Here is a 143,187-nt window from a genome sequence, read left to right on the forward strand (position 1 = left end):
GCTGGAGGGGAGGGCTCGGGAGCGGGCACGGGGCCAGCGCTGGATGGGCTCCCACCCCAGGCGGTTACCCAGATCCTGCCCTTCTCACTGGGCGTGCAGCTGCTGTCCATTCCACCCCCCCTCTTTTTGGGGGGGGGGGGAGGGTGGGCTCCAATAAGCCATCACTAGGTGGTGATAGCCTCCGAGCCACAGCTGCAAGTGTGAGAGTTTTCAGTTGGTCACAGAGTCTCGGGGCGAGGGGGTGGGGGGCACCCGCTGATGCTCCAGCAAATGGACAGCTAGATAGCTCACTGAAAACCCTGGTTTTTGTCCTCCCCGCCCCCAGAATTGCAGACAAGCTGTGGAGGTGAATAAGTTAGAGACCATTCACTTTAAAATAGGACTTTTTTTATTAATATCTTCAGTATGTACAATAAAGGTAAAATTGGGCAAGAATAAAAAAAAGTTCCCGTGCTCTTTTCAATGCAAGTATCACCAGTGCTCCAGCCTGTTAACAGAGCTTCTAGAGCAGAAGACAATATGCTCATTTGAACCAGTCTTTAGAAATCCAGGTTTTTCATGCTAACATCGTCCATGTGTGAACAAGTAGAGGAGAGTCGCAAAACACTATCAGACCTTATACCCCTTTCTCCTCCCCACAGAGACAGAATGATGAATAACATTTAAAAAACAAAAACAACCCAGACACCAGCATTTAAATTAAGGCAGAATGAATAAATTAGCCTTTAACACACACACACACACCAGATTCCATTTAAATTTGGGAGCCTTTTTCAAAAAAACCTCCCACCTACATCATCTGGGCACTCAGATTGGCGGTTGCCCATGGGGTATTCAGTAGGTACTACTACATGTAGGATTTGGAGCACTTTCATAGTTGGGAGATCTGAATTCTTTAATCCTGGCGGGAAACCAGTTCTCATTCCTAGGGTGCAGAGCTCCCAGCCTGGAAGGGTGGAATGTAGTTAGTCCAACACTCAGATTATGCACAAATTTGTCAAGTGATAGCTTGAGTGAAGTGGCTATGTCAAAAAGACTCCAAACCAGATCCTTAGCTGGTGTAAATTACTGTCACTCCACTGTAGTCAACAGAGCTATGCTGATTTACACCAGCTAAGGATCTAGCCCTTCCTTTAAAAAGAAGGGAGGGAAGATATTACTAAACACACATTAGTACCGGTCAGTTACCCTTTGGCTTGTTGTTAACACACGTTACTAAGGAAAGTTCAGGGAGTTTTGCTGGATGTGCATATTTAAGTAAAGAATCCTATGCCATCTTCCCATCACAGTGACTCGTCGCAGCATAAAGAAAGGCCCAGTCTACCCCTAAACCTTAGGCTGACAGAGCTATGTCACTCAGGGCTGTGAATTTTTCATACCCCTGGGAAACATAGTTAAGTCTGTCGACCTAAGCCCCAGTGTAGACAGCCCTCCCACAGAAGACATCTTTCATTGACTTAGCTCCTGTCCCTCGGAGAGGTGGATTTTACTACAGCAACAGACGAACTCCTTCCATTGCTGTGACTACACCACAGTGACGTAACCGCAGCGCTCCAGCTGAGCCACGGTAGCATTTCCAGTGCAGACATACCCGTAGTGTGAACAGATTTCCTCCTCACCGTTGATGGAGCAATCAGACAAGAGGGAGAAGACAGACTAGCTACATGTACGAGGCACAGTTACACAGACACTTCCAAAATCAGTAGGCCAGTTGTTATTGGGTAAGTGACATGTAGTGTACCGAGATGTGGTTTTGGCATGAATGCTTCTAAACATAAATAAGACCATGGAGTTAACTTCAATTCTGTAGGAGTAAAATCTCCAACTAGGACGATCAGCAGCCTCCCTGCCAGAGAAAGGGAAAAGCGTTGGGCATTACAGTGAAAGAGTTCAGGTCCATGCCAGTTAGTGTGCTTGTCCAAATTTCTTTAACAGTCATGAGCAGAGGACAGTGCCACTTTTAAAAATAAGATCATAAGTTAAAATTAGGTTTCCCCAGTCCTATTTAAAAACCTGAAAGTCCTCATCAGTCGGTGCATAAGAAAACCCTAAAAAAGCATCTGAGACACTGGAGCCGCTGGCTGCTAAGTCAGGGGTCCGGGTGATGGAGCTCGAGACCACTTCTTGGGTGAACTCTGGGTCAAAATGTCGCAGATCAGCAGGACCAGACTGAAAAAAGAAACCATATATAACATCATGTCAGATTAACAGGCCTAAGCTTTCAGGCAGGTTATTTCTTTAGACAGAACTGTTTTAGACAACTGTGACCAAACCCTTATTTTATGTTCCCACAAAAGAGACACTAGCTTACAGTTCAGGAAGTATACTTAAACAGCACTGAAGAAGATGAAGTCACCAACTAAGACAACTAGCAGTGGGGCAGGGGAAGAGGGGGAATTCTGCAACACACACGGTCTCTCTCCCACCTCTCCTGCCCCAGAACTTGCCGACTGCATCCCCCGATAAGTGGATCAACTAGATGCGCTGAATGTACTATGGGAAGATGAGGAGGAACAGACAGGAAGAAGATGCAAGTTACTTTTAAGTTTCCAGAGGATGATGATTTCTGCCCCCCAGCCCCACAATACCCCACATCTAGAATCAGCTAGTATATTTGAACAACAGACCTTTGACCAGTGCAATCTCAGTTCCCTTCCCACTAAAATTATGCAGGGGAAACCTGCATCAGCCACCACTACTTACCACATTGGGGTTGAAGGGAGGAGTGATCCTCTTGTGATACAAGTCATCCCAGTTTATTGGGCTGAAGAACACATGATTCTTTATCTCCAGCTGTAAAGAAAGATGAAGGGGGGGAAATAATCACTCTCCCACCATCTTCCTCCTCAACCATCCCTTTTCCAACAGTCACCAAATAGGCACAGGCTCCCCGATAGTGGATGGTTGTAGCTTTACAGCTACATACAGCATGTTGGAAAAAAACAAGTTGTAATGTTCCTCATCTTGGCAGATTGGAGTATCCCCAACACAAAAGACTTCATGAGTTTACTGTATCCTGTTTATGCTACAGAAACACTACATGCTGGCAACCCAGCCCTTCCCCACACCTTTAACCCATGACAGCATAAAGTCCCCTTCGCAGGACTTAACATCCTGTGCCCAGTTCTGAACCACAGCTTCCTGTTGTGTTGCTAACATGGAGCTTTACCACCCCCCCCGCCACACACACACACACACACTCCCAAAGCCACCTCGAAGTTATATTTAGATACACCCCTGAAGAGACTGCAATTCACAAGTCACACACAAGCAATATCATGGTGCTTTAAAAAGCTGCCAAGCCAAGCCTTATAGGACACTGCAAGGAAGCTAGGGTCCAGGGCTTGAATAATGAACGTTTACCCAGAGGAAGCTTTCTTTCTGCTATGGAGAGATGTCCTCCCAGTTGACACTGAAGTCTTCCTAAGACTAAGATCAACCAATGCAGAACAGATATGAAAGAGAAGAGGGGCTCGGAGGAGGGGCGGGATTGGTTGTCTACGAAGAGAATAGGTTAGGATGGGAAACACCACGTACAAAATCCATCTTGGCCCCCAGCCTCCTCTTCTGGTCTTTGTGAAGCAGTCCCTGTAAGATATCACAAGCTGCCATGGTCTTGGTTCCTTGGATCTGGAGTGGCTGGTGTAGAATATTGTCATACATCTGAGACACATCCTGGCTGTAAAAGGGAGGCTGATAGGGAAGAGAAGAGAAAATCAGCTACATAAAACATGAGATCTGTAATGAAGCATGCAAACAATTTCACAGCTGAGAGAGACAATTCATCACATTCCATTTCTACAGGTTTCAGAGTAGCAGCCGTCTTAGTCTGTATTCACAAAAAGAAAAGGAGGACTTGTGGCACCTTAGAGACTAACAAATTTATTTGAGCATAAGCTCCATTTCTACAGTGTGTGCGAGGGAGAGAGACAGGTGAAATGCTTTCATTTCAGTAATATTAGGATGACTATTTCCACTAGTACTTTCATTTATGTTGGGATCATATATGTCATGGTACCCTATACATGGAACTACTGCTTTAGTGGCCCATAGCCTTCAAGAGGTCATGGCTTTCTTTAAGGAGAGTCTCTTTGCTCTCCACCAAGCTGCAGTGTGTGATTTTAAGACTCACCAACCCAAACAGCATCTCATAGAGGACAGCTCCCAGACACCACCAGTCTACTGTTCTGTCATAGGGTTGTTTTCTTAGCACTTCTGGGGCCAAGTACTGTGAAGAGTCAGAGAGCTTTGTTTGAGACAAGTTACAAAGGCTTCCATGACTACATATTACAGGTTGCAGTTAATTAATCTCTAAATAAATGCATTAGGGAGGTTTGGAGCTGTGATTTCCATCAGATTTTTTTTTTTAGTCGAACTTCCCCCTGCCACAAGACTGGATCTAGAGCTAAATTTTTCCTAAAGTTTGAGAAGCTCCCATCTTCCTATACGAAACTTGAGGAAGGGAGTTTTAACAAAACTCAAATCAGTGGTGTGGCTCTTTCCCCTAGATGTACAGCTATTTCCAAAATCACAAGTGGCTGACTAATACAGTTCAATTAATTTGGGAAGTTGCGGATTTCCCATCCCTGTATCTAGCATGAAGACACCTGTTATGTCAAGAGGTACTGGTGACTGCTAGATCACAAGCCTCTTTGAGACTGGGTGTGAATGTACCCTTCCATAAACATAACCGTCAGGATAAGTTCATCAGAAGTCCCCTCATCTAAGATCAAAGTGGGTTGTGAATCTGCCCAGGAGGTTGGACTGAGTGGGTGGAAGGGGTTGCTGAGTAAGGGGGAAGAGGTAGAACACAGAGAAACTAAGAACAGACAGAACAGAGAGAGGCAGAATCATAAAACAAGAAACCCAGGCAGGAGTTGGTGAGGACAGCATGACCCTGGAGAAAGCTAGAGGGAGTTTTTGGGTGTATTGGCTAACGAGGCTTGGGGCTATAAGCTAAGAAACTGCTTCATTTGTTCTTGGTTCCTCCTGCATTCAGAGAAGCAGAACTTTGACACAGTTGTATTTATTTACAAAGCAACACCTGATTATTGCCAGTTTCTACTCCCATCTGGCACATCCCTAGGGCCCCAAAATTTGACTAACTGCTTGGTTCAAAAAGAGGCAACAACACTCTTAAGAGAAAGCAGGGGTCATTTCATGGGGGGGAGAGTAGTGAGTTAACAAGAGACATTTGATGAATGACCGAACTGGGAGCAGGTAAATTACAGAAGTGTCTGCGAGTGGTCTTAGCCAGCTCCACAGACTATACTGGTAGACACTGCCCAGTAGGGGAGTTTTATGCTCTCAGTGCTGCTACTGCAGGGCATGGATCAGCGTTGACGTCGCACTCCCCATCAGTACCCGTCCCGAGCCGGGAATGCTAATAATCCAACCAGCAGACCAAATTCAGTGACGAATCCTGATCATGGGCCACCTGAGGCACGTTGCACATATGCTAAGAAGAAATGCTGCTACTTACATATTGTAAGACCCACATGCAAGATTTCAATAGTGCTTTACAAAGACAACAGCACACCAGACACAGTGGCATGTAGCTATTTTACACACTAGCAATCTCAGCATCGAGTAAGAAGGAAGAGTCAATACATCTAAGCTTCCACAGAACTTGTACTGAATTCATATCATATGGCTCAGTTTGTGGGCCTCAGCAGTAAAACAGATGCAGCCTTAGAAGCATATCCTCAGTCGCTGTCCTGAGCTTATGCACAGCAGAGGGAGTTGAATGGAGCATGCCTGTAACATGGCAATGGACCAGCACTAGATTCAGGTGCATAAGCAGCTTTGTGTTGTGTGTATTCTATTTCTCACAGAAAATTCTGCAAGGAGGAGAATGGGACTGGAGTAGCTGCAAATACACCACAAGTCTCCCTTCCAGTTGCCTCCAGGGAGTCTCATTTCTACCCAGCACTCTAGTGAACAAAATCCAGGCTGGAGAGTTACTTAAATCTGGCCTGTTAGTGTTAAGGAACCAGAAGAGAACCCACCTATTGAATGCAGCCCCCTGCAGTCAGTCCGAGAAGCAGCAATGCTTCTAGCATTTCAGCTGCATTTGGGTGAGTGGGACAGAAAAGTCCGGTGAGTTGCAGGAAGCATTCCCTCTCCTATCCCAAGCAAAATATATTTTAAATTGTGTCCTTCTCCCACAGGGGACACATTTTACCTTGCCACCATGTACACCTGTGCTAGGAACAAAACATCCTATTCTTCTTGGTAGCATTTTATAGCCACTTTGCAGTGGTGATGTCACAAGGTGCAAGGCAGCAGAGAGGGTTACAACCTGCGTCATCAGGAGACACTAATGACCATGTGACTACGAACTTGGTGTTCTGTGAATTAAGGGACAGCAGCAAGTAAATATCTGGAACACTGTGCTCATAGCTACAGGAGTAAGTATTATAATCAAGGAGCGTAGCTACAGAAGGTCCTGGCTTCCAGTGTCAAGGTTGTTACCATGGCTACTGGAAGTCTTGCCAGGTTCTGTAGGAACTCCCATTCCAGAATCAGCAGGATTCCCCCCTCCCCAAAAAATTGCAACATTTTTAAAGCAAGTTTATTCAATGTACTAATCAGTTTAGTAAAAGCCATCCTGGCATAAGTTAAAATAAGGCCTTCTCTACATAGAAAAAATTGTAATGCTTTAACTATAATAATGCAGTGAAAACAGTACAGCCCTGTCCCCGCCTCCCCTCCACACACACACCCCCCATGTGGACAGTTTTATCAGTGTAAAGTTATACTGATGTAAGCATCTTTATACTGGTCAGAAAATACAAAATATTTATACCAGTATAAAAGAGATGTGTGTGTAGACCAGGCCTATCTCCTGTTAATTGAATGCCCCAGTGAATTTCTCCTATTTGGATGTTTAAATCTTGAAACCTGATACCTGTGGAACAAAGTTTAAAATGAAAACAAAAAACCACATGGTAAAGATATAAGAGTCAGCCAGCAGTTTCTGCAAGGGTGGCATTGAGGGGAAAAAAGCATCATTATTAGGTTTCAGAGAGGACACCCAATTGAGATGAGTAAGCTTTTTAGAGGTAATGGTTCACAGTCTATTGGTCCCATCTATACTCGGACCTTGCTACTGACAATGGTCATCAGCAATGGATCTTCCTCAACCCTTCTAAACCCCATGACAAGAACAGACATGTTTTCAGCACCATTCCAGGGAACAGAAACTAGGCCTTCCTCAAACACACCCTATTAAACTCAGGCCTTGTCTTCACTTCTAAAACCACGAGGTAATTAATGCATACACGCTATCCTGAAGTTAAAACCACAGGGAAGACACTTTAGTGCAGACCTCCCCTAGTTTACCTTGTGGTAAAACTAACGTGCCTTGTCTTCACTGTGTTTTTACCTCAGGATACCTCAGACACATTACAGAGTGACAGCCGTCTTAGTCTGTATTCGCAAAAAGAAAAGGAGTACTTGTGGCACCTTAGAGACTAACCAATTTATTTGAGCATAAGCTTTCATGAGCTACACTCCAATGAAGTGAGCTGTAGCTCACGAAAGCTCATGCTCAAATAAATTGGTTAGTCTCTAAGGTGCCACAAGTACTCCTTTTCTTCAGACACATTAGATGCCCCAAGGTAAAGGCTGTTTTTCAGCAGTAATAATCAGGTTTACCCCTCTCCCACCAGTTGCAGTAGGAATGCAAGTGGTGGGAAGAAATGGGGGATGGCAGTGTTACATTGCTAAAGGGAATAATGCTTTTGTAAAAAGGTAATAAGAACTTGGTGAGACCCAAACTGCTAAGACAGCAATGGGGAACAAACAGGAAGTTTTAGCCTCCTTGTTTCCTTTCATGCAACATGCCAGCATATTCAGCACCGTGCACATCAAAAAAGAGGCTGAGACTGTCTCAGATCTTAGTCCCCGATTTTTCAGTGATGCTGAATACACACAGCTCCGATTGACACCTCTGTGAGGAACTGAGCACCTGCAGCTCTGAGGTATCAGGCAGTTAGTGCCTAAGTAATTCCCAGTTAACAAGAAAGTTGTCAGGTTGGCCATACTGTACCTCTGGGGTGCCACAGAAAGTTGATGTCGTTTCCTCTGGCTCCATTCCTTCTTTGCAAAGTCCAAAGTCTGTCAGCACTACGTGTCCCTAAAGAGAAGAAGGGATTTCAGCCTAATCAAGCTCTCCCTGGGGGCGCATGGATTTCTAGCCCCCTCTGCTGTTTTCATGTGCACCTTTCAGCTTCCCAACTGCTGGGCATTTATACATACAAACAGATTGAACAGGCAATCTGATGGGAGACTTCTCACAAATATATGGTTTAAATGTAGGCTTGTAAGGATTTGATTTTTATCAGTAAATGTCAATTTCACTGTACCCACAAACAGGTGTAAAAATATACACTTCTATCTGTAATAATAAAATTGACACTTTTTTCAAAGTTTTAGAAAAATGCTGCTTGAGAACTTTTTAGAGTTTAAGGATATTTACTTTGTATATATTTTGACATGTGATATTGACAATCTGTGTTTTAAAATGGTTATAAAGCTTTAACTTTTTGAACCTCAATGTCAGCTATCATTAAATAATTATCTGACCTCCCTGCAGTGTCTGATCCCCCTCAAAAATTTCCTGCAACAGTGAAAATTTAGAAATTGGGGTCAACATTATTTAAAAAAAAAACTGAAATAAAATTCTGCCATGCCTATGTATAAGTATCTATTCAGTCTAGCCAGACTAATCAGCATAGCACTGCCATCAGTTGAACAATTAGCCCTCGTCAGTCCAGGGAATTGCTTGGTTAGCAGAGTTTTACAATGCTCAAGTCTAGGCCTGCCATATGGGAGACTCAAAATGCTTGTCCATGGGTTAGTACTCGGAAATAACAAAAATGCTAACATCTGAGCTCTGGGAAACTACAGAGTAGCAGGAGCGTGCATGTGTATGCAGAGTTACTATAGCTGCTTGCTTTACAAGTCAGTGTTGTGGCTCCCCCTACTGAATGGATTTGGGGTATACCAGGTTATTTGGTGGGGGTAGGGCGGGAGGAGAGAAAAGGGAGGCAGTAATTACTCATGGTTCCTCTCTGTCATACCCAAGCTAGCGGTCACAAAAAATTGTGAGGAAGCAGGCGTGTTTGCAAGAGAGCCGAACATACCTGGCAGTCCAGGAGGATGTTTTCAGGTTTTAAGTCCCTAGAAGAAGAGAAAGACGTGATGCTGAACCAGATTTTCCGAAGAGCTCTACGCACAACAGCTCCAGTTGAAAAGAATGGGGACTGCAGGGGACTGAGAAATTTTGACAGTCTGGTGCACTGAGGTTTATGAGAACCCCATGACCATCAGGAACTCTAGAGTTACAGCTCTCACAGCAGCCGTGAATCAGCATAGTATGTGTTTGATATATAAATATTAGAGGCTGTTAGGCATATGTTTGAGTATCTGGTCGCACAGTGTGGCAGTTACAGCTGCTGTGGGAAACATCTTTAATTTCCTGACCTAAGACTTCGCCTCTAACGTGTTGTACTAACTACCTTCTCCTCCCATTCAAAACAAACCAAGCTAACTTCGCCCCCTCATCCCCAAAGCCAAAGCTCCATTCACAGACTGAAAGAGGGAAATCAGGGGATGGGTTATTTCCCTGAAAGGGGCTCAGGGAAATGCTACATGAGAAGTTCTGAAACACACGGGAGATCCTGGATTGAGAGCATAGTTCTGAAGGTAGCTGCCTAGTTTAGGAGGGCAATGCAGCCCTGCCCAGTAGTTCTGCACTTTGCTTTTAGGGGTGCCTCTTGTAACATGCCTGCATGGTTACAATATCAAGTAGTTTCCTGCCCCTCCTCAATATTATACACACACTTAGGGGCAGCAGGGCGGGGGGAAGGGAGGAGCAGGGAAGAGGGAGTTACTAGTGCCTGCTATACACACCAAGGATATGCACTCTACCTGTAGATTATGTTCAAGGAATGCAGGTACCCTACTGCACTGGCTACTTCAGCTGCATAAAAGCGGGCACGAGGTTCACAGAAACAGCGCTCCCTTTGCAGGTGGAAGAAGAGCTGAACAGAGAGGAAAGAGCCTGCTGGTTACTTGGGAGCAGTCCTCTCCCGTCGCCCTCCACCCCGAATAGTCCCTTTTCTACCTTCTGTTCATGCCCATTGAAAGCTGCCCTCTGCCCCCAAAGCACTAACACCTCCTTCCCAAGAAGGAGAGCTGTGCAGCTAATCTCAAGCCTTCGCTTGTCAAGAAAGAAGTCTCCTCCTACAAAGGGGCGAAGCCGCCTATTTGAAAGCCAGCCACCGAGTGACCACTGCGGTTTGCAGAGAGTAAGGTGTGCCAGCCATACAGAATTAGCTAGAGCCAAGCTGCCTTATTTAGCAAGCTAAAGGTTTTCCTGGATGGGTGCAGCCATGCTCCCCCACTGCACCCCCTCCCCAACATCACCATTACAGCCAACCTGATCTCAATATAGTCATGCCTCCACCTCGTTACAATGTGTAGTGTAGACTGGACCTGTAAACAGGCTACACATCAGAGACAATGTCTGGCAATGACACACCTAAGACCCCTTCCCTCCTATGAATTGTAACTGGGCAGGGAACAGCCAGGTTCAACCAGGCCTCGTGATGGAGCATAGAAGGAGCCTTTGCTGCTTCAACATTTGCTTTCAGTTGAGGTTCAGGAATGGGAGAGGAGGTGGTGCCACAGAGCAGCTTCCATACGCTAGAACAGGATGGATGAGAGGGACTCATACTAGAGTTTTGGCAAGCCAGCTATAGTCAGACTTGACCCCCAGTGGTTTGAGACATTGCCATTCCCCTCCCTCACCACCCTTGCCTCAGATGTTCCTTCACTGATGGGCAGCCCGACCTCTGCTGTGCACCAATAGGAGAAGGCCCACATGAAAGATTGCAGCTGAAGCCACAAGGCAAGCAAGAGAGTTAGGTGGGGTGGGGGGGGTTATTTTACAATCTAGATCAGAGAGTGCCTATGTGGCCAGGCTATTGCATGCAGAAGATTTTGCCAGATGTTATTTCTAAGCTGCTTGGCACCAGAGTCTCATTCAAAAGACAGTGTTCCTAAGACAGGTCTCTGACTGGACTGATCAATGTCACAGTAGTGTGTGTCCAGTTGGAACAAGGCCATTTCAGCAACAGGCATGATGCTGCTTTAGCACAAACATCCACAGCCTGGTTCCTGATGGGAGACAAATAGAGCCGGGACTGTTAATGTATACAGTGTGAGTCTAAAATGACAGCTGTTCTTGCACTCACCTCTCCTCCATTGACATAGTCTAGCACAAAGTAGAGCTTCTCAGAGGTCTGGAAAGAGTAGTGGAGGCCCACCAGGAAAGGATGTTTCACGTTTTTCAGCAGCACGTTGCGTTCCGCCATAATGTGGGTTTGCTGTGCAGAACCAGGCAAAGATGTGTTAGTACGTCAGTTCGTGTCGTTCCAGAGTCTGGTAGGCGAGCGGCCACCTAGTGCTGAGAGATCTTCAGATGGAAGGTTCTCGACAAGTTCCCGGTATTGTTATTCATTCTGAGGCCAGCTGACCATTCCTGGGGGTGACTAGGTTTAGTCTCCGAAAGGTCAATACCCAGTCCCTCTAAAGGCTGCCTTGGAACCTGACTGAGTTAGCAAGCAAAAGCTTGTCAAACAGGATTCCTCCAGAAACATGTTTGACAATTCCTCCCTCTCCTACCTCCCTGCAGCCCATCACAACACACGCATACTCCACACTGTGGTACGCACTAGCGCCCACAGTCTACAGCGCAGGGTCTCCTCCTGGAAACACAACAAGACATAATGCCCACAACTGCGAGAGCTCATCAGTGAAGTTAATGGGTCTACTCACAGCTGTAAGCACTATACTCGCTAGTAAGTATTTGCAGAATCAGGCCCAGGGTTTGGTGTGGAAGCAGAAATATTGTTAATGGTTATAGTGTAGACATAGGGGCTGGGTGGGCAAGGACTGAGCAGTGGCAGAGTTTGTTTGCATCATGCTCAAGCCAGTGCTGTTCAGCTTTCCTTTCCTCTGCACCATGATCATTCAAATGAGACCCCTAAAAGTGAGGATCGGTCGGGGTGTACACCAGCAGCGACTAGAGCAAGCAGCACAAACACGCTAGTATGATGCCTTGCTTTTATCATGAAGAAAAAACACCAAGAAGAGAAGTGAAACCCTCCTCCCCTCCCCAGAGGGCTCATCTATAATGTACCTCCTTTTTCTTCAGGATGGATTTCTTCTGCAAGACTTTCACAGCATAAGACATCCCATCAGACTTGCGTTTGGCCAGGAGAACCTACAGCAGAAGGGCCAGGTGAGGGGCATGGATCTCTGGTGCTCAACACCATTCCAGTTTATTTTATTAGTTTTTCACACCACCTTTGCACTAGTGCAGGTGACTGCACAAGGGGCCAGGCTATGATTTTAGAGCATGAAAAGCCAGCCAGGTGTTTTCCCCTTCCATCCCTTGACAAGAGCACACAGCAAACTAAGCTTCCCCTCCATTCCCCAGCTACCTTTCCCCTCACTCCACCCAGTATCCAACTAGAGCAGTTTCAGAGCACAGAGGGAGAGAATCCCCTTTCTACAGGATCACTGTCATCTCACAAAGCACAGACATGCCCAGGGACCCTCACCTAGTTGTGTGAGAACGTGCCAAGATGAGCAGTATTTCAAGGGCTGCTCTATACCCTACATCCTACTACCTTTGGGGTAGTAAGATACCACTCACCCTCTTCCTCTGGGCTGCTTGGAAGGAAAGTGGACCAAGAAACAAGCCTGGCTCTCAAACCTTGCCAGTCAAGCCTTGCCAGGCAATGAAGGTGCAAAGCACTGGCTAGCCTGTTGCCTTCGACCTACCCTATTCACTTGTTTAGTGCTACAGGCCTCTTTGTTCCCAGGCCCGTTTCTGCACTGGTGACGGGCTACTCAAGAGAGGGGCACATGAAGCCCACTCCACTGCTGGTGGAAACTAGTTCAAAGAGAAAGAGGAGACCATGCAAGGAGGCCTTTAGAAACCCATGACCGACCCCAAGCTACACCCACTTACTTTTCCAAAGCTTCCTTTGCCAATAACTTTCAGAAAATCAAAATCCGTTGGCTTGGCACTGTTGGACAAGGAGACAGCAGGTTACCACCCAGACCACCCATTCCATGGGCTAAATGTTAAGGAAGGTTTTTTTCGAAAGTACATGAGGAGGGTCAGCCCTGAAAGATGGGTGGGAGACATAATCTTCATTCACTAGATAAGCTTCCTTCCCTCCTCCAGCCACACATGCAGCAATCCGGGAGGCAAAGATTTTGTATGGAGCAATACAGACACACAAGGGCAGCAGTGGGGTGGAATTCCTAGCCAAGTATGCCAGACACATGGAGAATCTGCTCTCCTGAATATGACAGTGGCAGAGAAAGCCGTTAAATCCTCAAATGCACCTGAAGGTTAGGTGCAAATGAAGCTCTTTGCTTTCTCTCCCTGAAGACTGGGAGGAGCTCTGGCTGATAAAGCAGACAGCTGGGAGATGCAATAGAATCAAAATAAGGAAGCGTCTCCCTCCTCCACCTAACACGGAACCAAAGTACCAGGTGGAAGCAGCAAAAGACAAGGGACTGGGGGTGGTATTAGAGTGCGGGCAGGAGACGAGGATCCTGACCTCAGTCAAAGTGACAAAGCAGAAACCTGAACATGTGACTAGCTATGGCTGAGCCCCAGAGAGCTGAAATTTGAGATATGCGCTATATCGGTGTCTGCCTGGGCCATTTGCTGGTTATGATTTCTTTGCTCAGATGGAGCAAATCAGATGGGAAGCCAATCATTTATTTCACTGCAAGGCTCACCTTGTGCACCAGGTTCAATACTCTCCCATGTAAACACAGGTTACTTACTTTGGATTAGCAGAAGGGCCAAGGTTGATGTTGTCAGTCGGTGTCAGAGGCTGGAGGAGACACAGATATTGAACTATTAGTCAGTGGTTCCCTGAGAAGGAACCTGGGATTCCAGTGAAGAGTTTCAAAGCAGACGTGTTCTTTCACTCGCTGCAGGAAGTCATGTGTTACAACCCCAAACAGAGACGGTCAGCCTATTTTTGAGTCAGAATCTCAGCCAACAGTGGCCCTGAGACTGCAGCAGTTGGCTTTATCCCGCCACCCTCAGTTCCCAACTCCTCCAAGTTCACCAGCAAGAGTGGAACAAATCTTCTGGCATCTGGCTGGATAAGTCCCTCCAGAAGGAAGGAGGTCCGTTGCTGGACACTGCACAGGACAGGTGTGGGGGGAGAGGGGGAAATGTCATTTCCCTTCCTCACCTAAGCCCTACTCACGTCCTAAGGCAACAGCATCAGCCAGAACCCACACGCCCAGGCAAGCCCCTCATCAGCCTGACTTAGCCATTCGGAAGGCAGCTACTCCTGTGAGGAAGTGACAGGAGGAGGTTTAGCTGCTGGCAGGGTTCGTGCGAGATGAACAGCCTCGGCGTCAGGAAAAGCCAGGTGCGATGTTACACTCACTGGTCCCTCTTTGCGCGCGAGTCACACAGACCGCAGGAACACATGGGCGATTGCCACCGTCTGCACCGGGCGATGGACTCATACGCAAGCACACTAGGGGAAAGCTCCCCATTTCTGTAGCACTTAAAGACCCTCCCTACCCTCGCAAGGGCTGGCAATCTCATCCCCATTGATAGCAAGATTGCAGGGACCCTAGGCACCTGCCAAGCACACCCAGGGCTAGAATTCAGAGCCAGGAAATTAATCTTCCTACCTCCAGACAACAGCACTAATCCAGCCCATGACTCAGGGACCACTCAAAACTGAAAGCTACGCTAAAGCCCTGGAATTTTGATTTTCTCTGGTGGCACGGGGTGGGGGCGGAGCCCGTTCTCTTCCTGCCCATCCCCCATACACACAGGTCCTTTTCCTCCTCTTCCCCACCTCTAGCCACAGGGGGATTTTCCCTGTCCCTACACTTTACAGGAAACAAGCCCTCTCTGCCAGGACTGTGTGCTCCTTACACTTCTGCTTCCTGCAGTGACCCCTGGTCAGAATCAGAGCAGCTCCCTCCTCTCCATCCAGCATTGCCCATCCGTGACCACAGGGACAAGACAGTGCTAGAAGGAAGCAATCCCAGAGGCTGCCGAGGAGGCGTGTACTAGTTTTATAGGGTAGAGTCTGCAAGGACTAAAGCCAGGGAACACCCCCCACCCTGCCCAAACACCCTCTGCAATGAATGATTGTGGGTTGGGAAGAGACACGTGCACACACACACCCCGTGAGCATGGGGTGGAGCTAAAGAATCCGCACCCCTGGAGGCGTGTGATTGACTCGCCGAGCTCCAGGGGAAGTGAGGGGTGTCTACAGCCCTGCCAGGGGATCAGCTGGAGGAATAGTCACAGGTGAAGCACAAGGGCCCTGCCCAGCATGGACTCACTGCAGCCCTGCAGGATTCTCATGGCAGGAATGAATCAAATATGCAGGTGTGGGGTTAAGAGTGCCCAGCCTGGTGCGGTTTTTGGGCACTCTTTTTTTGGGGTCATGGCTCAAGATCCACAGTCAACTTGATGGTGATGCTCCCAGTGTGGCTGAGGAATCCTGCAATAACGGGAGCTGACTCAGGGGGATCGCAAAAGTGAGGTGTCGTGAGTCACCTCCCACCCATGGCAAGACAAGGGTCATCTATCCCCCATACCTGGAGCGGAACGATTCCAAACAAACTGTTCTTTGCCTGAAAAGACACCCCAACCTCCTCCCTCTTTTCTGAGAGGAGAGAAGGATTAAGGCTAAATTGTCCAGCTCACATTTCTCCTACAAATGTCCTTCCTCCCTGTTACAATTAGCAGTAATTCTGCATAGGAGCCAGCAAGCCAGAACCTTACCTGGGGGCTGTTATCCGGATTTTTAGAACGGTCCATTAAGAAGGCAACTCTTTCAGCACTTGAAAGAAAAAGATGATAATAAAATGAACCAGCAAGGAGACTGTTCATCAGCACTTAGCCCTTAGCCCCCAGCCTGTCAGGGTTCAGAGCCAGCCTTCAGCACACGGAAAGCAGGCATCCGTTAAGGGGACCTGCATGATCTTCCCAGATGAGAATGGATAGAGCAGGAAAAAGGATGTTACTACCCAGTAACTTGTGGCATCACAGATCATACTTCCAGCACAACGTCTGGAGTCATGAGGCCTGATTCTTCATTGCCCTGCAGCTTGTATAGCTGTTTCCATTGGTGCGGAGGGGGGTACAGAATGTACTCTCCCTCTCTCTTATTGGGTAGCATTTAGCGACCTCATTGTGTACCCATGTAAGTGACAGCACAAAGTGCAGGCCTAAGAAGAATGAGGCCCAAGGTATTTAAGTGCCCAGGAGTAGCCACAAGACTATCTAAAACTCAATTATCAGGCCAAAGTTTTCAGGAGTGACCACTGATTCTGACACTCTGTGTTTGGGTGTCTTACATGTGATGCCTAGTACCCCATTTTCTCAGCTGTTGAGCACCTGAACCTTCCATTGGGTTCAACGGGGCCTCAGATTGGGTGCTCCTCCCCACAAAAGGCACCTCAAAAAAGTGGCCCCTTTTGAAAAGAGGCCCCCCACTTCTACTGAGCTCAGAGTGCAGATGGGAAGTTGCTGCTGGGACAGAACCAGCCAGAATTCAAACAGAGACAGTGTCTCATCAGAGCCTCTCTGGTTCAGCCAATTGCTGCAGACAGAGCTGGCCCTGGGGTAGTGTGGCCCTTTCACTCAGTCACACTCCACAGCCTCTCAAGAGGGGGGACCTTATAGTCTAACAAAAACCACGACAATCTAGTGCAGCAGCCCAGGTGAGGACTCCTCTTAGCTCACTGGATAGAAGTTCAAGCAGGTGCTGAGAACAGCAGGGATGCTACGCTTTCAGCCTCATGATGTGCTCGGGCTCAGTGCCCCTCTCCAGACACAGACGGTCCTTTTGGCTCTGCAGGGAAGCCAAGATAATGCAAGCTGGGTTTGACCACATGGCTTTCCCCAGGACGGTGCTGGCCCAGTTTTGATGCCGTTTCCCAAGCCAGCATAGACCAGGTCCACACACATCTGACACAGTTTTACAGACTTTACTAGCCCAGGTAGTAAAGCAGGTCTAGACCCAGGTGAGCTCTGGGCTGCAGGAGGCAGGCCAGCGTTACCTGGGGCATCTTTTAGGAAAGAGCTGTGCTCAGCAGTGGTTCCGAGCACCAGCTCCAAATGGCACTTTGGATCGACAGGTGCAGGAAGGAACCAAAAGAGACACTTTGTAGCTTGGCCCTCTCTCGTTCCCGGGAGCTGGTTTTCTGTGGTTGGAGATCATGTAGATAAGAACAAAGGGAGCCAGCCCCAGCCTCCACTTTCCCTTCTAAGCCCTCCCCTTTAGCTAAGGTTAAATAATATCAAAACCAAGTTCCTTCCCCACCCCCCGAAAGCTTCACATATTGTCTTGGAGGAAGCTCTGCAGACATATGGGGAGTCCATCCATCTCTGGAGCATTATCCAGGCCCATGAAAACCCCCACCACTCTGTGCCCCTTGTAACCAGCCAGCCAAACCGCACACTGAACACTCCTAGGTCTCTCCCTCCCCCCTTCCCCCCAGTGCCAGTGTGATCTCTCACAGCAAGACGTTCCCCCTCTGCAAGACGCACGGGCCACCTGGACTCCCAGCAGCTAGAGAAAGCCCCTCCTCCAAAGCAGAATCAGTGCCATGGCAGGGGACGCTCCCTGGCAGTGCCTGTTTGTACTGGAGGCAGCTCCCAGAGCCCTGCCCACAATTCTGGCCCGTGCCAGCCCACTCTGCTCACCAATTATTGTCTAGAGCAGAGGTTAGCAGGCTGTGTTTTAAAGGGCTAGTGTCCCATTGAGAGGCTTTTATACTCACTAGGAGCACAGCCTGGAGCCCGAGGCCTTGATGGTCTGTTCTATCCTCTCGCACCCGTGCTTTATAAGATCTGCGGGAAAGAAAAGTTAGAAAACTAAGCTGATTAGCTGGCGGTGTGAGCACAAGAACACAGAGGCCTGTTTGTTCCTAATTGACCTTGCCCTGCTCTTCAACATCCTTCCCCCCCTCCACCCACACACCAGAGTAGCCAGGCATTTATAGGAGCCAGGACAGCTTCCCCCAACTCCATCAGGGACCTTTCCTCAATTTACAAGCTAACCAATGAGTACTGATAGCTGGGGACCCCCCAGAGGTCTGGTTTGCACAAGCCTCCCCCCACAAATCACCTCTCAGAAAAATTCCCTGGGTCTTAGTCTCCCAGCAAGGGAAAAAAAAAATCACAAGACAGATGTGTTTACACTGGCATACATCATACTTGGAACTTGCATCGCCCCTTTCATTCAGGGCTCTCAAAGCACTTCAAAGCATGAATCAGGCCTCACAACATCCTCAAGCAAGCCTCGTTATTCCCCACACCCAATCATGGCACTGAAGTGACTTGCACAACAACATACAGCAACCAGGGTCAGTCAGGATTAAACCCTAAGAGTTGTCCTGCACCTTGTGTTGTCCTGCACCTTGCGTCATCAGTCGCACCAGCGCAAAGCACGTGTCAAATGTCACCTTTCTGATTCGGTGGCATTTTACTGTCACTGTACAATAAGTGCAGGCCAGTGGAAGAGTTCGGCCCAGAAATCCTGTTTTCTGGTCCCCCATCCTACAGGCAGAATAGAACTGGATCCAAAAACTGGAGCATTTTTTGAAAAACACACAAACATATATATTTACAGACACATACACACACATAAGATATAAAAACATGGCAGGTTTCAAAGAGGAATGATTTTTTTGGTGAGCTAATAAATATTTTCACAAAATTTCCAGGCCCTTCACTTCAACCCCCGCCCCAGCTTTGCAACGGAAAATAGTGGGGGAGGAGAATAAAAGAAAGGAAACCAAAACATTTTTATTTAAAAAGAATCTTTTACAAAAAAAAAAAAAACAAAAAACCCAGAAGATTCCTTTTTTTAAAGGGGAAAAAAAAAAGGGAGAGGGCATTTCCATGAAAACTAGTGTTTCACTCAACAAGTGTTGAACAGCTGTACTGTAGGACAAACTCAGCAGCACTGGCTGCAGACGTACAATCCCTCCTAAGCTGGGAGTTCCTTTAGCTCAGGTAATAGGTTTGGAGATAAACATGAACAAATGACACTTTGCATATTAGCCTAAACACCTGGCTGGGAATTTGGCAGGGGAGCCAAGTCCCTGAACAGACAGGCGTAGCTGTGAGCTGAGTAGTTGTTAACAGGGCACAGTCCACTGGTCTGGGACCCAAGATTTAGATTTGGTGATGAGATAACAGACTTTACAAGCTTCTACTATAGATTCAGGGCAAAAGAAGTGGAATGAACCTTTATGTAGTCATTTCCCTGCAGCATTATGAGCCCAGTAAGACAGCAGCATTGTGCTGTTGCATGAGAACCAGAAAGTGATGCTTGGTGTGCCTGCCATTGCAGTGATGGCTGCAAGATCATCTTCCCAGGTGCCCAAGGACCGTAATCTATTTGCATACAGATGCCCCCTCCCTTCCCCAACATAAGTGCACTAGGCTGTAACATTTACCTGGACTTTTCTCTCCTGTGATAAGCTAAGGGAAGTTTGTTCGATTCTACTACCAATAAAAGCTTGCATTAGAGTTTGTTTGCCCTCCCCTGAGGTTACCGGGATAGCATATCAGAGGACTGCTTTCAGAGTAGCAACCGTGTTAGTCTGTATTCGCAAAAAGAAAAGGAGTACTAGTGGCACCTTAGAGACTAACCAATTTATTTGAGCATAAGCTTTCGTGAGCTACAGCTCACTTCATCGGATGCATTCAGTGGAAAATACAGTGAGGAGATTTATATACACACAGAACATGAAAAAATGGGTGTTACCATACACACTGTAGGGAAAGCGATCACTTAAGATGAGCTATTACAAGCAGGAGAGCGGGGCGGAGCGGGGGGTGAGAGGGGAAGAAAATCTTTTGTAGTGAGGGCTGTATTTTATAATGCCATGGACCAGGCAGCTCATTGGCAGAGACCCACATAAACCTGCCGGATATCACTGTCAAAATGGAGAGCAATGTGAAGAGTAAACCAGCTTTGCAATGGATAACATGGCGACCACTGGCTTTGAGAGCACAAAGGCAGCCCCTGAATAGCAGAGCAACTTAACCCAAGCCACAAGGACTGGTAGAATGAGAGGCAGCTCAAGAAGCAGCCATCCTTAAAGGGCAGGGAGGAATTTTAAGGATGCAATAGTCTTTCATCTCTGTGGCTTATGGACTTGTCTATGGAGTAACTGGGACTGAAATAATTAGTTGAAGTTGTCTGGTGCTAGTCTGTGCATAGATGGTCTTACTGTGAAATAAAAGACCCCTATTCTGGTATAACTTAAGCCAGCAAAAAAAAAAAATCAGTTAAAGTTATCAGAATAGTGTTACCTTACTCTGCAGTAAGAGCATCTACGCAGACGAGCATCAAAACCAAAGGAGTTCGCACAAGTGGTTTAGGTATTTCGGTTCCGGTGACCACTGCAGACAAGCCACAGCAGCCAGCTTTTGAAGACAGCTCAGCACATTGGGTATGGAGCTTTCCCGAAAATCTGTCCCATACGCCCGATTCTCCTCTCATTCACACCCATGTAAGCCCATTGATTTTACTGCAGATTTTCACAGGTGTAACTGAGAGCTAGGTTCAAATTCCAGACTCAGGTCATAACAGAGAAGGATGTGGTAGCTTCTAGCTTAACCTCTAGAGGACAGACTAGAGGGTCTCTCCAGGTCACTAAGAGCAAGGGGTTCTCAGGACAAATTTTTTGGTGGCCGAAGAGTGCGGCCACCAACTCTTGCTGGTGGCCGCTCTCACACTTTTTCCTAAAATACTCAATTAGCTTTAAGAAAAACAAATAAATATGCACATATACATGTCCAAATCATTGTAATTATTTATTGCTAGTTAGTAAATCTGTTGTGAAAAGTGATATTAACAAACATGAAAGTATCACTTTTCACAGCAGATTTACTCAGCCCCGGCAAGCCTGGGGACAAATTAAGCCCTGGATGCGGGGGACGAAGTAGGCAGTAGGGGCCGGGGCAATGGAGTTGGGGGGGGGGCGGGGGAGATAGTGGGGGACCAGAGTTTGAAGACCCATAGCCAGAACCCAAAGCCCCATGGCCAGGGATGGAGCCTGAAGCCAGGCAGCTGGAGCCTGCCACCCCACCACTCTAGAGGTGAAGCCTAAAGCCTGAGCCCCACCACCCCTGGGAAAGTGGGGAACTCACCAGCTGCCTGTTCCTCCAGCGTTGTGCCCCAGCTGTCTCTAGAGCGGAGCAGCTAACAGCAGCAACACCAAGACGATGCATTCAGGAGCAACAGGGAGGGAGTTGGCTGCTGCTTTGCCCCCAGCCCCCAACCACAGCCCAGGAGGCTGTGGCTGCAAGAAAAGCCACCGGTGGCTGCATTTGAGAAATGCTGGACTCTACACTGCGTTAAACCCAGAGCACCAGGTCTCGGAGCCCAGATCAGCTCAGGTGACTTAGGCTTGTGAGGCTGGGGCTGCGGGACTATAAAACTGCAATGTAAACAATCAGGCTTGGGCTGTAGCCTGGGCTTTGAGACCCCGTGAGGGTGGAGGGTCTCAGAGCCTACGATCCACCCAAGCCCAAACATCTACACTGCAATTTTATAGCCCTGCACCCTGAGCCTGCAGATCCAGGCCAGCTGTGCTGTGCCGCAGGTCTTTTATCACAGTGCAGACATACCTTTACCACAAGAGAGCTAGTCTCCTCCGGAGCTGGGCAAAATTTTTCAACAAACTTTTTCTCCCCCTGCAGATTAGGTTCTCCCCATGCATTCCGTGAGCGTGAGTTGATTTCAGCAAATAGTTTTGCTCAAACAACCTAAAAAGTTTTTCCAACTTTTTCGGAAGTTTTTCATTTTGATGTTTTCAAAGTGAAACGTTGAGACTTCAATTTGAAACAGCTTTTCTTCATTTCAAAATTCAACGGTTTAAAATAAAACTAAAAGTAAGAAGAAAAAAAACCCTCAAGATCTAAACAAAACATTTTGTTTGACCCAAAACATATTTGCTTGGTTTTTACACTTTTCTCAATGGCAGGCAAGCCAAAAAGACACTCAGTTCTGGTCTCCTCCTCCAAGCCAAGGCACAGGATGAGGCTAGTGAAGGTTGGCTGGGTCAAAACAGAACAGCATGGGCAGTGTGTTGGGCGTGCAGGGCAGAGTTTGCACCGCTTCTGCTCATTTTAAGGTCCTCTCCAGTGGTGTCTTGCTGGATTCAGTGAAACTACTTGACAATTCGCTATGGGAGAACAGCAGCGCTTGCTTTGTATCTATCAACTGGGTCACTCAGGGACCAGGACCTCACTTTCTTATGCATTTGAGAAACACTATGCAGGTCTTAGTTCGAGGTCAGCCCTGTGCTCATAGTACCATTTTCAAGGCACCTATTGATATGGCTGTGATCAGAGCGGGGCCTGCCATCCTTCCCCATTTGGTCCACACACACCCCTTTTCTATGAGGTTGGCCTTCTCTTAAGTCGAGGCAGCTTCTGCCCCTCTGGGGGTTTCAAACCAAACAGCAGGTACGCAGGCAGTCACAGATCCTCCTTGCCCTAAAGCCTGGAGATCTTCCCAGCACACTTAAAAACTAAAAATAAGACCAGAAATAGGTCACAAAGATACACGAGAGTTCGGTTCGAAAAGAAGAAAGGTTGCCACGTTCTTGCCTCTCTTGGGACTGCAGGGAAGCTCGAGGCATAGCAAGAGCCCCAGACTGGGGAGGCACATGATCCCAATTAGTTCACTTACATAACAGGAGCGCTGTACAGGTGGGAGACCGGCTGCTGAACCCACCCACCTGTCCATCTCCCCCCACCCTCCTCCAGTCTATTGCTGAGAGAATCACCTTGCACAGACCAGAGGCACTTCAGAGGTGGCCGGCACCTATTCTCACGGGAGCCATGCCACCGCACAAGTTGAAGCAGTCATTATAGTTAATAACAGCCCCTGCAAAAATACACTCTGTTCAGAGCACAGGACAAGCAGCTGCCTCCTCCAAACCCTCTTTCCACAATTTCACCAGACGCGACCCACATTCCCATGCCAGTCTATTATTTAATACTCTCCCTACATATAGATCACAAACATGATTCTTACCTTGCAAGAAGAGGCAATCTCATCATAGCCTTGTTTTGTGTGAGCCCCACTCCCCACCCCTCATCTCTGATGTCATCTCTCCCTCCTCATGTCCTATCTAACCTCATTGTAAACTCCTTGGAGCAGGGACCTTGCCCTTATCCTTGCCAGGAAGTGGCAGTAAGGACAGGGAAGCTATAATTGTGCAGGCAGTTTGTATTGTGGAAGAAGCATCAGGTTTAAGAGCCTGAAGGTCTGAATTAAAGAGGGGTGTGGCAAGGCACCAAGCTCCTGCAGCTAACCAGAGAGAGGTGTGGTTACTGACAGAGAAAACACATTAAATGCGTAATGTCAATCCACGCTTTCCTAGAACAGTGGTTCTCAGCCAGGGCATGTGTAAATACAGATCTTCCAGGGGGTACATCAACTCACCTAGATATTTACCATGTTTTACAACAGGCTACATAAAAAGGACTAGCAAAATCAATACAAACTAAAATTTCATAGAGTCAATGACTTGTTTATGCTGCTCTATAGACTATACACTGAAATATAAGTACAGTATTTATATTCCAATTGATTTATTTTATAATTATCTGGTAAAATGAGAAAGTCAGCAATTTTTCAGTAAGAGTGTGTGGTGACACTCTTGTATTTTTATGTCTGATTTTGTAAGTAGGTAGTTTTAAAGTGAGGTGAAACTTGGGGTACGCAAGACAAATCAGACTCCTGAAAGGGGTAGAGTAGTCTGGAAAGGCTGAGAGCTGCTGTCCTAGAACATGGATAGAGACAGTCTGAGCACAGAGTTGTTCCCCAGCTAAGGTTTCATTGTACAAGTGCTCGGGGATGACCAGCCATTCCTCCAATGTTTGCTTTAGCTGCCCAAGCAAGGCTCCAACTTCCCCTGCCACACGTCTAAGAGATAGAGACACCCAAGGCCAGACAGCTCAGTTACACTTTCACCTCCCCAGAGTTCAGTGGCGTTTGCGGAGCTCAGGTCTAGGAACTAGCCAACAGCATGAGGAAAGGCTATAAGCAGAGGGAGATAGCTTCCCTTTTAATTCGTTAGCTACCCATCTCACAGATTCTGGCCTGTCCACATTTGCATGGAGCTTAGTTCTGAGCAGGCACCCCCCCAGAATAAACCACAACCCTTGTGTTCTGATTCCTCGACAAAAAAGTCGCAGCTGTAGGACAAGCTCTAGCTCAGTGCTATGCGCAGGGCACTTGTTCCCATGAGGATCAGCACACAGAAAGTCAGCCAAACTCACCCGCGTCTTAGAACAGTGAGACAAATAAACCTGACAAGCCAGAACAATAGCCAGATGTTTAAAATTGCCAGCATTTTGCAAAATACATGAGAACAGGAAAGGAAGCATCAAGAGCGCACACACACCTGCATCTGATGAAGTGAGCTGTAGCTCACGAAAGCTGATGCTCTAATAAATTGGTTAGTCTCTAAGGTGCCACAAGTCCTCCTTTTCTTTTCACACACCTGTGATCACTTCTACCAGCAGACCCAGCATCCTTGAGTAAGGAAAGCAATCCGCAGCAGGCTGGTTCAAAGACATCTCAGCACCCAGCTTTACCATCCTCTCCGGGACTCGTACCACAATCCGCTGCCCTCCCTGAGCATGTGCCTTTTAAAGGCTGTAGAGAAGCAGCAAATGCTGCTGCAACAGTCAGGCCTGCCCCAGGAAATTCACACACCCTCCTCTTCTCCCTTTGGGTCTTAAACATCCTCCTTCCTGCCACGGCTGCTGTCTCTATTGCAGACCCAAGGGGAGGAAGCTAAGAAAGGAGAGGAAGAGAGAGCTGATTTGCTGTGAAGACACCCATGCTGGAAGAAATAAAGCAGAGCAAGGTTTGAGACCGGCATGTAGGTGATGATGAGGCAGAGAGGATGGGCCCATTTGGTAGGAACCAATTAAATGCCTAGTGGGCATCCGAGTTCAGATGGCCAGTGTGGGACCGTGCAAGGGAGAAGCTGTCTCCCATTCCCCCACCCCCTTTCAGAACACACAAATCACCCATGGCCCCTGATTTTCTGCTTACTGTGTCATTTAACCCCTTCACTGCTGGATTACCTGCCACATGTTCCTATCCATGTTTGCAAGCTTGTTCTGAGTTTTTTCCCCACTGTGGACGGACTTCAGCCTTATCAAAATGGTGCCCTAGTAATAGCTCTTAGTATCACTACCCCCAGGCAAACCCCTAGTGCAGCTAGGCAAAGCTGCTCTCTAAGGCACACTTGTCCTGGTGCACCTTACTCTGCTCTCAAGGAGTGCTGGGCCAAAAATGGGTTTTCCAGTTTGCTGGCAGTTCTGAAAAATTGGGGAGGGGAAAAGTAGTTTCAGGTTGACCCGAAAACAAACATTTTTGGAATTAAAAAAACATTTGTTTTAAGGTCAAATGACACATTTTGTTCAACCACAAAATGAAACGTTTCCTTTAGATTTCCAGTGTTTTTTCTGTTTTCATCTTTTTATAAAAAATAAAACAATAGAATGAAAGGAAAATTCAAAAACGTCCAGTCCTTTTGACCCCCCAAAATCAAATCATTTCAACTTTGGGGGATTTGTTTGTTTGGTTTTCAACATGAACAGTTCAGTGAAACTGATGTGAATTCACAAAACATTTTGGTGCTGCTGACTCTGCCTTTTTGGTTGAAAAAAGTTTCGGCTGTAAAATTTCCCTCGGGGCTTGTCGGCACGTACAGTGCAACAGCGGCGCAGCGGCCTCGGTAGTGTTTAGGCCACGTCTACACTACCACTTATGTCGGCAAAACTTACTTTGGTCACTATGCTTCTCCTGCCGACACAGCTACCGCCGCTCGTTGGGGGTGGTTTAATTATGCCGACAGGAGAGCTCTCTCCTGCCGGCATAGGGAGGCTGTGCCATTGTAAGGTCTCTAGTGTGGACAGAGCTTTAGTGAAGACACTCCTATGCCCATAGGAGAGTTTCTCCCGTTCCTGTAGTTAACCTACCTCCCCAAGAGGCAGTAGCTGTATTGACGGGAGAAGCTCTCCCATCAACATAGTGCTGGCTACATGGGGAGTTAAGTCAGTGTAAGTACGTTGCTCTGGGCGGATTTTTCACACCCGAGTGCCGTAGTTATTTCTATATCGATCTTTAGTGTAGACATGACCTGAGCTCTAGTCTCAGGAAGGGTTCACCTACACCACCGCAAACTGTGGCTGCTAGCTGCTTTGCTTGTCTACCGGAGGGGTTTGCTCTGGTGTAGCTCTGGCTGGCAACTCACGGCTGAAGTCCCCACTAGGACGAGGCCTTAGATCTGGGAGGACTTCCTGACGCTCTTATAAACGAATGGCTGTTCTCTTAAAGCCGCAGATGGACCATGTAGGTTACTAGGTCGACTGCGTAGGAGACTGAGCTGCTATTTGCAGGTGGCTGTTTGGTGGCATGTATGAAAAGAGTTGGCTGGGCCTCCGCGGCAAGTGCCCACATCACAAAACGTTCACAGCTAGCACCCTGGGAGAGAGGTTAAATGCTGTACGGGACTAACCTACCCTTGCGGATTTGTCTGCACCACAACTGCTAATGCTGTTGGGTCACACATCAGCTAAGAACTACACATTGTAGTGCAGACAGAGCCCTGGAAGCAGTGCTTCCAGCTCAGGTTGGAGGTGCATTGGAGGAAGAGTTCACACACAGTTACTACCTTTGCTGGTACCTGAGTTCTGAAAAAAGGGATGATTTCAATGTATAGGGCTATCAATCTGGCACTTTTCACCTGCAGTAAATTCACACACCGAGAAAGAGAGAGAGAGAGATAAACTGCTGCCATAAGCATGCAGTGAAAGAGTTAATAATCTTCTGATGTAACAGAAACAAAGCAGAAGCAGAGGGGGGAAATACCCATTATCAAGGGGCTACCCATCTTCTCCCATTTCATTAAAAATAAACATTTTCCCATTGATTCCACTCTCATTGCCAATAAAATCTACTACTCTCAGGTGACAGAGAATGTCATCCTATAATAATGTGCTTTGCATTGTTTTTAATATAAAATGCTAAGTGAATACTGGAGACATCAAAGCATCAAGGGTGTGTGATACTATGCCCATAAACTCAATGGGAGTAGGATCACACTTTGTAAGACAAAGTAAGAGACATTCTGTCCCAGAGAGTATAAAAGGTCTAATTGGGGTGTGGGCAAGGACAGAATTATGATTTTTTTTCCTCCAGAGTTTCAGCTTTCATTAGGAAAAAAAAAACCTTCCATAAGTGACCCAAGTATAACTGATATAGCAACCTCTTCTTGAGTTTGAAGCGTGGCTGAAACAATAGTGCTCAGCCCCCCTCATTTGAAAGTGGGATAACTCAGATACAACGATACTTTAAATGTCAACATTGTTAAATATTTTGCTGCTTATCATGTAAGAAGCGAAAGGCAGTATCATATTGCTTGAACCTTTCTTATTCCCATGAGATCAAATCCGGAAGTTCTTAGCTAAAAGTCTACAGCAATTACAGCTGATCAGGAAATGATTATTTTTTCCCATGAAAATTTTTGACAAACACATACTTTTTGTCTAAATTTTTATTCAAAACAATTCCATTTTTTAAAATCACAAAACTGTAAGCCAAACATTTTCAGGTTTTCAGCAACCAAAAAACCAAAATGTTTCATTTTCAAATCAACATTTTCTGGTTTCCTCCCCCTCCCCCAATGAAAACCCCAATATTGTTGATAAAAACATCTATTTTTTCACAAAAAAAATCTCTTTTGTCAAAAAGCCACTTTCTGTCAAAAAAATGTTTTGGAGAGAAAAATTTCAGCCCATGCTAATTGCAAGGTGTAATGGTGTAAACATATAACAGTCTGGAAAATGGTGATTGTACTCCTGGGCCCTCTCTTCCATTGACTCTCTGGTCTATTTAGATTGTAAGCACTTTGAGGCAGGGACTGACACTCCGTGCGTACAGCACCAAGCACAAGGGGACCCTGCTCTAGGGAAGAGGCCTGTAGGTGCAATCATAATTCTGGCCTTAACACTGTAAGTATAACTAATCCGAAAGGGATAAACACAAAGGCACTTCCACTGCATCCAACTTTGGGAAATTAATCCAGTCAAAAGCCTTTACATTACATATTTTTAATTGTGATTTTTTTCCCTTCTGTGTATACTTTTATGCTCTTCTGATTTTTTCTCTTTGACTCCAGTTCCCCTGCTCTAATCACTAGGCCATGCCAAATCCCTTGTAAAGGCATGCTCCTTTTGCACATGCACACACGCCATTTTTGTGCTCACCTTGTAGGTGCAAATGAGGCACAGATGCCTGAAACTGTGACTCCAGGTGAGCAAAGGCTGGGGAGGCAGGATTAGCCTCTCCCAAAGCTGAGGAAGGAAATGAGCACAAGAAAAGACTAGGGTAAAAGAGCGGAAAGCCAGAGGGGTTCCTAAAACAATGGGCAAGGGGGAATTTTTGGCTCTTTAGGAACTAATGGGAACTCAGGACTCTGTGAAGATAGTCTCCTGCCAACAAGTGGGATAAAGGAAGCAGGAAAGTTTTACATAAGGGAGAATTAATGGGACTAAAAGAACCCTGCCCAATGACTCAGGGCATGTCTACACTACAAAAATCAGTTGACTTAAGGTAAGTTAACATACAGCCACCGCAGCAATTACAGTGGTGGTTCACATCCACGCTGTGCTCCTGCTGTCAGCAGTGCATGTCCTCACCAGAGCACATCCACTGGCTTAAATGTGTGGGGCACTGACAGCAGAAGCCCCACTGCCAGGGACTGACAGCCCCAGGGCTGGGGGCTCCAGCTGTGGTGGGAGCTCCCCTAGCTAGCGGGGTTCTACCTGTGAGCCCTGCGTAGGGCTGGCAGCCAACAGACGATGTAAGCAATGCAGTGTGTAGAGGGACACTGCATTGCCCTAACATCGACCTTAGTACTACGCCTCTCGTGGAGGTGGCGTTATTAGGTCAGTGTAGTGGGCAACTTACATCAGCAGGCGCACCATTGTACTGTAGACGCTTACAGAGTTAGGGTGACGTAAGCTGCCTTACGGTGACCTAACTGTAGCGTAGACCAGGCCTCAGGATCTGTTTCAGCTGCTCCCAGAAATCCAATCCAGATTGCTCTCTTCCTCCTTCCCAATGAAGAGGCATTGCCAGTCTGACCCCAGGGCAGGTTTCACTAGGTCCTTAACACTAAGGCTATGGCTACACTATGAGGCTGTTTGCGACAGAGCCATGCCGTTAAAAGCCGCGCAGCGTAGCTGCTGTTTGTCGGCAGGAGAGAGCTCTCCTGCAGACAAAAAACTTCCACCCCCCACGAGTGGCAGCAGCTTTGTCAGCAGGAGAGCTGTTCGCACCAGCGCTTTTTGTCAGTAAAACTTTTGTCATTCAGGGAGGGCGGGGGGGGGGGGGGTAACACCCCTGAACGACAAAAGTTTTGCCAATGAAGTGCCAGATCCTTAGTCTTGGTCTACTCTTGAAAGTTATGTCAGCACAGGGGCGTGAAAAGCTACACCCCTGGCCTGTGGAGCAATGCCAGCATAACCCTGAGTAGACACAGCTAGGTCAACAGAAGCATGCTTCATCATTTGGGACAATCGCATTCTTACCCTGATGGAAACCCCTGATGGAAATGCCAGTATAGTCTCCGTAATGTAGGCACGTGCCGGGGTTCAGGGCCACAGGCTTCCAGCTCAGAGAGAGCTGAGGCACACTCAAGGCCGTTGGTGCTGCCATTTAAGGTCATGGCCTCGGAGAGCCATAGGACCTGACTGAAAGGCCTTGTCTGCAGTCCATCCCATGCTGTAGGCATTATAAAGCTACAGCCCACGAACTGCACAGTTCAGCCCTGCTTGCAGAGTCAACCAATACAGCTGTGAGGTTACTGTCCAGACTTCAATGTCTAGCAATATTACAACCCTCCCTCTGGTCGACATTATGTCAGGCCACAGAAAAACTGCAGGGCTGAGCTTAAAGCCAGTCAAGTGACTGCCTAGAACCGCTGAGCTTTGGAGAAGTCAGGGGGCTCCCATTGACGTCAATGGGCTTGGGGTCAGACGTCTGGGGGACAGTGGGTTGTGAGTTGCTGAGGTTAATGCAGGGCCCCTAAAAGCAACTCACATCATGGCCCAGTTCCCGTCGGCCACCTGTTTTCCAGCCCTGATACTAAAGTGGGAGGCAATTCCCAGCCTCATTCCCCCCGCCAATTCATCCACCCTGCAGCTTGGAACCCCACAGCTCACACAGTCAGGCCCGGAGAGTCGCTTGACTTTTAAGATATGTACCGGTCAAGTTCATTACCCTTAGTCTTCCCCAGTGCTGTGGAGGGGGTCTCTGGCCGGGGCATGGGCATAAAGTCAGCCCAAAGAGATGCACGCTGCCTGAGAAACTCTGCTAGCAATTCAGTAATTGGCACCAGGTGAGTAGGCTCCGCTTCCTCGGGGTCCAGGAGGCAGGTAGACGTCCGGCAGGGAGGCTCGCAGAAGCTGTGCGGTTTCTTGGCCTTCCCCTGTGAAGATGAAGGTCAGGTCACACAGGCTGGATGCCAGCAGACCACGTGCCCAGAGATGCGCTAGCATGCTCAGAACATTAGCTCCTGGTCTCAGGAGCATGCCCAAGAGGCTGCCTTTACTAGACACCATCCCCTAACATCACAGTGGGTATTGATTGATTCCCAGACAAGTTAAGAGGTTTACAATGTGTTTGGTAAATCCATGGGGCTGGGCTTTTCTGTTACCTGGTAAGGACTTGAGTATTTAATTGCTCTGATTAGTCAATAGGCCAAATTCATCCTTGGCGCAAATGCACTGACTTCAGTGGGACTGCACCAAGGATCAGGCTGGCCCCGCTGTTTGTACGGCCCGGTGGAAATGAAAAGAATGGTGTAAGTGCAATGTACAATCAGTGAAGCATGAGTAACTATTTTTGTGTATTGATTATAAGGACCGGTTCCCTTCTGTAGAGTCAGCCTGGAGCTGGGAACTGGCCACACTCCTGAAGGGGTAGCAGTTCCCTGAGGCAACAGCCAGCCAGCCAGCCACAGAGGGCTGCTAACCTGCATGACTGAAAGGCTAGTGGGCAGGTGTCTCTGCAACCTCCCTGCCTGGGAGCTGCCGGGTAAGAAAGAAGACCGCTCCCATCCACCGCCCTACTGGCTTTGTCCCCAGGTGCCCCTTTGTGCCAGCTAGGGGCCGGCCCATAGGGCAGACATAATGCCCAGGGCTTGGTCCTCTGTGCCTGGTGCATGGTCAACTCTGCCAGCTTGGGGCAAATTCCAGGGCAGAGTGGAGGTGAAGCAGGGCAGGCCAGGGGTCGGTAAGAAGTTTGAGCGGGTGTGGCGGGGGCAGACCAGCTCCCTGGCAGTGTTGTACTCTCACAAAGTCACACAGAGGCCCTTGAAGCAGTCCTAGCCTGTGCCGTGGGGCCGTGCTGGCCCCAACAGACACTGAATAGGCAAGGCATGAGCTGCCTCTCCTCTCTGGGTTAGCACCTTTGCCAGCCCAGGGGTGAACCTGTCTCTTAACTCAGAGCAATCGCTAGGGGCCGATCCAGCCCTTGGTCATGTTACAAAGTGCAGGCTACTGAATGGCATTGACCGTTTCATTTCCAGTGTGATGTACACACACAACTGGGCCACTCTGATCTTCACTACAGTCTCACCAATTCAGTGCATTGCACCTGGGGTGAGTTAGGCCTATTAACTAATCAGATTAATTCAGAGGCTTTAATAGGTGCAGTCCTTTTGGTTTCAATGGGAATTACCTCCACTTACCCCAGGAGTGACTCTGGCCCCTGAGCTCCCATTTCCCAGCCCAAAATCAGGAAAGGCCCCATGATGGCGCAAGGCCTAATAAGCAGGAGTGAGTTATAAACCGTGTCTTCACAGACAGGCTTTCTTGCTGAGGAATTATATTGTTTTTGCCATGCCTGCAGCAGCGAAGGTGAGAAAATGTGTTATGCCTTCTTCCCCTTTGATACCGACTTAATTGTCAGAAGAGGAACAAGGCTCTTTAATGATTAAACATTGCAATTAAATATTAAACAGCCAACTTCTTCTTCTGACATTAAGGCAGCAGCTGACCTAGATGAGAGTTGCTTTCAGCTTATGACACTGGGTCCCTCTTGTTCCCCGGGCTATAAACCAGGCCAGGTTTCAGACAGCAGCTGCTAAGCACCCAGTGCCTTTTAAAGTGCCGTGTGACTCCATCCAAGCCAACGGTGTTGCCCTGATGTAACTGGTAGAGTGATTCTTAAAAGATTTTAAACCTCTCACCTTTCCCTGATTCTTAAATGAACTGCATGTGGTATCAGTGAGCACTGGGACACAACTTTGGCACATACAAGAGTGAGCTCTGGACCCCCTGGGGCGTTTATCAACCACAACACATGGGTCTGCAATCAGCTGTTATTACCTCATAACACAGGGTAAGTATTTTGTCAGATTAAGTGCATATTTGGGAATTTGTATCTCTTTGCTGCTCCCTCATTAGACCCACATTTACTCCTGCTGTTGTATTCATTTGAGACCCCCTTGAAAGGATTAGACCTGCCTAGCAGGTAAAGAGCCAGGAAGAGGTTAATTTGTAAGGATTGCCATCTGAGGCCATGTCTGTACTAGGAATGCTTACCTCTCTCCACTGCAAGACAGTTGGAGGCAACATCTGTTCCTATCCAAACCAGTCCAGCCCAACCCCTGCCCCCACACAGAGAAGTACTCACATACATAAACAACTCATACATTTTAAAGCAAGGTCAACATAGCTACTTTGGTGCGGGGTCTTTAAAAACCACACCCCTGACCAGCATAGCTCTGATGACCTAACTCCCAGTGTAGCCACAGCTATATCCATGGAAGAATGTTTTCACCAACGTAGCTACCAGTGTTCAGGCACAAGGTGTTCCTACATGGAAAAACCGCTTCCATCAGGGACGGCTGCATCCACACGACAGGGTTATGCTGGCATAGCTATGGCAACATGGCTATGTCGGTGTAGACTCTGTAGAGTACACATCCCCTGACACAGAAACAAGCACGTACACACTCACACACATCCGCTTCCAAATGTTGTGCACACTCCTTCAGAGGCTGTTTTATAGAGAACTGCAGTCTGTAGACATTCACTTATATAATAATAATAACCATCATCATTATAAATGTATCACAGTCTTGAGCGGAACGACACTGCCCACATGAACCAGTATGTACATGGTCCAAACAACATTAATACACATTTCTTTAGCATACAAGATAAGTTACCTGCAGCCAGCCGTGAAAAGATGACCTACAAATGCTTAATGCGCTTCTGGAAGATGCTCAGATACTACAGTGCTAAGGGTGGTATAAGAACCTATATATAATAGAATAGCAAGGTAATTTCTTAAAAATTGGATATTCCCTCTTTATGAGGAATAAGAATGATTGAGCAGATTTTTGTTGATGGGTGGGGATTTTTAAAGTATTATTTTCTATTTTGTTTTACCTTTAAAATATCAGGAATATCAAAAATCTGGTGCCCCCTGGTTTTTCCTGGAGATCTCACATTAATAGTGGGAGATTTCTCAAACCTTAATTAAAGGAGTGCTGTTAATGTTTTCACAAAGACTTTCTTTCTTCCAAGTGTTTATTAGGTGTTTGGCTTAATGTTAATATTAACAAAAGTAAGCAAACAAAGAATTTTAAACAATCTGCCTCCCCCCTGCACAGTTGTTTGACCTTAATCAATAGCTTTCTATTTCTCTATAGGGTTTCAGGGTAAATAAGATCTGAACTGCTAATGTAAAATGCAGGAGATTTTTTAACAAAGGTTCCAGGCCTTCTTCATTCAGCAGAAAAATGTAAAATTGGGGCACCCAGCTGTAATGTCGTCGTCCCCCACCACTGCGTGGGACACCTTTTTAAATAACCTAATTCAAAGGGCCACTGCACAAGGCCAAAACTCCAGCTCAATCACAGTAATGAAGAAAAGGACCTAGGGGCAGCCTTTCAGCAGCACTCAGGACCTGATTTACAAGTGCTCAGCTTCCACCATACAGACCAGATATTCCAGAAGGGCTCAGCACCCTGAGGTTGCTACAATGCTACTTATGAGCAAATATTCAAAAAAGCTCACAGCACCCTATCTGCTAAAAACCTGGCCCCGTTGAGGGTGCTGAGCACGTCTCAAAATTCCAGCTGGGCCCACTCCCTTTCCTTTCTGCTAAACCTCAGGGTGCTTCTCACATGCAGCAGAGCAGACCTAGGGGATCTGCCATTTTACTGGCCACATCCCTTCCCCATGCTGCACGGGCGCCAACTCCTCCATCAGAGGAGAGGATGTTGGTCTGACTCTGCCCATTCTAACTCACAAGGCATGGGGAAGGATGTTTTAATCCCCCCCCCCCAACACACACATACACACAAAGATCTGTCACTCTGGAAAGCAGCTAGTGATGGTTGCTGTCAGCAGGAGGATGCTGAGCTAGATGGACTGCGGGGCTGCTGCAGGCTGGCGTTATCCATGTTCCTATGTCTATAGGGATCAGTCTTGGGCTGACCAGTCTAGATTGGACCAAGCAATGCTTAAACTGTTGACGAAAGCCATTATCCCAAGTGCAGAGTAAGCCCCACTAGGGGTTAAACCCCCAACCCTGACAGCTTGCTGCCCTGCTGCTAGCTGTTGAAATAAAGTAGAATACTTGTGTCTGTCTGTGCTGCAATCCCCTGCTGTACTTGATAACATGTGTCCCCCTTATTCTCCAGTGGGCTGGTGTTGAACTCACTCATGGTGCCAGTGTTAGAATGAGGCTGTGCGGTTAAAATGGGAGGGCGGGGGTGTTGTTGAACTCCACTCACCCTGCACACACCAGCGGGACAACCAATTGAGCACCAGTTCCAGAGGGGCTGAGAGGGAGCCAGCTGAAAATCCTAGTGCAGACACAGCCCTGGCTGTCATGGCTTAAGGGCTTGGTTTTCTTGGCCCTGGCTGGTTTGTATTGCCCTGGGAGTTTAGCTTTGTATCCAGGTATCCCTGCCCTTTCTGGTTTTTAAATAGGAATTTACACATACTGTATAACATAAAATGCCTCTGGCTGCTTCTTATTGAAAATGGATGCTGGAAAAATCAGCTCTGAGGGGCAGACAAAACAATGAGGGTGATGGGGGGACGTGACAGGAAACCGCTACTCTGAGCGCATGGTGGCTCTTCCCTTCTGGGAGAGAGAACGCCCGACACCACTCTTCAAAGCAAGAGAAACCTTCCCTACCAAAGCAGCTTTTCCCACCTCTATTCAGTATTGCTGAGAGTTTGATCATTTTGAAGAGGGGAACAAGCATGCTTCTGAAATCAGCCTCTCCTGCCTGCTGCTGCCACCCCTGTAGCAACAAGTCTGTGCCCAAGAGCCAGCCCTCCCCAAAGTCAACTCTTCTCTGGCCCTAGATTCTGACACCCATAGGTGCTGTAGGTGCTTCAGCACTCCCTGGCTTGAAGTGGTTTCCATTATATACAGGGTTTACCGTTTGGTTCAATGGCTCTCAGCACCCCCTACTCTATAAATTGTTCCACCTTGCCTGCTGACACCCCTGTATGAGATAGTCCATGATCGAGGACCAGGCTTCCCTCAAACCAGCTCCTTTCTGTGCCCCAGAATAAGGGACCACCAGGGAATAAATAAGTAGATAAACCAAAGTGTTACCTGCCAAAAGGAGACAGTCAAGCAGGCAGAGCTGTCCAGTCACGCAGCACTGGAGGAAGCCAAGTGTGCTAACTAGTACCAGTTGCATAAGGGTGTTATTTACCTCTCTGTGTTTTTGTTTTGGTGAGTTAGTCTGAAGGTCAAAGGAATATTCTCAAGGAGTGGCCTATGCCAGGAAGTAAATTATTACCCTGCCATTGCTCTGCGGGGACAAAGAGGTCCCGGAGAGCCACGCGGGGGGAGGGGAGGGGGTGTGTGAGGACAAATCTCCTGCTGAAGAATTAGAGGGCAGCTCATCACAGAGGAAAGAAGTGAAAAAGGTCTGAACAAAGTGCTTTGTTTTCTGAAGGCAGGTCACATGCTGGGCACAAGCTGAGGTAATTAGGCATGTGGCACCTGCTAAACGCTGGTCTCAGAGTAGCAGCCGTGTTAGTCTGTATTCGAAAAAAAGAAAAGGAGGACTTGTGGCACCTTAGAGACTAACCAATTTATTTGAGCTGTAGCTCACGAAAGCTCATGCTCAAATAAATTGGTTAGTCTCTAAGGTGCCACAAGTCCTCCTTTTCTTTCTGCTAAACGCTGGCAGCAAGAGCGGCAGGGGAATGTCAGAAGTCCTGAATCCGGACACAATCCATCTGCTAACAGCTGGAACATGGAAGTGGGATGATATCAGTGAAGGTCCCCATCAAATGCTGGATTCTCCTTTTCTCATGGCTCCCTAATAGCCTTGCGATTTATAGCCCCCTACAAGCCTCCTGCAGCCCTGTATGGAATCGTCACAGGTGTATGAAGAACCATGAAAAAGTGAGGATTTGGTGTAGTTTCTATGGAGATAAAGATACTCCTGAATGGGAGCATAAAAGGCTTTCCCACCAGAAAAGTTGGTGTCTCCAGCTCCTGGCTGTATGTTACAATTACAGCTTGGCAGGAAATGACTTTCCCATGTCGGGAATATTTTGGAGATGTCAAAAAAAAGTTCCCATCTTGAATTGGGACAAAAATTGACATCACAGAAATTGTTGCAAAAATTCCATCCAGGTCAATCAAAACATTTTGCTTTGATCATGTTCAATACATTTTGTTTTGTTTTTGAAGTTGTTCCTTAAAAAACAAAACAAAACTAACATTTCAAAACAAAAAGTGGCTTCAACTAGAAAAAGTCCCCAAAACTTTTCTGCTTGAACATGTCAAAACAGGACTTTTCAACAACTTTGAAACTTTTTTCTCAAAAGTTAGACAAGTCAGGAGACTCATCAAAACCCATTTCGCAAACAGCTTAGGTTTAGATTAATCTGCTTTTTTTCAGAAAAAAAAAACGGTTAATCAAAAAACTCCCGACCAACTCTCGTTATAATCTGCTACAAGGACACAGTACTTTTTGGGGGCAGTATACAGCAGGGAGCCAACCAATTGAGGGACACCGGTTACAGCTGGGGAAGGCTGGACTTTGCAGCTAGTCCTAACTCTCTAATGCACTGAATCAAGGTGCTGGATCCCAGCACCCCGAACTCTGGGGCAGCTTAAGCCCCTCTCAGAGATGGACTGTACATGCTTTGTTCTACAAGGCTTGGAATCGGTCAGACTTGGCTGTATCCCCTGCTGCCACAGATTACTGGGGAATACGAACTCTCCTCTGGTAAGAAAGCCGGATGCCAGAAGTTTTGTCTTCACAGAGCGAATCAGTGGTTGCCTTGGCCCTTAGGACACTGTTTAACCTTGCACAGATATTTCTGTCTGCGCCTCTTGAACATGGCAGCAGATGCTGGTATGCAAAGGAGATCTTATCATATCAGACAGCTCAGCAGTTGCTTAAAGATCTCTCATGCCCCACGCCTGTGCTGGGGGCATTAAGGGGCTGGTATGAATCATGGTATTGTGGCTTTGCAGGCAGAGTGGAATTTTCCACAGCCATGTGTCGACGCCCTGCCCCACCCTTCCTTCACAGCAGCTGAGGCACGACAAGAACTCTGGCCTGAAGGGGAAACACCCCCAGCTGGATGTTGGCGGTGAAGTTGTAGCCGTATCAGTCCTGGGATATTAGAGACAAGCAGACTCACAGGGTCAAACGGAGAAGGAGCCGCAGAGCTCACTGATGGGAGATGGGGGCTCCTCGGCAGCAGTGGGGTTTACAGTCTCTCCACCCAGACCTGCCTCTCCTTGGCCCTTTGGCAGTTGTGCCAACTACGGCATTCATGGCACCTCTGAGATTTTTGAGCTCATCCTGCTGGTCCAAGAAATCCCTCCCCAAACAATCCCAAGCCAAAAGCCTGAGGTGAGGCAAGGTAGGCTGAGAGCCTGCCCAGAAGCAAGAGCAACCAGGGGGCAGAGGGGTTGTGTAGCATTGCTTCCCCTCTGGCTCTGCTGCTGAGGAGACAGAGCCCTGAGCTACCAGCCCCTCTGGCTGTGCTACTGGAGGGGCAGGGGGATGGGGTCAGATGGGGAACTTCATTCCTCTCTGCTGCCTTTGTGGCCTGCTCCCTTTCTTGTCCTTGCACCATCTCATGGGCTCCCCTAGGCTTGGAGCACCCTTTCTCTCCTCGGGCATGGATCAGCCACCCCTCCTGTAGTCAAGCCTCCCCTTACCCTACAGGACTTCTGCACAGCCTTCCAGTGGGCATCTGCCCCAGCCAGAAATGGTGAAGAGAGACTCTGCCCCCCGTGGAGACCAATTCTGCTGTATTCCAATGGTGCAAATCCAGAGCGACTCCATGTCATTCAGTGCTATAACCGAGATCAGCCTCTGGCCCTGGACTTCACCTACCATTGTCCTTCATGTGGTATGTGCCTGGTCTTTGCACTCCTGGCCAAATTTTAATTGATGGCTGGGGCTGTGCATTAGTCTGTCTTAATCAGCACCTTGTGCAGTAAGAGGCAGCGTGGGCCAATAGACAGCATACTATGCTGAGAGTCAGGAGACCTGGCTTCTGTTCCTAGCTCTGTTATATGACCTTGGGCAAATCACTTTTCCTCTTTAGCCTTGGTTTCCCTTTCTGCAAAATGGGGATAAAGACACTTACCTTCTTTTGTAGAGCACTTGGAGAGGTCTGACTGAAAAGGGCCAAACGTGGGCTAAGAATTAATAACCAGGCACCAGCTTTGTATAATTCCATCGCTCACATTGATTTATTGTATTTTAAAACACTGACAAAAACACATCACATCTTGATTTGTTTGTTTGTTAATCCTCTGTATACTCAGGACACAAAGTTCCAGAATAGCTGCACCAGCGACGACGAGAGTATTTCGTCATGAAAACACACACACACAAAGGTGCCAATCCCCCAAAAACAAAACCAGAAATTAAATGAGTGCAAAATGAATGAAAGTGCAAAAAAGCTTTGTTGTCAATCACACACCCCTTCCAAAACACAAGCCCCTTTCCCCCCAACCAAATAACAGCAAACCCCACTCCCCAAAATAAAGGGGGGGGGCTGGGTAGAACCAGGCTGCAGCCTTCTACTAGTACCCTTTCCTTGGCACTGCGGGATAAACCGTCAGCCCAAGAAATTATGACAACAGGAAGAAGAAAAGCCAGCCAAGTAATGGCTTCCAAAGGCTCTCTCCTCCTCTTTTTGATTTCCGCCATTGCACTCAAGTCCAAAGGTTCTCCTTGAGTTCTCCTAGCTACCTAACCTCCTGGACAATTTGGATTTATTTTCTTTTTAAAAAGTGCTTGAAGTTGGTGCAGAAATAGCTTGGCTCTCATAGTTCTGGAAAGAAACAAAAGATGGGACACCCCATTTCCCCCCCCCCCGAGTTCTAAGCTAGTCTGTTCCCCCACCCCCAAAGTTTCTGACTTTAGCAAGATGCTGCCCCATTACCTGTGTGTGACTGGGAAGGAATAAATCCCAGCCTGACAGCTGACAGCTGCTCCTCCCAACCTCCTGATCTGCAGAACCACCACCCAACCCACCATCAAGAGACACCGCCACTCTTGGGAACAGACCTGAATTGGACATGGGACCGTGTTGCCTTACAGGGGCCTGATCCAAACCCCACTGAGGTCCATGGTCCCGTTTGCTCCAACCGGCCCTGCCTCAGGCTGTCCATGTGGTGATAGGCCCTCTGCTATCTCCAGGCTAGCCAAGGGAAGAGCGATGGGCTGTCTAGCTGACAGGCTGTCATTAAAGAACCGGGCATCAGACTTTCTGTCTGCCATGGGAATCCGGAAAAGGGGTCTGCTGCTCCCTTCTCCATCCCTTCACATGGAGGCAGGGGGGAGGGGGCGAGAATAAAGGAGGAAAAGGGATGGGAAGGAAATGGGGGAAAGAGACTGAGTGTCCCCAAAATCCTATAGTCAGCCCTGCTGACTTGGAGAGTTCCTCAGGACACTGGGCAGACACTTTCTGGACAGGACCAGAACAGCCCCCCCCTTCCCGGCCCATGTTCTACCAGGCTGCTCCAGAAGCGAGAGTTGCTCCCAGCAACACTTTGTATCTAGTAAAAGTCGTACAAATCCTAGAAGCGTGCGGACTGTGCTCTTCTCCTGTCCCACGGGCCTGGCTGCTGGGCTGGCATGGGGATTATGGGAATGAGAACCAGGGCAGGGGCCAACCCCACCGCCTGGCTGAGCTCACACATAATGCTGGCAGCCTTCCCAGGGCAGCAGAGTGTCACAATCACAGTCAACGTAGCTGTTGTCAGCACCAGACGACAACGGTCACTGGGGGCTATAACGTGAGAGGGGAATTTGCTGCCGTCACAGGGGTGAAGGACTGGCTGATTGTCCTACCTGGCCCCAGCAGATAATTCTGTGCCACCTCTGCCACACCAGGTCCCAGGCCCACCAACTTCCCTCTGCTTCCCTCAGGATGGGCAGGCATAGCCAGAGACTGCAACTCAGAAGTCCATTTGAGACATTTTTAGCTGCTTTAGCCTCCCACAAAAGGAGTGCTGAGAAGACTCCTGGGCCAAGCTCATCCCTAGTGAAACTCTACTGATTCAGAGAGTGCCACCCGTGAGAAATTTGGTCTGTTGGGAGGTTAAGGACTGAGACCCTCAGCGGGGGCTTTAGCTTTTCCTATGCATGGGCCTCAAGGCTCCCGCAGCTGGTGAAGCTTCTAACAAGTTTAAAACAGGGAGGAGATCTTGGCACGAACGCGCCGCAGAGGCCGACAGTGATTTTTAGGAGGCGTTCAAAACAGAGGATAAAGCTCCTCCTTCTCAGCCCTCCCATCGGGGTCAGGGAGAAAGCTGGGCAGGGAATGTTTTGCCCATCCAGTTTTTAAGATTTAAAAAAAAAAAAAATTCCATTCTGCACTGGGACAAAACTGAGAGCTTTCAGAGCTTCTCAAAAAAGAGAGAGAGCCCCCGCCTCCAGAATAGGCCGTAGCCCCATAGCAAGGGCACTGAGCTGGGCTATCGGAGATCCAGGGTCAAGTCCATGTGTATCCTAGCAATGGAGGTTATAAGGAATTCTGGGGTCTCTCTCTGGTTTTGACCAGAAATTCCATCCTGGACCTCCGGAACCTTCCCGCCAAAAGTTTAATCAGACCTGGTATGTTCCCGCCAAAAGTTTCAATTTTGTTGAGTCAACGTTTTCTGACAAAAAAACATCTAGACGATAATTCCCAACCAGTTCCAATCAGGGAAGGGCTGTCCTTCTGCCCCCACATCCAGCTGCTGCCACATGGCCAGCTGTTCACATCTCAAGAACCACATCCCTCCAGTGAAAAGAGCGTGCCACAAAAAACAGAGTTGGACAAACAGTAGAGGAAATAGCATCAATAGATTTTTCTCGCTCTCTCTCACATACACACACTGCTTTGGGTTTTTGTCTTTTTAAGAAAAAACGTTACAAGCTTTAACAGTACATAGCCCTTGGCCGTCTACAAAATCTGTATTTCTCTCACCCAGACCAATTCAGAAGCTTCATACCTCAAAGGTCAGGAAATAGTCAACCCAAGAGGGGAATGGACTCATGGCTGAGGCAGCAGCTAAGCGAGCGTGACATAAGAACGCTGTCATTAACACAGACACACACACACAGACACACACTCTATCTCACTTCACATTTCCAGTGAGGATCATCTTCTTGGAGAGCTCTGACCCGAGAAAATCCCCCCTGAGAGACCATTCCTACAGGTGGGCATACCAGTCCAGTCCGGTCTGTGTCCCAGGTTACACTGCAAGGATGTAAAAAAGCAGTTCAGGTAAATCTCCTAGAAGCTGTATGAAAGGGTTGGATGGACACAGTTTGGCCGTGGAGCTCTCAGGTGGCTACAGCCTACAGTCTCAGCAGGAATCAGGAAGTTAGTTTCACAGGAGCCCAGAAATCCAGCTGAAAGTCTGTAAGGTGTCAGGTAGCCAGAGAACAGATCACCCAGTGTCTCAGTAATAGAACAGATCACCCAGTGTCTCAGTAATAGAACAGGAGATTTAATCTCATTGGCCATTGAGATTCTAGGGAGACAATCCTGGGTGGACATTTACAGCTCCTGTTCCCTTCAAAATGGGCCCACTTACTGGAACAGCTTCCACAGGAACCAATCACTCGATCTTTTGTTGTAGCTTCAAATGCAGAGCACAACTCAGGCATCTGACACTCCGTTCGAGTGCCAAACCCAGAGTGCCCCTCTGGCATTCAGCCAGCACAATGACTGTTTAGCTCACCTTTAGCTAAAAGACAAATGTAGTCACTTAGCAGGTTGAGATGGAGGTGATGAGAACAGGAGACTTCTTCCTTTCTTTCTCTGCAGTAGATGCTTCCTATAAAGACACTGACTGAGCCTTGTACGGGGATATAACGAGCTAATCAGGATACTTGCTTGAGTTCAGGATGAAGTTTGGAAATATGTCAGGGGAAGTTGATATGGAGAGTCCCAAAACTGAAGCCATGTTTGTATCCCAAGGTCGCTCCTCATCTTCCTCTCCTCCCAACCAACAACAGCCCAGGAGAAGAGGTCCTCTTTGGATGTGGAGGCCGGTTTGGCACCATTTGCTGAGGATCAGGCTGCATCTATGGAAGAATTGGGTCCAGAGCCCACAACTCCTCTCCTCCCATTTCGCTTCTCCCCGCAGATGAACATATGGCAGCATTTGAACAGATGGAAGAAAATGAAAGGGAAGGAAAGAGAACTTGCGAAACATACCCAAACGCTTACAAAAAAACCCCATAAATTGTGTAAAAATCTCTCATGAATAGCAAGCAGCAAACATTGGAATGGCAGGTCAAATGTGACCCCAAAGAGTCAATAATAAAAAGAGTCAAAATGCTGCATTTCCATGGGAAGCCTAGCATGAATTTGACCCATATGTACATGAAAGTGGACTTCATATGCCATGTTGCTATGAGACATGTTGCTGGTGCATATGGTAGGAGCTCTCATCCCTGTCTTCAATGACTGGGGAGAGGGGAGGGAAGCAAAGGAAAAGGTCGATTCCTTTAAGGAATTGCGGATCTTGGGAATGCAAATGTTTCTAACCTGACAGAGCGTGGTTTGGGGACTGTGGTCCCCCTGTCCAGCCTACACCTCTTCTGATTGGTCCTTCAGGAAGTTTTTACGTGGCTGGAGTAAAGGCAATTGGTCGCACGCCATCACACACCCTGCACTGACCTTTTCTTAGCCAATCCCAAGAGACTGTCTCGTTAATAACCAGCAGGTGATTGTCTTTTGAAAAAGCAGTTCGCAAGTCTTATCCTAGGGAGATGTGTGTCAAGTAGCTAAGGACAAAAATTTGGCCCACCTTGAATTTCTTACAGTTCGATGGCAAAGGGCTGCTAAGATCTGAAAATAAAAACCCCACCATTGAGACAGAAAGGAAAAGGCCATTCTACCTCTGCAGAGGATGTCTGTGCTGCAGAGCAGCCACCTATCCAGCAGAGTGGGTACAACTTAACTGACTAGCCTTATTCCCAGAGCTGTGCTGACGTGGCTGGTATATTTATACTTAGGCTGTAAGCTCTTTGGGGCAGGGACCATTGTTGCGTTCTGTGTTTGTACAGCCCCCTAGCGCAGTGGGGTCCTGGTCCATGACTTGGGCTCCTAGCTGCTACTGCAACACAAATAATAAATAGTAATAAAACACTGACTCCCCCAGCAGCAAAGAGATCTGCAGCATAAATAGCACTATGGACTCGTTCCCCATGAGAAACAGAAGGAAATGGAAGAAAATTAAAGTTGGCCTCATGGCAAAGGTGAACCAGGGCAGGGGCAAAGCAAAGTTACTGCCCAGCTTCAAAGGGAGAGTCACAAAAACTGGAGAGAAAACAAATGGAATGTTATCAAAAGCTACTTGAGAATGTCCCGTTGAAAGAGCATTAAATACCCACCCCCAACGCAGTGAAATATGCTGGGAAAATTCTCTTCAATTGCTAAGAAAAGGGAAAATGAGTCATTCCTCTAAAACGAGCATGTGTGTGCTCACGTATGTGAGAGAAGGGGTGTGTGCAGGCAGCTTATTTCTTATGAGATCACCAAAATTTCTGATCTTGGTTTCTTGAGCAGCACCACCATCCCTCAGCCCCCACACCTTCTCTCCGGTACCTCATCGGTCCTGAAACACACACACACATCATCCTATGGAACAGGGTCAGTCAGAAGCACTTGAAGGGCAGGGGGGTCATCCCATCTCAAATCCGCATTCTGTCCTTTTAAAAGCATCAGTGGGAGAGAGCACTGGTCAGCAGTACCCCGACTGGAGCTCCCCCGCCAGGCCGGAGGAGAAGTGTAACAGGGCAGGGGAAGAGAAAGACAGAAAGAGATGGGTTTGGTGCAAGGACAGAGAAGGTGACTCAGAGAGAGAAGGAGCGTGCAGGATTTTACAACTGCTGCAGTGGGGAAGGTCTCTGCTCCAGTGAGCCAGACAGACAACTTGGCAGCTGCAGTGCTGAGGGCAGTCCCAGGCTGTGGGGCATGGTCACTTTAAGGTGTCGTCGGCATTTTTGAACATGAGGATGGCGTTGTAGATCTTGAGTGCTGGGCCCAGTTTGACGCTCATAATCTTGACGATGTCGGCCTGTGTCAGCAGAAGGAACGCCTCCCCGTCAATCATCTGCAGGAGAGATGTGGGTGGGTCCAGCATGTACACCATGCTCACGGGAAATCTGGATTCCAGAGCTGCCCATCCCCACTCCCATCCCTCAGGGCTGTGTGCTCAAACAAGAAGCATGCCCTTCAAAGCCCTTCATGCCCTTCAAAGGTGGCTCTTGGGATGGACTAGCTAGGGATGTTACAAGCACGGGACATATGATCCTGCCTCTTCTCAGTGAAAAGCCCAGCCTCCTCCCCAGCCACATCACACTAGGAGGCTGGTAAGTGGCAATGGAAAATGGTGCCACAGAAGGTAAAAATGCAGCTATCTACTAGACAGGGTGGGGTGCTTCTAGCAACCGAAGCATCCAGAGTCAACCGGCCCCAGCAGCTCTGCACAAGTGTCTGAGTAATTCTCTCTGCCAACGAGTCTGGGTCAGACGTGCTCCGTGTGTGGGTCAAAATCTTTGCAACCACTGGAGCTGCAAACACAGCCTGGGATGTGGGACTCCAGCTGGGCACGTAATCCCCAGTAACAGAGATCCAGCAACAGGAACTGAGGGAGGGGGTGGTGGACCTGGGACTAAGCAGACCCATCGGCCTTTTGGGAGAAGGCTGCAGCACTGCCTACAGAGCAGCTCTGCTTCTGCTCCCCCACAGACCCCTTGGAGCTCTCCTACCCCAAGACCCCATTCACAGGGGACTAGACTTGCCCCATACGTGGAGTGTCACCAGATCTATCTATTGACTATATCTGAATAGATCCATGAGGTGCCTTATGTGCACGATAGTCAGACAGACGTCTGAGGTCACTATCAGTGGGTTCTGCTGTAATCGGCCGCTGGTGCTATCCCAAACAAATGCTCTCAAGGACTGTTGCTTTAACAGCAACAGGGCAGAGTCCCAAAGGCTGGTGGCAGGAAACCATGTAGGCAGCCTGTTCTCCCACCCCCCTCCAACTGCAAATGGGCTTCCTTTGTTCCCCTCACCGACGCACTGAGCCCCATTCCCCTTACCTCATCTTTGAAGAGTTTGGCTTGGTCCTCGCAACCTGTTAGCGTCTGAACAAAGCTAAAGACCTTCGGAAGAGACAAGGAGGGAAACACAGAACCAGGGAATTAGCCTGCCTGAAATTCCACCAGCAGAGCTCCCTTTTCAGGGTCTAAGAGGACATGCCACAGAGCTAGGAGTCTCCAGAATTCTGCATGCCCTGCTCCAGCCAAGATCTGCTGCTTTCTGTATAACCCATGGGTCGAACGGGATGCAAAGAACCTTTTATTCTAGCATACTTGAGTGGAGATGCCTGCTGTCCACAGAAAGGCAACACATGACAGCAGGTACCTCACAAATACACTCACGAAACAATGAGCCCTGGAGCATTTGGGGCCAAGGCCTTAGATCTCTGACAACAGAGCGCAATGCGAGGCAGCATGGCGAGAGTGTCCGAGAGTGGCTGGGTGGAGGAGTACGGCAGTGTTTATCAAAAGCAGCAGGCGTTAATAAGGAGCTCAGATAGAACTGTGTATAGGAAGGGGTTGGGATTGACTCTTGGCTCTTTCTCTGCTGATTTGAGGTTTATGTTTCGACTTTAAGTTGTCACTTACCAAAAAGAAAAAGAAAAAAAGAAAAAAACAAACTGATTTATTGGAAAATGTGTAATAAAATAAATAAGTAAATAGCTGGCTGCTGGCCATGTCCTTGCACAGCCTCAAGCGACAGGTTCTAGCCAAGCTGAAAACTGCTCATCACATGAGAAGAGCGGTACCTCTCAATCAGACCAGTGGCTGGGATGAGTGGGGGCAGCGAGACTGAGTCTGTAAGATGAGTGGTTCACAGGGAGCAGAGAGCTGGGAGGAATCGGAGGCTGCGGAACCTGTACAACTCCCACTGGCAACCCTCCCTGATTCCCTCCCGGGGGAAAAGGACACCCTCGCCGTCTCCTAACCCTGACACGAACCACAGCGCGTGAGCATGCCAGGGAGGGCCTGTGCACACAATGAGCCATGTGCACTGGGGGATCTGCACATCTGCCTTTGGAAATCTGACCCTATATTTCTTTCATGTTGTTCTACATTTTTCTCTGCTTTATCAGCCCTCCCTGAAACCCCCTCACCTCATCAATGGTCCACTTGGCCACAGTAGCTGCTGTGATGCCAGCCACCCCTGGCAGGAGTTTGCAGTGTTGCTCCCAACAGAGGGACAGGGAGCGGTCAGGGTGAGCAGATAAGGCCGACATGAAGAGGGACTGGTGCATATTGTCCGAGGAAATAGCTGGCAAAGAAATTCAAAATGTTACACAAGGTGGAGGGCCAAGGAAATCCAGCCTCATCCTGAAGGTCCTACAATGCCTGAAAGAAGTGCTGAGGAGGCATTGGGGCTGAAGGCAGAAGCTGGAGGGGTTTCAGGTATCAGATAAGAACAGTGTGCTAACTATTGCTAAACAGACGGCATTCTTCTCCGATACAGCAGAACCTCAACCATGTCAGAATAAAGAGATATGATCAAGATTTCTATTGTGATGGTGTCTTTTTTATTAGAGAGACAAAGTGGATCAGATAATATCTTTTATTGGGCCAACTTCTGTTGGTGAAAGAAACAAATTTTTGAGCTTACACAGAGCTCTTCTTCAGGTCTGGGAAAGGTACCCCAAGCCTGAAGAAGAGCTCTGTGTAAGCTCAAAAGCTTGTTTCTTTCACCAACAGAAGTTGGTCCAATAAAAGATATTACCTGACCCACTTTGTCTTTCTAATATCCTGAGACCAGTATGGCTACAGTAGCACTGGAAATCTATCATGACATGATTGAGGTTATGCTGTATCAGAGAGAAAAAACTCTATTTAGCAATAGTTAATGCAGAACAAACTGCGCTTATTCAACTTGATCATGTCCCTCTATTACAAGAGGTACATATATTTTATAAGTACATATGTAAGGACAATTTATATCTCTCTCTCTCTCTCCTTACTTGGGTTACCATTAGTTAAACTGAGAAGAATTTAAAGATCTGATTTACCTTTTGCATTTTACTTACAGTAGATTTGGGCTGTGACACTAGACTGTTTCACTTTCTGTTTATAGCTGGTGTCACTTTCTGCTTTTCCTGCACTAGCCCCTGGCTGTTGTGTTGTAGGTTCCCAGCATGAGGCAGGGGTATGTTTCATTCAAAAAGTTGGTTTCGTGAATTTTTTTTTGTTAATTATGAAAACCCTTCTGTTCAACAGTCCGTTTTGCAAACACCCACCCACCAACTTTCATTTCAAACCAAAGCTGAATTTCATGCCGAACTCTGTCCCTTTAATTTTTTACCAAGGTTGGTCTCTTCCCTCACTAAACGAGTTTACTAAGGACTTTCCTGAGTTCAGTGATCTCATTTGTTTCACTCATTCAGAATTCTGGAGGAGGGCTCTAAGCATGGCCATTGTCAGATCAGCTCTTGCTGTAAAAGCTGCTATTGTCCCCTAGTGGCCACTTAGCAGCTCATTCTGCTCACAGTGATAATGCACAAAGGGATGGCATGGAATTAGCTTGCAGGTTGTGGCATGAAAGATTAAAAAAACATTCCACTACATTTGGATATATTGGTCAGATGCTGAAATATCGGCAAACCCTCTGGTGGTAAGAGGGGGGATTGCAGGGCAGAAAGAGGGAAAGAAAAGAGCTGGACGGGGAATATATTCAAAGATGCCAGTAAGCATTCATGTCAGCCAACTACAGTGAAGGGGCACTGCTACAAGGTGCGGGGTTGCATTTCACAATCAGTATACATGCAGAAGGAGCCACATTCTTCATTGGTAGAAATCAGGGTAGCCCCACTGAAGTCATGGACAGCTATGTCCATTTACATCACCTGCGGACCTGGCCCCACATCCTGATCTTCACTTTGGTCTCTATTTCCAATCCCAGGGCCGTCCAGCCAAGGCACACCAGCCATTCCAAGGCCACCCCCACGGGTTCAGCACAGGATCCTTCCCAGTCTCTCCTGCTGACTTGGAATGAACATACTGCTTGGGCAAGTGCCTGGTTGGCAGCCCTGCAGAGCGAAGCTTTCTGCATCCACAGAACAGGGATAGCAGGAGCAGCCCCAGTGGCAGCGTCTCCAGACTGCTTTGCCAATGTGCCTTGCTCAGCCCCGCCGCCTGGGCTCTAGCCATGAGGGTGGCTCATTCTTTGGCCTCTCAGCTGAGACTGCCAACAGTGCTGGATTTTTTGTTGTTGGTGATGCAACCTGCCCACCAGGAAATGGACCAGTGCTCACCAACTCATTGCACAGAGGCCACCAAAGAGCCTTCAGTGTTGAGGCTTGCTGCTGACCTGGGCCAATCTGGTGATATTGGGGTCAAAATCTTTCTAACCCCTTCCCAAGCCCTGGGGCCACCCTGACCCTCTCCACTCCATGAAAAGACAGCAGCATGGGGAAAAGCTGCTTACTTTGGAAGTCTTCCTGCTGGATCTTCCGATACTTTGGAGGTCGCCCTCTAGAAAGATGAGAGAGGATTTATTTGCAAGCTGTCTGCTTTACCATTTCAGAGGTGCTGTAGGAACCAGCGTGTGTTCATTAACTGAACCACCTGTCGGCACAGCGAGGACAGCACCGTCAAATGACCGACCGCAGTACAAATCCCTTAGCAGGTATCGAACCAAGGACTTCTAAGGCTATGTCTACACTTGTGATTATAACGGTTATATGTGCACTGTTGTGCCATAACCCGCTATTGTCCACATCTGAAGCAGGTTCCTGAAGGACAGTGTAGTGCAGGAAAGCTAACACGAATGGGGAGTCTGGGTGTGTACATGACAGTGCTGTGGCATGGCCCCAGACCTGTTCTACAGCCCAGTGTGCACATGGACAAGGGGTGTGTACCAGGTCCACCAGCCCCATTCCCACCATGGATTGATACCTTTGCTGCTTCACCCTTTCCCAAATCTAAAGATCCCTAACTCCGTTGCCAGCGGTAGTAGCAACCTGCGCTGAGCTCTTAAGATGAGTTCTCCCTCAAATTGTATTAATTAGCACCGGCAACCATGGCTTATGCTCCAAGAGCTGCAATATGGTCTGCAGAGCACACGCGGGTGCTGATCAATGTGTGGTCAGAGTACACCGCCCTCCACGACTTCACCCGGATCAGCAGGAACACACACCTCTACTGGAAGGTTTCACGGAGGCGGCATTCACCAAACTCCATCCCAGTGCCAGGAGCACATGAAGCCCCTCAGGCTCCTGTACTGAAGGGTGAAGGACTCCAACAATTGCTCCAGGAGAGGCCCTAACACATGACTCTGCTATGATGAGCTGGCCCGGGTGCTCTCCGGGTCTGTGAGAAGTGAGCCTGAACTGAATCATGACCCCTCCTCAGCTTTGCTGGCCTCAGACAATGGGAAGCTGATGAGGGGCAAGGCAATGAGGCAGCAGGGACCACGGGGGAAGTCCCGGAGACCTGGAGGAACAGGATTGTGGGATTCTGCACCTTGACCCCTGAGCAGCCTGAGGGGGACCCCGAGCCATGAAAGGAACCAGAATCTGAGGCTGGTAAATTACAATAAATCCCCAGGTTTCAGAGTAACAGCCGTGTTAGTCTGTATTCGCAAAAAGAAAAGGAGTACTTGTGGCACCTTAGAGACTAACCAATTTATTTGAGCATAAGCTTTCATGAGCTACAGCTCACTTCATCGGATGCATACTGTGGAAACTGCAGAAGACATTATATACACAGAGACCATGAAACAATACCTCCTCCCACCCCACTCTCCTGCTGGTAATAGCTATCCAACTATACTCTCAGCCCAGCAGAAGCAGCTGTCCTATCTCGGGGCCTCTCCTTCTGCCCCTCCACCCCCACGAACATGATACAGTTCTGTGGTGACCTAGAATCCTATTTTCGACGTCTCCGACTCAAGGAATATTTCCAAAATACCTCTGAACAACATACTAATCCACAGAGGCCTCCCTACCAACATTACAAAAAGAAGGATTCTAGGTGGACACCTCCTGAAGGTCGAAACAGCAGACTGGACTTCTACATAGAGTGCTTCCGCCGACGTGCACGGGCTGAAATTGTGGAAAAGCAGCATCACTTGCCCCATAACCTCAGCTGTGCAGAACACAATGCCATCCACAGCCTCAGAAACAACTCTGACATCATAATCAAGAAGGCTGACAAAGGAGGTGCTGTTGTCATCATGATAGGTCGGAATATGAACAAGAGGCTGCTCGGCAGCTCTCCAACACCACTTTCTACAAGCCATTACCCTCTGATCCCACTGACAGTTACCAAAAGCAACTACAGCATTTGCTCAAGAAACTTTCTGAAAAAGCACAAGATCAAATCCGCACAGACAGACCCCTGGAACCCTGACCTGGGATATTCTATCTACTACCCAAGATCCATAAACCTGGAAATCCTGGGCGCCCCACCATCTCAGGCATTGGCACCCTGACAGCAGGATTGTCTTGCTATGTAGACTCCCTCCTCAGGCCCTACGCTACCAGCACTCCCAGCTACCTTTGAGACACCACTGACTTCCTGAGGAAACTACAATCCATCGGTGATCTTCCTGATAACACCATCCTGGCCACTATGGATGTAGAAGCCCTCTACACCAACATTCCACACAAAGATGGACTACAAGCCGTCAAGAACACTATCCCCGATAATGTCATGGCTAACCTGGTGGCTGGACTTTGTCCTTACCGATAACTATTTTACATTTGGGGACAATGTATAACTTCAGATCAGCGGCAATGCTATGGGTACCCGCATGGCCCCACAGTATGCCAACATTTTTATGGCTGATTTAGAACAATGCTTCCTCAACTCTCGTCCCCTAATGCCCCTACTCTACTTGCGCTATATTGATGACATCTTCATCATCTGGACCCATGGAAAAAAAGCCCTTGAGGAATTCCACCATGATTTCAACAATTTCCATCCCACCATCAACCTCAGCCTGGTCCAGTCCACACAAGAGATCCACTTCCTGGACACGACAGTTTATTGCTAATAAACAATGGTCACATAAACACCACCCTATACCGGAAACCTACTGACCGCTATTCCTACCTACACGCCTCCAGCTTTCACCCTGACCACACCACACGATCCATCGTCTACAGCCAAGCTCTGCGATACAACCGCATTTGCTCCAACCCCTCAGACAGAGACAAACACCTACAAGATCTCTATCAAGCATTCTTACAACTACAATACCCACCTGCGGAAGTGAAGAAACAGATTGATAGAGCCAGAAGAGTTCCCAGAAGTCACCTACTACAGGACAGGCCTAACAAAGAAAATAACAGAACAGCACTAGCCGTCACCTTCAGCCCCCAACTAAAACCCCTCCAACGCATTATTAAGGATCTACAACCTATCCTAAAGGATGACCCAACACTCTCACAAATCTTGGGAGACAGGCCAGTCCTTGCCTACAGACAGCCCCCCAACCTGAAGCAAATACTCACCAACAACCACATACCACACAACAGAACCACTAACCCAGGAACCTATCCTTGCAACAAAGCCCGTTGCCAACTCTGCCCACATATCTATTCAGGGGACACCATCACAGGGCCTAATAACATCAGCCACACTATCAGAGGCTCGTTCACCTGCACATCCACCAATGTGATATATGCCATCATGTGCCAGCAAGGCCCCTCTGCCATGTACACTGGTCAAACTGGACAGTCTCTACGCAAAAGAATAAATGGACACAAATCAGATGTCAAGAATTATAACATTCATAAACCAGTCGGAGAACACTTCAATCTCTCTGATCAAGCAATTACAGACATGAAAGTCACTATCTTAAAACAAAAAAACTTCAAATCCAGACTCCAGCGAGAAACTGCTGAACTGGAATTCATTTGCAAATTGGATACTATTAATTTAGGCTTAAATAGAGACTGGGAGTGGCTAAGTCATTATGCAAGGTAGCCTATTTCCCCTTGTTTTTTCCTAACACCCCCCCCCTCAGACGTTCTGGTTAAACTTGGATTTATGCTGGAAATGGCCCACCTTGATTATCATACACATTGTAAGGACAGTGGTCAGTTTGGATGAGCTATTGCCAGCAGGAGAGTGAGTTTGTGTGGGGTGAGAAAACCTGGATTTGTGCTGGAAATGGCCCACCTTGATTATCATACACATTGTAAAGAGAGTGGTCACTTTGGATGGGCTATTACCAGCAGGAGAGTGAGTTTGGGGGGTGGGGAGGCGGAGGGTGAGGGTGAGAAAACCTGGATTTGTGCTGGAAATGGCCCAACTTGATTGTCATACACATTGTAAGGAGAGTGATCACTTTAGATAAGCTATTACCAGCAGGAGAGTGGGGTGGGAGGAGGTATTGTTTCATGGTCTCTGTGTATATAATAAAAAGAAAAGGAGGACTTGTGGCACCTTAGAGATTAACCAATTTATCTGAGCATAAGCTTTCGTGAGCTACAGCTCACTTCATCGGATGCATACTGTGGAAACATCCGATGAAGTGAGGTGTAGCTCACGAAAGCTTATGCTCAAATAAATTGGTTAGTCTCTAAGGTGCCACAAGTCCTCCTTTTCTTTTTGCGGATACAGACTAACACGGCTGCTACTCTGAAACCTGTGTATATAATGTCTTCATCAGATGCATACTGTGGAAACTGCAGAAGTGAGCTGTAGCTCACGAAAGCTCATGCTCAGATAAATTGGTTAGTCTCTAAAGGTGCCACAAGTCCTCCTTTTCCTTTTGCGAATAAATCCCCACGCTCCCTGGAAATATCCCCTCTTGCTCCAGAAACACATGCCTGAAGGCGGCCCCTCATCTGTCCTGCTGCACCCCATATGGCTCCGGAACGAGGCACAGCTGCAAATCAACGATTTTACTGAAATGCCATGAACCAGTTAAAGCATGTAGTGGGAGCTCTAACAGATTATTAACAAGCAGTCACTGTGCCCCGTGTCTGTGCATTTCTCAGTCAGCACTCTGAACGGCGATAGTCCCTGGGCCACGTGGACTGAGGGGGAAGGGAACAGAACAGTTTTATGACATTTATGATTGCTCAAAGACCTCCAAAACACCCCTCCCTCTCTCTTTCCCTCTTGCAAATGGGTGTCGTGCAGAAGGGGGTGGGGTGGTTGGTGGCTTGGGTGGTGGCCCGCCTAGGTCCAGGAAGGGAAAAGGAACCATTTGTCTGACCGAGGAAAGTCAAAGCGGTCCATTCTCCCTGTGTCCATTGCAAATATTTATTACTGTTCCCAGGTCTCTCCTCATGCAAAAAGAAAAGGAGTACTTGCGGCACCTTAGAGACTAACCAATTTGTTTAGTCTCTAAGGTGCCACAAGTACTCCTTTTCTTTTTGCGAATACAGACTAACACGGCTGTTACTCTAACTCCTCATGCAAAGTCTCTCTGAAGTAGCCAGGAGAAGCACGAGTGGGTGAAGCATCTGCTCTTGTGGTTCCACAAACACAGCGTCCTGTCCCTCAGCAGTGGAGAGGCAACTGGCATGCAGTGTTAATCCAAAAGTTTAGGGAAGAATATACACTTGCAACTGTTTCCCTGCGCCTTTCAATGGTGTTTGCTGGACACAGGGGCCGGACTTGCTGGCAAGGTGAGAAGGTTAGGGGTTGGATGGATGTTTTCTGTGGTTCTCTTTCCTCTTCCATGGGAGCTCAATCTGCTACCTGAGAATGCAGTCAGTCAATTGCCTCCCAGGCCTTTAAGCATAATTCAGAAAAATTCTGGTGTAGCAGAAATTCAAGGTGGTTCTTCAGATTTAGTGGCAGGACAAATGTGCTTGGTCCACCTTTGGAGCTCACCAGACTCCTCCACTCAGCATTATGTAGAGGGGTGACCATTAACAGAAGCATCTCTCTGTCACAGATGGCCAGGTTTCCTCCACGAGACTGAAAAGCCCCTTCTCTCTTTTCCATTCCAGTGTCTTGAATGCTGCTAAATTCTCCAGATGATGGCCAGCCATTAAAGAGGAAAAGAGGTAACTAGGAACGTAACCCCTGAAAGGAACCAAACCCCACCCCAACCAGCCCATTGTTGCACTGTCAATTTGAACAACAGTACTGCAGGTAATCTTAACATTTCTGCCCTCAGCTCCTTCCTCGTGGGCTGCAAACGCTGTCTGACGGAAGGAGGCTGTGACAGTAGCGTTCCTGGGATCCTTACAAGTATCAATATTGTGGCCTTCGGCAGCAGAGCTACAAGATGTGGGGGGATTCTGGAGGCTCCTTCAAAAGGAGAAATGAAATGGGACGCTGTCCTTGTCTTTGATGTGCCAGGACATTCTATAGGGAGCCCGTTCCAGCAGGAGGAGCAGAGGCAGGGAGAGAAGGACCCTGGAGGACCTGCTCATTGGCACTGACAGAAGGTGTCAGCAGCTCTTCGAGTTCTTTGTGCAAGGGAGGAGCAGGCTCTTAGGCGGGAGGAGGCACAGACAAATCAGTTCACGGAGGGGGAGCAATGCCCAGGGAGAATGGGACCACGCACTCATACGGCCACGGGTACAACTGGTGGGGGAAAGCTTTTGGGACCTGCCACCCTGGCTGCTGCTCCTCTCAGGAACAGGCAGCACTCCTCCTCCATCTGCCACCCAGGCTGCTGCTGAGGTGGTGAATCCCAGCTGCCCCTGACAGGGAGGAGTGTGCTGGACATGTGGCACAACATCCTCCACTGACACCCAAACCCTCTCACAGGGGAACCCCGAGAGCAAGCAGGAGGGGAACCATGAGCCTGATCCAGTCCCTGTAGCCCAGCCTGCATTCAGTCCCCCAACCCCATGCAGGAGACGTCCCTGTTTGTCCCCCCACATGATATTGTGCAGCCGTTCCCTCCTTGTCAGGGGGAGGGGAAAGAGACGCCCATAGACACTGATGTTTGCCCCCTTGCAGGAGATTTTACCTATTTCTGATTAATTTGTTACTGTTACAAACTGTTTTAACCCTACATTCGATGTATGTTTGCAAGCAAAAGTTACTGTTCATATCACTCACGTGTGCACCTTGCTTTCCGAGTATGATCAAACATGATATTTCCCACACGTTAGGGATGGCTCAGCAGGATTCACAGCACATGACTGGTGACTTCTTTAAGTGTGTGGTGCCAAAGAAATACAATGAATGCTGTCCCCGCCACTCTTCCCCCCCCCGCCCCCCACAGCCATGTATTTCCTAATGTTAAAACAAAAAACAACCACAACACAGTTCAAGGGCAATGACCTAAGCTGTGAAATAACTATTGCTGTCCAAAGCACCGGAATGAAAACCAGAACATAAATTAACAGCCATAAAAGGTGTTTTAGTTAATGATTTAATAGACAATACAAAAGGAAATGAACAGTGAAGATACATGACACTGAACAGAGCTTTTACCACCCTCCATCCCCACCCTCCAACAAATCGTCACCACTGGCAGCCATGTGTGTGCTCGTGCATAGCACTGGATAAGTACTGTGAGCAATGGTGTCAGAAAACATTGTGAAGAAGAAATGTGTGAAGCCCCTCCCAAAACCCATACAGAACTGTTTTCAAACGACTTTAACAATGCTTAATTACTCCCCATTAAGCACCGGGACATAGAACAAAACATTGCTCAATGATTACATTCTCTGCAGCACAAAACCACAGCCAGAGGTGTTAACCGTGAGCGCCCTCACCCAATTTTCTGCTTTCAGTTAGTCACTATCAGCTGCAGGGGATCCCAATCCACCAAGGTATGTCAAAATACCAGTATGTGGCAATGCTCTACTGAGCTTTTCCAGCAGCGCCATAGCATCACAATAGTGTCCCTCGGCCCAGTCCCAAGTCACCTTCTGGCTCTATGCTGATCCCCAATGTACAAGCAAACAGCATCATGAATTTTCTTTGCCCGCCAGGAACTAGGAGCAGTGTGCACATAGGTGGGTGCCAGCTGCCTGTACAGGCTTTGTGAGCCAGATCTGTCCTGTGCCCACTTGTTCTGGAAGTATTCCCCTTTGGCCTCACGTTATGCTAGGCACAGCACTCTATGATAATGCAAACTGTGTTGGCTTCATTGGCATCCAGACAGGTTTGCAGGCACCGCCAACGAGCTTTCAGCTGCCCAAGGGTGCACTCCACCATCATTCTGCAGCTACTCAGTCTACAGTTGAATTTCCTTTTTCTTGGATTGGAAACGTTGGGGTACAGCTTCCTGAGCCACATTAGAAGCAGGTACATGAGGAATGGGGGGAAAGAAGCACATTGTTTCAGGGGAATAGAGTCCCTTCTTCTCCCCATGGTACAATTCCGATCTCCAGAGCATCCTTGTGTCGTGAACCTTTCCCGTGAGTCCAACGTTGGTCTTCCACTAAGCCTTGGAGAATTGTGAATAGTAACCTTTATGGTTCACGTATTCACTGACCCTTTTTGGTGGTCAAAGGACTGGGATGTGTTCCATTAATGGCCCCTGCACATTTCAGAAACCTCCTCCTCTGAAATCCCACTATAATTTCAGGGACTTTGGTTATGGCAACTGCCTGTGTGTAGATTATAGTATTGCTATCTTGGCAAACCTGTAAAATCACCACCCTGACAGGTGACTTCCCAACTCCAGACTCTTTTACAACTGAACGATAGCTGGCAGGTGTCGTCAGCTTACAAAAGGGCAATAGTCACCCGCTTCTGTACTGGTATGGTTTTCTGAAAATGAGAGGTCTGGCAGTGGAAGGTGGGTGTGAGCTCCTTGTACAACTCCATGAAGCTCTGCTTCTTCATTCGGAAGTTCTGCAGCCACTGGTCATCATCCCAGGTTTCCAAAACAATGTGGTCCCACCACATTGTGCTGGTTCTCCGGGACCAGAAGCAGTAGCCCACTCATGGGCATTCCATTGCTATCCTGCCATTCAATACAACTATTCTATGGGACCAAGTGGATTTTCCTTCACCCTCTCAGTCACCTATGTATCTATCTATCGTCTTCAATTTTTCTGGACACATTCTGTCCAATAGCCAGTACTGGACTACATGAACTTTTGTCAGCAGGAGCAGAACAATATCTTCATAGACTTCCTTCATTTCTTCAGTGCAGTTAGGCAGAAGGGAGAGATAACTGGGAGCTGCTGATGCCAAACGTGTGAAGGCAGCATACAGTACCAGCAAGGCAGTTTCCCAAAATGTCTCCTGTCCTTCACCCCTGCAATAGTAGTGCTATCATCGCATACTGAAAAAGGGCCATGTGGATGCCAGTATATGCCTGTGCACAGAATACACTCACGCTCGGCACATGTGGTCACTCGGCACGGGTACATGTGCTAGCGGTACCTGGACTATGATCCAGGGAGGCATGCAAATGTAGACATAGCCTAACTCCAAAGCATAGTTTTCTCCCCCCTGAGCTAAAGGACTAACTCCATTAGTCAGGAGCAGCATTACAATAGCTCCCTAAAGCCCCACCTGAGGGGAGGACCCCACAGTCCGTACAAACGCACTGCGGGAGGGAGTCCCTGCCCAAAAGAGTTGCCAGTCAAAGCAGATGAAACAGACAAAGAGCAGGAGGAGAAACTGAAGCACATAGAGGTGCCCAAAGTCACCAGCAAAGCCAGGGATAGAACCCATCACTCAGCCCAGTGCCTTGTCCAGTGGGCTGTGCTGCCTCTCATAAGAGCAACATAAAAATATCAGAATAGTCATACTGGGTCAGACCATCTAGCCCAGTATTCTGTCTTTCAACAGTGGCCAATGCCAGGTGCCCCAGAGGGAATGAACAAAACAGGTAATCATCAAGTGCTCCATTCCCTGTTGCCCACTCCCAGCTTCTGGCAAACAGAGGCTAGGGATACCATCCCTACTCATCCTGGCTAATAGCCATTGATGGACCGATCCTCCATGAATGTATCTAGTTCTTTTTTGAACTCTGTTATAGTCTTGGCCTTCACAACATCCTCTGGCAAAGAGTTCCACAGGTTGACTGTGTATTGTGTGAAGAAATACTTCCTTTTATTTGTTTTAAACCTGCTGCCTATTCATTTCATTTGGTGACCCCTGGTTCGTGTGTTATGAGAAAAAGTAAATAACACTTCCTCATTTACTTTCTCCACATCAATCATGATTTTATAGACCTCTATCATATCCCCTCTTGGTCATCTCTTTTCCAAGCTGAAAAGTCCCAGTCTTGTTAATCTCTCCTCATATGGCAGCCGTTCCATACGCCTAATCATTTTTGTTGCCCTTTTCCGAACCTTTTCCAATTCCAATATATCTTTTTAGAAATGGGGCAACCACACCTGCACGCAGTATTCAAGATGTGGGTGTACTATGGATTTACATAGAGGTAATATGATATTTTATGCCTTATTATCTATCCCTTTCTTAATGATTCCTAACATTCTGTTCGCTTTTTTGACTGCCGCTGCACATTGAGTAAATGTTTTCAGAGAACTATCCACAATGACTCCAAGATCTCTTTCTTGAGTGGTAACAGCTAATTTAGACCCCATCATTTTATATGTATAGTTGGGATTATGCTTTCCAATGTGCATTACTTTGCATTTATCAACATGGAATTTCATCTGCCATTTTGTTGCCCAATCACCCAGTTTTGAGAGATCCTTTTGTAGCTCTTCACAGTCTGCCTGGGATTTAACTATCTTGAGTAATTCTGTATCATCTGCAACTTTTGCCACCTCACTGTTTACCCCTTTTTCCAGATCATTTATGAATATGTTGAATAGGACTAGTCCCAGAACAGACCCCTGGGGGACACCACTATTTACCCCTCCATTCTGAAAACTGACCATTTATTCTCACCCTTTGTTTCCTATCTTTTAACCAGTTACCAATCCACGAGAGGACCTTCCCTCTTATCCCATGACAGTTTACTTTGCTTAAGAGCCTTTGGTGAGGGACCTTGTCAAAGGCTTTCTGAAAATCTAAGTACACTATATCCACTGTATCCCCCTTGTCCACATGCTTGTTGACCCCTTCAATGAATTCCAGTAGATTGGGAGGCATGATTTCCCTTTACAAAAAGCATGTTGACTCTTCCCCAACAAGTTGACTCTTCTCCAACAAGTTATATTCATCTATGTGTCTGAAAATTTTGTTCTTTATTATAGTTTCAACTAGTTTGTCCAATACTGAAGTCTAGCTTACTAGCCTGTTATTGCTGGGATCGCCTCTGGAGCCCTTTTTAAAAATTGGTATCACATTAGCTATCCTCCAGTCATTTGGTACAGACGCTAATTTAAATGATAGGTTACAAACAACAGTTAATAGTTCTGCAATTTCACATTTGAGTTCCTTCAGAACTCTTGGGTGAATACCATCTGGTCCTGGTGACTTATTACTGTTTAATTTATCAATTTGTTCCAAAACCTCCTCCAATGACACCTTAATCTGGGACAGTTCCTCAGATTTGTCACCTAAAAAGAATGGCTCAGGTCTGGGAATCTCCCTCACATCCTCAACTGTGAAGACGGATGCAAAGAATTCATTTAGTCTCTCTGCAATGGCCTTATCATCCTTGCGTGCTCGCTCCTTTAGCATCTCGATCGTCCAGTGGCTCCGCTGGTTGTTTAGCAGACTTCCTGCTTCTGATGTACTTAAAAACATTTTTGCTATTAATTTTTGAGTCTTCAGCTGTTCTTCAAATTCTTTTTTGGCCTTCCTAATTATATTTTTACACTTCGTTTGCCAGAGTTTATGCTCCTTTCTATTTTCCTCACTATAATTTAACTTCCACTTTTAAAGGTTGCCTTTTTGCCTCTCACTGCTTCTTTTACTTTGTTGTTTAGCCACAGTGGCTCTTTTTTGGTTCTCTTACTATGTTTTTTTTAATTTGGGGTATACATTTAAGTTGAGCCTCTATTATGGTGTCTTTAAAAGGTATCCATGCAGCTTGCAGGAATTTTACTTTTGGTGCTGTACCTTTTAATTTCTGTTTCACTAACCTCCTCATTTTTGTGTAGTTCCCCTTTCTGAAATTAAATGCTACATATTGGGTCGCTGTGGGTTTTTTCCCCACCACAGGGATGTTAAATTTAACTATATTATGGTCACTATTACTAAGCGGTCCAGCTATATTCACCACTTGGACCTGATCCTGTGCTCCACTTAGGACTAAATCAAGAATTGCCAGTCCTCTTGTGGGTTCCAGGACTAGCTGCTCCAAGAAGCCGTCATTTAAGGTGTCAAGAAACTTTATCTCTGCATCCCATCCTGAAGTGACATGTACCCAGTCAATATGGGGATAGCTGAAATCCCCCATTATTACTGAGTTTTTTATTTTAATAGCCTCTCTAAACTCCCTGAGCATTTCACAGTTACTATCACCATCCTGGTCAAGTGTTTGGTAATATATCCCTACTGCTATATTCTTATTATTCGAGCATGGAATTATTATCCACAGAGATTCTATGGTACAGTTTGGTTCAGGCAGGTGGCCATTCTCTGTTGGCCAGCCACAGAGCAGGACAAAGTCTCACTAAACCAGGGGGTCACACAAACGCTCCTCTGTGCGAGGCTGTCTGTTCCGCTGGGCCAGGCTTCTTTTCTGCGCTCTCCCTACCTTCCGTGGTGTCGGGATTTCTTTCGCTGAGAGAAGCCGATCAGGTTCCTCTTGCGGGCTGAGGCCTCAGTGTCTGAGAGATCGGCCTTGAGCCTCCCCTGGTTCTTCTCTGCCAAGGGGCACCCTGAGAGGCAGTAGTGAGCCGTGAATCTCCCTGTCACGTGTCCGGAGCCGTCACAGCCTGGTGTTGGACACTTCCTGGAGAACAGAGGGTAAGTGGGGAGTTATACTCAGAAGAGGCACTTTAAATGGGGACCAGCCCTGGAGAGAGATGGGCAGAGCACAAGACAGGAGCCCTGCTGCTCCCCATGCTGCTCGTTACCCCATCTCTGCCCCACCAAACAGCCTCAGCCCTGGGCACTCAGAGTGTGCTTGACGGATAAGAAGGGCAAAGTTCCCTGCACAAATCCCTCAGGACTCCAGTCACATGGGCATGCTGCTTAACTGACAGGTCCCCTGTAGCCTGCACAGGCTGAAATAACCCCCATGCCTCATTAACAGTATCACACTTCCCATGGGAATACCCTGGCACTGCACGGCACTCGCTGAGCAGGTCACAGGCACCAGGGGGTCATACCATCTCTACTCCTCCCCACTACCCAGACAACTCCTTAGGCTCCAAAGCCAGCGGAGTGAGCAGGGGCGAGGTCTCAGGGGATCAGCTAATGGGCTGGGGCTAGGGAAATCCTCAGGGGCTGGAAGATCTGAGTTCCTCACGACTTGTGGCTTTGCAGCATACCTCTCCCGCTGCTCTGGTTCTATGCTGCAGTGCAGGGGCCGGGCTCCCACCATTCCTGATTCAATGGGAGCCTCTTAGAAGTCCCAGGAGAATGGGCCAGAAGACCATTTGAAAGGGCATAAGGAAGTTTATTGCTACATCTCAATAAACCTACAGTGCTTTATAGTGCTCACTGATTTCAGCTTCTGCAACAGACGGCTAAGCTCCCCAGTAATGCCCTGCCTCATCAGCCAGGCTACAGATATGATGTGGTACCTAAAGCTGCCTGGCAGGGTGCAGGACCATGAGGCTGCCACTGGTGGGATTCCCAGTGCACACGGGGCTTTTCCAGCCCCACTAGGCTTCTCCACTGTATGTGGGCTTCCAGCAGCAGACGGGGGCAGGTCCAGCACATGGAATACACACCCGGGGGGGTTAATTTAGCACATGCTACCCCTGCTCCCTGCAGCTACGGGGTCTGTCTGCTCTTGTTTCTCTGGGCCCAGAAGGAGGAGAGAAGGGGTTGCCTTAAGCTGGGGTAGCACCAAGTGGGATGGAAGGGAGGGCTGCCAGCTGGGTGGGAGGGGTCAGGTGGATCTGTGGGCTCGTGGATCTGGAGCCCAGGGGACCCATAGCCAGGTGGGGGCTTCTGAGCTCTGAGGGGCTCCACGGGGCACAGGTCTGCAGCTGCACAGAAGAGCCCCCAGTTGCTGCTCCCACGGCCCGCTGCCGGCCCAGCTGGGCTGCAGCCTCCTGCAGCAGCAGAGCAGGAGCCCTGGACTGACCCCTGGGCTGCCTGTGGGGAGCTCACCTGTGGTGAAAGCTGTACTTGGAGCCTTTGGTATGAGGGATGCTCTTGCAACCCAAGGTAGGGCAGCCCCCGTGGGCAGAAGCGGCTGGTTCCTTTGGCCCTAGAGCAAACGAGAGACAGGATGTGGTCATGGGTTCGGAGACCCAACTGCTACCTCAGGCTAGCAACGAAGCTGCCAGGTGCCAGCACTTCCCACCATAGGTGCTTGGTGAACAAGCTGATTTTAAAGACTGCTGGCTCTGCAAGTTGGAGCACTCCTCTGGAACTCCAGCCAGGGCTTTCCCTGCTTCTGGCGGCCAGCCTGCAGCTGAGACAGCTCTTAGCTCTGCAAAAGATCCCAGGCCTCACAGCCCCTAGTGGTGCTATCTGTGCAGTGCTGAGAGTACCGAACCCCCATCTGGGCCCAATCCTTCGCTCCCTCCTCTGCTGGGACTCACACCGAGCTCAGGGAGCTGTGCCCAGGGTCTGCCCCAGAGCCAACTGACAGGTTGCAGGCACGCAGGGAGCAGATCTGCTGGGTGTGGAGGTGCCAAGGGTTGTTACTGCTACTGGCGGTAAAAATAAAAACCTGCTGGGATCAGCGCAGGGACCAATACACACGGAGGGCTTGATCTTGTTTCCATTGGAGCCAACGGTCCAGATTCTGCTCTCACTGACAGTGGTGTAATGCTGGAGTAAGTCCATTGACTTCAATGGCACCACTGCAGATTCGGTCCATTGACAAAACACCCACTGCCATCACAGGGCGGTGTGGGCCTATGAGATTTGCCGTGTGGCATGCTGGTGCCAGCTCCCATTGAGAGGGGTGCACAGTGGGTGGAGCTGGTGTCTGTTCAGATACCAGCCCCGCTCTGCTGGCATCGCGCTGGGGAGGGGGTATTCCTGCACTGCTCACGGCGTCAGTGTGCTCACTGGCCCAGGGGGCAGGGACAGCACAGGGTGGCTACAGGTTCTAGCACTTACCGGGCAGGTGATGTCAGAGCAAACACCCCCAGGGCGAGGCCTCAGGCACAGCGCCAGCAGGATGGGGCCGCGGTGACAACACTGGCATCGGCACCGGTACTTACTGAGAGGAGGCTGCAGCGGGTGTCCAGTTTTTGAGCACCATCCCACGGGGTGGATATCCGGATGATCCGCATCGATCCAGAAATCGTAGACATGACTCCAGCCATCAAAATGGACCTGAGGAGACAAGGTGACAGGTCACTGTTTAACCATCACAGTCCCTCTCTAATGAGTATTAAACCCACGTGGACTTCTTGGCAGGGTGGGATTAAAACAGAGGCACTGGAGGGCTGTGCTCCGGGCCCCAGCTCCTGGAGTCATGTGAGAATATCAGAATATCAGCTTTCATTTCTAGCCTCTTGGATGATGAAAATGTACCCAGTGTAACAGATGTGCCCCAGAGTCTGCAGAGAGCCTGAAACAATCACTCCAAGAGGTGTGAACTGCCCCCATTCATCCTAAACTTGCTGCCACACCAAGGAGGGATGGGAGCAGGGTCACAGAGGTCCTCATGTGGTGGTGCCTTAATCTGGGTCTGCTCCTGGGAAGAGAAAAGCCCCAGATTCCCCATGGGGGGGGAAGGGGGCAAGCGAGCTGGTTGGCTGGCCCACGCACACACACACACATGTATTTTGCACTGAAATCTTTCTATCAGTCACTATAAGATGGGGGTGGGCAGGAGCAAGCTACAGGGGCAGTTAAGCACAGGCACCAAGCAGAAAGCAGGAAACCCACCTTTATCCGGTAATCCTCCACGTCCTCCACGCTGGCCACGCGGATGAGGGAGGGAGTCCGCCTGTCCACCGCCTCCAGCTTCATGTTGGCCAGAAAGCTGTGGGGTGGCCGCTGGGGCAGAGAGTGCAGAGGGTCAAAGGACAGCCCACAAGCTCCTATTTCCTTCACTCTCACTCTGTGTATACCTCCCCCAAACCCTCCCTCCTTGTGGGTGGGGTCTGCCACATCCATCACGGAGCTCTCATCGCCCCCTGCTCCTCTCCAACACACTTGCCATCACAGGCTACGTCTACACTTAAAAAAACTAAAGGGCCACAGCTACAACTACACTTACCACACGCTGTAGACAGAAAGGGGTCACCATTGCTGTAGGTATTCCACCTCCCTGAGAGGCAGTAGCTAGGTCAATGGGAGTTAGGTTGGCTTAACTACATCACTCAGGAGTGTGGATTTTTCACATCCCAGAGAGACGTAGCTTTTCAGTGTAAGCCAGCCCACAGCCACAGACCTTCTGGTTTTAGAGGCCTCAGAGCTTAATGAGGTGAACAGAGAGGACAATGGCAATTTCCTGCAATATCTCTGGGAAATCGTACTGCATTATGTATCTGTGACAGAGGGCCATTGGTGGTTCACTACTCTGCATCAGCAACTCTCCTCAGGCCTGACATGCTTACTGCACCTAAAACGCTGTTGTCAAAACCTGTATCTAAAAGATGTCACATGAGGTACCACATACAAACTGGTAACACTGTTGTGTGGTGTATGTATGGGGTATGTACAAAGAGTCATAAATATGTGCTAAAACTAGGTTCTTAAAATGTGTTTGACAAGCACTGCATACGCCCAGTCTGCCCTAGAGAAAGGAATGTGTATTTGCCTGTCTGACCAGCCTGGTTGTCAGGCACAGACAATGAAGGTACAAATTATATCTAAAGTAAACAAAAGCTATCAAGCTAACAAGTGTGGGAGAAGACAACATGGTGTCTACACCCCTGCAGGAGAGAGAAAGGTATCTGGGTTTACTTTTCAAAGAATACATTACAATGGTTTACTGGACTATAAAAAGGAGCGGAGAAAACCCCATAGTTATCCTTCACCAGAGGAGTCAAAGACACCAAGTGCTTTGAGCGCCGTGTGTGGCTAAAGAACAGGCCAGCCATGCTGGAAGAATCACTGTGAAGATAAAAACTTCTTTGAACAAAAAGACTCTAGTTGGTTAAGCCAAGATTCAATCTTAGGGGTGTGTTTTTACTTTTGTTTGTAACCCTTTCTGTCTCAATGCCTTCTACTTGGTAACACGGAAACCTCTGTCCTTGTGTTAATAAACTTGTTTTACTTTTACTGTAAGCCAACGCAGTGCTGCGATTGGAGCAAAGGATCTGTCAACTCCAGTTACCTTAATAAGCTGCTTTGTACTGTCTCTTGAAAGGAGCAGTGAACTTGACAAGGTTTTGAGAGTGTTACAGTGAGAAGGGGCTGTGCACTGCAGAAAGACGTCTCTGAAGAACTTGGGAATTGGAATTCACTGATTGTTTCCTGCTAGGAAAGGTTTGGACTTGCAGAGACCTGAATTGTTTGCTGGCAGGGCAGACAACCTGGTTTGGCAGGGAGCTGACACATAGCTTAGCAGCAGCAAAACTCTCAGTTACTGAGGCTGAGAGGGTGACATAGTAGCTCACAGTTTTGAGAACCCCAGCAGGGTGTCACAGTATCATTGTGGGACAGCGATAGTCTGTAATTCCACGGAGGAGGGGGGCCACAGTCCTCCAGGAACTAACAACAGAGAGGGGTGATTGGGCCAATTCACTCAGGTTGTTACACTTCCAGAGAGCTGCCACCACCTGGAGAGGCTCACAAATACTGGGTCAAAGTGGAATATCCAGAGACCAACAGAGAAAGGACTTGGATAAATGCAGGCTGTTTATCCAAGACTCAGGGCCTTCTTTCTGACCCAGGGAATGAACAGGACCCTCTGTCCAAGCGGGCCCCAATCCTTCCCAGCAAGGGTTGGATGGACTTTGGCCTCCTGAGACTCCATAAGATTGATGGGTGATCTCTGGTAAGCTTTTAGCATGGATATAGGAACTTCTATTGTTTTTAATATGTTTTCTCTATAATGCTCCCACATTAAGAATAAATGGGCTTGCTTAGAAAAAGCTGGGTGGTAACTTGTGACTGCTAGCAGTTACATTGTTCATAGCCTTTGGAGAGAAAGCAAAGCCCAAACACAGGCCTAGTTAGGCAGTCTGGCTTGCTGGGGATATCACACTGTAGGTGGGGAACCATGTGGCAATGGTTTCTGTGACTCAGCCCACCAGGCAAACCTCACAAGGCACAGGCCCAGTTTCCAAATACGAGATCTGGAGCGTGAATTCAAATCCAGTGTCTGCAGGGGGCCCGGGCCCAGCACCCCTGCTTTAATGGCCCATGCCAGCATGGCTGAGACTCTATATGAGGGAGTGCCTATGTCAGATGCCACTTTAAAGACCCACATGGGAATGGCAGTCTCTCCAGAAGCCCAGTGCCCACTGGCTCGTGACTGCACCGGCAGAGCCAGCAGCAGGGCCAGGCCCCAGCACTCACCACTTTAAAGGCCCAAGCTGGCACTGCAGATGCTCCGGTTTCCATCAGGTATTTTTCCCAGTTGAAGCTGTCAGGATCAGGATAGTCTGGACAGGAAAACATGGGCAGGTTGAGTGGCTTCTCCTCTGGGGGTGTCTCACAATTCCCTGCTCCCGCAAGGGACCAGTGCAACATTTGGTCCGCACTGGTACCGGAGCGAACTCTGGAAACTCCTGGATGTGTGCCAATTCCTTCTGCACCCCAAAGTCCACTTCTGGGAGGGGACATGTTAGTGAGTGACACCTGTGCCAGCGTCCGACAGCTTGGGCTCTCCTTTAACTCACTGACAGGCCTGACAGAACCAGCACACTGCACGTGGGCTATCACAGATAAATCCAGGGCAGGGTTTTTTCAGCTCCTCCCCTTCCCCTTGCTCCAGCTGGCTGTGGCGGGAGGGTAAAACATGGTGTTTTGAGTGCCCTCTAGTGGTATTTCTCATTATAGTACTTCTTGGTACAGGAAATGCCTGCTGGACTACACTACCCAGAATCCTTAGAAGGAGCTGGGTGTGTTCTGTGTTGGGAAAGTGAGAAATAACACATGAGGGATTGCTGGCAGCAGCCTCAAGGCCTGTCCTTATTTTAAAAAAACTCCCATGGGTAAAATCCTGAGTTCCTTATTACTGAAGCAAAACTCCCCCAGCCTTCAGCTAAGTCAGGGCGTTAGCGCGACGTCCCAAGTGTGCTTAATATACCACAGTGGGAGTTCTCTAGGGTTCAGCTCACGGAAGCCAGCGACAGCCTGGGATACGGACTCTGGCTGCGTACTCACCTTGAGGAGGCGTGAGGGGTTTCCCATGTGCCTGACACCAGCCGACTGGGTGGATGTACGGACTGCTGGGGTCGCACCTGCAGCACACACATACACGTTCATGGGGGATGCAGGTACAGTCACAACCAGGGCATGCCCATGATCGCTCCATGGCAGCGCACAGGACCTCAGGAGACAGGGCAGGTGTCCTGCCACAGGGGTGGCACCAGCTGGGACAGCACAACACACTGGTGGCCAGAGCACGGCCTAATAGCCATGTGCCAACCTAAGCATTCTACAACACAGCCTCCTCCTCAACAGAGAGGAGCAGCCCCTATGACTGCAAGTCCTGGCAGGGTCAGAGCTACAATATATGGGGCCCCAAATTTCCGAGGGGGAAATAAATGAAGCCCTGAGTTTCACAATGAGCCTGTGTGCAAGTCAGGTCTCGCTACTCCTGTGGTCCCACTGCTGGGAGAGGCAAAGGAGTGAATTATTCCCTGCCCCTTTACTACTGGAGAGGAAGACAGGGCCAGCCCGTGAAGTTTCAGAGTGAGGTGGTCCACGGGGCTAAATAGTGTGTGGGGCTTGAGGCCAGTCCTGGACCGTTCACTCAGATCCCCGTGGAGCACAGCACACTGGCACCTATAGTCTCCACAGGTCCCACCTCCGTATTACAGACAAGAGTGGCATGGCGGAAATCTGTTTCATTGTCTGTTCTGTGGGGGCAGTTCCTAGACCCTAGAATAGGCCTCAGCTGGACAAAATTTGGGCACCGTTGGCTTGGAGCTCTGCAGAGAATCACAATCCAAACAAAATAAAAAAACCTGAGTGTTTTAAAAGGAAGGACAGCAACCTTTCCTTCTCCCACAGACAGGGCACGAACAGAGTACTCCCTTGCTAAAGGGGACATGCCTGGAACATCTTCTGGATAACAGATGAGAGGTGGGCGTAATGGCTGAACATTCCCTCTCAGTGCTTTGAAACAAAGAAATTGGTGTAATATTAAGAACATAAGAATGGCTCTACTGGGTCAGACCAATAGTCCATCTAGTCCAGTATCCTGCCTTCTGACAGCGATCGGAGCCAGATGCTTCAGAAAGAGTGAACAGAACTTGGCAATTATTGAGTGATGCATCCCCTCTCATCCAGTCCCAGCTTCTGGCAGTCAGAGGTTTAGGGACACCCAGAACATGGGGTCATGTCCATGACCATCTTGGCTAATAGCTCTTGATGGACCTATCCTCCATGAACTTACCTAGTTCTTTTTTGAACCCTCCTATGCTTTTTGGCCTTCACAACATCCCCCAGCAATGAGTTCCTCAGATTGACTATGCATTGTGTGAAGAAATACTTCCTTATGTTGTTTTAAACCTGCTGCCTATTAATTTCATTTGGGGACTCCGAGTTCATGTGTTAGGAGAAGGAGTAAATAACATTTCCTTATTTACTTTCTTCACACCAGTCATGATTTTATAGACTTCTATCATATCCCCCTCTTAGTAATCTCTTTTCTAAAATGAAAAGTCCCGGTTTTATTAATCTCTCCTCATGTGGAAGCTGTTCCATACCACTAATCATTTTTGTTGCCCTTCTCTGTACCTTTTCCAATATATCTTTTTTGAGATGAGGTGACCAGAACTGCATGCAGTATTCAAGGTGTGGGCATATCATGGATTTATATAGTGGCATTAAGATATTTTCTGTTTTATTATCTATCCCTTTCCTAATGGTTCCTAACATTGTTAGCTTTTTTGACTGTTGCTGCACAGTGAGTGGATGTTTTCAGAGAACTATCCACGGTGACTCCAAGATCTCTTTCCTGAGCTGTAACAGCTGTTTTAGACCCATCATTTTATATGTATAGTTGGGATTATGTTTTCAGTGTGCACTGTTTTGCACTTACTAACATTGAATTTCATCTGCCTTTTTTGTTGCCCAGTCACCCAATTTTGTGATATCCCCTTGTAATTCTTTGCAGTCAGCTTTAGACTTCACTAATTTGGGTAATTTTGTATTGTCTGCACATTTTGCCACCTCACTGTTTACCCATTTTTTCAGATAATTTATGAATATGTTGAACAGCTCAGGTCCCAGTACTGATCTTTGGGGGAACCTGCTATTGACCTCTCTCCACTGTGAAAACTGACCATTTATTCCTACTCTTTGTTTCCTATCTTTTAACCAGTTACTGACCCATGAGAGGACCTTCCCCTCTTATCCCATGATTGCTTACTTCGCTAAAGAGCATTTGGTGTGGGACCTTATCAAAGGCTTTCTGAAAGTCCAAGTATATTATATCCACTGAATCACCCTTGCTCACACGTTTGTTGACCCCTCAAAGAATTCTAGTAGATTGGTGAGGCCTGATTTCCCTTTACAAAAGCTGTGTTGACTCTTCCCCAGCCTACTGTGTTCATCTATGTGTGAGATAATTCTGTTCTTTCCTATAGATTCAACTAATTTGCCTGTTACTGAAGTTAGGCTTATTATCCTAACATTGCCAGGATCGCCTTTTGATCCTTTTTAAAAAAACAAATCAGCATTACATTAGCTATCCTCCCATCATCTGGTACAGAGGCTGATCTAAATGATAGGTTACATACCACAGTTAGTAGTTCTGCAATTTCATATTTGCGTTCCTTCAGAACTCTTGGGTGAATACCATCTGGTCCTGGTGACTTATTAGTGTTTGATTTAATCAATTTGTTCCAAAACTTCCTCTACTGACACCTCAACCTGGGACAATGGCTCAGATTTGTTACCTAAAAGAATGGCTCAGGTATGGGACTCTCCCTCACATCCTCTGCAGTGAAGACGGATGCAAAGAATTCATTTAGCTTCTCCGCAATGGCCTTGTCTTCCTTGAGTGCTCCTTTAGCACCTTGATCGTCCAGTGGCCCCACTCTTTGTTTGGCAGAGTTCCTGCTTCTGACATACAAAAACTAACAGCAATTTTTTTAAAGTATCTTTTGTTAGTTGCCCTTCAAATTATTTTTTGGGCTTCTTAATTATATTTGTACACTTGACTTGCCAGAGTTTATGCTCCTTTCTATTTTCCTAAGTAGGATGTGACTTCCAATTTTTAAAGGATGTCTTTTTGTCTCTAACTGCCTCTTCTACTCTGTTGTTTAGCCATGGTGGCACTTTTATGGTCCTCTTACTGTTTGTCTGTTTTTTAATTTGGGCATACATTTAGTTTGAGCCTCTAGTATGGTGTTTTTAAATAATTTCATGATGCTTGCAGGCATTTCACTCATGATTATTTCTTTTAATTTTCATTTAACTAGCTTCCTCCTTTTTGTGTAGTTCCCCCTTTTTAAGTTAAATGCTACTGTGGTTGGTTTCTTTGGTATTTTGCCCCTGTCAAGGATGTTAAATGTAATTACATTACAGTCACTATTACCGAGCGGTTCAGCTACATTCACCTCTTGGACCAGAACATGTGCACCACTTAGGACTAAATCAAGAATTGCCTCTCCCCTTGTGGGTTCCAGGACTAGCTGCTCCAAGAAGCAGTCATTTATGGTGCCTAGAAATTTTCTCTCTGCATCCCATCCTGAGGGGACATGTATCCAATCAATATGAGATAGTTGACATCCCCCATTATTATTGGATTTTCTGGTTTTGTAGCCTCTCTAATCTCCCTGAGCATTTCAGTCACAGTGCAGTGGTCAGTGATTTCTACTGCTATACTCATGAATTTCTATTCATAGAGATTCTATGGGACCATTTGAATCATTTAAGATTTTTACTATATTGAACTCTGTGCTTTCTTTCACATACAGTGGCACTCCCCCACCAGCGCAACCGACTCTGTCATTCCTATATATTTTGCACATTCCTATGCATTTTGAACCCTGGTATTACTGTGTCCCACAGATATTCATCATTCCATCAAGTTTCTGTGATGATGCTGCTCTCCAGGTGACAGGACGGGGGTGTGGTGAGAGGGTCAGAGATTGCTGGTTATGATGTTGGACTTCGAGATTCTGCATTTGTAGCAGAGTTTAACTGTGCAGAATTAATCCACAATGGGCCTGAGCTCAGCTGCAAACTTTGGCTCAAGGTCTGAACTTTCTCAAAGTTCAGGTGGGCTCAGAACCAGGGTTTGGTTCAGGCCTGTCTTTAGAGTTATTTTAAGAAGACATAGAATCATGGACTAGAAGGGACTGCGGTGGGGAACGATAACACTTAGGCCTGCTTGGTCCCTTTAGGGTTTGACATTTCCTCATCCTTGCAGGAAGAAGTTCACTTCCTCGGGACAGTACCAGACAATTGGCCAAGTGCATTATCCACATCCTGGGAAACATCCAGGATCAGTCACTGCAGGAGGCAGCACAGTGAGGCAGTGCTGGAAGGTCATGCCAGTGTTCTTACCAGTAGTCATAAGTATCATCCCAGTTGTCAAAGTGCACCAGAAAACGATTGTCCACCACATCCGTCACCGTGGCAACGCATATCAAGGAAGGGTTCATGCGGTCCACAGCTTCTAGTTTCGTGCCCACCTGGAATCCCGTGGGAACGGTGTTCTGGGGAAAGGAGAGAAACAGGGTAGGTGTGTCTGGGCACCAATCGGTTTGCTCTTATGGCTATGTCCCCAGCCCTTCCCCACCATGCCCTGAGCAGCTGCTGGCCGACACCATATGGAACGCTTGAGCAGTAACACTGTGCCCTTCATCTGAGGGGCTCAAAGTGCTTTTAACATTAGTGAATTTAGCCTCACAGCTCCCCTGGGAAGCAGGCACAGGTAAGGAAACTGAGGCACGGGGAATTTACATGACGTGGCTTAGGTACCAAGGCAAGTTGCTCACAGATCTGGGAAGATACAGATGAATCAAGACTGCCAGGCCCCTGCTAGATGCTGCAGTCCCAGACAAGAACAGCTTCCCTAAGAATTAGGGTCTGTAATAAGTCACTTGTTTCCACTATTGCTTTCCAATCTCTAGCAACAATCTTTATTACTAGGGGTTGACATGAGGAAAGACAGTGGCAGTATTCTCATCCTAAACCTCTGACACCTGCACTCCCCTCCCAACTTGTTCACAATTCCTGCACTCCCCTCTCATCACGCCCACCTGGTCCAGTCTTCTCAGATATAACATTTACATAAAACACAGTGTCATAAATACTGCACTGACAAAGCTGAATGAGAAATTGTTGCGATAATCACACATCATTTGTTGGTATTGATTTTATCAGAGAGACAATGATGGATTATTATTATTTATTCTTTAAGAGCTGATAAGGCCTTTTTTTTTTCCCCTCGAAAATTTTTGAAAATGTCAGCAAAAAGGATATTTTATTCAGGGTTCTTTGTACAAATATTCCAGGTATCACCCACCCCCCTCCCCTTTCTCTCCCTGTTCCATTCCATTTTGCTTCTGAAAAAAGGAGAGAACATGGAAGAAAGAGAGAGAAAGGAAGGATACAGGTGAAAAACTGACCTTTTATTGGTTTAAAAAAAAATCTAGAAATTTTTTTAAAAAAAGAAAAAAGTTTTCCTGGAAATATTTTTAAACAAATATTTTTGACCAGCTCTGTCTGTGGCTATATCTACATTTATGGCGGCAGGTAGAGTATGGGCACTGCACGTCTGGCTAGCGCGGGCATAAGTAGCAGTGTAGGCAGTGACGGACGGATTAGGTGAGTAGAGTGGAGTAAGCGCGCGACATGCCTGAACCCCCTGGTATAAACCCTACACAGTTCTCCACACACCCAGGCAGTGCCTCCCATGTCTATCCTGCTGCCTCCACCCTGCCAGAGCCTTTCCCCCCTGCTGGAGCCTTTCACTGCGGCGTGTGTCGTGCCTGTACTCCACATGGCACCTTAAGTGTAGACACAGGCTGTATTAGAGATGGGTCCGAACAAACCTCCCTTATCTGAACAACCCCCAACATTGGTGATGCAGTGACACAGCCACTAATTTACACTGTTCTTTGTGTGCACGGTGCATGAACAGGTCGGTCCTGTTCTCTGTGGGTCACCCCCATTTCAGAAGCAGCATTACTATTGGGATTGGGAAGGGATCGGGGGCAAGCAGCCAAAGCAAAACTGGTGGAGAGATCCCCTTTGGGGGGAAATGCATGTGAACGTAGAGGAGTTTGCTTGGAAGGATCTGCCACTCACATTGTTTGGGGTCACAAAGAGGTGCCTGGGAGCAGCCTGAGCCTTCGTTATCCTCAGATAGTTCATCCAGCTGAACTCCTCCTCTTTGTAACCTAAACACCCTCAGGAAAAGAAAAGACAGAAGCAAATGTACAGAGAGAGCAGCAGCTCCTCCACAGGCCAGCGGGACCTGCAAGGACAGGCGTGGTACCTCTATGCTGTACTTCAAAGCACTGCCTAGGCGTCAGACGGGGGAGCCAACATCCACCCACTGCCTCCTGCCCAGCATCTACCCTTCTACCACCCTGCAGCCCTCATCACTCCCGAATGGGTGCACATGGCAGCAGGGCCGTCCCTAGCTGTTCTGGGGCCCTACGCAGCCCCCCTGTGGGGGGGCGGCTGGCTTGGGGGGTAAGGGGGAACCACCCCCCAGCACTCACCGGCGGCGCGGACTGGGGCCGGGTCACTGCACTTCCCGCCACCAGTGAGTGCAGACCCAACCTTGCTGCAGAACTGTGGGGAGTGGGGGTGGGGCTGGGGCGGAGCAGGGCCCTGGAGAAGAGCCAGGCAGGGGCTGGAGCAGCACGCAGCTGCGCGGGGCACCAGGAAATTTCACCAGTGGTTGGCATATGGGTAAGGACGGCCCTGCATGGCGGCGTAGTGGTTGTGGCACAGGCAGAATGGGGAATGCTGCAGTACCGCTACTAGCCACAGGGGCCAAGGGTGACAAGCACTCTTCGCTCCCGTTGGTCTGTGTGCTTGGCCCCTCACTGGGTCAGGCCCTACACATCTGCTTTTCAGTGCTGCCCACCATGCTCCTGGCTGGGACCATGACACCCGGGACTAAAAGTCTCAACATCTGAGCAGGATTTGAACCCAGACCTCCAGAGGCGACAGACACCTACATTAACATACTGTGCCATGCAGTGCCACGCCCTCCCACATGGGAGAATCTGACTCCTCCCCCTGTAGCACCACTGTCTCCTCTTCTCCCTACAGGTCTCCATCCTCGGTTTGAGCACTGAGGAAGACATAACCAGCCCTCTCCTGCTCTCAGAGGTCCCACAGGCTCCCACGCATCCTGACAGCCAGCACACAAGGGGAAGCCCCATCTGGAGCAGCGTCCACAGTCCTGAGGTCACCGACCTCTTACCTTTGGGGGGCTGCAGTTTGTGCCCCGTCTCCTCAGACCAGCCAGCAGGATGAATGTTGGGGGAGTCGGCGTTCAGCCAGAAATCATGGCATTCAGAGTAGCCGTCAAAGTGCAGACGCATCCGATAACCACACACCTGCAGGGAGGAGGGGAAGGGAACTGAAGGATGAGAGCGCCCCCCAGTTGCACTGCCCCGGGTGTGCTCTAACTCCCTTCAAGCAACATGTGCCTAAGACGTCTGTCTGGCAGCCCACGCACAAGCCCCATCACTTACCTCTTTGCTAGCTTGCTGAGAAGGCTGGAGAGCCATATTGACATGCTGGTGTCAGGAATCAGGAAATGCATTTGAAGTCTGGGAGATCTGTGCGTTTAACATAGGAACAGGGCAGGCACTGAGCCGCTGGCCCCAGTACTTCTACTCTCAGCAACAGCGACAGAAAGATTCCGACTTTACCGCCAGCCTTTCTTGTCGGGGCACAGGGTGAAACGGTGACGCAGTCAGCACTGGTGTGGATCCAGGGTTATAAAGATCTCACAGTGGCAAATTCCCCCCTCTCCTTCTCCCAAGCGTTTTACAAGAGGTTGTTGCCCTGGCAAAAATATGCCAGCAGCAAGAAATAAACAAAACAGCTGCTTTGTGGAATTTCTCACCTTGAAGAAGGATTGAGTAGACTTCAGCTGCTGGCCCATGAGTGCTGTAGGTCACGGACTGTGCACCTGACACAAATGCAGTACAGATGGAAGGGTCTGGCCTGACAGCCTAGAGACTGAAGGCCTCTGTTTATCCACAGAATGGGTGCAGATCGGACAGTGGAAGAACAAGCTCCTACTCACTGCCCCACCAACGTGGCTCAGACTGTCCAAGAGTGATTAAATCAAGGGACCATAGGGTACTTCCGTCTCCATGGTCTACTCACTCCTGGGTTCCTCTGACGACCGTGCTAATATGGCCGCCAACCGAGATGGTGATTCTGCGACGTGGCCACCCATCCTCTACCAACCCGACTGACACCCCCAACTCACTTGAGATACACCACCAAACCACCAGTGCATTTCACAACCAGCAGCTTGGCCAGGCGATGGTCTGGGTGACTGCCAGCCAGCTCTGGGTTTGAACAGATGGCCTAACTGTGTGACTCACGAGTGGTCTGCTGAGCCAGAGAGCACAGCATTTCCTTCTCTCCTGGAAACCCCGCCCACAACACGGCTGTGAGCACGCGTGGGGAAAGGGCAGCGGAGGAGCTGCGAAAGGCGGGCAGGAGCTGTCGGCCTGTAGCTGTGGCTGCACAGGAGGACATGGAATGGCAATGTCATGCTGAAGACCATCAGAGGAGGGAGGTTCTGGAACAGCCTCCCAGTAGGAGGAATGGGGGCAAACCACGCAACTAGTGTCAAGTTGGAGCTCGATATGTTTATCGTCAAGATCATATGCCCAGGTTCCCTGCAATAGCAGGAGACTGGACTTGACGAGCCAGGAGGTCCCTATCAGTCCCATGTCTTACCTCAGCCACAGTCAGGATGAAGTACATCGAAGGGTGCTGGGGATCAATCCCCTCCAGCTTCATCCCCACCTTGAAGCCGTTCTTGTGCTGGGCGACTGACTGGTACTGAAAACAAGAGAGAAATAGACATGCTCCAATCACCCATCACAGCCCATTGGGGGACGGAGTCCTGGGGTTAACCAATGGGGTTTTTTTGTGTTTTAAAGCTATTCTCTGTTTTCTGTGGTTTTATTTCTCTCATTGCCGACAGGACAGGAAACACAACAGTACAGCTTGCCATGCATGCTCCCCTGAGCACTCCCTATTGCCCAGCCTGGAGATGAGCCTCCCCTAAGTATAGGGGTGTTTGCAACTGGAGCTATGGGCTCATCTCTTGCCCAGACAAGGGCAGGAAAGAGCGGTTCGTAGAGTGAATTAGACTCACGTTTTCCCAGCCAGCGGGCAGATGGTGAAGGTCGGGGTGGGGCAGAATCAAGGGGAAGGAGGAGAAGGGCATTGCCAGGGCCATCACTCTTTAGGGCATTTGCTGAGCAAACAGGCTTCGAGTGGGGGGCAAAGGTCACAAAGAGGAGGGCTAGAGCAAAGCTGGAGAGCGGCAGAGGATTGGGCATTGCTCAAAGCTAGGAAAACAGGAACGAGATGGAGAGGGGACAAGAAGAGACAAAAGAAAAGCCAGGAGAAGAGGAGGCATCAGGAAAGAAAATCCCAACTCACGCCCTGGAACAGATTTAAAGGGGCAGCAATGGCTTTCTGCTCCTCCAGGTAGGACGCCCAGGACCAGCCTTCTTTCTTCTCCTCACTGGAACCTGAGCTCGGCAAAAACGCACACACATGCCAGTCAGAGACGCGGCTGAAGATCTGGTTAGTTTGCATAGGAACCGACCCTTGAGATGGTCCAGTCCAGGCAAGGGGAAAGGCAGACCAGCTCCCCCCACCTCACCCCAGAGTGCATCGCGCAGGGTCCTTCACCAGCCTCCAACCACTTTCACCTGCGTTCGGAGACGGGGGAAGGCAGAGGTGGGCCTGCCCAGTGAATGACGCACCTAGACGAAAAGGGCTGTATCCTGCTCTCAGTGACCTTCTCCCATCCCCAGTGACGGCAGGCACCGCCCTCCAGGCGTAACACTGGGCCAAAGCCCTGTCTGTCCATCTGTTCAGCTGGAGGGGGGAGATGGAAAGCCATCTCCCATGCAGACCAGACCTAGGCCAGTCTTCTTTCTATCCCTTTACATGGTGCCACTGCTTATAGTGAGGGGCCCAGGGTCAGGCAATAAGTCCCATTCCTTTTAATCCAACCAAAGGTTCAGGAACAGCTATAAAAACAACAAGAGGGAGTCCCCAAAGCAGCCAGAGACAGGCCAGCTCCATTGGCTCAGGGGCTAACCAATTCGCAAGGCTGAGTGTGAGCTGATGCATTTGTACTGGCATGTGCCTATCTGAGATGTTTATCTGGCTCCGGTCACAATTTTTAACCCATTAAAGACCCCTGGGAGGAAGGCAAGTGCTACTAGACCCATTGCACAGAGGGGGAACCAAGGCACAGAGAAACTAAGTGACTTGCCCAAGGTCATAGGAAGTCTATGGTAAAGCAGAGATTGAACCCAGGTCTACCTAACCACTGACCCAGCACCCTAAGTCCTGGGCCATCCATCCTCTCTTCACTTGGGGAGCTCTCTGGTGGGAAAGGGACTATAGGAACCCAAATCTTAATGCTATCAGTAGATGTATTCAGAGACTAGACACGGGACTAGGCGGGTCTGAACCAATCTGACAGTTCCTATGGCTAATCATCCATGCAATACAAGGTAACATCATTTCATCAGGGGGCCTCCGGTGGCATCATGAGCTACAGGAGTGCCCCCCCGCCGGGATGTTGTCACCTGGATGGTGAGCAGGTCACTGCAGCTGTCTTTTACCCACCTGTAGCTGCTGCTGCCTGGGAAGCAGTGACTAGAGACTGCTCTGCCAAACCCCTTACCATGCTGGTTCATGCTCCACTCTTCGCTCTCCGTGTTGCTGATGGTGGGGTCTCCCCCCGAGTTCTTTCTCTCTTCCTGCTTCTCCTCCTAACCATGAGAGGACAGAGAACTGATGTCAGTCACTCACCAGCCTTGTAGTGTCTCAGACCTTCTTTGATTATGACAGTGCTCAAGAATTTTTGGGTACCCAAATCCAACAAATGGACAGCCAAAAAGATCTGGCTTGTGAGTAGACCGAAGCAGTTGGAGCGGGATTTGGGAGTGGATTTGAAAGGACCTCACTAAAGATGGATTTATTGTGGGCAGTGCCATCTTATTTTTTCGGCCAGTTGGTGCTTTAGGCCCCAGAACACAGCATCTGGGTCACAGAGGCAGATGCGCTCTGTCTTTTAAGGGTAGTTTCTTGGTGTTTCATGCTCACGAGGCCAGGGTTCTCACGGAGCTCAGGGCTGGGGGTTGAAGTGTTCAGCATCCACAATCGTGGCTTGGTTTTCAAGCGTGCTCAGCACCCACCATCCACCCAGGCACAGAGTCCTCTGAAAATCTGGCCCAAGACGTCCACAGTATTCAAGGGTCGGTCCCTTTGAATGTCTATTTCTTCCACTCTCTTTCCGCTCTTTGGAGATAAGTTGTCAGTTTCTGATTAATACTTGGACGTATAATTGATATAACACTGACAATTATAAATAAAAAAAGGGGACACAAACACACACACACACACACAATGGCAGGGCACCCTAGCCTCTCCACTGACAAGTATTTGTGTGTGATCTTGTCCCCTCTGTGCCGTCCCTCTCCCCTACCATTTGCTCTGATTCATACTCCTCCTCCTCCGAAGGGCTCTGGTAATCCTTTCTTTTCCGTTTTTTCACCGGCTTGAGGATTTCGGTGGCATTAGTGCTGCCGGCAGAGTTCTCCACTATGACAGACCTGCAGGGGAGAAGGGATTGTAAGGCCCATCAGCAGAGAAGAGCCACGCTGCACATTGGGATGTCAGCAAACTTGGTTTGAAGGGGCCTGGCAGGGAGGGAGGTTGTGCGGCCAACACCAGTCTGAGAAGCAACCAATTCCTCCTCCAGTGCCAAAACACACCCGTACACACAGGCACAAACATATATGCATGCACACACACACACACGGTTCCTCATGATTAAAATGAGCAATCTGCCAAGAACATGTGTCTTCATGAGGTCAAAATTAAGAGATAAGCCTGAACCAAAATCCTGCATCCAAGTATCCTCGAACTTTGGGGTGTCTGAAATCCAAATCTGAATCCAGATCCAAATAGACTGATCTTTGTAACGGTGTGGACCAAATGCCTTGATCCAAGTAACCCAGAATGACGGGGCACTGGAGATCCAGATCTACATGTGGTGGCCTGCCCTCATCTGTGAGCTGGGAAATCAGATGAGGGAAAACGTGTCCTGCGGGGACCAAGGTGAGGACGCCTTTCCCTGGGGAAGCTTCTCATAGTGCCAGGCTCAGCCCACTCCTGCACTGAGACCATAAACAATCTGAGTGAAAGCTTGGCCCCACTGAAATCAATAGCAAAACTCGCCCTGACTTCAACAAGCTCAGGGGCATCCTGCGCGTTTGCTTATAGAATAACCTGCCCACAGGAACAAGAGAGGGGTCTCCCAGCCCACGGAGAGACACCCCATATCCCCTTCTCTTCTAGAGAACAAAGGCTGGTCTGAGAAAGACAGGGTTTGGCTCAGAGCATTTCTCCCTAAGGTTCTTCTTCCCCAACCCGAAGTGGCGTCTCCTTTACCTTTCCTTGAACTGCCGATGACAGTGTTCGCTGCAGAATCCCCTGCCCTCCCGGGCCCCCTCCGACACATGTCTCCGGCCGCAGGTATCGCAGTGACACATACCCTCTGCTGTCGGCAGCTTGGGCTGCTCGGGCACGTCTGCGTCAGGAGAGAGTGAAAGGAAAGTGAACTCTCAACGGGAGAGAGCCGCCGGGGAAGGAGAACAGTACAGATCAGAAGACACCTGCCTCCCACGCAGTTCGAGGGTGGGCGTGGCACCACACACATGCCCTGGGGAGGCTGAAGCTCTCTTGCAGACCTACCCCGGGGCAGGACTGAGGGAGGCACTTTGGAAGCAGGCCCTGTAGTCAGCAGGTTCCCAGAGCCAGTGTGCAGCTGATTGCTGGGCTGGGCTTGGACAGGATGGACCGTCTCACTCCTTAGCAAGACGATAACGCGGTACAGAGAGGGAGAAAGCCCCATGGAATCTCTGCCTGAAAATGATGCAATGGTTCCAGCCAGCCACTGGGGTTTTGGGACAGGGCAACAGGTCTGTTGGGCTACTGGCCCTCCAGAAGACACCAACGACAAGCGGATAAAGGAGCCTTCTGGATTTCCCATGAGGGAAAGCCAAACACCCGTCTATAGGGGCAGAAGTGGGGATCTTTCTGGAGGGGTTGGGAAGGCAGAGCTCTGGAACCCACTGTGACTTAGCTCACCCCCACCCTCCCTTTAGGGTCTGAGATGACTTCAGAGGAGAGCCACCAGCAGAAACCCACCCTCCCCATGGCCCAGTGTGACAGAGATATTAACATCACCTCTGACACAAATACCGCTTCCCCATGTTTAAAGACATCAGAGCCAAACAGAGCCAGTGTAAGCAAGTGGGACTCCCTCAAAAGCTCCCCAGCCCTGGGCCCACCCACCAAGCCACAGTAAGAGGAAGTGCTGTCTCTTCCCAGCACTCTCCAAGTCATGGTGCCTAGCAGGGCGCCTAGAGCCAAAATCGTGCCAAGCTAGCATCCTTACCCTGAGCAGCAGCTGGATTGTCCCTGCTGGTGGGCGCCACCTCCAACTCCCCATCTCTCTCCGCATGACTCTCCTTTAGAGGCTCCACAGGGGGGATCTTATCCGCACTCACCACTTTCAGCGTCCCATATTCATTTATCCGAAACTGGGTTATTAATGCGCACACACAAGAGAGAAGAAAGATAAAAGCATAATCCACTGGGGAGTGTGCCACAGGTCCCTCTTTGGGCCCACCCACAAGGGACGGGAGTCTGGGACAGTCCCAGCTAGGAAGCCTTAGCTCAAGTTGTAGCAGCTTGTGATTTTTAGATGTGAAGGTTCCTAGTTCAAACCCCAGTGTGTCAGCCAAGATGGCGGCCATCACAAAAACATAAGGCATGAAGGACTAATGGACTCAGACATAACATTGGTGACCCATCTCTCCCATGAAGGTCAACCCTTCCCCTGGTGCTGGACATGCCAGGTCAGCCCTACCAGGTGAGAGAGGGGCAAAGAATAGGATGGGGGTATGGGAGCTGTGGGGTCTCCACCCAGCCCTTTCACTGACCTGCTATTCAACCTCAGGGAAAGCTTTTCACTGCCATGGAGACGGCAGGGTTTGGCCTGGTGGCTGACACAGCAGGGAGGGGCAGAGTGCTGTCCGGAGGCTGGGACGGCCCGGAGGAGGCTGGCTGAGGTAGTGGAGGGGACGGGGTACACCGGTTACTGTAACAGTCTAGTCACTGCAGCTGTGTGTTGTGCGTGGATCACTAGCACTGAGCTACCGAGCCAGCCCCAGTAGGTGCTTAGCATAAACACCCGCCGAACCACCTCTAAAGATCGTCCTGACAGGACATACTTAGGCCAACATTTCAGTGGTGGGTGCCATGGTTTGGCCTGCAAAAGCGTACATGCACGGGGGCCACAGCTGTGCTCTGAAAGGCCACTGGACCATACAGAGCCAGTGACGTCTGCTCCTTCAGCGTGTGCAGTTACCTGTTTGTGGGCACACCTGCAGCATCCTCCACCCAAAGGCTGGCCAGCGATTTAAAGGGTCCCCTCTCATTCTCAGCTAATGAGGAACAGGCTCAGAAGATAAAACCCTAAGGATGAACCTGGAGGGCAGGAGCCCAAGGAGATGCTCTTATTGCCCTCCTAGAAAAGCAGCTGCATAACCTGCCAGTTCATAATTCTCCATGGGTGCGCCCAGCCGGGGTTAAGGGTGCTAGTGTACAGAGGTCTGGCTTCCCCGCACTTACCCTTAAGTTGCTGCCAGGCAGAGTGGCCACCCCATCTTTCCACTCCAGCACCCGCACAGTATTGCAGGTCTGCACCCCGCTGATCTGGGGGATGACGGTCGCTGTGATCGGCTCGTTCCCTGCCCCCCTCTCCAGTCTCTCGGCGCCTGCGCTTCTCTGCGGCTCCCGGGGAAATCGCTGGATCTCTAAGGTGCTGGCGGGGAGGTTGATGGTGGTGGCATTTGCTGGAGAAGGGTGAAAAGGTAAAGAGGGACAAACACTTGATATACATGCAGCAGGCGCGGGGCAAGACAGCAGCCAAATACAGCACAAGGGGGTGAGGGATGCCAGGCACACGGTCTGCGCTCACTCTGTTCTCACACCCAACTCTTAGGTTTGTGCCAGGGGTTTCCTTGAAAGGTGTCAATCCGCTGGGTCTGACCTGCCTTACAGCAACAGCTACTCATTCTGTGTCCTGCAGAATCAAGCCCCAATTCTGAGCTCAACACATCTCAACGGGGGGAAGGGAGCTGCATGCCACCTCTGCAGCCCCCCATTGGATTCTGGAGGGACACAGGGCAGGAGCTGCAATGGGAGAAGAGCAGAGAGGAGGACTGAGGGCCAGGTGGAAGAAGGGAAGCGAGGGGCTGAGCACTGAAGTGTTCATTGGGTTCCAGTTAGGAATAACTACAGGAATAACAGGGCCTGATTCTCCTTTACACTCATGCCCACTCTGGACCTTAATGCGGGTGCCAGTTACAGCTACACCTGTAAGGCCAGCACAGTGTAAAGGGCCCCAGTGCAAATGAGAATCAGGCCCAGGACATTTTAAACTTCATCTACACCAGTTAGAACCAGCTGGATGAGCACTGGGTCTCTGTCCCTTCCAGCCCTCTGAGTCTGCTCAGCACCCCCCTAAGGGCCAAGCTGCAGCTGCGCTCCCGGAAGGGTGTCTGACTCCCTGGGCTAGGAAGCACACTGGGCACAGGCCTGCGCCTGAACTGCTGCAGAGCCGCAATGGTTGGGAACAGCAAATTACATCCCAAGCTAATGACAAAACAGCAGCTGCTCCACACAGACAAAGGTGTGGTCACAGCAACCCAGGTTTTGGTTCCTTCATGGCAGGACTGCTGCAATGGAAGCCACCCAGATTCCCTGATCTGCCCCAGCTGCTCTGCATTGCTCAGATGGTGGAAAGCGACCGTATTCAGGCTGGAGGCAGCCAGTGGAGAATCCCTCCTGCGCAGGGTAACACGTGCAGGTGTAAAGCTGGCAGAAGTGATGCAGCCACCTCCAGCAAAAGGGGATGGAGGTAGCGTGCTGCGGGCCACAGAATCATAGAAATGTAGGACCGAAGGGACCTGGAAAGGTCATCTAGTCCAGGCCCCTGCACCGAGGCAGAACTAAGTATTATCTAGACCATCCGTGACAGGTGCTTGTCTAACCTGCTCTTAAAAACCTCCAATGACAGCGATTCCACAATCTCCCTTGGCAATTTGTTCTACTGCTTAACTACCCTGAAAGTCAGGAAGTTTTCCTAATGTCTAACCTAAATCTCCTTTCCTGCAATTTAAGCCCATTATTTCTTGTGCTGTCCTCAGTGGATAAAGAGCACAATTTATCACCCTTTTCTTTATAACAACTTTTTACATACTTGAAGACTGTTATCATGTCTCCCCTCAGTCTTCCTTCCTCCAGAATAAAGAAACCCCATTTTTTCATGGGAGGTCATGTTTTCTAGACCTTTAATCATTTTTGTTGCTCTCCTATAGGCTTTTTTTTCAATTTGTCTACCTTTTTCCTTAAGTGTGTCATCCAGAACTGGACACCAGTGCTGAGTAGAGTGGAAAAATTACTTCTAGTATCTTACTTCCAACACTCTTGATAATACATCCCAGAATAATGTTTGCTTTCTTTGCAACAGTGTTACACTGTTGATTCATATTTAGCTTTTTTCTTTCTTACATCATTTTGTATAAGTGCAACTGATTGTTCTTTCCTATGTGGAGTACCTTACATTTGTCCTTATTGAATTTCATCGTATTTATTTCAGACCATTTCTCCAGTTTGTCAAGATCATTTTGAATTCTAATTCTGTCTTTCAAAGTGCCTGCAGCTTGGTATGATCCACAAACTTTATAAGTGTACTCCCTATGCCATTATCCAAATAATTTATGAAAATATTGAACAGAACTGGACCCAGAACAGATCCTGGAGGGACCTCACTCAATATGGACTGTGAACCATTGATATCTACTCTCTGAGTATGGTTTTCCAACCAGTTGTGGACCCACCTTATAGCAGGTTTGTCTAGGCCAGGGGTGGGCAAACTTTTTGGCCCGAGGGCCACATCGGGGTGTGAAATTGTATAGAGGGCCGGGTAGAGAAGGCTGTGCCCCCGAAACAGCCTGGCCCCCACCCCCTATCCACCCGCTCCCATTTTTCATCCCCCGACTGCCCGCCTCAGAACCCCTGACCCATCCAACTCTCCCTGCTCCTTGTCCCCTGACCGCCCCCTCCCGGGACCCCCCGCCCCAAACCACCCCCCCCGGGATCTCACCCTGTATCCAACCCACCATGCTCCCTGTCCCTTGACTGCCCCGACCCCTATCCACACCCCCGCCCCCTGACAGCCCTGTCCCCTGAGTGCCCCACAGCCCCTATCCACCCCGCTGCCCCCCGACAGGCCCCCCTGGACTCTCACACCCTATCCAATCCCTCTGTTCCCCGACCGCCCCATCCCAGAACCTCCGCCTCATCCAACCGCTCCCTGTCCCTGACTGCCCCCCGGGACCTCCTACCCAACCCCCTCACTGCCACGCACACACGCACGCCACCACCACACCATGCCGCTCAGAGCGGCCGGAGCTCGCAGCCCTGCTGCCCGCACGGCCGCGGGGGAGGGGGGACAGCGGGGGAGGGGCTAGCCTCCCCAGCCAGGAGCTCAAGGGCCAGGCAAGAGGGTCCCTCAGGCCGGATGTGGCCCGCGGGCCGTAGTTTGCCCACCTCTGGTCTAGGCTATGTTTCCCTAGTCTGTTTATGAGAAGATCATGTGAGAGACAGTATCAAAAGCCTTACTAAAGACAAGATATATCACATCTACAGCTTCTCCTCTATCCACAAGGCTTGTTACCCTGTCAAAGAAGGATGTTATGTTGGTTTGTCATGATTTGTTCTTGACAAATCTACGTTGACTGTTAGTTATTATCACATTATTATCTTCCAGGTACTTACAAATTGATTGTTTGATTCTTTGCTCCATTATCTTACTGGGTACTGAAGTTAAGCTGATTGGTCTATAATTCCTTGGGTTGTCCTTATTCCCCTCTTTACAGATAGGAATATATTTGCCCTTTTCCAGTCCTCTGGGATCTCTCCCATCCTCCACGAGTTCTCAAAGATAACTGCGAATGGCTCAGAGATCTCTTCAGCCAGTTCCTTAAGCATTCCAGGATGTATTTTGTCAGGCCCTGCCGACTTGAAGACATCTAACTTGTCCAAGTAATTCTTAACTTGCTCTTTCCCTATTTTAACGCCAGATCCTACCCCGATGTTCATCGTGCGATCACAGCTAACCGTTTTGGTGAAAAACAAACAAAAAAGGCATCGAACGCTTTGGCCATTGCGGTATTTTCTGTCATCGCCTTTCCCTCCCTCATTGAGTAATGGGCCTACTGCATCCTTGGTCTTCCTCTTATTTCTCAGATGTTTGTAAAATATATTTGTATGGTAGAGCAGAGCTCTCCTGCATCTCTCCTTCACTGGGGTGAGTTAGAGCAAGCCTTCAGCTGCTCTAATGTCCACCAGGGCTTCCAGGCAGCTCTTCCCTGCCCCTCCATTTTGTGCAGGCAAAGCTTGGGCTGCAAATTCAGCCCAGCAATTGAAGTTGGCCCTGAATGTAATGGCCCAGCTGCTAAGTCGAAGCCCCACTGCTCTGCAACCCGTCCTGGCTCCTGGTCCTCACCTTCAAATCCCTCAACAGGCTCCATGCCAGCTTCCTACTGGAAACCCTTGCCCGGTCTTTCTGCTCCACTCCAAACTACTGCAAATCAGGCATCGGGCTACTACCTACGCCCAGGATGTACATTGACAAGGATGAGGCGAGCAGCCGATCGTACTGACTGGCTGGTGGGTGTTAGCAGCACGTGGGAACCATGCTGGATCATCCCCCTCAAGGTGCTAGTTAACATCCACTTTACCCCTGGGAACTGTGCTGGGAACCACTTTGATGCAGGAGTCCTGGGAGAACCACCAGCTCTCCAACGGCCAGGAACATCTCCAAGGAGGCACAAGTCTCCCCGTTGGCCAGGAGACAGAGAAAACCTAAGGAAGTACCTCAAAACCCTTCCTAGCAGGGATCTCGCTCAGGGCTTATGTTGCACAACTGGGTACAGGAAGGAGGGAGATGTGGGGGAGGAAGTGAAAGAAAGATGGGATGGGAGTGAGAGTTAAAGGGGAGGGAGAGAGCGTGTGAACGGGCTGTGGGGAAGGATATGGCCTAGATAACTGGGCTGTAGAGTTATGTGCACCCATATCCAAGGGCTCTGATCCCCCCCGGGGTAGCCCTGACAGTGAACCCCAGGTGCTGTTACCCTGCCAGCACCCTAAGATGAGGGGACAGGCATGCCCTCAGCTTCCCTGGCTTGCGGTGTATCCATTGGATGGATCAACACAAGATCTTAAACAAGACTAACACTTACAGCACAAGCATGCCCAAAACGCCATCCCAGCCCCAAGCCCTGCTGCGTGTCCCATGGGGGAGAATCTGCTATGCAAATATTTCCTACAGTTTACAAGCCTATTATTGTAAGTTGCCTTCCCCTTCCATGGCTGGTCTATATAGAATTTAACAGCCTACTGCTGCTGTCTAATGGAGGTGCTCTCGAGGCTCAAGTGGTAAGAGATCCATCCCAGAGGAGCAGGAGGTGGTGACTCCATGAATGGAGGAAACATCCCAAGCTATTTGGAGAAAGGAAGGATAGTTCCATAGTTACGGCACTAGTCTAGGTCTTGGGAGACCTGAGTTCAAGTCCCAACTCCGCCACAGACTTCCTGAGTGGCTTTGGGCACGTCACTTAGTCTCTCTGTGCAACAGCTGCCTTTCTGTGAAATGGGGGATAATGGCACTGCCCTGCCTCACAGGAGCGTTGTGAGGATGAACACATTCACGAACGTGAGGCACTCCAATACTGTGGTGATGGAGGCTGTCTAAAGTACCACTGATAAATACTCAACTGCCGGTGCCTGGAACACATACCTGGGATGATGAAGGCAGTCGCAGGCAGGTGTGCATTCTGCACTGTGTTCTCGTTGGCGACAAGATGGACGCTGACCTCCCCGGCGGCATTCCCTTTGGTGCTTCTCATGACCTCCATTTCCGCTCTGCCATCCATCACCCCCTCTGGGCAGGTGTCATAAACCTGGAATCCAACCAGCAGGCGTGGAGGCCAGTTAGAGCCTGGGTGGTACGACCTCAAGGAGTTGGAACACGAGTCCCAGCAGGAGTCAGTCGGACAAACAGCGTGAGAACACTAACTATGGGTGGCTCATAGCACCACCAGTCCCACTCTCCCCTAGCAGGCGCTCACATGATAGACAACAGCATGAAAGTCATGGCTTTCCCTCAACCATTGCTCAGTACATGGTACCCAAGGCCCTGCTGTCAGACCAGGAGAGGACACGGCTTTTCCTGGCATTAGGGACAATTCTTTTTAAACAGCTTGATTCTTTTAATTGAATGGTTAGAAAGACTGAGCTTTGCTACGGTGCCGGACTTAAACCGAGCTCTACAAAGGGTCCCTCGTCCTGGGCTACATTTCCTCTAAGCTGCATGGATGCGTAGCAGGCTATCAAGGGCCGCGCAGACGGGGAGAGGTGCCTCTCCCCCGGCCCCAGCCCCGGAGCTGCCGCGGCCGGGGAGAGGTATCTCTCCCCTGGGCCAGGCCCTGGCCCTGGCCCTGGCCCGCTGCAGTGAGAGAGGGCTGGGGGGAGTCTTCTCTCCCCACTGTAGCCCTGGGACAGCCAGTACCCCAAACCCCTCATCCCCGGCCCCACCCCAGAGCCCACACCCCCAGCCAGAGCCTAACCCTCTGCCCCAACCCTGAGCCCCGCCCCCACACTCCGAACCCCTCGATCCCACCCCTGCCACACATCACCTCCATATTGGTGCACATAACAAAATTCATTCCGCACATGGATGTAAAAAATTAGAGGGAACATTGGTCCTGGGAGAGAGGCCTGTATGTCAGTGACACTATCAAGTTTCTGACTGGTCCAGCAAGATCAGACTTATTTAGTTTAAGAATTTCAGAGAGGATGACAGATAGGGAGGGTGATATTAGCCAAAGGCTGCATGCCAGTCAGATCTCATCTACAAAATGGAGATAATAATAGGCCAGGAGTACGGGGAGGGTAAACTAATTAGTGTAATTAAAGAATGTTCCTATTCAAATGAAAGTTGCAATGGAAACGCGAAGATAAAATAATAAAGAGCAGGAACAGTGTAAGGGAACAGAGATCTGCAACAGGTCATAATCTAGAAAGCACGGATTCCGCAGAGCAGAAGTGTGTGTGAAACAGATAAGGGTCAGGGGCAACATTTTATCAACATGACGCTCTGTTAACTAAGGCCTTGTCTACCTTACAAACGGTTTGCCAGTATAGCTATACTGGTGTAGTAATACCAGCAAACAAAAAAACCTAGTGTCGATAACGCTTGTACCAGCAAAAGAATTATTTTGCTTGTATAGCTTAAACCAGTTCCCTGAATGGGTGAGGTAACACAGCATCAACACTGGCACTGTACTGGTAAAACATATGGCATACGTCATTCGGGGAGGTGGTTTTCAGCCACCGAGAGGAAGGGTTTTATTGACAGGACTCAAAACTGAGTGTGGACACATGCAGAGATATGCCAGAATAAGGCATGTTTACTGGTAAAGCTTTCTAGCACAGAGCAGACCTGAAAAAGCTAGTCCAGCAAAAGGATTTTTCTGCCAGTATAACCATGTCTATCTACCAAGGGAGTATCCTGGCATGGCTATATAAATTAGGGGGGTGATTTTTTCCAACACCGCCATGCCAGAGAAATTTGCTAGTATAGACCAGGCCTAAGAACGGAAAAGATAGCCACTGTCAGGACATCCAACGGATAACGATGACCTGGAAATTGTGCTGATGTTAGGGAACATCAATTCAGGGACGGGGCACCTGAGAAAGCGAAGACAGGACAAGGCTACCTGTTTTCACACTTGGTTATGGGGGTTGCTTCATATTCCCTTAGAAGGCTCGTCAGGTCACAGCTGTTCAGAGCTGGACTCAGGAGGACGTTTGCACTACATAACAATTACAACTTCATTGAACCTACCACATCGTGAACATCTTCCTCTTTGGAAAGGACTCCTTTCCATCTTTCAGTAGAGGATGCTCTTTATAGTAACAAACTGTATACACAGACATAAATAGATATATTTATCTTATTACACGGAACTCTCACACCGACTTTCTTCCTATAGTGGATTTGAACAATCTCAGTTAACAATATAGTCTTGCCACTCTGAGCCAACTTTACTATAGGAGCTCTGGGTTCAGATCCCGGCACTTACACCATGTTACATCTAAAAAATATGCTATAGAGCTCAAACAGAAGGTGGGGGCTTAATGTAAAAATAATTCAGTGAGGCTCTCTGGACTATGCCATGCAGGAAGTCAGGCCAGATGATCACAACAGTATCTTCCGGCCTTTAAAAAAAATAAAAAAAAATCGATGAACAGCTGGATTCTGGAACCTATTTGCAGAGTATAACAACAACTTCACTAACATAAAAGCTTCTGAACAATAGTGCATAGTCTTGTGTGCCAGCAGGTGGTTTTTGTATGTTAACTAGCTGTGTATCTTTTATATGCAACAGCAACGCACCTGGTTCTTTGCAGAACAAGTGGCGCTTGCAGCAAGGCAATTCAGCCAGGTGTTGGCAAATTAGTGCCACTGCAGGGCTTGGGATTTTATTTTATCTCGTTTCCCAAGGTTTGAAGATGTATTTGTGATAGCTGCAAGAAGAATGTAAAAGATAAGACTGGACGGTGCACTTTTTTATCCCTTTAAACTGAAGATTTGCTGTAGGAGTGAGGAAGGAGAATATCCAGCTACAAGGATGCAGCTCAGTTCCTGGATCAAAACACACAGTCCCCACTCAATGGAAGATAAAGACTCTAAAGATGCTCCTGGGGGAAATATTTAATGGACACTATTAAGCACCAGGGGCCAGATTTTACAAAAACTCCTAAGTGAGGTAGGCACCCAACTCCCATTGAATGTCAATGGGAGTTAGGCAGCTACCTGCTTAGGTGCTTTTGTAAACCCCACTAGGCACCTATCTGCGTCATCAGGCAACTTTGTGAATCTGTCCCCAGATCAGCTACTTAGGTTTTGTGAATGAAATAGGTTTTACAAAACCTAATTCAGGTCCACTATTTTTAATGGCTGTGAAAGGTATGAGGTTTCTTTATTACTATTATTGAAACAATTGCCCAGAAGGAGAGTCACGTCACCAAACCACAACAACATCTTATGCTAGGGCAGGAGAAGTCCAAGAGAAAAGGACTACAAACAGAAAGCAAAATAGACCAGTCTAGTTTCAGTATCCAAGCTGAGATACGCAGGCTGGAGGAGTGCAATTCATCTCACCCTGGTGCAGAGGGCCAGCATGTACATACAAAATCAATTTTTAAAAAAAAAGTAATATTATCATAAGAAATATCTTACAAAACCCTGATGGGCTGCACTGGGACTGAAGCAATGCATGGACATTGGCTGGCCCACTGCAGGGGTTGTATTTCGCCCTCAACCAACAGTATTCATTTTGATTAGGAACTCTCCTAGTTAATATTTTTCCCTTTTAAACTCCTTATAATAAATTTAGATTTAGATTTTATTTCCCCCCAAAAAATCATTAAAATAGAGTTCAAGTCGAAACAGTCCATTGTGCTTCCTGTTACGACAGTGAAGTTATTAATAAAAGATATGAAAGTCAGGACATGTGGAGTGAAAGTTCTGCAAACAACCATCCCAACGGTCACCTTCACCTTCCCCTGCCCCGCCCCCCTTCCCCCGCGCACCACTCACCTAACAGGGACACAGATCTACAGAAAACGTGCAGCTAAATCTTGAGATTACAAAAAGTTCAGGTGACACTCAACACCTTCCTAGATTTGGGGGGGTGGGGTGTAAAATCCAGCAGGATAGGCTGGGAGACAAAGTCACTTCACACCTAAGAGAGGGTCATTACAGCCAAATTTGTAAAACTGGGGTTCAGTGTTGCCAACTCTCACAATTTTACCACAAGACTAACAATAATTGCTGGTTTTTGTAACTCCCCAGCTAATGGAGTCACGTGAATATACAGCAGAACCTCAGAGTTATGAACTGACCAGTTATTAACCACACACCTCATTTGGAACTGAAAGCAGGCAGTCAGGCAGCAGCAAAGACCAAAAAAAAAGCAAACACCGTACAGTGCTGTGTTAAACATAAACTACTAAAAAAATCAAGGGAAAGCAGAGTTTTTCTTCTGCATAGTAAAGCTTCAAAGCTGTATTAAGTCAATGTTCAGTTGCAAACTGAACAAACATAACATTTTGTTAAGAGATACAAACAACCTCTGCTCCCGAGGTGTTCATAACGCTGAGGTTGTACTGTATGACAATCTCAGCTTTCATTGCAAAAGAAAAGTTTCCAACTGTGGTGGAGAAAAGCCGGAAAATCATGGACCCTAAAGGCTCAAAATCCCCTATATTTACTTATTTTTAAATGTCTCCTGATTTCTGAATGCTTGCTAAAGTCCTAGCAATGTAGCCTTATCATTAGCCGCATCTCTTCATTTCTCTCATTTGACTGCAAATGAGTTCTTCACACCCACATCACCATGTGGGCCATGAGGGTAAAGGTACATCTCAGGCCTGTTTCCAATGCATGGGAAGCAGACAGGTTGCTCAGGCTGAGTGTGTTTTGGTGCTGTATAAATGGTGCGTTCTGTCACAAATGGCCTGGAAAGGTGGACGGTAGAGCTGTTACGAGACCAGTGAGAAATGGTACTTGGATCCAACTGTATCATATGAGAAGGGAGGATTTGTGGTCTCTACTGGAAATGGACAGAAGGTTATGCCAGGGCTGCAAGTGATCGCCGGGACAACTCTCCACCTTAGCTGTCAATTTGCATTTTCATACCTGCGTCAAGTGGAGCTAGAAACTTACTTATAGGACATGAAAGCTAATATTAGCACTGATGTGCAGTGGGTGACCATCCAAATTCATCAGCTGAGGCCCCGCTTCAGCAAGGTATTTAAATACCTGCCTCACACAGTGTTGCCAACTCTTGTGATTTTATTGCAAGTCTCACGCTACTTGGGGATTTTCTTAGAGACCCGGCTCCTGGAGCCAGGTGACTCCGTGAGGATCTCAGCTCTTTTTTTTTAAAGGGAGTTTCTGGCCTCATGGTTGTAGAGAAAATGTGACTCCTAAACACTCAGAACCTAAAAGGCAAATATAAAGAACCCAGCTTTCCTTTTTTCTTTTTTTTAATAATCTCATGGTGGGGGGGGGCCTGAATCATGATTTTTGAACACTTGGGGTCGATAAGACCACTTTAAAAATTATTTCAATGGGGTGACTCATGCTTAAAGTTAGACACCTAGAAGTCACTTGCTGGTTCAAGGACTAAGCGTGCACTTGGCAGAGTTGGTTTTGTTCAGCATTTCATAGCAAATAGCTCTACAATAATCCACACAATCTTCCCCCTCCACCCAAGAATAACTGAAGCACCCACATTGGGGCTGAAATCACAGAATCATAGGACTGGAAGGGACCTCGAGAGGTCATCTAGTTCAGTCCCCTGCAGTCATGGCAGGACTAAGTATTTTCTAGAGCAGTGCTTCTCAAGCTATCTGATGTGGGGGGACCAGCAATTTTTTTCCCCAATGTGCGCACAGACCAGCAGCTGATGGCTTGCAGACTGGCACTGGTCCGCGGACCACCACTTTGAGTAGCACTGATCTAGACCATCCCTAACAGGTGTTTGACAGGCCTCACTGGCTTCAGCAGAGCCAGGATTTCCCACTGCATGTGTCCAAACCAAGCCATGTTAGATAAAACACGCCTCCAAATCAGCCAGAAGATGTTTCCAAAACCAAAAGAGCTCTCCCATCTTCATCTCAAATTCACGGTCCCCAGCTGACTTACTTTTGGGTAACAATTTAAATAAACTTTTCTAGAGCCTCAGACCAATGGGCATTTCTCCAAATCACCTTTAAAATAGCCCACTGAAGCCAGTTGTTTTCAATTACACACACTCAGCCCCCTGCAGTGCTAACCCGGCAGCAGGAAGTACCTGCAAAAGTGGAAATGACTCTAAACCAGTGGTTCTCAAACTATTGTACTGGTGACCCCTTTCACATAGCAAGCCTTTGAGTGCGACCCCCCCTTATAAATTAAAAACACTTGTTTATATATTCAACACCATTATAAATGCTGGATGCAAAGCAGGGTTTGGGATGGAGGCTGTCAGCTCGCAACCCACCATGTAATAACTTCACGACTCCCTGAGGGATCATGACCCCCAGTTTGAGAATCCCTGCTCTAAACAAATGCGAAAGTGACTTTCTTGAGTTTTACTCTCTAAACTGAAATAAATGCAGGAAGTAAACAAACAATTACAAATAAATTAGGATTTCAAAATTCTTCCCCATATAATAACATAAGGACCGGAATTATTAGCGCCATTGGTCAAGGTATTGTTTACAAACACACGATTTTCATAGGGACCGTGACTTTGAATCTCAAAAACGAACAAATTTCTCATGGCAGATGTCTGTTTGTTTGTTTCAGGTGGAAAGTGGCATTCTGAGGAAGGTGGCAGGGCAAGTGGGAACAGCAAGAGGCTTACAGAGGAAAGCAAGTGACCCATTCCCCCCAAAACACTTACTTGAGTATAATGCTCACTGCTGTTACTCCAATACTCTGCATGGTATGAAGCCAACAGGACGGTCTGTTCCTGCGAGCAGCTGTGCAATCAGGCCTTTAGGGAACCCATCATGTGTATTAGTCAGGGCTAGTGACTCCAAAGGAACTACTTGTGGGTGGCTGGATTGGAGGGATTGCGGGGGGAATCCTGCTTTCACTGAAGCCAGTGGCAAAACATAACTTAAATGGGTGCAAGATTGAGCTCTAAACCCTTGATTATTATAGAAGTTCCACTTTGATTCAGAACCATTAACCTTGACGCGTTGTTGTGACTAAGCTCATTGAGCTGAGGGGATGTGGCATAGTATAGGCCAGTGCTTCTCAAACTAGAGCCACTGCTTGTTCAGGGAAAGCCCCTGGCGAGCCGGTTTACCTGCCACATCCGCAGGTTCGGCCAATCGCGGCTCCCACTGGCTGCGGTTCACCACTCTAGGCCAATGGGGACTGCGGGAAGGGCGGCCAGCATGTCCCTTGGCCTGCGCTGCTTCCCACAGCCCCCATTGGCCTGAAGCGGCGAACCACAGCCAGTGGGAGCCGCGATCGGCCGAACCTGCGGACGCTGCAGGTAAACAAACCGGCCTGGCCCGCCAGGGGCTTTCCCTGAACAAGTGGCAGCCCTAATTTGAGAACCACTGGTGTAGGCTATTATTTAGCACTGTATTTCTCTGAGCTTTGCACTAGAAGATGCACAGAAAATGGAAGGTCTTTTGTTTTTGTTTTTAAACTGTCCACATCATTGCTAAAGCTTTCCACAGAACACGGATTCTTTGTTTCTGATGATCCTATATACAGCACATGCAGTGAGTACATGAAATCCGGCTCTTCAGATCACATAGGTGGCATTTGCTCTCCCCTCGGGTCAGCCATGGATTTGCTGACCCACATAACCCCCAGGCAGAGTAGAGCTCCCCCAATTTGTACTGTTTGTCCTCCAAACGTTGTGGAAAAGCACAGACAATCTGACAGACAAACAGAAAGACAAACCAGCAAGGACCACCAGAATAACAATTAACACTACACCTCTTAAACCATGGCCTAATGTAAGCTGCAGATACTCCTATCTTGACCACTCAAGAGACCAAGAAAATATGGTTGGTGAAATGAGGAAACTTGCTAAGGAACCAGCATTGGGCCTGATGTCACCATGAGAGTGAGTGAAAGATAGGGGGGGAAATGTCCATGAAAGTTTTCACCCCCAAAGGTTTCCACTTTTCATTTAAAAAAAAAGCTGAAATTAATTTTCCACTGAGCATTAGCTACTCCAGCGCCTTGGGCCAGTTAGTTGCAGGGTTCTCCCAGTAAACATCTGTATTGTTGATACACAGACTGGCCCAAATTCTGTCATAATTCACACACCCCCAGCCACACTGAAGTCCGGGGGAAACTTGCAATGTACAAATATCCTTGAAATGTCTTGTTGCTTAGAGCCTTGGGGAGGACTAATAGAATAGAAATAGCCCACCTAGGATAATAGCAGGTACAGAAGTGTTTTGGGGAGGTGCTAGAAGCAGGCACTTTGCTGAGGAGAGATGCTACTTATGACCCAGCCTGAGACCAAAAATTAATTTCCAATAGGCTTTAATAGTCAATCATCAGGAATAAAGCTCTGCAGAAAGCGTGAACTCTTTGTATAGCTACCCCAGTGTCACAGGCATGCCTGCACCCATTGTGCCCCCTGCTGGCCAAGAGGGGCATTGCAGGTACACCTTACCCTAATTTTCTCCTCATAGGTGGGCCCCCTCAACCTCCTCCATACAGGTGGCAGCTGGTGACATGGCTTAGCCCCAGCTAAAACGTAATCCCTTCCAGCATAACGAGAGTCCTGTTCAGCCCTCTGGGCTCCCTTCATGCCTCGCTGCCCTGGGACAGAGTGTTGCACCCCTCCAGGCTACTTCTGTCATCCACTTCCTCTGCGTCTTCCAGGCCCTGCTTCTGGGCATGCCCCAGGCACCCACCTTGCTCCCTGGGGTTCCTCCAGCTAACCTCTCTGCCCTCTGGTGAGACCCAGGTGTTTATCCGGCTGCCACCTAACCCCAGTTCGTCCTGCCCCCTTAGGCCAGGAGGCAGCTAATTATGGATGATTGAACAGGGCTGGCTAGCCCCAGGTCTCCTCGCCCTTGAAGGCGCAGGCTGCCTGGTCCCACATGGCTATTGCCAACCCCATGCTTTCAAAAAAAAAATAAATCAAGAATCTGGCCCCCCAAAAATGATGAGATTGGCTTAAAAATTATGAGGTTTCTTTTCATTTGCCTCTTGCTTTCTGAGGCTTTAGGATGCTCTTTGGTGACATTTTACTCCACAACCATGAGGGCTGGAACCCTCCATTGTTTTAAATGGAAGCTGAGATTCTCACATAATCAGTTGCCTCCAGGAGCTGGGGCTTTATGAAAAGAACCAAACAGCATGAGATTCATGATAAAATTGCCAGGATTGGCAACACATGATTGATGAGATAGAGCAGGTTTGTTGATGGTCCACTGTAACTTCCACTGTTTTCTGCACTGCCATGGCCAGATTGCTGAAGAACAGGCTCCACTCACAAAAATGCACAAGCAGTTGCAGATCCTGAAGCTTCGTATCCGAGCTGGCAGCTTAGACCTTGAGACACCCCTTTCCACACACAGATGCCCAATGGCAATAATTGCATGGTCACGTGTAATCATGCAAGTGCAGGTGGATCTCTGGCTTCTCTCTGCCTTATCAAATCTGGCCCTGTGTTTCACAAGTGTGGAATTTACTCCCTCTTTGGATCAGACATGGATTTGCTAATCTTGGGGCTCCCACCAAACCCCCTCTGTTTTCCCCAGACTTTTAGGGAAGGAGAGGGCTGGAGTCCGTTGGGTTTATTTCTGTCATCCTCGTTATATTTACATCTCAAAGTGGGACACAAAGTCCTTTATTGTACTGGATTGTGATGTGCATTGTATATTTTAATTTATCTAATGGGTGCCGGAGGACAGGACCCTGTGGGAGACAGACAGGCAGAAAGACGGCTACCTTCAGCACTAGCTTCAGAAGTGCCACCTAACAAAACAAATGCATGAAAGTAACAAAACAAACAAAACCAGTAAATTCTGAGTCAGAAACATTTCTTACCCTGTGGACTAATCTAGCACGACACCTCTGGATGGGACTTTGGCATCATGGCTTGAACTCAGACTTGTAGCTCTATAGACACAAACTTCTGTACCGTCTGAGCTAAAAGACCCGGCTATGCTAGCTGTAGCAGACTCAATGTGGGTCAGTCAGTTACTAGCACGGGTTACTTCTACATACTCATGAGCTGTGCAAACTGTGGGTTAAGTTTTTAGTGTAACTGATGTAATATTCCAGTGGGTCACCTATCAGCCGACTGATCTGGGATGTCCTATGGGGGTGCACCCCAGCTTCTTATTAACATCAACAACTCTGCTTTTTATTTTTTAATTGATCTCACCTCTGCCAAGGTGCTCACTGTTTGGGGGAATTCTAAAATCCCAGTGCAGGCTGCAGGACACAGATGGGGTTTGGCTCAGGTGTTTTCTGACAACAAGCTCATCCACTTGCAATAAGTCACTTTAGGGACTGGTCTAAGAGAGCTGGTTGTAGGGAAGCTCACCGCTACTGCAGTTCCGGCATCTCCTAGCAGGGGTTGCTGCATGGAGCAGGGCAGGAGCATTGTGGGTAAGCTCACAGCTACTCCAGCTCCAGCCTCTGCCAGCAGGAGGCGCCGTAGCACACAGCACAGGTGACAGTCATTCTGCAGGGTATTTTGTACATTCCACTGACTTTAACATGGAATTAAAACATACACCTACTCCCTGGGTAGATGCATCAAAGAGGATGGGAAACACCGTCCACAAATATTCCAAAAAATGTTCACATTTTCCTGGGGTCACCCATAATTTTTCTATTAAACAGCTGAGAAATAAATCCAAATTCTGCCCTAAAATCACAGCCCCTCTTCCTGCAGCCTGGGCTATGCCTTCGTAGTCACTACGTGGAAGCTGAAGGCTGAATGGGTTTCCTGGATTCCGCGTGGCACTTTTTGTGTCACTCGGGCTGGGCAGTGACACAGCGTTCAAGCACCGTACAGTGGGGTTTCACACAAGACTTGAAAACCCCCCGTAAAGAGGAAAATTGCAAAGCTGTACAGCAGCACTGGACAGACTCTTTGGCCACTCCAGCCTCAGCACATCCCCGAGGAATCTCTACAAGGGCACAGGATACAGGGACGCTCCCGTCCTGGCCTCTCCCAGCAGCAATGACGGAAGGGAACAATGCAGGAAGGCAGAGTGTATTGGTTCTCCAGTTCCAGCATCTTCCCGCAGGAGTCACTATTTCGAATAAGGCAGGAGCATCTACTGACTGTCTGCTCCTGTGGTCCAAAACCCCCACAACAGAAGTCACCACAGGGAATGGGGGAGAAGCAAGGAGCCCACAATTTCACCGACCCCCCCCCCAGCCTCTCCCAGCAGGAGTCACTGTGAGGAACAGTTTGGATACCTGGCAGACTTACATTCCCCATATAACCACAGGAGGAAACGGTGCAGGAGCACTCCCATGACAAACAATACACCCTGACATATGCTTTTTTTTTTTTTAATGCACTTGTATCATATCCCCCCATGCTTGGTGTAATGGTTTGTGCAGGAAAAAATGCCTTTATTACACATAAATGTCAATCATAAAATGGTCCAAAGCAAGCTCTATACTCCACCTTCTGATTTGCTAGGGGCTCCATGTCTGATATTTTATAATAATAGTTGTGTGATCCAGTGTGAAGCACATCTCTGACTCTTGTTCTAAGCTAGGCTCACTCCTTCAGAAGGAAGGGCCCTCCATTTATTCACAGCAAGTCCTAACCCACCGGTATCCTCAGTACAGAACACAGACATATTTCCCCCCTTGCCTTTCACAGATATATAGCCTGCCAGGCACAGCATTTCCAAGGATGCTAGCACACCAGCCTTTCACCCCGCCCCTCTCCTTCCAGCCGCTGAGAATCAAAATGTGAGCAAGTGCAACAATCTTTTTACACACTGAACCTGTCCCTCCATATTAATGGCACTTAGATAAAATACCAAGTTGGGGGGGGGGGGACGGGACACACCAAAAATGTTATGAATCCTCTGTAACAACAGGGGAGAAAAATTCCAAGTCTACCTGTCCAGAACTGACCTTTCCCACCTCTTTAAAGAGATTATAGTAACACACCTCCCTCCCAAAAAACAACCTTGGGACCCTTATGGAAGGACCTACACATGCTGCTGCTTATCTAATACCTGGATGCAGCCACATGCCACCTGATTTGCAGAGTTGTTCCTAGAGAATCTCCACTTCAAGAATCTTCATCAAAAATACATAAAGGAGGGGTGTCATTCTTTGCCCCCTCCCCCGTTGCTCAGCCTGCCACTCTCAGCCTTGCTTGCATTTGCCCCCACGTCTCGGCTCTTGAGCTCGTAGCAGGGTTGCCCATCAGCCCTTCATTCCGAAAAGCCTTTAATATTTTTAAACATCAAAATGGCGGAATTCCCTCTCTCTTTTAAAAAAACATTCTCTTGCACAAACAGAAATTCCTCTAATTTGGGGAGTGGAAATTGCACGAAGGAGAAAGTTTGCAAAAATGACCCATTTTCTCCCCTCCGAGCTCATCGCAAAGCTTCCCCTGTCCTCTCTCCCTCTCCCTCCTACCTCGCTTTCTTCCAAACTCTTCAACTCATTCGCCTATTTTGGGGGGAGGGAAGGGGGTTTAAAAAAAGAAACCCTCCCTCAGTTTAAACATGGAATAGAAAAAGCATCCCGAGGTTGCAAGCACTTGCATTGTCCCTGCCAACCCCCCTTTGCCTCCTGATTTCCTCCGCTCTTCACTTGTTCTATTGCTCTGCCCATTGCAGAAGGAAAAGTAAAATAAAAATCTAGAGAATTTGGTTCCCAAAAGATACAGTACAAAAAAAAATAAACCAAAAGGCTGGTGAGCGGAGCTAGTTGCAAAGGCAGGCAAGTGCAATTTTCGAAGCAATGCGTTGCATGCAAACCGGGCGCACAGGTGGGCAGAGCACGGCGCAGACCCTTTCCGGGGTGCATTTTGATGATTTAAAGAGGTTTATAAATTACTTTCTTATCTGATTCCTTACCTACAATAATCAGCCTGTGGTCACTGAATGCTGAGCCTGCGGGAACCGGGGCTGCTACGCGCCTGCGCACACGGGGGGGCGGGGCCGCCTGCCCTGCAGAAATGCACTGGCTAAGAAATTGACAAGCAAAGCATATTTAATATACAGCGAGCGAGCGCGGGGTGGGCTGGGGGAAGGGAGACGTGTGTTATCCACGCTGCAATCCCCGCTTTATATAAATATATAATTAAACCAGCGATTAACCCCTCCGAGGCTGCCGTGCTGCAGGGTTTCCGCTGCCAGGGGGGCTGCTGCTCCTCCGCACATCCATATTTTGATGGGTGGTGGTTGTTGTTTGGTTGGGTTTTTTTTTTTAAAGATCAGGGTTAAATTTAGAACTCATTAATTAATTAGAATTATAAATGTATCAGCTCCATCTCCCCCCCCCCCCATCTCCCATCTCCATCTCCCCCGCCCCGCTTCTTCCTTTTTTAAGTGCATGTTTCTTATCAAAGGCACTCCAGGCTCTGTTTGCTCCGAGATCGTCAGCAGTGTATTTTGTGCTGCTGTTGAGGGTGATAGTTTGCAGCAAGAAGACAGGAGAGTCAAAATACGCTGCCTGAAAGGTGCAGGTTTTTAAAGCCAGGGAGCCTATGTAGCCTGCATTTAAAATAACCCCACCCAAACCCATTCTGGATCCATCAGAACAGCGATACTGGGTCAGACCAATCACCCATCTGGCTGATGTCCTGTTTTCTGACAGTGGCCAGTGCTAGATAGATGTTTCAGAGGGAATGAACAGAACAGGGCAATTATCCACTGAGCCAGCCCCTGTTGTCCAGTCCCAGCTTCTGGCTGTCAGAGGTTTAGGGACACCCAGAGCATAAAGTTGCATCCCTGACCACCTAGGCTAATAGACGCTGATGGACCTATCCTACCTGAATGTATCTAGTTCTTTTTTGAACCCAGTTATATTTTTGACCTCCAATCTATTTGGTTTCTGATTGACATGGGAGGGCTATCTCAAATGGATTGCTCTTCCATGGCAAAGTGGAGAGTACCATCTAGATCGGGGTGGGCAAACTTTTTGGCCGAGGGCCACATCTAGGTATGAAAATTGTATGGTGGGCCCTGAATGCTCATGAAATTGGGGGTTGGGGTAGAGGAAGGGGTGATGGCTCCAGCAGGGGGTGCGGGCTCTGGGGTGGGGATGAGGGGTTGGGGGTCCAGGAGAGTGCTCCGGGCTGGGACCGAAGGGTTCGGAGGGTGGGAGGGGGATCAGGGCTAGGGAAGGGGGTTGGGGCACAGGAGGGGGTCAGGGGTGCAGGTTCCAGGTGGCACTTACCTCAAGCAGCTCCCAGAAACAGCGGCATGTCCCCCCTCAGACTCCTATGCAGAGGTGCAGCCAGGTGGCTCTGCGCTCTGCCCCATCTGCAGGCGCTGCCCCTGCAGCTCCCATTGGCCATGGTTCCCAGCCAATGGGAGCTGCGGGGGTGGCACTTGGGGCGGGGGCAGCATGCGAAGCCCCCTGACTGCCCCTACACATAGGAGCCAGAGGGGGACATGCCGCTGCTTTCGGGAGCTGCACAGAGCCACGGCATGCATGGAGCAGGGCAAGCCCACATCCTGCTCCCTGGCAGGAGCTTGAGGGCCGGATTAAAATGTCTGAAGGGCCGGAAGCAGCCCCCAGGCTGTAGTTTGCCCACCCCGATCTAGCTGTATCCAGCAAGCCACCACTTGGTGAACTCCATTATATTATCTGTTGGCAGTGGACAGCAGGATTTCTAACTCTTCTAGAACCCTTTGGAAGCTGCAAGGAGCTTGTGAGAGATGCCTGGGTGGTGAGCGCCAGCCGCAGAGGTTAGCCACTAAAAAAGGGGATTGGGTTTATAACTATTTATCTGCATTTTAAGTGTGACTGACAGTCATACATTGACTGTATGTGTTTTGTACATCAGGTATCTGGGGTCATGGTCTGCTCTTAGATACACCAGGCAAAGCTCACTGAAGCTAGTGGGGTTAGACTGACATATCTGAGAGCAAAGTTTGGCCCCTTGGATTGGATGGCAAGTGGCGATAACTTCCCAGAATCCCTCCCCACCTTTTGAAAAGAATAAATGTCCAGAGTGGGAAAGCAAACGCTGTCCTGGCTGGCTTCTTGCTGGAGTCCGTGCTAGCAGGCAGCAACCCTGGCCCCAGAAGGAACAGACTATTTTTTAAAAGCTTGCCTAACTGGTTGATAGGCGCATAGGACACGGGGGAATTTCCCCCTCTGAGCGAAGTGTGAAATGCAGCCGATGTCACATTTGCATCCAGGGCGGTGAGGTCACCACTGAAGTTCTGTTGTTTTCAAAACAATGCCCATGCTGACTCCCTGGACTGTGCGTGACTGATCAACAGCCGCCTTGGGTGGAAGGGGAAGAAAGAGGTCTCCAATTGTCACCGCGAGTAAAGAGCTCCGACCTTTCAACTGCAAGGATTGCCGTGGGCAAGTATCACACGCACTCTGCCCTGACTGTGCCCTCAGTATAGCGGCGACCGTACATGCTGCAGAATCATCATGGATGGGGTCCTGGAGTTTTTGCTAGGGACGGGCTTGGTACAGGGGCGGTGGAGAAGTCAGAAACAGAGGCAGTCTCTGGCTTTACAGACTTGGCGTCCATCGCACCAAACGGCCCTTCCCTGTGTTCTTCTGCAGTCTCGCCTGCTTCCCCTCACGTTCGGAAGCAGCGGTAGAGTGAACTGTACGAGCCCCTACAGCTTATGTAGGGCAGGAGCATCGGGGCGAGGCTGAAAGGCAGCGATGAAGCCAATGCAAATTCGCAACTGCCCCTGCCCGAATCCCGTCTGCACTGGAAAGCAGAGTGCAATCGGAATAACGAGGCTGACTAGGTTTACACGGCAAACGAGAAAGCGATTCTACCCTTAACCGCGCGGCTGGCTTTTCACTAAATAGACTCCGGCGGGGAGGTGAATCTCCATGGCCGCGTCAGCAAATTCTCTAGATTTTTCAGATAATTTGGCAGATTTAAATTTATGCAGGCAGAATTTAACTCTTCCGGTTGCCATAACAACGCAATACGTTTATTCTTCGACGCGGCCGTGTCAATTTTTAATCACATCACATTATTTTGGAATGTGATTGCCTCGGTTTAGAACTTTGGTTGCTATAACAACTGTGCAGATAAAAATACATATGGTAGCCAGTTTACATTTGCTTTTGGCTCGGGGATTTTTTCCCCCCCTTTGAACCGAGGGCAGGGGAATATTCGGAAAATTAGAGTGAAATGGCGAGATCACCCCTCCACAGAGACATCTCTCGGACTCTCTCACACACACGCTAGCGATCACAGACTTTTAAGATCCGTTTGAACATTCCAACATTCATGCTTAAGTGGTTGTCCTGTATTAATAAGATCCTTTCAATAAGAATTAAAAAGACACGACTCCCAAATAAGCACGGTTATTGTAAAAAATCCCAAACCGTTTTATTCATTTAGTGACGTGATTTGTTTTAAACTGAAGTGGGTGGACTGGAAGCCCCTGGGAAAGTGTTTTAAAATAAAATCAACCTGTCAAAAATTATTGACCCTGCTTGTGTAAGAGAAAATATTAACCTGGTTTCTCAGTTTGAATGGGTCTTGTTTGGGGTAGCTTGGGAATTTAGACAAAGGCAGCAACTAAGGGTTTTGGTTTTTAGATCTTGTGTTTGGAGTAAATAGGTGTCTTTAAATAATAGGATTATATTGCACAGTAGTGGTCAAGTTTCAGAGTAGCAGCCCTGTTAGTCTGTATTCGCAAAAAGAAAAGGAGGACTTGTGGCACCTTAGAGACTAACCAATTTAACAAAAACAGCAAAACAAATGTTAGGGTGCATAAGGAGTGAGATGGAAAATATATTACTGAAAATATTATAATGGTATATATAAATCAATGGTGCATCCTTACCTAGAATAATGTGTTCAGTCTTGGGCACCCAATCTAATATTAGATAGATAGATGGATACTCACATTTTTACACCCCCTCACACCTTTTGTTTTTAAATTAGTAACAAAGAATCAAATTTTTCAAAATATTTAAATTAATGAAAATTTCAACTAATTCTATAGTTGGTTTTAAAAAAAGGGAAAAAGGGAGGTGGGGGCTTTTCATCACAAATTTTCTGAGTGTGTCAGCTATTGCAATCGCAATTTTGAAATGTTAAATTTTTACTCAGATTTTATTCACACCTATCCGTGAGAGAAGAGAAGAATGAGCAGAGACACAGTAACAGTCTTCAAATACATAAAAGGTTGCTAAAAAAGAGGACAGCGCTCCATCCACCCATGGTAGGGCAAAAAGCAATTTGCTTAATTTGCAGCAAGGGAGATTTAGGTCAGATATCAGGGAAAACATTCTAACTATAAGCACTGAAACAGGCTTCCAAGGGAGGTTGTGGAATCCCCATCATTGTAGGTTTTTAAGAACACATTAGATAAACATCTGCCAGGGATGGTTGTGCACACTTAATCCCACCTCAGCATGGGCAGGGGTGACCTAGAGGACCTCTTAAGGTCTCTTCCAGTCCTATCTTGCTATGAGATATTAGGAGTCCAGAAATGGAAGATAAAAATTATTAGCGACATGAAAAGACTTATATGAAGAAAGACTGAAAAAAATAGGGACAGTTTAACAGTCAGGAAACAATTAAGAAGGGACATTATGGAGATATATAGACCAATTAAATGGTAGAGAGAATGGGAATAAGACACTCCTGTTGACCCTGTCCTATAATTCAGGAAGAAGACAAAGCACATTGAAAATGAAATTTAAAATTGAGGAAAAGAAATACTACACAACACATAATTAACCCGTGGAACTCACTGCCAAAAGGCATCAAAGCCAAGGCCTCTGTGGGAATCACAAAAGGATTAGCTCAAAGCTAGCACATGTACATCTATGTGAGCTGGAAATTACATCTTTATTGCAGAACATAACAGCAAAGCTCAGACCCAGTGACCTAGATATATTCATCCACCAAGGGACATCCTAGTGACTAGACCCCTCTGCTAAAAAATTGTCTCTACCTTCATGCTTACCTAAAAGCCATTGGGGAACAGCACTGAGTGGTAAGGACTGTGACCCATTTTTGTACCAAAATGGAATGCAATTAGCCAGTCGCCCAGTGTTCTTTGACAATGTGTTACAAAAATATCAGAACCCAGGCTTTCGTGCTTTGCTTTTTTATTCCTTTTGCCCTGTGTGCAGTAGCATGCAGAGATTCCCTCTTTCATGTACTTGCACAGACTCCAGAGCCAGTCTGCTCTACCTTCCTTGCTGCTGCTGAAAGATGTAGCTGAAACCGATGTGCTTGAAAGTCATTGTAAAGGACAAGGAACAAACATCTTCCTAGCTGCCAAACTGTGAAGCTTCTGCATTCTCTCCAGTGCTGGACATTTGGTTGGTATAGGTCTCTACTTCATATAGCTTTGCTTAAGTAGGTATCAGGGAGTTCTGTATGCTTCATACGCTGCAAGTGTCCCTGTGACAAATAAAATATTTACTCTTTAAATCTCCTAAGACTCAGGCTCAAATGTGACTTAGGTGAAGAAGTGGGTGGCAAAAGGGCTTGAAGAACAGAATGTTTTCTCTCTAGGTCACCAATTCAAATCCAGCCCACATCAATAGTAACTGAAAGTCATTCCGATCTGATGGTGACCTGTGGTTTCAGTGCAGTTCCTCTTGGGCAGGTGTGTCTGCATTACGGAAAGCATTGGACACTCAGGTTGGCAGCTGAATGGGAAAGGACCATGGACATTGAACTTCAGATGTGGTCACTCCAGGTCCAGGCTGAAGCAAAGAGACCGTATTGCTTCTGTTTCCTGTGCTGGGGATGGAAATAGAGAGAGAGAACTCCACTCCCTGCAGCTGTCAAGTTGACACCTTGAAGTAGCTCTCCAATCACTTCAAAATTTTAAAATAAACATACCAAAAAATCCCAGGGGAAATTGGGTGGGCTGAGTCTGTTCGGCTTAACTCAATCTTGGGAGGAACTTGGGGTGTGACCTGCGAAGTGCTGAGCATGCTGGTCCTGCTTCAGCACATGCTTTAACTTCCAGCGCTTGAGCATTATGGGACTGCTCCCAGCACTGTGCAGGAGCAAGTCCTTGGTTGGTACCATTATAAAACACTGACTCCAATTGCTTAGGCAGAACTGGACGTCCGCCTGCGAAAGTCCAGTCTGGAGTAGCAGGGCCCAAGGTGCTTTGGCAGACCTATCTGGGAGACCAGGCCTGGCACAGAGACCAGCACGGAGGTGCCTTCGCAGAACAAGAGAGGAAAGCTTGCACTATCTTCCCCCATGCCTGGCCAAATCCTGCTTCATTGAAGTCGACGGCAACATTCCCACTCACTTCAAGGAGAGCAGAACCAAGCCCGTGGCTCTGGTAATCCTGTCAGCCTTGCATCTCCAGGAGCACAGAATCACACAGCTCCTCTTACACACTCCAACATTTTCATCTGTTCATAAAAAGAACAAGATACCCAGTTCAGGGATTTTGATGAACTAATCAGAGCTGATCATTGGAGTTGGCTTAATGCACTCAGGGCTTTAAATGAGCTCTTTCTCTTCCTTTTTTCCCTTCTTTCAGTGTCACGGGGGAAATTATTTGTAAGAATGGCTGCTTGTTCTGCCAGCTTTACTGTACTGGGGAATTCACATGTAGCTTCAACTCAGGGAGAAAGAGTCAACTCAGTCACTTTGAGAGAAGCTGACTCATGGACAGACAGAACGTTCCACCCTCACTGCTAGCAAGACGTGCAAAAAGCATCATGTTCCTTGAATGCAGTTTACTGTGAACAATCAAAATTTCAGACACTTAAGAACAGGAAGCAGTGAGGCCTAGTGAATACAGCACAGGACTCAGGAGACCTGAGGTCTATTCCATGCTCTGCCACTGGCCTGCTGGATTACCTTGGGCCAGTTACTTCACCTTGGTATGTGCTTGTTTCCCCTTCTTTAAAATAGAGATAATCATACCGACCTCCTTGGTAAAATGCCTTGAGATTTATGGATCAAAAACAGTATATAAGATTTCTAGGGACTTTTGCTTGTTTTTATATACATACACACACACACCCCCAACTCAGTGCTACTGGACTTAATTGGGCAGACCAGTCTGCAAACAGATGGGGCAATGTTTAGTAAGAATTCCTCTGGGATGGGCCATGACATTAACCTCAACGCATTCTTCTCTTACTGACATGGATGTAACACAGAATTCTAGAGTGTGTGTTTTAATTTAACATGATGACCCTAAATAGGACCTGAGTCTGTTGCCACTGAAGACAAGGGTACAAATCTCATTGACTGAAGTGGGAGTGGCATGGGGCCCTCAGAGCCTTCTGAATGGCTAAGGACTGACTGTACAGTAGGGGATATATTCACATGAGATGCAAAACTGAATATAATATTCATATTTACAATTTGGTTGCCCTCCCACCACCCACTGAAGAGACAAATTGTTTTCATCTTTATTCCAAGGCTTCATTTCAATCATATTTCATTTCTCAGCTTACCTGATCCTTGGAAAATGTCTTAAAATGTTGGTAAATACAGTGAAAGTTAGCCTTTTAATGCGCTTTTAAGAACATTGCATTTGCCTCTAGACATTCATATGATATTGACTACAGTGTCTGAGCAGCTGTACATAGTGATGTGATCCTGCTAAAAAACTGTTGACAAGGGACACTCAAAGAAACATGCTAAGTCTAGTTCTCTCTGGCCTTGTCTTCACCAGGAAAACAGGAATGTTCTTACCTCATACTAGCTAACATGAGGTCGTAAAATCCTAGCAAAGACCAAGCTGTTGTAGTTTAAACACAAGGTAAGCCCTAGACTCCCCCACACTCCTTATTTCCACCTGCTAACACATCGTAAGAACACACCCTCTCTGTGTAGACTGTCCAACTGCTATGCACACAAAACATTGAGCTATCAGACACAAAGGTGCTGGTCAGCTACTACCCCAGAGCCACAGAGAGCTCTGCGTGGGATATCTTTCCTTCCTCTCTTTTCTCTGGGGACAGCAGAATGCCCTGCTCATTCATTCTTCCCCTCCTGGGAAGACACTTGTTTGATCACTCCTCCTGTTAGCCACCAAGTCTGGGGCTCCATTCCAATTAGCTCACATGCTGTTTCCTTTCTGCCCACAAGCTGCTGGGAGACAGAGGGAGATGTGACCTATGGCGAAATGTTGGTGGCACAGGAAAAGTGTAAAACTGAACATTCCACCCCCTAAGTGTCTGCCTTTGCCATGCTCACCCCACCACCCCCGCCAGTCACTTCCTCTCTTGTTAGAGAACGGGGGATGACATGGAGGTATACTAGAAGTGAAGCAATAGGATTCTGGTCTGGAGTGGGACTCAAGAGCCCTAGGTTCTATTCCTGGCTCTGCCACTGATTCACTAGATGACTTTTCCCACCAGCTGCAAAATGTGGATGATGCTACTGACCTCTATTGGAAAGCACTTGGAAAACTACGGAGGAAAAAGCTCTAGCTTAGAGTCAGGTATATTACTGAGTCGTCTCACTCAGTGCCTCAGTTTCCCCATCTGTAACACAGGGAAAACAATACTTCCTTTACAAAGCACTGAGATATATGGATAAAAAGTTATATATAAGACAGACATTATTACAAAATTTCTTCCCTCTTGGGCATCAAAAATGGTGGAACGTGATGTCCAAAATATCTACACATTGCAATTACACTATCACCCCAAGAGGAAGCAGTCTTCCATTACCAACTAACAGATCCAGACTATATGTTTTATTAGGTTCTTTCAAATTCCTTTGTTTTAGCCTTTGTTTATGCAAATTCTCTTCAGACGCTACCTTATTTCAAGGCTTCTGCTTAAGTCAGCATTCCACCTTTAAAAACTAAAAGCAAGGCGAAAACAGCATCTCTTACAACTCTTGCATTATTAGGGTAAGGGTTAGGGTTACCTTTCACTCTATCCTTAAATTGACTAAGACATCTACCCCCAGATCCTCCTTTTTCTCTTCTTCTGCTTCCACACATTCCTACTTGGTCAATAGCGCGTGTGCACATACAAAATTCTACCTCTACCTTTCATAGGAGAAATCAGAAATGCATGCATTTGAGGCCAGAATTGGGATACTAATGTGCCTTACTAAATTTGCCCCACCCCTCTCCAGAAGTCTTCACTCACCCAGCACACTCTTCACTTGCTCAGAATTTTCCAATAACTAATTTTGGGCTGAAATCCTCTGCGCTTGAGTCCTGCCCAAAGGCAAATGTTTGACAAATATTTAAGCCTATTTCATGAAGTCATTACAAAAATTTCCTATTGCAAATAATTATTTACATTATAGTCACACCAATATGTAAAAAAAACACTTTCCATGAATAGATGATGATGCAGTCCTTGGCCTGAAGAGTCACACACACAACTGAATAATGGCTGCATTCAGGTGTGAAAGTAACTTAAAGGACTTGCCCGTACTCCCAAGTCCTGAGGTGGGGGCGTGGCCTCTACCAGAAGAGGCGGGACCTTTAAAGGCTTGGGGCTAGGGCTGTGGTAGCAGCAGCTGGGAGCCCCAGGCCCTTTAAATCACCCCCTGAGCTCCCAGTTTCAGAGGTGGCTGAGAGCCCTTGGGCAAATTTAAGGACCCAGGGCTCTAGCTGTCGCTACAGCAGCAGAGCCCTGGACCCTTTAAATTGCCAGCAGAGCCCCGGGGGCCATTTAAAGGACCCAGGGCTCCCGCTGCTTCTACCACCCTGGGCCCTTTAAATCATCCCCGGAGCCTGCCAGAGTACAGCGGCAATTTAAAGGTCCCTGGGCAGTAGCGGCAGCCCTGGGCCCTTTAAATAGCCACTCGAGCCCACCGCTGCTACCCCAGGGCTCTGGCAGCAATTTAAAGGGCCTGGGGCTCCAGCTGCTGCTGGGAGTGAGCCCCGGGTCCTTTAAATTGCCACCTGGGGAAGCCAGTCCGCTCTGGTACGGCACACCGGCTCTTGCCGGCAGGTTTGTAGAAATTTTGGTGGTGCCCAGAACCTGCCCCTGCCTAAACTCTGCCCACTCCCAAACTCCACCCCCACCTGCACAAGGCCCTGGGAGGGAGTTTGGGGATGGGAGGGGATGCAGGGGTGAGAGCTATGGGGAGTGGCTGGGGATGAGGGGTTTGGGGTGTGGGAAGGGGCTCAGGGTTGAGGCAGAGGGTTAGGGTGCAGGGGGGGGATGAGGGCTCTGGCTGGGGTTGGAGATGAGGGTGTTGGAGAGGCTCAGCGCTAAGGCAGAGGGTTGGAGGGATGAGGGCTCTGACTGGGGGTATGGGCTGTTGGGTGGGGCAGGGCTGGGGACGAGTTTGGGGTGCAGGCAGGCTGCCCTGGGACTGGAGCCAGAGAGGAGAACTCCCCCCAGCCCTCTCCCCCCTGGCAGCAGCGAGCTCTGGGGTTGGGGCCCCCTCTCCTCCCCAGCAGCACACTCACTCCCACCATTGTCACTGCATGTGCTCCTAGGGCCCCTTTCAAGTCCAGGAATCTCCCTCCCCTCTCCTGTGGTGGGTGCCGTGGGCTGCCATCACACGTGCACCTCGTCCCCTGCTGCTGCCCCTCACTGTAGCCTCACTGGGGGTGAGGGATGTGGCTGCCCCTTGCCTAGCGTGGAGCAGGAGCAGCACCTGTGTGCATGTGGAGACCAGCTGTACTGGTGGAGGGTCCCGCCAGAAAATGAAAGGGTCTGAGGGGGAAGGGCAGGGGAAGGGCAGCCTGCCCTGGCAGTGGTGATAGGGGGGCACTAGGACCCTGCAGAGGCAGTTGATGCAAAGAGGCAGCATGGAGCTGCAGGGGAGAGACAGGGACACTGCTCCAGGACCCAGGGAGGCGTGAGATCAGCAGCGCGGGCCAGGGGACACTCAGGGGAGGGGGCAGCAGGTAGGAGCATGGGGGAGACCCAGCCCCCAACACTGGTGGAGCCGAGCCCCTGGGGCCATCAATATATGCTTGCCAGTACCCCGTACCAGGGCATACCGGCTTACTTTCACCTCCGGCTGCATTTCAGAACCTGTAAGTGGACCAAGTTATGGAGTACATCCATAAAAATCTTCATACTTCCATTGTATACATACAATCCCTCCACAATGCATCAACCACACACTACCTTTTGGGTGAGGCATACTGTTCTGATTTCTATGGTCTACTGCCTCTTAGATAGGTCAGTGCACCTAGCTTGTTTACACAAGATTGTTTACAAACAAAACCAGTGCAAACTGATTTCAGTTTAAAAGGGATTTATTATTGTTAGGTTAACCTCTTATTTTACTGGATTAAGCTAAATCCAAATGAGCCAGGCAATTGAAATGAAAGTGTCCACACACAAAGGTGCACCCCTTCAACCTAATCGATTTAAGCAAACACTGTTAGTTACAACAATGCAAATGTGTGTGTAGACATGGCCCTCTTTAAGAGTTAAGAAGTGCTAATTCTGCTCTGATCATTTTTACTCATCTCCCTCTTCAAATAAAAATGAAAGAAAAGTTTGTCGTGGCCATGTTAACAGGGGTATAATTAAAAAAAAATCACAAGAAGACAGGCCATGGAAAAGTTCCCACAGCATGATTAACACATAGCACTACACCCAGTAATATTTATAGTCTGGTTTTCCCCCTAAATGTGCAGCTTAATATATTCCTCTTACTATTAAATATACACCATAAACCAGACAGGAAATGCAACATGGTTAAATTGGCTTTCCGGTGGGAGCCTGACCTTTCTTGTTGCTCAACATATTGTAATTTCAACTGCACCCATGCCATTTTATTACCATAGCTTTCTGCATTTATTACCACCATAACTCTCCCCTCAAGGACATCCTGAATGTAAGGACTTCTGACTTTTGAGTGCTTCTGGACCACTGAGCCAAATTCCCACTTTTTCATCTTTAGCTCTTTGATTTACAAGCATGCAGAGATTTCATGAATGTTGGCAATAACAATTGGACTTTGGAGAAGCAGAAACTGGAAACAGTTCAACAAAAAGCTACTCGGTATATGAAATATTAATTCAAGTAGGTACCTCACACACAACCCCAGTCTCCATTCGGGATTCAAGGACACTTGCAAGGACTGGGTAACAGCTGACTTCCATTCAGAAATGAAGTCTTCATATGCAAAGTTTGTAGATGGATCTTTTTTCATAAACCGTTTATATATTTCTATTAGATTTTCAAGCTACTCCCTGTTCCATTCCAGTTGTAATACCACGGCTTCATGTTCCCTGAGTGAAAGGCTTTGATGTGTGCACAATAAGAAGCTACAGAAGCATACCTAGATGTTTTTTAAAAAACTGTTTTGTAATAAATGCACCAATACAGTAGAGTTGTATAATGTAAACAGCACTTTAAAACAGTAAACTTTTGCTTTAGAGTAGCAGAATTTGCTCTGGCCCAGTACATTTTTCTGTGCTTTTCTATGCAAAAATTGCAGAACATCCAACTAGTCATTGTTCAGTTTGCCAGTAAGCCAGCAGCATGCTCAGTCCACCACATGCTTCATAAGGCAATTCACCAGGGTGCGCCTAAAGCAGGATATTGTTATTGAGGCTGGCACAAATTGTTGATCTGTTCCAGAGCCTTAATTTGACATACTACCCATCCATCCATCGTGGAACTTTTAGGACTTGTACTGTAGTGTTTTGGAATTATTTACCTTAGGGTAGCACTTGGATAAGAGGAGCCCTCTTGCAGTAGACACTGCACACACTTAAAAAAGAAACCTTGCCACAAAGAGCTTACAAAGCATTTATGTTACTCTTACATCCAAAATGACTATAAGTAAAGTCTTTAATACGCAGCTGAGAATCAGGATTGGTAGGTCCCTGTAACAGGGTCAGTTCCTGCCTCTTGTGAGTGCACCCTTTCTCTGGTCCATAGTGCCTGCAAACAGTTGTTTTTCACAGGGCAGCACCCACCTCTTGTGGACAGCCCCCTTTTCTTGGTTGAATGCGAGCTTGCTTCTGTTTTTCAGTCATGCATCATAGAACGAGAAGGGATTCGAGAGGTAATCTAGTCCAGTCCCCTGCGCTCAGGGCAGGACTAAGTATTATCTAGACCATCCCTGACAGGTGTTTGTCCAGCCTGCTCTTAAATCCCCAATGATGGAGATTCCACAACCATAAGCACACCCCTCCCCTCAGCTGATGTTCTCTGGTAGGTCTTCAGCAGCTCCGGCTTCTGGCCAAGGCACACACACAGTCCCCCTTTCTGGGGTATGCAAGTTATCACGGCCCTGGTATGGGGACGTAGCTCTAAGGGTTCTCCCAGAGGCACTGCCTTCTTCAAACACTCAGCTGGGGCTCATCTTGGTACCTGCAGCTGGTGGTATTTCAGCAGGCCTCCCTGGGCTCAGTCTGCAACCAGACCAGCAGGACCCATCTTGGTACCCTCGTGGGCCTGGCCATGTTCTGTGCCCAGTCCCCTTGGGCCTCATAGCCTACCCGCACTGGCCTTCCACTGGTCCTGCTGCTCTTCCCAGCAGCCAGGCACCCGGTCTTCAGCAGCCTTCCCTGGGCTCCAGTCCTACTTGCAGTGAGCTCTCCAGTCAGCTATCCAAAGTACTGCTTCTCTTCCCACCAGCCAGTCATCTGGTCTTCACTGCTCAAGCTCCACACAGCAACTGAGCTCCCAGCTCTCTGCTGCTTACCTTATATAGGGCCTTTCTGGACCCTGATCGATCGCTCCAGCAGCCTGATTGGCTGTTCCTCTACAGCCGCTCTAGGCTGTCTGGAGGACTTCTTGCTGCTCTTATTCTGGGGAAGGGTGAGGCGGAGCCATGAGGCCCCCAGCACAGGGACTCCGGACCTAGTCCACTGTGCCACATTCCCAAACAGGTTTGTGCCTTACTATATACAATTAACTATCCTTGATTAGAGACCACTCTAGGACAAGTTTCACTAGTTCGGGAGGGAGGGCAGGGGAAGGAGAGGAGATAGCCTCACGTGTAGAAATGTAAGGTTGATTTAATGTGTTTCCCCCTCCATGCATCTGACTGCACCTTTCCATCAGTATTACAGCACCTGACAAATAGGGTTTACCTAAAGCATCATTCTTTAAAACTCATGAACTCACGTTTATCTTGTTTGGAGGCAAGGTGAAATGTTTAGATCAGACCAGCAAGCGTAGCTTTAGCTAGACCAGAACAACTCAAGTAAAAGCTACTTCAACTTTTCACATGATCAAGTTGCACTTGCTCAAAATCTGTGCTACCGATATGGTACAGCTCTAGTTCTCTTCCCATGAAGATTTCAAGACTTCCTGGAAAAGCAAAACATGTGACAACCTACTGACGATGGCCCTCAAAGAGGATTTATAGTTATAAGAATCATTTCTAGGAAAACTCATTTAATTGGGTTAACAGTAATGCTAAATGCAAGCAGCCTGAAGTACTTTATTTTCTTAACTTTTTTTAGGCAGCTGTAAACCTTAGAGCCTGAAGAATTCTTCTGTTTATTTACAGAACATGTAAGATACAAACAGAAGTAGCTTCCCCACTACATTTCCTTTTATCTACCAACACAGTATGTAGTAAAATTCAGTCTCTTGAGCTAGGCTCTCTTTGTAGAGATAAGGTGGTGAAGGTAGTGATTCTTTAAGACTAGAACAGCAACCTCCATTTTGCACAGGCCACCAAAGAGACATACGCTGTTAAGAACGGTTAGCAACCAAGGTAAGAAGTGAGAGGTTGGCTGTTTGATCAATTACTAAGACCAAGTTGTAATGGTATCAAGCAGACATTCCAAAGAATAATTGCAAGAGCAAACTGCTAACAGCATCTGGCTGGCGCCTATACTAAAACAAGAGACTAAAAAGAATATTGCCGTAATACCTAAATGCAATGGGCAAAGAATGTAAGAGGCAGGCTTGCGACATTTCAGCCACTTTTACAATACCCAAAGAAATCCTGGCTTTTTGTTTGCAAAAAATCAGGAATTGTAAGGCTGTTTTGCTGAAGGATATCTTGGCAATATAGAAAGAATATCATGACCCTAACACCCTATGTGAAGGGTCAGAGCGGGAAGTATTCATTCTTTAACAAAAGATCTCTCTTCTCCCAAATGCTAAGTACTGAAGTTCTATAGCTAAAAGTTTGAATAGTTCTCCAGTTGCCATAGCATTGCAAAATAAATGTAATGAAACTTGACAAACATTTCAGTGCTGCTGTATTCAAAGGACATCAGACTGATGCCTCTCTCCACAGTATATCACCTTTAAGAAAAGGCCTTTTACAAATGCAACAATTGCTACCTCCAGCACATGAGAAGCATGGAACTACTACATTCCTCCAGACTTACCCATTAGCATTAACAATTTAATGCTTATGTAGCTATTTCAACATGAAGAAGCAGTGTTAAGGCTTTCAATATACTCTCAGACAACCCAATTATATAGATGAGCTGTGTTTACGTAACAAAAATCAAAAGGGCGCTCCACAGTACAATTGAGCGAGTGCAGTAGTAGTAAGAAGGACGACTTGTGGCACCTTAGAGACTAACAAATCTGAGCATAAGCTTTCGTGAGCTGCAGCTCACTTCATCAGAAAGCTTATGCTCAAATAAATTGGTTAGTCTCTAAGGTGCCACAAGTCCTCCTTTTCTTTTTGCGGATACAGACAAACACGCCTGCTACTCTGAAACCTGCAGTAGTAGTGTTACCCTCCCACTTAGCATCTGGATACCTTGGTTATAGGGAGATGGAGGGAGGCTGGGGCTATAGAAATACCCAGATCCAAATATCACTGAATTTATAGTCTCCCTCCTGTGAGCTGCAACACCACCACCTTAAACAGCAAGCACCAAGAGTTTTTTTTAAATACTAAAAAGTTCATAGGAAGATAGGACTGAAAGAGACCTCCTTGGTCATCAAGTCTAGTTTCCCTGCTATTGCAGGTAACCTCAATTGGTTAATGTGCAAGATTCAGAATATTTTTAATTCAGTTTTGTTTCATTCATGAGGGTTATTCTCTCCTGACAGAGAAACAGTGAGATGATTCCATAAGAGATTTCAATCTAGAATCGGCATACCAAACTATTTCAAGTGTTTGTTAACGAACTGTGCTTGCAACTAACGTTTCCTTAGTCGTATGAATTCCAAATATATCAAAGCTAAGATGACCCTTCAAAAAAAGGGGCACAGATTTCTGTCATTTGAGCATCTTCACTCAACTTTTAAAGTCCAGATACACACATGAAAAATCACATCTTTTCTGGCATGTATTATAGAGCAACATCTATCATAATCAGTGATCAAAAACTTGCTCTAGAACACTAATTACAATACTGTAGCACAATTCCCATTTAGCTATGAGGTGACAGTTTCGGTAAGAATTAGAAATTTCCACTAAGTTAAAACACAGAGAAAGGACACCAGCATAAATTTATGCAGTAACATCTGGTCATTTATCAAGGCCTTCCAGGTACTTCACGGCATGCTAGAACTAAATTCTATGGCAAGGACTCCGGATTCTGCAGTTCAGAATGGAAGTTCCACAGCAGCTTCACTAGCCTTTGGATTATTCTTTGATATCACATTTAACCTCATGATTCTCACGTTGTGCGTTCATACTGAGGATGCATAAATGGAGTTGTAGTCCATGGGGAAACTAGGGTTGGCAGCTAGATGGCTGGGGGATATGTGGGAGTGTTTGTGGGACAAGCATACTAGGTGGACATTTCTGCCAAAATATCGAGCTGTGAAATAGTTCAAGTGCGTGTATGTCATCTTCAGGGTCTACCACGAACACCCAAATGTCAGGCTGTTGGCAGACTAAGAACTTGTACACACGGACAATCTAAGCAATGTGCTGACAGCCTGTGGATAGGTGCAGTGGCTCGTACAATGGTAGGACTGCTAGCATACAGCACCCTTCAACATTTTTAAGGCTTTCTAGTAAAGATGCCCCATCTTTCCAATATTCTCCTTACAACCAAAAGGAGGAAACACACATGTTCATTACAAGTTCAAATCATGGAACAATTCTGTGAGCAGTATGTGAATGTGGCAGCAAATTCTGCTGTATCCCAAAATAACTTGGGGTACTGCCTACAGCCAAATTGAACTTGACACTTTTCCTGCCCATCTGAAATTCCAAAAGAATTTAGTACTAAATGAGTCAGTAGATGTGCCTCTGCTTCAGACTGACTGGCAAAGGCATGAGGCAACATTATACTAGAACAGTTCTCAACTTTTTTTTTTTTTTAAATTGAGCTATGCTCAGCTCCTTTTACAAAATGTTTCCAATGTTATCTAAATGGAACTTGGGCCACTGATTCCAATAAAGGAGATTCTACTTTAAATAAATCAGCCCTTTGATCCTGCTGTCTAATGGTGCATATAGGCCGACACTGTTTCCCAAATGCGGCCCGTAGGGGCTTTTCTTGAGACCACAGCATCCTAGGCAGTGACTGGGGTGGGAAGTAGCACTCCTCCCGCAGGGCTGCCACTAGGGGCTGGTCCCTGCCCCCTTCTGGAGCCAAGAACACTGTAGGAGCAGGCAGGCAGCGTGAGTTCCCCACCTTCCTGGGGATGGTGGGGACTCGGGCTTCATCCCTGGGGGGATGGGCGGCAGGATCCTTCCCCCAGCCACAGGGCTTTGAGATCTGACCCCAGGGATGCAGCCCTGGGCTCACCCCCCACACATCATCCCTGGCCCCCACTGACTCCCCCAGTCCCCAACCCGTGCAGCGGAACCCCAGGCTCCAGCCCTGGTCTCACCCACCCCCATCACGCCTGTCTCTTGCTGCTTCCTTTAGCACCTCATTGTCCCTAACAAGTCGGCTGTGAAATGTGATATTAAATATACAAATAATCACTTTTCACAGTAGACTTACTAGCTAGCAAATCTTAAAAAAGCAATCAAACCACCAAACCATGCATAGCACCTTACTTGTGTTTCTATTCTGTTTAAGTCCAATAAAGAACAGAGACAACGCACATTTTTATTACGGAGTCTGCAAAAAAACCCTACATAAATAAATTACAATGTTTTGGACACATATATGTACATATTTGTTTTTCTTAAAGTCAATTAAGTATTTTAGGAAAAAATAGAGCAGCCACCAGCAAGAGTTGGTGGCCACACAATGAGGCCACCCAAAAATTTGTTCAGAACACCCAGGAGCTAGGAAACCTTTTAAAAGCACATATCTTAACCACAAAGATCCAAAGTTTTCAGAGCTATCTCTCTCATTTTCAGCAGCAAATAATGCTAGGAAGCACTGCAAACCGATGCTCTTGGTTGCAATGCCATTGACTGAAACTTGGCCCAGCAACCCCACCATTGCGACCCTGTGAGCAAGGAGGCTCAACACTATGCCTCTCCCCCCCGCCCATGAAAGTCTCACGCCTCAGCTGAGACTCAATGCACTAGAAGAAATAATTTGCCTCACTGACATACACTGGTGTCTTACTAAAGAATGGAAATACTATTTCAAGGCCGATCAAGCAAATGGTTTTCTTTAAGGGATATACTTTCAACCAAGCTGAAATCTACCTTGTCTGCAGGTGTCGTTTATGCCTTCAAAATAAACACCAGGGACAGATATACAGGTGCAAGATGCACCCACATAAGGGAAGCTTTCTGAATGCTTATCCCTGCCCACAATTAAAATATTCTCAGTCAAGGAATTGAGAGACCAAATGTTACGTTGGTGTAAGATCAATACCACATGTAAAAAAACTACAGTATTTCCTGCCACATCTCATTTGTTTTATCAAGAGACCTGATGAATTCTCTACACAGCAATTATCTACCCCAGAAGAAGCCACAATTTGTCATGGAGGTGGATCCAACACAATATAGCCAGAAAAGAATTAAGCTATACTGTAATAAAAGCACAAGAGTTTGAGTCACTGATTTAATTTTATACAAGTAAAACTACACATTGTATAAAGATTACAAGGCAGTTCTAATGTTTGCTAATGCATGTTACAAAAATCAATTTAGCTAGAAAGGGGGCTTTTGGGATGGATTCTACTCCACAATTTAAGTGAATTGGCAACTCTGGTTTAGCAAAGCCTTCTGTTAAGACTAGAACTCTAGCTCCAATACATTAAGATCCCATAGGTTTAGATTCATACATAATAGGATTGTGGTTCTCATATTTTGAAGCAAAGTGGGTGTTAAATGAATTATAGGGGAAGGAAGGCAGCTTTACTCAGTTTTACATACCCAATAAGTAAATATTTAGAGGCCTGCAAACAAGACAAGACACTAACGACATGGACCATATCCAGAAAGACACCATTATGTCTGAGAATTGGAGTGTCTCCTGGAATTCAAGCAAACTAAAAAAAAGTCACATTACTTCCATTATGTGAACTTAGTTACTTATGAGTGTAGGCAAATCCTGCATCATGTCAAGCTACAGAGTAGTACCTTTATTAGCTTTTTAATACAATCATTGTAGGGAAGGGGGAAAGAAGAAACTTTTGGCAAGCTGAATTAAGATACAGCACAACTGAAGTGCTCCAAATTGTGTTTATTGCTGGTCTGAAATTTGTCTAGTTTTATGTTAACCATATGTCCAGTTCACATTCTGCTTCCACAAATTAATATAGCCACATCATCTATACTGACCTGTTCAACAAGGCCGTCTGTAATGCCTCTGGTAGCAAGCCATAACCCATTAAACTACTGAAGTCCATAATTTTAAAACAGTGGAAAAAATTAGGAATAATAATGTTCTCAAAATGCCTGAACTTAAGCCTCATACTCAAAAGTATTTTTAATATAAAAAACCACTTTCCACCCAACAGCAGATAGATTATTCCTGCTGAAATGCTATAAAATTAAAAGTTTAGCTTAATCTCTACAAAAAAGGGGGCTTTTCCTGCTTTGTACATTTCTGTACAACCTCATATTTTCATCAAATTTAGATACGAATCAAATCTTTATGCCTCATTACTTGGTTCTCAGGCCATTCCCTTCTGCAAGAGAAGAAACCAACTTCTTAAGTATTAACATAAAAGATTAATGGCCTGGCAAGTAGGAAAACGTTCCATAATAGTGTGCAACGTAAGAGGAGAGTTCTAGTCTTAATCTCTTGAACTAGATCTTGACCGTGAGCGAGATTTTGAGCGAGATCTGGAGCGGGACCTTGACGCAGCTCTTTTGGGTGGTGACTCAGAGTGAGCCTTGGCAGGTGGTTGCTGCTGTGGCGTTTTGGAACGAGACCTACTCCTTGACCTGGATTTAGACTTAGCCTCTCCTTTACCATTCTCTTTGGGAGAGCGAGACATAGACCTAGACCTGCTGCGAGACTTCTCAGATTTCTCCTTGGATCTGCTGCGGGAGCCCCGGTCAGACTTGGGTTTAGATTTGCTCTTTGATCTAGACTTCCTGCTTTTAGATCTGGAACGTGAACGATCTTTGCTTCGTGACCTGGATTTAGATCTTTAAAAGAACACAATCTTTATTCGACATGAACTGATATGTATCCATGTCAGTTCTACATACATACAGTTACCAACTAAAGGTAATAATTGATGGATTAACAGAAAGCACCATTAAACAGACAAATTACTCACCGCGAGCGACTTTTTGAGGCACTACGGGATCTGCTGCGGCTACTCCTACGACTTCTGCTTCGTGACCTTCTTCTAGATCGTGACCTGGTGACATTTCAAAAGGTACCTATGACATTCTATAACAATTTCAGGGATTTTTTTTTTAGCCTGGTATGTCCTGCTTCCCCCTTACTTTAGCAAAGCCAAAGTGTCTTACAACGTAGAATTTTTAGCAACAGGAGTGGCCATACCAGAGCAGATCATTGGTCCATCTAGGTCCAGAATACCATCTGTCACAGTAGCCTATACTTGATGTTTCAGAGGAAGGTGAAAGGTCTTCCCCATAATGCACCTGGTCAACTAAGCAATGTTACATCATGGAAAAACATTCCTTCCAGACCCCTGGGAGTCATCTTATCCCTGAAGTATCAACAAATTATAAAGGTAATGATTACTCTTAATGTTAAGAGTACATATAATAGGCCCTCTCTTATTAGAGCTAATAGTCTTTGCTATAAAGCTCCAGAGTTTCAAAGTTACCTTGACCTGCTGCCAGAGTAAGATCGTCTATGGCTTGTCCGGGGCTTGTCTTCAACCAGCCTGATTTTCCTGCCATTTATCTCTGTGCCATCCAATTTGTCCAGAGCACGCTTCATGTCAGAGTAAGACCGGAATTCAATTACCCCTTCATTTGTGCGTTCTTTGTGAGCATCCGCATAGGTTACCTCACCAGCTTGCCTCATGAAATCCTTAGAAAGTAGATGGAGTTACATAACCATTTCACTTTATGCGTGCAACTAGGTCACTAAGTCAAATCTGAAGAGATGCAAAGAGCTCTAACAGTCTAAACTGCCATGCCTGAATACATTTAAAAACATTTCTGCTAAATAAAGAAGAACATTCAAACTAATATTGCTTTCTGCTAGTCACAAGCGGCTCTATTAAGGGATTTCACATTAATACATACTTTCAAATCCTGCCAACTACAACGACTGGAAAGGTTTTCAACAATCAGTCTGTATTCTGTACGAACAGGTGGTCCATATTTATCTCTTCCTGATTGTCTCCGACTGCTATATCCACCGCCTCCACCACCCCCACCTTTATTGTGCAAAGAAAGAAAGTTAGATTCTCACAATTTGAAGGCAGCTAAATGTTCTGAAAAAGTTAGTTAAACACAGATTATATTTACTGCAGTAGGACTTTATCTTTCTAAACCTCCAACAAAGCTGCAATTTTGCCATGATCTATATTAATGGCAAATCAAACAGACTAAAATCCTACACGTCTGTGCTCCTAAGATCTGTTAGAGAGTGACTGCTCCTTTATTAGATTTACCTTGCTAAGTTTTATTTTACAGAACATTGTAAAATATAAAACTTAACTGATTACATGCATTTCTACATTTTACAAAAACGTTTACTAGTTACACTAAGTACTTACATCACAGTATGAGGTTTTTGGTGGTTGGCCACAAAACACGCAAGGTAACAGTCACCTAGTTCAGTTTAACCAGTTTTGTCTAACCCTTGGAATCCTCACCATCACCCTGCGTCTAATGGCAAAAGGCTGCTGTCGTCATGGCTTCCGGTAAGGTCAGCCAAAGGGTCATAGGGCAAGGGTCACACAATGTATGGAAAAGCCATGGCCAATCAGGAAAGGCAGTCATCTTAGCCTCAGTGGACACAGCCTCAGCCCCACTGGTCACTTTTAAATTGAAACATCAAGGACTTGTTAAAAAGTTTGAATTGGACATGCAACAATTTTAAACAACATACATTTGAATTTTTAAAAACTTGTAAAAAACAGACTCCCACCCACCCAATAACACAAGCATCTAGAACAGTGATACTCAGACTGAGGCTCATGAGCCACAAGTGGCTCTTTAATGTGTCTCTTGCAGCTGTTTGCAGTACATGATATTAAAACACTGATTTCATTATTAGCCAATCTGGATACTTTTACTATGTTACTAACCAATTATAGTTGTTAAAAATAATACTTGGTCACTCACTTTGTGGTGAGAATAATATATATACATAAAAACTAAATATTTCCCATCATACTGTTTAAATATGAATAGTACTATAGAAAATGAAACAATGAATTCACACTACTGTGGCTCTTTTGGGTAATGCTGATCACTAATTTGGCTCCTGAATCACGGAAGTCTGAGTATCATTGATCTAGAGTTTACTGAAAGATATATCACACTTACTACTCTTAAATTTCTATACCATGCCAATTAAGCTATAGTCAGCTGAATTACTCATACTGTATAGCAAAAACTACACAAAATGAGTTTTCCCCTTTTTACAAAACTTCCCATATTTCCTACAATCTGTCTCAAGTAAACCCTTCCCTCCCCAACCACTAAATTCTGTATATTCAATTGAAACATTACAGTTCACAGCTGAGTGCTTCTACCATACCCAAATATGTAACTTTTCATTTAAAAGCTTCCAAATATTTAAGTGAATATAACCAATCTCTTCTAATAAAGAGCAGGGAATCCTTACTAGATTAAGACTACACTTAAGCTTTGCAAGTAAAACTGTCCCCCTAGTCTGCTTCATATGCAATTACAGGTACCAACTAGTGCAGTTCTATTCCAGGGTACCTAAAGCGCAAGGCCTGTGCTAGCAAAAAGGCTAGTAAAGCAAAGCTTGACAGGTCATCCTGCAGCCAGCGTTGCACAAGGAGTACCCCCAATAGCCAAGCACACCATGCCTGGTGAGATGATCAGTGCCATCCCTCCCACACCCCAGGGGGCCGGCCCCACGCACCCAGCAGCCCTCTGCAGACGGGACACGCGGCCAGTGCAGTAGTGACTGGCCGAACATCCCCACCCCCCAGCTACGATCCGGGGCAGGGAGCTGTACTCACTGCGGCTGCTGTAGCTGTACCCGTCCCTGTCCCGGCGGGGGCCCCGGGCATGCTCCACTATCACCCGCTCCCCGCACAGATCTTTGCCGTTCAGCTCGTAAACGGCATCGTCGGCGTCGCGGGAGTCCTCGAACTCCACGAACCCGTAGCTGCGGGGTCAGAGATCGGCCGTCAGGGAGCGAGGCCCGGTCCCCACGGCGCCCCGCTCCCGGCAAACGAAGCAGCCCCGGGGCTCCGCGCGACGGGACAATGGAGCCAGCCCCGCCGCAGCGCCCCCGCTCCCCACCGCCGCCATTTTGAACGCGGCGCCACGCGGCAGCCGCGAGCCCCGCCACTGGCCTCTTAAGGGCCCGGCCACTGCCCCCTCCCCGCCAGGAGCCTGCTCAGGACGAGGCCGCGCTCTCCCCCCAAACTTCCCCCCCGCCGACCCGACTGCCCAGGGTGCCCCCCCCCGCCTCACCCGTTCTTGAGATCGACCTCGAGCAGGCGGCCGTATCCGCTAAAGAAGCGCTGGATGTCCTTCTCCCGGACGTGGTAGCTGAGACGCCCGATGTAGACGCGCGGCATCTCCGCAGGGCAGAGGGGAGGCAGGACAAGGAGAGCTCGGTGCTGCGCAGCCCGCACCGCACCGCACCGTCCCAGAAGCGCGGCCTGCTCCACAGCACAATGGCGCCCGCCGCCCGCGCACGCTTTTATACCGGGGGCGGGGCGCAGCTCCGTACGTCACCACGGAAAACGTGCTGTGCGCCGAGGCGCATCCGGAGGCGGCGGAGAAGGGAAGCTCTCTCTCTCTCTCTGCACATGCGCCTAGCGCTTGCACATTTTCCATAGCTCGGGGGAGCGATTCTTCTGCGCATAATTTCCCCGCGCAGACCGAGCGCGGCTCTTATACGCATGCGCAAAGCTATTCCCTCAGCCCAGGTTGGGGTGGGGCTGCAGCGGCAGTGTTTTCACTAGTGCCTGTAAAAAGCGTTCGCCGTTCTTCCCTGTCACAGGCCGCGGCCGCGCTCGCCGGGCGCGCGCGCCGCCCCTGTCACAGGCCGCGGCCGCGCTCGCCGGGCGCGCGCGCCGCCCCTGTCACAGGCCGCGGCCGCGCTCGCCGGGCGCGCGCGCCGTCCCTGTCACAGGCCGCGGCCGCGCGCGCCGGGCGCGCGCGCCGTCCCTGTCACAGGCCGTGGCCGCACGTCAAACGCGACAGCGCTGTAGCTGCGGTGCTTCCATGTAGACCCTGGCTGCAGCCGAGGGTGGGGCTCTCCCCTGGCTGTAGGTAATCCACCTGCCTGCTGCCCGGGCAGCGCTACAAAATTAGGTGGGTGGAAGCCGCCTTGCATTGACTTAGCGATGCACGTGCCCACGCTTCAGTTGGTTGCCTGTCAGTGTAAGTGCCCTGTTATGCCGACATAGTAACCTCGGGGCCCGGAGTGGCGTTGAGCCCTGGTCAAGGATGGCCTGAGGTTGACTCAGTGAAAGTGTAGACACCAGTTACCTATGTCGACCCTCACAGTCGTCCAGCAGCTGTCCCACAATGCTCCCCACTGACCGCACTGGTCCCAGTTGTGAACTCCACTGCCCCAGGGTCACGGAGACCGGAAGTCCCCCTTAAAATCCTGCACCTTTTTGAAATGCTTTTTCCTGTTTGTCTACCTCAATGAGGGCAAGCACGCCTTAGCAGGAGCTCTCTGGCGTGAGCAGCTGCCCATGCTGGCTACATGCTCCTGCTGTGCTCTGGCCTGGAGTACACAGGCGATATTGCAGCGCCTGGGCCTGTGGGGAGACCAGGCTGGGTAGACACAGCTTCAGACCATCCGTAGAAAAGTCAGCATTTCCAAGCAAAGGGCCTTAGAGACCAGGAACTGGCTCGTCATTCCTGAGGAATTTCTCAGTCTCAGCTCTCCTGGTTTCATTGCTCCAGGCCTTTTTCTGTCATCAGCTCTTTTGCCTCCACAAGAGAGTGTTCTTTTCACACATTTTACCCAGCTCCCAAGACACTGATTGATCCAGACTCCCTGACACTTTCTTCCCCACTGGGGCACTGCTACTCTCACTACACTTTCTTAAATAATTTCCTGTGCTCTCCAACTGACCCATAATCCACTGCCCCAACTGATCAATAACCAACCGTCACCCTCAACTGCACTATAACCAACTGCCCACTCCCAACTGTCACCCCTGCTACACAGCAGCTGCTTACCCAGCCTCAAATGCCCACCCTTAAGCTCCTGAGTCCCAACTGTCATTCCCAACTGCTTGATCCCAATTGTCACATCTAGCTGCCGCAGAAATGGCTGGAATCTCATATTCTGCACCTTCTGTTCATTACATACAGCCCAAAGTTCACTGCTCCAAATAGTTTATAGAAAGGATGAAAAGATCTTGTGTGAAGGCACAAGAGTGCAATTCATGGGAGCTTTTCCCACTCTTTCTCCTGATCTGCTGCCTGGACCATGGACCACCAGTTTTCTGTGGCTTAGTTTCCACATCTAAAATGGTGATGATAATAAATACCTACCTCACAAGAATGTTGTGAGATTAAATACATTAGTAGTTGTTATACCCTTAGCTACTATGGTGATGAGAGCCATAAAATGACCTAGGTAGAAGTAAACATTTTTTCCTGTGACCCCCATTACCAGATGCAGGAGAAGAGGGTGATTTTTCACGGCATGTGGTACTGGGGTCAACCAAAAATTCTTGTGAGGTTTGAAGGAATCTTCCAGGCTTTCTTTACAGGGACAGCCATTTATTAAAACTGCAAATCCATCAGAGCAGGGACCTTACTTTTTAATTTGTCTGTAAAGCACCTAGCAGCTCTGGGTGCTATTGGGCTCCTGTTGTGTTAGGTGCTGTACAAACACAAAAGTAGTCATTGTGCCAGCCCCAAAGAATGTACACTTATCACACTCCCTCTCCCAATTTCCCCTTATCATCTATTTGAAATAATAACAATATCCTTCTCATGATCTAATAAACCCAGTACATCAGCCTGCCGCCTTCTTCCCAGCAGTGTTGTCTCATAATACCAAGTATCACTGTTACTGCCTCAGGTCCCCCTCCTTCCATGTTCCAAAAATTCAATAAAGAAAGAGAAACATGAGTCCTTTTTCCAGAAAATTTTAAAATATTAAAAAAACAACCTATTTTCTCCTATGCTGAGATTTACCAGTTTTATCCACATGAAATGTAAGCCTCATATGCTTCTAATTCTTCATTATGACTCTCCTGAGAGCATTAACATCACTAATATAACCAACTAGAGGCTCCAACAATTGCCTTCAAACCTTCACAGTGCTCAGTTAATCTGTACCAAACTAATTGCTGAGTTTGTGTTGGAGAGGCAGAAATCTCCAAGACTACATTCTTCTGATGCAAGAAAGTGCCTGATTCGTATACTCTAATATGCAACATGTGAACCATCCTTCTCCCACTTCATGGAATATTTAGCATCAGGAGATTTTATCAATGCTATGAATATTTTTCACTCTGTTGTAAAAAGACTTATGACTATGCAGATCTGTCTGTTAGCATAAAGGCTTGTTGTCTTTTTTCATACATTGTCACTTGGAATATTTGTTTATGGGATAATTTAGCAATCAATCTTAGTAGGGGAAGCTGTGAAACTGCCTATAGAGAACTCTGAGAGGCACAATCTATTCCCAAGCTGTTCAATGAGACTGCGCATGATGCCCTGTGCCATCCTGCAGCCCTTTGAAGTTTAACGAGTTTCATTAGATTACCAGATCAGCCTTAGAATGGACATGTATTTAGATGTCTAGCTGGATCATGTGCTACAGTACTTCACAGCCCTCCTCAAAGTCCTTACATGTAGTATTCTACATAATAGCGTGGCTCTTAGGAGAATTCACCCCTGAGCAGCAAATACTTTGTATCAGCTTAATTTTCACAAAGTAGCAACCAAGGGACCAGGTAGTCTGGCCTTGTGTCAGGTCTGCTCTGCATCTGTAGAACCCCTTCTCCGCTCCGCCCCCCACTAGAGTTGCTAGGTGTCTGGTTTTTGACTGGAACACGTGGTCAAAAAGGGACCCTGGTGGCTCCGGTCAGCACTACTGACCGGGCCATTAAAAGTCTGGTTGGCGTGGGGCTGGCAGGCTCCCTACTTGGCTCCGTGTGGCTCCCTGGAAGCGGCGACAAGTCCCTCGGCTCCTAGACAGAGGGATGACCATGGGAGCTCTCTGTGCTGCCCCCGCTCTGCCCCAAATGCCAGCTCTGCAGCTCCCATTGATCGGGAAACGCAGCCAATGGGAGCTGAGGGGGTGGCGCCTGCAGACTGAGACAGCGCACAGAGCTGCCTGGCCTGGCTGCGCCTCTGCCTAGGAGCAGAGGCACATGTCACCGCTTGCAGGAAGCTGCCCAAGGTGAGTGGCGCCTGGAGCCTGAACCCCAACACTCCTCCTGCACCCCAACTCCCTACCCCAGCCCTGACCCCCTTCCTGCACCCAAACTCCCTCCTGGAGCCCACACCCCCTCTCGTATCCCAACCCCCTGCTCCGAGACCCCTCCCACACCCCAACCCCAGCCCTGAGCCCCCTCCTGCACCCAAACTCCTTCCTGTGCCCCAACACCTTGCTCCAGCTTGGAACCCCCTCCTTCACTCTGAACCCCTCATACCCAGCCCCACCCCAGAACCCACATCCCCAGCCGATGCCATCACCCCCTCCCGCACCCCAACCCCCAGCCCGGTGAAAATGAGCAAATGAGTGATGGTAGGGGAGAGCAAGCGACAGAGGGAGGGGGGATGGAGCGAGTGGGGGCGGAGCCTCAGAGAAAAGGCAGGGCAGGAGTGGGGCCTCAGGGAAGGGGCGGGGCAATGGTGTTCGGTTTTGTGTAATTAGAAAGTTGGCAACCCTACCCCACGCACACACCTGGAGCAAGTGATCTTCCAGGGCAATTGGAGGGGGGCAATTTTAGAAGCAGGCTGGAGGAGGGGAGCACACCAAGGCAAGAAGTGGTGTGACCAGGGCAATCATGTGTCCTGGCAATTCTGCTCCCTGCAGTGGCTCATCAGCAGCCCTAAGGGCTTTCTTGGCACATTTTTGAAAACTACTTGTTCCGCAGCAACCTCAGAATATGGGAGGTGCAAGCTGCCTCCCCTTCCCTCCCCTCCTGCACCATCACAGGGATGTATCTGTTCCTATATATGGAGATGGAGGAGAACGAAAACATGAGATCTAGTGGCAGCTGAAGTAGCAGGATCTCCTCACTCATTAGAAGTGTGAGAAATGAGGCACAGAATAGTGCAGATAATTGTTCAGGAAAGTCCTTGTTCTAATGGTTATTGTGGCAGCACCAATGTGGACCTTCCTCATTTGCAGTAATGAAGTCATTAGCAGCTCAGGAAACAAAATAAACAGAAGCTCATCAAAATAACCCAAAACACAAGCTGGCACAGTAGACCGTCTAGGTAGAGCATGTTGTCAGAGGCTAAAATAACCAAAAAGGCAGAGTCCTATTTAAACTTGCATTTTTAAAAAGCATCCATGGATGTGTTTGTGATCTCTCTTATGCCAACGTAAACAAGGAATAACTCTACTGAAGTCAATGGAATTGTGCTGGTGTGAGGCCCTGTTACTCTAATTTTGTTACTGCAATAAAATTCTTTCCAAGTAGTAGATGATTTCCTCCAAGCATGCACAACTAAGGTAACTGAGTTCTCCCACTCTTATCCCCAAGTATCATGGCCTTTTGTCTTATGTCTGTGCACAGTCACATAGGCATCATGTCTGGGCAGCAAGCTATGAAATAATTGCTATTGGTCGGAAAAGGGAATTGGGCAAAGTATTATTATTACTATTTATTATTTGTACTGTGGTAACAGCTTGTAGGAGGAGCCCCAGTCATGGACCAGGGACCCATTGTGCTTGGCAATTTATAAAAACAGAACAAAAAGATGGTCCCTGCCCCATAGAGTTTACAGTCTACAGAAATTCTATTTAAGTCATTCATGTTCTCTTTTAGATCTCTACCTTCAGCAAGCCGGTCATTATGTATAACAACTATCTTAAGTGAAGAGTGCATTCACACATCAGTTTTAATGAGGTTGTAACTCAACCCATAACATGGTTTCACCTAACTCATAAGATCCATTTCACCAGCTATACCCAATAAGAGGAGCTGGCTCACTGGTTTCAACATCAGAATTAAAATTTATAAACGTTTATGAATGTTTATCTGAAATTGTGCCAGTGCCTGGAGCATAGAAAAGGCACATTCTAAAGATAAAAGGAGACAGTTCAATTAAATACCTCCTGCTGTAGCTTCCATAGGCCCCAGTTCAAGAAAGCACTTAAACGCACTTACAGTTAAGCCTTAGAATGGAAAGTTAAGCATTCGCTCAAAGGCTTTCCTGAATGTGGATGTTCTCAGGATCACAGATTCAGATTTTAAAACCAGAAAGGACCCATCATGATAATCTAGTCAGACCTACTGCACATTGCCGGCCACAGAACTTCACCCAGCCATTCCTGTAACAGACGCTTCATCTCTGGCTGAGTTACTGAAATCCTTAATTCTTGATTTAAAGATTAAATTACAGAAAATCCACCATTTACTCTAGTTCAAACCAGTGAGTGACCTATGCCCCCTTCTACCAAGGAAGGTAAAAAAAAAAAAGAAATCACCAGGGTCTCTGCCAATCTGACCTGGGAGAAAATTCCTTCCTGACCCCAAACATGGTGATCAGTTAGACCCTGAGAATGTGGGCAAGACCCACCAGCCAGACACATGAGGAGAATTCTCTGTAGTAACTCAAAGCCCTCCCCATCCATCTAGTGTCCCATCTCTGGCCGTTGGAGATATTTGCTAATACCAGTCGCAGATGAGCTATATTCCATTTTAGGCTAGAAACCTTCGTCTAATTTCAGGCCTAAACTTATTGATGACCAGTTTATATCTAATTGTTCTTGTGCCAACAGTGGCCCTTAACTTAAATAACTCCTTTTCCTTCCTGGTATTTATTCCTCTGATGTATTTATAGAGAGCAATCATTCTCTCTTCAGCCTTCATTTTGTTAGGTTAAACAAGCCAACCTCTTTGAGTATCCTCTCGTAAGGCAGGTTTTCCATTCCTTGGATCATCCTAGTTGCCCTTCTCTGCACCTGTTCCAGTTTGAATTCATCTGTCTTAAACATGGGAGACCAGAACTGCACACAATACTCCAGATGAGGTCTCACCAGTCTCTTGTATAAAGGTAATAACACCTCCTGTCTCTACTGGAAACACCTTGCCTGATGCATTCTATGACTCTATTAGCCTTTTTCACAGCCGCATCACATTGGTGGCTCATAGTCAACCTGCGATTGACCAATACATCCAGGTCTTTCTCCTCCTCTGTCACGTCCTTCTGTTTCGTCCCCAGCTTATAGCAAAAATTCTTGTTGTTAGACCCTAGATGCATGACCTTGCACTTTGCACGATTAAATGTCATCCTCTTTCTATTACTACAGATTTTAAGGTCATCCAAATCTTCTTGTATGATATTCTGGTCCTCCTCCGTATTGGCACTACCTCCAAACTTTGTGTTATCTGGTCCCCAGACCAGTCAATGAGGAACTCTACTAGTAATCTCCCTCCATCCTGGCAGCACACCTTTCAGTATGACCCACTGTAGTCTCTCCTTTAATTAGTTCCCTACCCACCTTTGAATTCTCATATTAATCCCCATCGTCTCCAATTTAACTAATAATTTCCGATGTGGAACTGTATCAGATATCTTACCGATATCCAGTAATGCAAGTATGCAAGTAATCAAAGTATACAGTAATCAATGCAAGGAAATACAAGGTGCATTTCCTTTAGAAAATCAGTTATCTTCTCAAAAAAGAGATCAGGCTGGTCTGATACGATTTACCTTTTGTAAAACTATGCTGCATTTATCCTAATTACCATTCAATTTTACATCTTTAACTGCTTTCTCTTTCAAAATTTGTCCTAAACGTTGCATAAAATTGAGAGCCTAATGGGTCTGTAGTTTCCCAGATCATTTGTTTTCCTTTTTAAATAGAGGTGCTATATTTGCAAGTCTTGTCTCAAGGGTACAACCCCTGAGTTTACAGAGTCATTAAAAATCCTAATATTGGTCTTGCAAGTTCATGTGCCAGTTCTTTTAATATTCTTGGATGAAGATTATCCAGGGTCCTCTCACTTGTTCCCACTAAGCTGTTTGAGTTTGACTTCCATCTCAGATGTGATGATTTCTACCTTCATATCCTTCTTCCTATTAGCCATCCTGCCACTGTTCACAAGTTCCTCATTACTCTTATTAAAAACTGAGGGAAAGTATTTGTTCAGGTGTTGGGCCACACTTAAATTATCTTTAATCTCCACCCCATCCTCCGTATTTAATGGTCCCACATTTTCTTTACCTGTTTTCTTTTTATTTATATAGCTAAAGAACTTGTTAGTAGTGGTTTTAATTTTATTTGCAATGTCCAACTCTGCTTGGCTTTTGCCAGTTCTTACTTTATCCCTGCACTTTCTCACCTCCAAGAGGTAGCTTTCCTTGCTGATCTGTCCCATCTTCCATTCCATGTAGGCTTTCTGCTTTCTCTTATTAACCTGTTTAAGATGCTTGTTCATCCAGTTTGGTCTGCAGCCCTTCCCTTGTGAATTTTTTCCCCTTGCTCGGGATGCAGGCTTCAGATAGTTTCTGCAACTTCAACTTAAAGTCATTCCAAAGCCTCCTCCACATTCAGATCTTTGAGTTCTTCAGTCCAGTCCATTTCCCTAATTAATTTCCTTAATTTTTTTAAAGTTTCCCCTTTGAAAATTAAAGACTCTACCTATTTTTGTTTATCCTTCCATTTAGTTTAAATTGAATTAACTGATGATCAGGCCAATAATTATCACTTCCCACACTCCCAGACCTGACTGTGATTCCCTCACGGGCTTCCTTGCTTTCCTCAGAAAGATCTCTGCAAGCTATGTACAGGATCTCTGGTGAGTAAGGATGCTCATTTCAGTCTCTGAAGAACTGTTAGCCCCTGGCATATAGAATTTCCTTCCAGATTCCCACAAGAAGATGAATTCTGAATGGAAAAGACTCTCTGGCCATGAGCTCTCTGAGCTATCAGCTGCTGTTAATGTCTTCTCTTTCTGGCTTGTTTTTGGGAGGATGTCCCAGAAGATTCTTTTGAAAGAAAGAAAAAGCAATGGTCCATTAAGGTAATGATCCAAAACCATACTGGCAGCACGTGAACACAGACAATTACGATACTTTCCAGCCTGTCTATTTTTGTGGATGCAAAAAGGTGCACTGGGTCCTGTGAAATAATATTGGGATATTCAGGACCATATGCTTGTCTCTGTCAGGACAGTGACAGTTATAACACATCTGGAAGTAAACAAACAAAAGAGGAGAGAGGCCGAGGAGGGAAAAGACAGAGCGAGCAGCAGATCAGTAGTCTTGTTATGCTTGTTTTAAGCATGATAATTTCAATCCGTGGCAAACTAAAGCAGATAAACCAAAGTCTGCGCTGGGCATCACAACATGGGGAATAGATGGTCAGCCCTCTGTGGAGAAAGAGGTGGTTAGGGACTATTTAGAAAAGCTGGACGTGCACAAGTCCATGGGGCCGGACGAGTTGCATCCGAGAGTGCTAAAGGAATTGGCGGCTGTGATTGCAGAGCCATTGGCCATTATCTTTGAAAACTCGTGGCGAATGGGGGAAGTCCCAGATGACTGGAAAAAGGCTAATGTAGTGCCAATCTTTAAAAAAGGGAAGAAGGAGGATCCTGGGAACTACAGGCCAATCAGCCTCACCTCAGTCCCCGGAAAAATCATGGAGCAGGTCCTCAAAGAATCAATCCTGAAGCACTTACATGAGAGGAAAGTGATCAGGAACAGTCAGCATGGATTCACCAAGGGAAGGTCATGCCTGACTAATCTAATCGCCTTCTATGATGAGATTACTGGTTCTGTGGATGAAGGGAAAGCAGTGGATGTATTGTTTCTTGACTTTAGCAAAGCTTTTGACACGGTCTCCCACAGTATTCTTGTCAGCAAGTTAAGGAAGTATGGGCTGGATGAATGCACTATAAGGTGGGTAGAAAGTTGGCTAGATTGTCGGGCTCAACGGGTAGCGATCAATGGCTCCATGTCTAGTTGGCAGCCGGTGTCAAGTGGAGTGCCCCAAGGGTCGGTCCTGGGGCCGGTTTTGTTCAATATCTTCATAAATGATCTGGAGGATGGTGTGGATTGCACTCTCAGCAAATTTGCGGACGATACTAAACTGGGAGGAGTGGTAGATACGCTGGAGGGCAGGGATAGGATACAGAGGGACCTAGACAAATTGGAGGATTGGGCCAAAAGAAATCTGATGAGGTTCAATAAGGATAAGTGCAGGGTCCTGCACTTAGGACAGAAGAACCCAATGCACAGCTACAGACTAGGGACCGAATGGCTAGGCAGCAGTTCTGCGGAAAAGGATCTAAGGGTGACAGTGGACGAGAAGCTGGATATGAGTCAGCAGTGTGCCCTTGTTGCCAAGAAGGCCAATGGCATTTTGGGATGTATAAGTAGGGGCATAGCGAGCAGATCGAGGGACGTGATCGTCCCCCTCTATTCGACATTGGTGAGGCCTCATCTGGAGTACTGTGTCCAGTTTTGGGCCCCACACTACAAGAAGGATGTGGATAAATTGGAGAGAGTCCAGCGAAGGGCAACAAAAATGATTAGGGGTCTGGAACACATGACTTATGAGGACAGGCTGAGGGAACTGGGATTGTTTAGTCTGCAGAAGAGAAGAATGAGGGGGGATTTGATAGCTGCTTTCAACTACCTGAGAGGTGGTTCCAGAGAGGATGGTTCTAGACTATTCTCAGTGGTAGAAGAGGACAGGACAAGGAGTAATGGTCTCAAGTTTCAGTGGGGGAGGTTTAGGTTGGATTTTAGGAAAAACTTTTTCACTAGGAGGGTGGTGAAACACTGGAATGCGTTGCCTAGGGAGGTGGTGGAATCTCCTTCCTTAGAAGTTTTTAAGGTCAGGCTTGACAAAGCCCTGGCTGGGATGATTTAATTGGGAATTGGTCCTGCTTTTGAGCAGGGGGTTGGACTAGATGACCTCCTGAGGTCCCTTCCAACCCTGATATTCTATGATTCTATGATTCAAAGTCACCTCATACGACTGACAAAATAAACAAATCTCACCTCCCAAAGGAGAACCATTCATGGCAACCAAAAGGAGGATCAAGGAGAGAGGGAGAAGAGAAGAGGAAGAGGGAGGACAGAACAACACGGAAAATGCTTTTTGTGAGTCAGGCTACCAGCTAGGGAAGAAAAAGAGGGAGATCAGCACTGATCAAACCTGCCCTGAGCATGGTCTTCAGCCCACTGGGGTGTTTGTGTGGCCCCACCCTCCCCGTTAGTAATAACCATGCTTTGCTCTCCTTCAGCACCTTCCAGCTTCAAACACTTTGCCACCATTAATAATGAAGCTCAGAGAGCCTGACTGATTTGCTCAAGATCACAGAGCTAGGAATAGAACCGAGAGGCCTCATTCTCAGTTAACGTAAGTGCACTTCACCCAGGGATGGTTAAGGTGGCTTTAAGATACCTTTGAACTCTCCTTATTCTGGGGTCATGCAGGAGCCTGCTTGGCCCCCAGAGTTAGAACAGCCTCAGGGCTTCTCTAACACATACTCTGCTTCCTATAGTCCCCTATAGACCCTAGGAAGCAGACAATAGCTGTAGAGCAGTAGACTCTGGTCACATCTCAGACATATCCTTGGTCTGTCTCACTGCTTTTACACCTGTCTCATTCCCTTGACTTTGATGGAGTTACTGTGGGTTTACCCAGGTGCAAGTGAAATTGGAATCAGCCCCCATGAATCAGTAGCCCTTCTCCAGGGGGACATGTGCGTCTCCCCATGGGGAATGCCACAGAGAATTACACCAGCACATTAGTTAGTTATATAACCCTAGCTGCCATTCTGATTCACTGAATATTAGCAGCTGCTCTGCCCAACTGTAAATTGCAGACCTGTAGTGCAAACCTTTGGTGCATGTCGCATGGGTCCTTAAAACTCACAGAGAGAGAAAGATAAGAATTACTGTGACTGAATGCAGTTTGCACATTGGAAGGTATGAAGAGGATCATAAAAAAAAATTACAATCAATCTTTCCTTTCCTCCTTAAGGGTGAAAAGCTCTAATATCCTGCTCTAAGGGCTCAGAAGTCTGTAATAAATCATAATCTGCTAGATACAAAATCAGTGGCCTGGTAACCTTTTATTAGATCCTTTATTGTTAGTCCAAAAAAAGATATCACATCATCTAATTTGCCTGTTCTGCTGAGAACTAATATTTGGATACTGATTATTCCTTATAATCTGTTGTCGAAGGAGCCTTCTGTGTGAAATTGATGGTCTTTTCCCAGACCTTGCCAGCAGTGGAAATAACCATATGTGAATGTCTCATGCAAACAATATAAAATATGCATATCATGCATTTATTATGCACTAGCTGTTTGTAGAGAGACTGGAGTGTCAAGGAGTCATTTGTGCAGCTACAGTTAATAGTTGGACAGTATTTCTACATGCTTCTCCCATACATACGCTTTCCAGTTGTGTTTCTACTAAGGTCATTACAGAAAGCCAGATTCTGATCCAGCAATTGACTCAAATACATTACAGGCTGAAACATGGTATACTAGCTGTCAAGATCTGCTGGTTTGTAATGGTTCTGCAACCGTTGTTCAAATGAATGGCATTGTCATTGCAGAGGGATTTTAGACCAATAGGCAAAATGGAATCAATGACCTAGGCTGGAGATTTTGTCCAGGTCACTGGACTTGATAGTATCTACCTAGGTGCTTCTCTGGCCCCTGTAACACCTAAGTGCCTCATTTTTTATCCTCACAGCAGCGTGCTGTGATGGGAAAGTATCAACACCCTCATTTTACACATGGGGAAACTGAGAGCCAGTGATCTGAGAGACACAAGGTCATACGGTGACGATCTGGTGGACCCTAGCTCTGTCAAGCCCCAGGATAGGGCCTTAACCACACTGTTAGCCCAACCTTCTTCTCATACCGCGGAGAGTCATCTGGGGTAAGGCTCGCTTCGTCAGTGGGGGGGGAGGGGGAGGCGGTGGAGCAAATGACCCAGCCAGGCAATAGGAGTGTTTTAGAAATGGGTTATTGCACATGCATATGTTTTAAATTGATTATTTTCCCAGGATTTTTACTCCAATGGCCACATGACTCGGTAAAGCACAAAGCTCCAAAAGTTATCTTCACTGAATCAGTGATGTACAAACTATAAACTGCCTCAAAACAAGCCATGGCACAACAGATGTTAACAACTCCCAAGTGTTGTTGCCAATGGAACTCATTCATCTGATGTACTATAACTGTTCCTTTGGAGCTATCACACTCTACTAACATCAGCGATCTACTAACAAGTGTCTAAAGCCAGGGATTTGGACCAGATCCTGCCCTCTTTACTTGTGGGAGAAGCTATTGAAGTGAATGGGACTACTCATGTGAGTAAGATAGATAGGGTATGTCCTTTTCTCTTGGTCTTTTGGGTGTGTGTCCTCAAATGCCCTGTGGATACTCGATGGATGTAATCTCAGAGGTCCCCAATTCAAGAACATATTTAAACACATGCCTACATTTCACTGGGATTTAACGACATGCTTAAAGTTAAACAGACGTTTGAGTGCTTTCCCAAACAGGGATTCAGTTTTTCCCTGGGAACACTCCAACTAAGCATAAAGGCTTCTAGTAGAGATTTGAATGGCTGCCTGTAAGGCTGGGAATTCCAAATATGGTCAGAGGATTCCCTTGTGGCTAACTAAGACAGGAGTATAAATTCTGAGATCCCAACTTTCTTGGATTATATAACTCATGGATGATACATATTGATCTGGGTCTGTTTCAGTTCATCCCACATATACACCTTTCCGAATGTCAGTTGAATAGTAAGTTTCACAGCATGCAACAGAGGCATGTAGCTAATACCTATTCCCTCAGATTTTAAAAAAAGAACTGATTAGAGGTGTTTCCATTTTGAATGCCCAACTCAGGACGTTAGGGAGGGGTGCTTAGCATTTTCTGAAAACCAGGCCCCTGTAAAGCATCTTAAGTTCAGCACTCTATAGCACTACTGGAGCTGGTCAAAATTTCCCATTTCCCCCCCCCAATTTCTTTTTTGTCAATTTTTAAAATTTTGATCCAACTCCTCTCCCCTTCTTACCCTCCAACAAGATGAATTGTTTGCAAAAAGAGAGCAAATATTTCATTCTATTTTTGACCATCTAGAAAGCTGGTAGAAATTTTCCAAACTTTGACAAAAAAGGGACAAATTTTAATAAAAGTTTCCATGAAAAATATTCCTATTTTTCAACCAGCTCTAAACACGTCACCAGGAATGTTGAGTTGTATGGACCTGTGGTGCCCGTGCTCCAGGAATATTCAGAGCACGGGGGCCCGGCTCCACCAATGTTCGGGGTCAGGTCTCTCTCCCGGGCCCATCTGCCGCCCCCGCGTGCCTCCCACAGCGTGTCTCCTGGCCCCACCTGCTGCCCCCGGGCGATTTAAAAGGGTCCAGGGGCCCCCACCACCACCACCGGCAGTGCAGCAGGGTTAAAGCGGTTTCCTGCTCGCCCTTACTCCGTGTGGCACGTGTGCCACTCCCGGAAGTGGCTGGCACTTCCCTGCAGCCCCTGGGGATGTATGTCTCCACGAGCTGCCCCCACCCCAAGCACCAACTCTGCCATTGGAACTGCAGCCAATGGGAGCTGAGGGGGTGGTGCCTATGGGCAGCAGCACGCGGAGACTGCTGGTGCCCTGCCTAGGAGCCGCTGCCAGAGGCGTGTGCAGGTCACTTTCGGGAGCTGCCTAAGGTAAGCACTGCGCCCCTCACCCTCTCCCGCACCCCAACCCCCACCCAGAGCCCGCATCCCATACCCAAACTCCCTCCCAGAACCCACCCCCCCACACCTCCTCCTACACCCCAACCCCCTGCCCCAGCCTAGAGCCTGCATCCCAAATCCCCTCCAGCACCCCGATCCTGCACCCAAACTCCCTCCAAGAGCCCGAACCTCAAACCCCCTCCTGCACTCCAACCCCCTGCCCCGGGCCAACGCCCGCACCCCTCACCCAAACTTCTTCCCAGAGCCCTTCCCCCGCCACCCTCCTGCACCCCAACCCCCTGCCCCAGCCCAGAACCTGCACCCCAAACTCCCTCCCAGAGCCTTAGGCAGGTAGGGTGGCGGGACTTGGATCTGTTCTGGACACGTCCAAAATTTATACAAACCTGCCACCGCTGCTTGTCACTTTTGAGAATCTTTGCCACCTTGTACAGCATTTTGCTGCTGCTAATCCCCAGAGTGCCCAGCAGAGGGTGCTGAAGCCAACACACAGTGCTTGAAATTCAGTTTCATTTGTCCTGTGACCTATGATCTCAAGTCAGGCCACCTTACGGCTATTCAGCAGAAAACTGACAGTTTCCATCTGCAGCATTGTTCCTCATTTTAGGAGTCATCTTAGCCCCAGGAGCGAGTCTACCAAATTTCTGTGATCTGCACCGAAGTTGCAGGGTTAGGTTCTGAACCCTCAATGTGCACTTAATGCAGGGGCTCTCAAACTTTTTTTTACTGGTGACCCCTTTCACATAGCAAGCCTCTGAGTGCGAACCCCCCTTATAAATTAACACCACTTTTTAATATATTTAACACCATTATAAATGCTGGAGGCAAAGCAGGGTTTGGGGTGGAGGTTGACAGCTCGTGACCCATGTAATAACCCATGTACGTGACCCATGTAATAACCTCATGACTCCCTGAGGGGTCCCAACCCCCAGTTTGAGAATCCCCGAGTTAATGCATCGCACACAGCACTGCAATAAATTTGTTATTCTCTAAGGTGCCACAAGTCCTCCTTTTCTTTTTGCGGATACAGACGAACACGGCTGCTATGCTGAAACGTGTCAGTATTCTGTATTGTGATAGGGAGCTGTTTCATGCTAATGCCACTAGGTGGCAGTATATATAAAAGAAACCAGCCAGCCTTCCTCCTTGTAGACACTAGGGTTTCATCAGCAGAACACTAGGTAATAGATTTGACATGTAAACATCTTCAGACATTCAAGAAAAGCCCAGCCATTGCATAGGATCAGCCCACACTATTCTAGGCAGCTACAAAAAAAATCTAGGCCAAAGTTATTCCTTTTCCCAGTGACTAATTTCTACCTTGCTGATTGTAACACAAACCAGTCGTTAATGCTTCTTACCTGGCAGAAACACAGGGAAATTCCAGCCCTGATTTTTTTAATGCATTTGAAATGGAATTGCCATGTTCCTTCAGTGACTGGCAGAAAGTGCCAGTTCAGAGCTGGGGAGCCCAAGGTAATTTGGGTGCCAATCCTTGGTGGTCTGGTTCTTTACAATACCTTGCACCTTGTTCTAAACTTCACTGCAATATTCACACATCAATAAATCAGCCTGGATCCCAAGCCCATAGGACTGGAACACTGTTGTAGGTTTAGGGGTCTGCAAACCAGTTGAATGGCCATGTTGCTTCCCCTGGTTGTTGTCTTGCTTGTGTTACCAGTTTGATCATTCTGCCTTTCATGTGGGCTACCTCTCAAATATGCCTCTTTTTGCGGAACTCTGGGGCCTTCATTTTAGACCCAAATTTACTTCTGGTGATTTGAGCCCTGCTTTCAGGCCTCTCTGATCAGGCATCTGAAGAAGTGGGTTTTTACCCACAAAAGCTTATGCCCAAATAAATGTTAGTCTTTAAGGTGCCACTGGACTCCTTGTTGTTTTTGATCATTGTAATTTCTTAAGTCATTGGTTCAAATCCAGTCCAGGGCAGTCATGGCTGAAATGTGTTACCAAGTGATGGATATTTGGAGGACTATGTGAAATGAGCTTGTTGGTTCTCAGGCAAGTTCCTGAAGGACAAGTGCACCTAGAGACAACCACCCCCCATTACACCTGGCACCTAACGACAGTCCCATTGACCATCTCAGCAGAAAGGCCAAGGATTGAGGGCATGGAGACTGAGCTCCTAGAGGTACAGATCAGGATTTGGTGATGCTGGCAAGATGATCTTGGGAAAGCTTGTACTCATTGCCTGTGCCGAGCCTTTCTGTGAACAGAGACCGCCAGTGTCTAGTTTTCCTTCAGACCAGTAGGAGCCAAGAGGCCAGGGTACTATTTCTAGCGCTTCCACTTGCCTAATGGGCGATCTTGTGCAAGTTGCCTCTCAGTTTCCCCATCTATAAAATCAGAATAATGATACCAGCCTCCATTGTCAAGTGCCTTGAAATCTACCACTAAAAAGTGCTAGCTAAGAGTTATCCATTGTCTGGGGTTGTCAGCACTGAACAGAAGCATTACTGCCAATGGCTGGCATTTAGAAATCATGAGTCAGAACAAAACAGTGAGATTTTGTTGGTGTTTTTTTTTTTTTAAAAGACAATCAATCACCAGATCTTTATACATAATACATTTGAGGTCCTTTTACTTTGCTGGTTTTGAGCTTTCAGGTTATGCTTGAGTTCCATTTTCCAGTTTCTTTCCATAATCAGGTGGCTGTAAACTTCCTTTTTTTTTTTTTTTTTTTTTGGTTTAATGAAAGCTGAAATTCTTATGACTCCTGGAGCTGGAGTTTTCAATAGAATTGCCAGGGTCGGCAGCACGGCAGAAGAAATGCTGACTCCAACGGACATCCCAGAAAATGCTGTTTATAGAAAGGCAATTAATCTCAGTTCTTTTTAAGCCTCCTTGGATTTTATTTACCTTGCAAACCTCCTTTTGAATCTTCATTTTCCATGAAGTCCCAGAGCCTCGGGTCCTGGCAGGCTACGCGCTGTGCTCACTGGTATGGGTCACAATTCATTTAGCAATTTTTAAGAAATCCTAGAGTTTTAAGCAGAAAAAAACCCTTTTGGGCTAGAAACACAAGGGAGGACATCTCCCTGAGAGAGCCAAGCTGCCAGGGGCTCCATCAAACCACAGGGAAGGAACTGTGCTTGCCATTTAATTACAGTAGTTCCAAGAGGGAAAGAGCGTTTAGCCCTGTGCAGCTCTTCCCCAGCCTCCTTGAACCGAACCACAACCCCTCCTCCAGTCGGCAGGTTCAGCTTCCTCCTTATCCTTGCAGCTAATAGGGACATCCACTGAGATTGCTCCACATGTCACATTTTGCTCCGATGTAATTTAAGGCTTGAGCCACCTCCCTCTGAACTGAATGGGAGTCTTTCTTTTGACTTGAGCAGGGAGGATGATGCTGCTTATGGTAGCATCTAGAGGCCCCATATGAGACCAGCATCCCATTGTGGCCAGGTGCTAGAAGAACAGAGTGAAAGAGTCCCAGCCCCAAATTGCTTACAATTACAATAGGCAAGACAAGCAAATGATGGGAGGGGAAAGAGGCACAACACCTTGCCCACCTCAGTGGCAGAGCTAGAAGCAGAGATCAGGTTTCTTGAGTCCTAATTTAGTGCCCTAGAGGTGGACTGGGCCCCAGCAAAGGGAACGTGCACAACAGTTCTTTTCCATTAATTTAGGCGTAGTGATTCATACACTGGGATAGAATCTGAATGGCATTCCATGGAGCTCAGGAACCAGCAGACGGCAGCTATCAAGAAATTGGATTATCCTAAAAGCCAAATGAATAATGAAGGATAAGAATACCAAACCATATATTCTTAGATTGTTACACATGAGTATAGCAAGGCTGACTGCCTTACAGGGATGATCTTCTGGCTATATCTTTGGACAGAGGTCAGTAATGTTGGCTTTATTTCTCTCTGCCTCAGACTAAAGTGCCCAGATTTCAAAAGTAACCTGGTGAATCCAATGCAACATCACTGGGTTATGCCACATGTATATAGGGACACAAGACTGGGAGGGACCTTCTGGGTCATCATATCTAGTCACCTGATATCACAGGAAACCCTCTCATATAATCCCATTCACAAATTTGTCAAGCTCCATCTTAAAACAAATTG

At 47.7% G+C, this 143,187-nt stretch overlaps 3 protein-coding genes across 5 annotated transcripts; all 3 read right to left on the reverse strand.

Annotated features, from left to right (window-relative positions):
- Window positions 1-365: 365 nt before the first annotated feature.
- Window positions 366-35,871, reverse strand: SGK2 (serum/glucocorticoid regulated kinase 2). Of its 3 annotated transcripts, XM_084645228.1 has the most exons (15): window positions 35,790-35,871; window positions 30,420-30,627; window positions 17,869-17,938; window positions 15,866-15,923; window positions 13,882-13,931; window positions 13,049-13,106; window positions 12,212-12,295; window positions 11,265-11,396; window positions 9,937-10,049; window positions 9,150-9,186; window positions 8,054-8,140; window positions 4,133-4,228; window positions 3,538-3,693; window positions 2,704-2,793; window positions 366-2,169 (listed from the first exon to the last, which is right to left on the reverse strand). In XM_084645228.1, exons 2-15 carry the CDS (start codon window positions 30,469-30,471, stop codon window positions 2,002-2,004), a joined length of 1,251 nt encoding a protein of 416 aa, XP_084501354.1. In that variant the 5' UTR covers window positions 30,472-30,627; window positions 35,790-35,871; the 3' UTR covers window positions 366-2,001. The 3 variants fall into 3 exon arrangements, with proteins under 3 accessions (XP_084501354.1, XP_084501356.1, XP_084501355.1); XM_084645230.1 differs by lacking the exons at window positions 17,869-17,938; window positions 30,420-30,627; window positions 35,790-35,871 and adding an exon at window positions 17,636-17,804; XM_084645229.1 differs by lacking the exons at window positions 17,869-17,938; window positions 30,420-30,627; window positions 35,790-35,871 and adding an exon at window positions 17,606-17,804.
- A 3,687-nt stretch (window positions 35,872-39,558) lies between these two features.
- L3MBTL1 (L3MBTL histone methyl-lysine binding protein 1) lies at window positions 39,559-100,840 on the reverse strand. Its single transcript, XM_084646182.1, has 22 exons — window positions 100,786-100,840; window positions 87,911-88,073; window positions 82,675-82,898; window positions 81,437-81,581; window positions 80,428-80,566; window positions 79,460-79,586; window positions 78,656-78,743; window positions 77,392-77,483; window positions 76,678-76,782; window positions 75,176-75,311; window positions 74,044-74,135; window positions 72,295-72,446; window positions 67,936-68,012; window positions 67,126-67,211; window positions 64,543-64,653; window positions 63,870-63,984; window positions 62,803-62,902; window positions 61,274-61,471; window positions 49,190-49,236; window positions 46,875-47,032; window positions 45,778-45,840; window positions 39,559-44,783 (listed from the first exon to the last, which is right to left on the reverse strand). Exons 2-22 carry the CDS (start codon window positions 88,044-88,046, stop codon window positions 44,649-44,651), a joined length of 2,526 nt encoding a protein of 841 aa, XP_084502308.1. The 5' UTR covers window positions 88,047-88,073; window positions 100,786-100,840; the 3' UTR covers window positions 39,559-44,648.
- Window positions 100,841-119,659: 18,819 nt separating this feature from the next.
- On the reverse strand, window positions 119,660-124,896 carry SRSF6 (serine and arginine rich splicing factor 6). The gene is made up of 6 exons (XM_084645622.1): window positions 124,671-124,896; window positions 124,211-124,359; window positions 122,292-122,425; window positions 121,865-122,073; window positions 121,346-121,429; window positions 119,660-121,211 (listed from the first exon to the last, which is right to left on the reverse strand). The coding sequence occupies exons 1-6, from the start codon at window positions 124,775-124,777 to the stop codon at window positions 120,854-120,856; spliced, it is 1,041 nt and encodes a 346-aa protein (XP_084501748.1). The 5' UTR covers window positions 124,778-124,896; the 3' UTR covers window positions 119,660-120,853.
- Window positions 124,897-143,187: the final 18,291 nt, after the last annotated feature.

This window comes from Lepidochelys olivacea (assembly GCF_965140295.1).
Source record: "Lepidochelys olivacea isolate rLepOli2 genome assembly, chromosome: 13".
Classification (NCBI taxonomy): Eukaryota; Metazoa; Chordata; order Testudines; family Cheloniidae; genus Lepidochelys; species Lepidochelys olivacea.

Excerpts from the sequence above, each read along its gene's own strand:
- SRSF6 (XM_084645622.1), bottom strand. The coding sequence starts at position 124,777 with ATGCCGCGCGTCTACATCGGGCGTCTCAGCTACCACGTCCGGGAGAAG. Across the intron at positions 122,426-124,210 it reads GTACAGCTACAGCAGCCGCA|GTGGGGGTGGTGGAGGCGGT; the intron begins GTGAGTACAGCT and ends TGCACAATAAAG. Across the intron at positions 121,430-121,864 it reads TACTCTGGCAGCAGGTCAAG|GTCACGATCTAGAAGAAGGT; the intron begins GTAACTTTGAAA and ends AAATGTCACCAG.
- SGK2 (XM_084645228.1), bottom strand. The coding sequence starts at position 30,471 with ATGCCCATGCCCCGGCCAGAGACCCCCTCCACAGCACTGGGGAAGACT. Across the intron at positions 13,932-15,865 it reads ATCCGGATAACAGCCCCCAG|CCTCTGACACCGACTGACAA; the intron begins GTAAGGTTCTGG and ends TGTCTCCTCCAG. Across the intron at positions 9,187-9,936 it reads TCCTTGAACATAATCTACAG|GGACTTAAAACCTGAAAACA; the intron begins GTAGAGTGCATA and ends CTCTTCTTCTAG.
- L3MBTL1 (XM_084646182.1), bottom strand. The coding sequence starts at position 88,046 with ATGGATGGCAGAGCGGAAATGGAGGTCATGAGAAGCACCAAAGGGAAT. Across the intron at positions 82,899-87,910 it reads GACTGCCTTCATCATCCCAG|CAAATGCCACCACCATCAAC; the intron begins GTATGTGTTCCA and ends ACCCTTCTCCAG. Across the intron at positions 49,237-61,273 it reads AAATCCCGACACCACGGAAG|AGGGCGACCTCCAAAGTATC; the intron begins GTAGGGAGAGCG and ends TCATCTTTCTAG.